The 135,126-nt window shown below is 66.0% G+C and overlaps 5 protein-coding genes across 6 annotated transcripts in view; 3 read left to right on the top strand and 2 right to left on the bottom strand.

Moving 5' to 3' along the window:
* The window catches only part of PRDM16 (PR/SET domain 16), a 162,511-nt gene extending 151,021 nt beyond the window's left edge, over nucleotides 1-11,490 (top strand). The window contains exons 9-17 of the mRNA XM_040987588.1: nucleotides 514-1,936; nucleotides 3,129-3,213; nucleotides 4,737-4,906; nucleotides 5,252-5,329; nucleotides 6,774-6,943; nucleotides 7,144-7,318; nucleotides 9,732-9,971; nucleotides 10,413-10,587; nucleotides 11,356-11,490. Coding sequence (XP_040843522.1) covers nucleotides 514-1,936; nucleotides 3,129-3,213; nucleotides 4,737-4,906; nucleotides 5,252-5,329; nucleotides 6,774-6,943; nucleotides 7,144-7,318; nucleotides 9,732-9,971; nucleotides 10,413-10,587; nucleotides 11,356-11,490 — 2,651 coding nt within the window. The remainder of the gene's footprint in view (nucleotides 1-513; nucleotides 1,937-3,128; nucleotides 3,214-4,736; nucleotides 4,907-5,251; nucleotides 5,330-6,773; nucleotides 6,944-7,143; nucleotides 7,319-9,731; nucleotides 9,972-10,412; nucleotides 10,588-11,355) is intronic.
* Nucleotides 11,491-29,699: 18,209 nt separating this feature from the next.
* ARHGEF16 (Rho guanine nucleotide exchange factor 16) lies at nucleotides 29,700-39,489 on the top strand. The gene is made up of 14 exons (XM_040987804.1): nucleotides 29,700-30,269; nucleotides 31,565-31,610; nucleotides 32,260-32,426; nucleotides 33,149-33,205; nucleotides 33,976-34,136; nucleotides 35,969-36,121; nucleotides 36,444-36,573; nucleotides 36,988-37,062; nucleotides 37,259-37,351; nucleotides 37,644-37,795; nucleotides 38,043-38,228; nucleotides 38,613-38,686; nucleotides 38,982-39,083; nucleotides 39,350-39,489. Exons 1-14 carry the CDS (start codon nucleotides 29,700-29,702, stop codon nucleotides 39,487-39,489), a joined length of 2,106 nt encoding a protein of 701 aa, XP_040843738.1.
* Nucleotides 39,490-41,476: 1,987 nt separating this feature from the next.
* On the bottom strand, nucleotides 41,477-107,002 carry MEGF6 (multiple EGF like domains 6). The gene is made up of 40 exons (XM_040987589.1): nucleotides 106,862-107,002; nucleotides 99,958-100,472; nucleotides 95,971-96,105; nucleotides 93,671-93,786; nucleotides 79,756-79,774; nucleotides 72,595-72,616; nucleotides 67,821-67,837; nucleotides 62,412-62,455; nucleotides 61,341-61,487; nucleotides 56,442-56,567; nucleotides 56,184-56,306; nucleotides 55,422-55,544; nucleotides 54,635-54,772; nucleotides 54,055-54,174; nucleotides 52,413-52,535; nucleotides 51,837-52,013; nucleotides 51,623-51,754; nucleotides 51,327-51,455; nucleotides 50,561-50,689; nucleotides 49,913-50,047; nucleotides 49,609-49,743; nucleotides 48,795-48,920; nucleotides 48,379-48,510; nucleotides 48,169-48,297; nucleotides 47,957-48,088; nucleotides 47,373-47,501; nucleotides 47,158-47,286; nucleotides 46,854-46,982; nucleotides 46,455-46,583; nucleotides 46,140-46,289; nucleotides 45,359-45,595; nucleotides 45,123-45,260; nucleotides 44,877-45,005; nucleotides 44,444-44,572; nucleotides 43,983-44,111; nucleotides 43,733-43,861; nucleotides 43,512-43,640; nucleotides 43,300-43,425; nucleotides 42,761-42,889; nucleotides 41,477-41,714 (listed from the first exon to the last, which is right to left on the bottom strand). Exons 1-40 carry the CDS (start codon nucleotides 107,000-107,002, stop codon nucleotides 41,650-41,652), a joined length of 5,271 nt encoding a protein of 1,756 aa, XP_040843523.1. The 3' UTR covers nucleotides 41,477-41,649.
* On the top strand, nucleotides 106,931-110,605 carry TPRG1L (tumor protein p63 regulated 1 like). Its single transcript, XM_040987814.1, has 5 exons — nucleotides 106,931-107,180; nucleotides 107,782-107,873; nucleotides 107,956-108,132; nucleotides 108,611-108,764; nucleotides 109,640-110,605. The coding sequence occupies exons 1-5, from the start codon at nucleotides 107,001-107,003 to the stop codon at nucleotides 109,832-109,834; spliced, it is 798 nt and encodes a 265-aa protein (XP_040843748.1). The 5' UTR covers nucleotides 106,931-107,000; the 3' UTR covers nucleotides 109,835-110,605.
* A 376-nt stretch (nucleotides 110,606-110,981) lies between these two features.
* Nucleotides 110,982-120,601, bottom strand: WRAP73 (WD repeat containing, antisense to TP73). 2 transcript variants are annotated; one of them, XM_040987808.1, is made up of 12 exons: nucleotides 120,496-120,601; nucleotides 119,348-119,500; nucleotides 118,313-118,429; nucleotides 115,718-115,790; nucleotides 114,648-114,751; nucleotides 113,546-113,632; nucleotides 113,064-113,198; nucleotides 112,913-112,990; nucleotides 112,058-112,151; nucleotides 111,845-111,970; nucleotides 111,452-111,643; nucleotides 110,982-111,286 (listed from the first exon to the last, which is right to left on the bottom strand). In XM_040987808.1, exons 1-12 carry the CDS (start codon nucleotides 120,562-120,564, stop codon nucleotides 111,129-111,131), a joined length of 1,386 nt encoding a protein of 461 aa, XP_040843742.1. In that variant the 5' UTR covers nucleotides 120,565-120,601; the 3' UTR covers nucleotides 110,982-111,128. The 2 variants fall into 2 exon arrangements, with proteins under 2 accessions (XP_040843742.1, XP_040843743.1); XM_040987809.1 differs by lacking the exon at nucleotides 119,348-119,500.
* Between the last annotated feature and the right edge of the window lie 14,525 nt (nucleotides 120,602-135,126).

Below are 135,126 nucleotides of genomic sequence, written 5' to 3' on the forward strand. Positions count from 1 at the left end.
CACACACACATCCTGCACACTGCCCCATGCCCGGGTCTTCCCCGTGCAGCCCTGACACACACACACCCTGCACACTGCCCCATGCCCAGGCCTTCCCGTGCGGCCCTGAGCACACCTCACTGCCCTGTGCCCCTGACCTTCCCTGTGTGGCCTGACCAGCCAGCAGCCTCCCCGTGTCCAGTTCCTGCCCCCTCAGGCCTCAGGGTTCATATGTGAGCATAAGCATGCGTGTGCACGGGGGCTGTGTTGTCTGTGTACACACACGGCCGCTCACACACGTGTGTTCACGCACATATAGCTGCACACGCAGACAGGAGCATAGAGCCGCATTCAGCTGCTCCCCAGCCCTGGTCCCCTGCCGTCCCCACGTCCCCCGCTGTCCCCAGGTCCCCCGCAGTCCCCAGGTCCCTGCCGTCCCCGGTCCCCCGCCGTCCCCAGGTCCCCCGCTGTCCCCACGTCCCCCTCTCTTGGTAACCTCATGGCATGTCTGTCCTGTCCCCCGCGACGCTGCAGGCGAGGTCTGCCACAAGTCCTACACGCAGTTCTCCAACCTGTGCCGGCACAAGCGCATGCATGCCGACTGCCGTACGCAGATCAAGTGCAAGGACTGCGGCCAGATGTTCAGCACCACCTCCTCCCTCAACAAGCACCGGCGCTTCTGCGAGGGCAAGAACCATTACACCCCCGGCGGCCTCTTTGCCCCAGGCCTGCCCTTGACCCCAGGCCCCGTGATGGACAAGGCTAAGGCCTCCCCCAACCTCAACCATGCCGGCCTGGGCTTTGGGGAGTACTTCCCATCCAGGCCGCACCCCGGCAGCCTCCCCTTCTCCGCAGCGCCACCCGCCTTCCCGGCTCTCACGCCCGGCTTTCCTGGCATCTTCCCCCCATCGCTGTACCCCCGGCCGCCACTGCTCCCTCCCACGCCGCTGCTCAAGAGCCCACTGAACCACACCCAGGACGCCAAGCTCCCCAGCCCCCTGGGGAACCCGGCCCTGCCCCTGGTCTCGGCAGTTGGCAGCAGCAGCCAGGGCACCACAGCGGCGTCCGCGGGGCCCGAGGAGAAGCTGGAAGGCCGCCTGGAGGAGGCGCTGGCGGAGAAGCTCAAGGCCAGGGGCAGCGACCTGTCGGACGGCAGTGACTTCGAGGACATCAACACCACCACGGGCACCGACCTGGACACCACCACGGGCAGCGGCTCGGACCTGGACAGTGACCTGGACAGCGATCGCGACAAGGGCAAGGGTGGCGGCAAGCCCGCCGAGGGCAAAGCGGCCTTTGGGGGTGGCCCAGCGCCCGCGGGCGTGGCCAACAGCGTGCCCGAGGTGCCCGTCTTTTACTCCCAACACTCCTTCTTCCCGCCGCCCGACGAGCAGCTGCTGACGGCCTCGGGCGCCGCCGGGGACTCCATCAAGGCCATCGCGTCCATCGCCGAGAAGTACTTCGGCCCCGGGCTGATGGGCATGCCCGAGAAGAAGCTGGGCGCGCTGCCTTACCACTCGGTCTTCCCCTTCCAGCTGCTGCCCAGCTTCCCCCACTCCCTCTATCCCTTCACGGACCGCGCCCTCGCCCACAACCTGCTGGTCAAGGCCGAGGCCAAGGCGCCCCGGGACGCCCTCAAGGCTGGCGGCCCCAGCACCGAGTGCCCCTTCGACCTCACCACCAAACCCAAAGACGCCAAGCCCGTCCTAGCCGCGCCCAAGGCGCCCTCGGCCCCCGCCTGCGGCGAGGAGCAGCCCCTGGACCTGAGCATCGGCAGCCGCGCCCGCGCCAGCCAGAACGGGGGCACGCGGGAGCCGCGCAAGAACCACGTGTATGGTGAGCGGAAGCCGGGAGCCGGCGGTGAGGGGCTGCCCAAGGCGTGCCCGGCGCAGCTGCCCCAGCAGCCCTCGCTGCACTACGCCAAGCCCTCGCCCTTCTTCATGGACCCCATCTACAGGTATAACACGCCTGCCCTCACCCGCCTCCCCTCCTTCCTTCCACCTCTGCGGCTGCAGCCCAGCCAAGGTCACGACTGGGAGGCTGCGGTGGGATCTGCAGTCCCTCGCACTGCCGCCCACGGCTGGCAGCCCCCTACTTCCTGCCCCATCTCCCCTGGCCCAGCTTCCCCGGGGTCCCAGGCTTCCTGAGGGCCTCCTTCCCCTCGCAGCCCCCCAGGGTCCAACTTCCAGGTCTGCCATCCAGGGAGGGGAGGACTGAACACCACTGCCCAGTTCCTGTGCAGGCTTCAGCGCCCCTCGAATGTGGGATAGCTGGGGCCTTGAGCGGAGGCATGTGTCTGAGTGGGCCTGGGCCTGTGGGAGAGGGGACTGGTGTGCATGTGTGTGCCCCATGCCTGCAGGGAGCAACCTGGACACCCAGAGGGAGCGTCCTCTGCCCCTTCCACAGGCGCTGCCGGGCCTCACCTGGGCTGCTCCAGGCGGTACCTCCCACCCTGCCGGGATGTGGGGTGGGGCTGGCGGTCACCTCCAGCAGGGAGGCTGGGGGACATGAAGGGACAGGCGAGGGTGGGGCCACCATCCCTGCCAAGAGATGCTTGCCCTCGGGCCGGCGGTTCTCCGTGACGCTGGGGAAGATTCCAGAGCAGGAAGTTCTGGGCTTCTGCTAACCTGAGTGTGGCGGGCGGCCCCGAGGACGCCCCCAGGTCAGAGCCAAGCAGGCACTCCCATCACCCCAGACAGCCCGGGCTGAGGGCTGTGAGGACAAGGAAGTTGGCATGCAGGAGTGGGGACCTGTTCGTGGCACTGGCCAATCAGTGGGCACAGGGCAGCCTGGGGAGGTGCCAGGCTCCGGTGTTAGGCATACACAGTATGCTGGGAGCTAGAAGTTGCAGCTGGCAGGACGAGGCGGGATTTGGAGGTGGGAGGGCATCCCACCGAGTCTGCAGGGCCAGCAGGTGTCCGGGTACCCGGTGTCCCCACAGCCAACAAGGACCTCCTGGCACAGGGCCTGTCGGGAGGAAGGCAGAGCAGGCTCAGGGGACTCCAGGTGCAGGGCCTGTCGGGAAGTGGACAGAGCGGGCTCAGGGGACTCCAGGTGCAGGGCCTGTCGGGAAGTGGACAGAGCGGGCTCCGGGGACTGTGGGGGCTGCGGCTCTGGGGTACGTAACCCGCTGTGGTGCTGTCCAGCAGGGTGGAGAAGCGGAAGGTAGCAGACCCCGTGGGCGTCCTGAAGGAGAAGTACCTGCGACCATCACCACTGCTCTTCCACCCCCAGGTAAGGCCCCGAGCACGGCGAGGCCCCGAGCACGGCGAGGCCCCGGGCACGGCGTGGCATCCAGAGCAGGAGCAGCCAGCAGGCTGGGTCCCCCATGATGCCATGCTGGGGGCCGAGGAGGAGGGGCAGGGCCCAGCCCCTCCTCGGAGCTGCATGTGGCTGTCCCCAGCCCGGGAGGGTCCTGGCACTGCCCAGTCAGGGCATTGTTTTCAGTCTTGGAGTTTCCCGCCTGTGGAACCTGTGTCCCAGCTGAGTTCACAGCTAAACTTAGTGCCCCCATTGTGTCCCGGGCCGCCGGGCTCGGCTAACAACTTCCCCCCATTTTCTCTGCGCCCGGCTCGAGGGGGCAGCCAGGCCTGCAGGCGCATCCTGCATTTGTGTTTGTGCTGGGAGCTCAGCCGAGAATATCTGATAGACTGTGGCCAGCCCAGATGTGGGGACGCACCCAGGCTGAGCAAGAGAGGCCCGCGGGGGACCACTGCCCATTGTCTTGCCGCCCACCACCCCCACTGCCCGTCCCTTGGGCCAGGAGCCAGGAGGAAGGGCAGCAGGAGCGATGAGCAGCGAGTGGCCCCGGGTCAGGCGCCCTCAGCCCAAGGTGCTGGCCCCTTGTGGCCTCCACAAAGCGCAGGACTCAGCAAGGGCCTCGGGGTGCAGCTCTAGAGGCCCCAGGGATCTTGAGGTGTTTGCTCCCAGACTTGATGACATAGGTCGCCGCCTCAGTGTGCAGAGCCTGGCCAGGGAAGGGCTGGACAGTGCCAAGGTTAGCAGGGATGGTGGGAACCGCAGGCATCCTGGCAAGGGTCGGAGGCTGGCACCGCGTTCCACTCACCAACTCATTCCCAGGGGTCTTTGCCACTTGTTTTATTAGTGTAACTCGCTGGCTGCCCTCAAACACTGCTCAGCTCACGGTAGCTGGCAGATCCCGGGGTGGGCGGTGGTGCCCGGGGCCGAGGCTTTGTCCACCCATGGGCAGCTGGGGCTGAGGTGCCCTATTCCAGGGGCAGAGACCATGGGAAATGGGCCCAGCCCCTGCCCCCTCTGCATGCCCGGGCCCCTCCCCCCAGGAGGCCCAGGAGTTTGCTGTCCTGGGGAAACCTACCACCCCATGGGCTCCTGGTTACGAAGGGAACGAGGGTGGAGTGCCCGAAGCCTGGGCAGTGTCCCTTCCCCTCCCCTGCCAAGCCTTGGTTGACCCAAGAGCCCACGGCCTTGCCTGCAATTCCAGGGTGCTGCCACCAGGGAGCAGTGGCTCCAGGGTCCCTGCAGCAACAATAAAAACAAAAGGTGGAGTTGGGTTTAACCCACACTGGCCGACCAGGTGTGCTGCCTGGGGTTGCAAGCCAGCTGGCCGTTTCTGGCCAGGGTCAAGATGGGGCGTTGAGGTGTCATAAATAAGTCACTGGGCGGTGTGGACCGCAGGAACCCTGGGCAGGCAGGGACACCCCGCTGACCCCGGCGCCTGTGGGTGGTCCCGCCCAAGACAGCTGCAGAGCCCCCACCTCCGCCTTCACTCCCGCCAGATGTCAGCCATCGAAACCATGACGGAGAAGCTGGAGAGCTTCGCGGCCATGAAAGCCGAGGCGGGCAGCGCCCTGCAGCCCCTCCCCCACCACCCCTTCAACTTCCGGTCACCACCCCCGACGTTGTCGGACCCCATCCTGCGGAAGGGCAAGGAGCGGTACACGTGTAGGTGAGGCCCCCATGAGTGCCCTTGTACGGCTCTCCACCTGCTGGGGGGCTGCGGCCAGCCACCGCCTGCCCCCCACTGTCCCCATGCCCCCACTGCCCCCCACTGCCCCCCACTACCCCCACTGGCATGAGCCCAGCACGCGTGGCCACCTAGGCTGGGCCACCAGTGATTCCACAGCCCACCTGCCCGTCGGTCTGCCCATCCCGGGGAAGGAGGCTGTGCTCTGTAGCCGGGCCCCAGGGCAGCAGGCCATGCGGTGTGAGGCCTTGGGCACTGGAGGCCGAGGCTGGCCTTTCCAGGGCCTGCCCGCTGACGTCAGCCTGGCCTCCTGCCACCGTCCTCCAGGTACTGCGGGAAGGTCTTCCCCAGGTCAGCGAACCTCACAAGACACCTGAGGACGCACACCGGGGAGCAGCCGTACAGGTAGGCGCCGGCACTGCGGGCGGGCACCCAGCCCCGCACAGGCTCGCAGCCAGCGGGCGGCCTTGTCGCCTGGACCTCCCCTCCAGGGAACTCTGGAAGCTTCCAGAAGCCTCCTGCCCACCCCCTCCACCCGAGAGGATTGGGAAGCAGCCACCCACCTGTCCCTAGGGTGTCTGCTGTAACGCAGGACCCAGTGCCCCCACGCCAGCCCAGCTCTGGGCACCCCAGGGGCTCCCTGGGACATGGCAGCCATTGAAGCCCAGCGAGCCGTAAAATCCCCAAGTCAAAGCATGCGGAGCAACAGGGCTGAGAGGTGGCAGGCAGGATGTATCTGCTCAGAACCCCCTCAGCCACATCCCACCCTCCCCCAGTTACAGCCCCCACATCCCCACATCCCAGCCCCATCCAAGGGGCTTTCCAAGCAGGGCAGGGCTGGGCCCACCTGGCCGTCTGTGCCCGGGGAGGGTCCGGTTCAGCAGTGTGTTGTGGGGACCTGGCAGCTGGGCCAGTTGTGGCCGTGTGGTAAGACAGGGTCAAGCTCCAGGCCCCAGGGAGCGCGGGGCTCCTGCGCCAAGGTCACCAAGAAGTGGCTGCCCTAAGGGCCCAGTGGGCACTGCCATGCCTCCTCGGGCCATCAGTAGGAGCTGCGACAGCTCACGCCCTCCCCGACACCTGCTACCTGCCCTGTACTCCCCAGCAGCACTGACTCGGCCGGGTCCCAGGGACGGGCGTTTTCTTTGCAAGGAGAGCTGCTTCTGGCCCACGCTGCTCAGCCAGGGCCCCCGGAGGGCCAGCCCGCATTTAGAGAAGGGCTTCACTGCCACCGATTTTGTCGACGGCCACGGCTGGGTTTCCACTTGGGCGCCAGCAACTGCCTCCCTGTCTTTGCTGCAGATCTGACTTCCACCAGTTTGGGCCCAGGGGCTGGCAGGGAGAAGGGGCGCCTTGGTGTCAGAGCCCCTGGCTGCTGGGTACCTCCAGGGGTTTCCAGCCTGGAGGAGGCCGTGCCAGCCACCCTCCCCTGGCCACTCCCGAGGCCCTGCAGGCCTGGGGACACCTCTCTCCCCGAGCCTGCAGCCTGGCTCTGTGCTCGTCCCTAGCTGGACCTGCTTTCCACTCGGTGTCCCCAGCCCCTGGCCACAGGGAAGGCGGCTGTCTGAGGGGGTCCCACGGCAGCCTCCCCTCCACCACGTTGTTGAATTCAGACACCTGCCGGACCAGGCTGCTGTGCAGGTGGCTGAGTGAGGAGCCTCCGCTGAACTGAGGCAGCTGGGGGTGTTCACGGGCAGGCTCTGCAGTGCCCTGGAGTGACGTGTGTCGGGGGACCAGTGCCAGCCGCCTGGGCTCCTGCCACAGTGCACGGCTGCCCTCTGGAGGCCACCGTGGGCACTGCAGGCTGCAGCGAGGCCCGCCTGCGCCCGCGCTGAGCACCTGTGCCTTGCAGGTGTAAGTACTGTGACCGCTCCTTCAGCATCTCGTCCAACCTGCAGCGGCACGTGCGCAACATCCACAACAAGGAGAAGCCCTTCAAGTGCCACCTGTGCAACCGCTGCTTCGGGCAGCAGACCAACCTGGACCGGCACCTCAAGAAACACGAACACGAGAGTGTGCCAGGTGGGGCCTCCCCCAGGAGGGCGGGGAGGGGGCGGCCCGGGCCGTGGGCACACCCCCGGGCATAGGCCGAGAGGGGTCCGTGCGCTGGCAGTAGGGGAAGCTGTGAGTATCCCCGAAGAGAGCTCTGGCCTCCTGAGGCCCGGCCCCTGGTCGGCGCCCTCGGCTCCGGACACCCCCTGATGCCTCACCCCCGTCCGCAGTGAGCCAGCACTCGGGGGCACTCACAAACCACCTGGGCACCAGCGCCTCCTCCCCCACCTCCGAGTCAGACAACCACGCCCTGCTGGACGAGAAGGAGGACTCGTACTTCTCCGAAATCAGGAACTTCATCGCCAACAGCGAGCTGAGCCAGGCGTCTGCGCGGACAGAGCAGCGGTAAGGGCCCTGGGGCGGCCCCGCCTGCCTCAGTTTCCCCACCTGAGAAGCCAGGGAACTGTGAGGCAAGGCCAGGTGTGTGCAGGGCCAGCACAGGCCAGCGGAGGGCACTGGGCTGGAGACAGAGTCCTCTGCTCGGAGGTGCTGATGGTGTCCACCTGGGAACGCGGCCCCTACCCACACACAGAACTGCAGGCACAAAACATACATGAACACACCCGAACATGCATGATACAGACACAGAGAGCTGTGGAATGCATGCTACCATGTACACACATACATGACACACGTATGATGTGACGTGTAAACCAACACATGAACACAGAGACTGCACAGACTCAGAGACACACACATGCCACATACAGACACAGAGCAAGCACTCGTGTGCCTGCCGACACACATAAACGTGTAGATTTCAGTATTCGCCCACAGGAGCACAGCTAGTGCCCCAACACACAGGCTCAGAGACGTACGGACACTGACGACGGGCCAGCCGTGCACAGCCGTGCCCCACGCACACGAATGCACACTGCCATGCCCCACGCACACGGATGCACAGCTGTGCCCCACGCACACGGATGCACAGCTGTGCCCCACGCACACGGATCACAGCCGTGCCCCACACACACGGATGCACACACCCGTGCCCCACACACACGGATGCACAGCCATGCCCCACACACACGGATGCACACTGCCATGCCCCACGCACACCGAAACACACACCCATGCCCCACGCACACGGATGCACACACCCGTGCCCCACACACACGGATGCACACTGCCATGCCCCACGCACACCGAAACACACACCCATGCCCCACGCACACGATGCACACACCCGTGCCCCACGCACACGGATGCACAGCCGTGCCCCACGCACACGGATGCACACACCCGTGCCCCATGCACACGGATGCACAGCCGTGCCCCACGCACACGGATGCACACACCCGTGCCCCACACTGCAAGCCACACACACGCACAGGCGCACACTTAGCAGCACAGAGGCGTGTGTGTGCATGCACACGAGAGCGCAGTCCCTGCACGCGTAGCTGTGGCCACACAGGTGCTGGTTGCGCATTAACACGGCAGAATTCAGAGTCACCACCGCTGGGGGCTGGAGCGAGGCGGGACCCCGAGGGTTCAGCTGGGCTTGCACACATACGTGTCCACCTGCCTGACACACGAGTACACACACAAGCATGGCAGCAGTCACCACTCCTGGGCCAAGCTGGGAGGCCCCACGTCCTGGCTTGGCACATTCCTCCCCTCAGGGCACAGTCTGTGGGAAGGCAGCAGGTACTGAGCTGGCAGTGGCCACAGGGAGTGACCCCTGGACCCTGCCTGTGCACGGGGCTGAACACTCGCTCCAGCCCACAGTGGGAGCCACACCCCTGCCGGGTGCAAGGCAGACAAGGGGCTGTCCGCAGCGTCCTTGTGAGGTGTACGGGCTGCACCAGGCAGCAAGCCCCCCGGCCCAAGTGGCCGAGATCCTCCAGCACAGGGGTGCCCTGGTGAGACAGGCAGGACCAGGACACCCGGCTCAGCTTGCCCGGTGCCAGCATGTGTTCTGAGGAGAAGGGGGTGGCTCCTGACCCCCAGCAGAATCCCTGGGAAATTCAGAGAGACACATGACAGAGCGTGGCCAGGGCCACAGACACCGAGCAGGCCTCAGGCCAGGGAGGACTCGCCTGGGCCTCCATCCACCCTGAGCCCCCAGCTGCGCGGGTCCCAGGGGACAGCACAGGAGGGAAGGGTGAGGGGTGCCAGGATGTGTAGCTGTGCACCTGCTCGGCGTGGCCAGGAGGACACAGGTCAGGAGGACCTGTCCCCTGTCGCTGGGGGACAGGGCAAAGGGTGCGGCACATCAGGGCCCGCCCGCCTGGGAGGCCAGCAGGTGCTGTAGTCACCCGTGTCGCTCCCGTGTACACGTGGAGGCGGGCAGGACCCGCAGCGGGTATGAGCCCAGCCCAGCCTCCTCTGTGTGTCCCTTGAAGGCACCTGCTCACCCACTGCCAGCAGCCCCAAGTCTCCCTGAGACCCTGGGGGCCATCCAGTGGGCCCAGCCGGGACAGGACAGGCTGGCAGCCCTGATGTGGTGACCAAGGCCTCGTGTGCTGAGCCCTTCCTGGTGCCCCTTGCGCAGTACCCAGCACCAGCACCCACACAGGACCTCCCTACCCCTTCCTTGCGGTGACTGCCTGGGGTGCCTGTGCCCTGGCATGGTTGGCAGCCCCTCGTCTCCTGAGGCCTTCCCCACAGCCCCTGCTAGGCCGGGCAAGGGAACGGATGGGGACCCCGCTCCAGGTGTCAGAGGCCGGGGAGAGCTGACGGTGCCAGGTTGCCAGCCCTGGGGCTCCGGACGTGGAGGGGTCCCCTGGCTACAGCTAAGCACTCACTGTCACCGCAGGCCTGAGGTCGAGGACCTGGACGGGAGTCCCCAGTGCCCAGGCTTAGCCAGCGAGAAGCCGGAGGAGGTGGAGGAGGAGGAGGAGGAGGAGCTAGAGGAAGAAGATGAGGACAGCCTGGCGGGAAAGTCGCAGGAAGACGTGGTGTCCCCCGTGCCTGAGCCCCAGGGCGTCTACGAGGAGGAGGAGGAGGAGGAAGAGCCACCACCGTCCTTGGCCGGGGGCTTCGACCACACCCGGAGGTGCGTGGGATTGGGTGGGGAGGGTGGCACTGTGGAGTGTCCCCTGGCCCTGCAGCTGGTTCTGCCGTGGCCCCACTTGAGCCAGGGGGCTGCAGAGGCCAGGAACTCGTAGCAAAGCTCAGCTGGCCGAGTGGGGCCAGGGCTGCCACCCATCAGCCCCGCTACCCAGCTGCTCGCACTGACCTCAGCGCCAGGCGACATGCCCAGCATTCCACCGTGTTGCCACCCCAGCTCTCCTCCCTGCCAGTTGCCTGTGCCCCTCCACGCTCCCCGCGAGCCCCTGTCCGCTGTGCCCCCCGTGTGGTCTCCCGTCCAGGCGTCCGTGTGTCTCTGTCTCTTGTGCATGTGACGCGTGGCGGCGGCGTGGCGTGCATGTGGGCGCAGAGCCGGTGGCGCAGTGCCGGGGGCTCACCCAGGCCCTTCTCCCGGTCATTGGCGCAGGTGTGATGAGGAGCCGGAAGGCGGCCTGTTAGCTTTGGAGCCAATGCCGACCTTTGGCAAGGGGCTGGATCTCCGCAGAGCGGCAGAGGAAGCGTTTGAAGTTAAAGATGTGCTTAATCCCACCCTAGATTCTGAGGCTTTAAAGCAGACCCTGTACAGGCAGGCTAAGAACCAGGTAGGTACCTGCCAGGGCCCCACCTCCACCGGGGGCGCTCGGGACCCGCCCCAGGCCTGAGGGTGCCAGCAGAGCAGGAAAGGTCCACAGGAGCCCCTGGGGATACCATGGCCGCGTGGCCGGGTCCCTCCCCCTCCCCCAGGCAGAGCCCAGCCGCCCACCACCCCCTCACATCTGGGATGCTGCTTCTCAGCTGGGGCCCCCAGCCACGGCCAGCGAAGGCGAGAGGCCGGGCCACCCTGGCCTCCGTGTGCTAGGACAGGTGGCCACCCTAGCATCTCGCTGTCTGCAGCCCAGGCCTAGGACGCAGCCCCGCCCCCGCCTAGCCGTCTGCTGTCTGTCTGTGTCTTCTTACTAACTCTGTCCGAGTGTGGAGCCCGCCCTCGCCCTGCACACTGCGCTCTGGGTGGCGTCCAGGCCAGAAAGTACACCACCTCGCCTCACCTCCCCCTCCCGCCTTCTGCCTGCACCTTCCCACAGGGAACAGGGGGCCCTGGCATAACCCCCAGGACACACGCCCATCTGTGCACCACTTGTGCCAATCACCCAGCAGACAGGATGGTGCAGGGGTGGGTGCGGAACGGGGAGTGACTGCAGGGAAAGCCCGCGTGCACCCGAGACGCCCAGCCAGAATGTGGGGTCTGGATGAGGGCCACCCGTCTCGGTCCCAGCTTGCCCACCGGTCCGTCCTGTGCTTGGCTCTCCGTCCGGGGCGGGGGCGAGGCTGAGCCAGGCCTGCTCCCCCTCACAGCCTTCTGCTGCTTCCAGGCGTACGCAATGATGCTGTCCCTCTCCGAGGACACTGCACTCCACACGCCCTCCCAGGGCTCGCTGGGCGCCTGGCTGAACGTGACGGGAGCGGCCTCGGAGCCCGGCACCTTCCACCCCGTCAACCACCTCTGATGGGCCCAGGCCCGGGCTGCGGTCCAGCTGTGCAGGATGAAGAGAGCAGAGGCCGGGGAGAAGCCCCCTTGTCGCCGGCTCCCGCCCGTGCCCCAGCAGCCGTCCCCTGCCCATGTGGTCCACGTGCAACTTTCCCAAGACTGAAGCCCAGGCCACAGGCCCTGGAGCCAGGGCCAGGAGGGGCAACACCCTCACCCTTAGAAGCCACCCTGGGAGCCGCCACCCAGCCCCGGCCCTGGCACGGGCAGCAGCCTCGCTCCTGAGCAGGGACTGAGCTGGAGGCCCCCTGGGGCGGGGCGCATCGCCGAAGGGACAGCTCCGGAGAGAGATGGCACAGCCGATTTTTATAACCAGAATGACGAGAAGGGCGCTTTTGGTAATCGTACTGACTACAGAGTCTATTTAAGCATGTGGGTTTTAAAAATAGACAGTATTTTTTAAAAAAAAAAATCAAAAAAGAAAACCGACTTGCAAATTGTTTTTTAAGAGTAATTTTGCATTGCTTTGATGGCCCGGCTCACCGGCCCCGGTCGGCCTGGGCGCCAGCTCAGGCACGGGTGTGCTGTTTATACTGTAGATAATGGGGCGTTTTCTAGCTCTGATCCTGTTTGTACAAGCCACGTTGATCCTGGCACCCCGAGGCCAAACGCGGGGTACAGACTGTATCGAGGCGTCCCAGACGCCAGGCCCGGGCTGTGGGCCCGCCTGAGGCCAGGACTGGGAAGCTGTGAGACTGTGTGACAGAAACTGCAGCTGTAGGGGACTCCGTGGGCCCCAGTGCCAGCCAGCACACACAGGGGCCCCCGGCCACAGCCCGAAGGCCAGACCTGTTGGACTGCTCTGGGCCGGTGGCCACCCTGCCCCTCCTCCAGCGCCCACCGCCAGCAGCTCAGACCCTCCCATGCCCTCTGCGCCCACCTGGGGACGCCAGCGCGCCCTGTGCCCAAGGCTCCACGTCGGCTGCGTCGCCCCGGCAGGCTCCTGGCCATAGCAACGGACAGAAGGCATGGCCACGGAGGGCAGAGCGCCCCCATTCCGACCTCCCCACACCGTGGACGCCACCACCAGCTCCGCCCGTTGGGACTGTAAATTATCCCCATGGAACCAATTTCCAAATAGAATTTTTCCGGATGGAATCTCCCTTAATCTGTATATAACTTGTAATTTTTTTTCTAATCATTTCTTTTCTTATTTTATTTCTTCCTTAACAGTATTTTTTGTTGTTGTTGTTGTTGCTGGCATTAGACATTCTTATTGTGGAGAAGTAATGTTAATATAAGTGTCTAGTGAGGGACCAAGCCGTGGGCCGGGGGCGTGCTGTGCGACCAGCGCCCTGCCCCGCGGAACGGCCGCCCGCCCCAGACAATCAAGTCTCGTTACTCTTGAGTTTCAGATGCGTTTGCATCGAAGGCGAGTGTTCTATTTATTTCTTTTGTCGTTTGGAAGGAAAAAAAGGCACCATGGCATCCCAACAAGAAGAAAAATCACCCTTTAAAAAAAAAAAAACAGCAAGAACACGGACGACTGTGCGGCCGTGTCAGCGTGGGTCTGTCCCGCCAAGGGGACCTCCTCGGCATTCGGCCCCAGGGCGCCAGCCACGCATGTTCCGGCCGCTCCGGGCCAAAGACAGTGGGCGCTGCAGTGGGGCTGGACACTCCCTGCAGGCGTGGCAAAGCCAGGGCTAGGGGTCCAGCCCTCGCCCAGTCCACCGAAGGGCAGCACGGAGACCCTGGTACCACGGAGACCCTGGTACCACTCCCCGCCTGGACCCAGGCAGCCACAAACGCTCCCCCGGCCACACCCACTGGGCGCCCCGGCATGGGCTGGCGCCCCTTGGCCTAGGTGGGACCCCTATAAGAGCTCGGCCCCCGATGCAGACGCCCCACTTCTGTAAACCAAATTATATGATTTCTTCTGCGAAAGACTGAGGTGTGTGCGTCTTTGTGTGCTGTGACTTCGGCCCCTCCGGCCTCGCCCAGCGGCTCCCTGGACCAGCAGTGCAGACAGGGGCCAGGGCCGCCCGCCACCCCCAGGCTGTGGCCTCTCTCTTCCCTCCCCTCTCCTGCCTTCCCCACAGCCCAACACACGTGTGCCCTGAGCCCCTGAGCCACGTCACTCAGCTCCTCACACCCACCACGTGGCATTGGGGCAGGGGCAGGAGTTCCGTCCTGAGACCCACCCCAACCAGGACAGCACTGATAAAACGTTGCCTCAGTTGGTCTGCCTCCTGGCCGGGCTGCGCAGGCCCAGCTTAGCCCAACAGCACCTGGCTCCTGGGCCGGGCACTGTCAGCCAGTAGGCCGACTGAGCAGTCCAGCCCCAAGACCCCGGGTCACCACGTGGGCGAGGCTGCTAGCTGCATGAGGAGTCCCAAGGCCAGGGCACACAGGGCCAGGGTCACCCGTCCAGCCCCCACAACCCCCCGGGGACTGTCATCCCCAAAGTGGAAGTGCGAGAGGCGCTCCCCTCACTTCCGCTGCACCGCCCCAGAGCCCCTGGCCAGCCCTCCCCACACAGGCACGGTGCCCGACAGAAGGGCACCAGTGTGGCTGGGGAGGTGGCCCAGCGGGGCCTTTGGTACAGGTTCCCGGGAGTCCTCACTGGCCGCCAGTGACTCGGGCACCGGGCCTCATCTGCCCTTGCGTGTGTCTCCCCGGGAGTACTCCGTGCAAAGTGGGGCCACAAAGCCTCCAGGCACTGGACTGTCACCCGCGAACCCCAGCCCTGCCTGAGGTCGGGGTGGGACACGGCGCCTGGCAGGGGAGGGGGCGGTGGGAGCTAAAAGCCATGACCCTGTGTGTGCTTGTTCTCTGGAAGCCCTTGCCCTCCTCCCGTGCCACGTCGGCCGCTGGACCCTCTTGTGTCTCGGAAGGGCGGCTGGCGCATCAGAACGCGTCCGGTGGGACCCAAGGCAGAGTCCCCTGCCTGCAGCTCGTCTCTGTAACGGGAAGTAGCCGGTCCTCTTGCCCGCCAGGTCCGGGTTGGTTTCTGTTCGTTTTGTTTCCTTTAGAGCTGTACAGTGTTGAAAAAGACATCAAAAGGAAATGTCTGGTTTTCATATAATGTTTAAAAAACAAACCCATGGGGAAGGAGGATGCTGGTGGTTGTCCCATGTCCCCCGGATTGTAAATGGCTTCTGTTTTGTTTATAGTAAACTGTGCATGACTCATGCTTAGCAGTCATTACCGTGTCTGTCCGTGAAATTTTTATTAAAAGAAAAATTCCACAGAGGCGTTCCCTGAGTGTGCGATGAGGGGCCGAGCTAGGACGCTGAGTGGCTACCATGGAGACGCGGATCCGCCGTGGAGGGAGTCAGGACCAGGGAGCCGGGGTGCGGAGAGCCACGGGCACACTGAGCCTGCAGTGGGGCAGAGGTGCCCGCGCGCAGAGCTTCTGTGTGATCATGCTTGGCAGATGTGGGTGCCATGCTGGGCGCCAGAACAGGCCGTGCTGGGCGCCGGAACAGGCCTGCTGGGTGCCGGAACAGGCCTGCTGGGCGCCGGAACAGGCCGTGCTGGGCGCTGGAACAGGGCTACTGTGCGATGGAACAGGCCTGCCAGGCACCAGAACAGGCCGTGCTGGGCGCCGGAACAGGTTGTGCTGGGCGCCGGAACAGGCCGTGCTGGGCGCCGGAACAGGCTGTGCTGGGCGCCGGAACAGGCCGTGCTGGGCGCCGGAACAGGCCTGCTGGGCGCCGGAACAGGCCGTGCTGGGTGCCGGAACAGGCCTGCTGGGCGCCGGAACAGGGCTACTGTGCGATGGAACAGGCCTGCCAGGCACCGGAACAGGCCTGCCAGGCACTGGAACAGGCTGTGCTGGGCACCAGAACAGGCCTACTGGGCGCCAGAACAGGTCTACTGGGTGCCAGAACAGGCCATGCCAGGCACCGGAACAGGCCGTGCTGGGCGCCAGAACAGGCCATGCTGGGCGCCGGAACAGGCTGGGTGCCAGAACAAGTGTGTTTTCCGCAACAGACAGCAATCTAGAAGAAATCGGTGTGCTTTCTAAGCCCACTGTGGCCTCCAAGCTTCACTGAAGGTCAGGCCCCGCGGAGGAGGTGGGCAGAAGAGCGAGGCCAGGCTGGGTGGCACCTTAGCTGCCAGGCGCCTCTCACCCCTGCCAGGGCTGGCACCATCCTGGAGGGCCCCGCGGTGAGAGCAGCGGCCGCTGACGGTCCCCCCACAAATGTGCTTGCCACCAGCTGCACCGAACCCCTGGACGCCGGCCTGGGCCTCCAGGGGGTGCTGCGGGTGGTCCCTTGCAGAGGTGGTGGTGGAGAAGGCCCACTGACCCCTGGACGCCGGCCTGGGCCTCCGGGGGGTGCTACGGGTGGTCCCTTGCAGAGGTGGTGGTGGAGAAGGCCCACTGACCCCTGGACGCCGGCCTGGGCCTCCGGGGGCTGCTGCGGGTGGTCCCTTACAGAGGTGGTGGTGGAGGAGGCCCACTGACCCCTGGTCTAGACCTGCCCCTGCCAGTCTGCTGCTAAAGCCACAGCCACCACAGATAAGACCTGCCCATCATCAGGCAGCTGAGGCCACGGGCCCAGGGGCCTGGCACAGACCTGGCCCTAGGGGTACTCCTATGGCCCAGCCCCCACCCGCTCCAAGGCCTCCATCCTGGTGTTCACCCCTCCCGGGCCGGGGGCCTCCCTAGACGCTCTCCACTCTCCAGCTTTCGGCATCTATGGCAGACACTCCCTTGCCATTTTGTCTCGGGCAGCTGCGTCCACCCACACACCCGCCTCCTGTGAGGCAGAGGCCTGGCCAGGGCTGGCCTGACGGGCAGCTAACCCCATGGAGCTCGGCCTCCAAGGGGTCCCAGCCCCACCTAAGAGGCTGGAATTCACAGCAAGCTCGGCCTTGATGGTGCCTTGCCAGCCACGGTCACGGCTGCCCGCCCTGACCCCTCACACAGACGGCCTCGTTCTGGCCAGCCTGCACCTGTGTCCCCTGATTCATTCATTAATTTCCTTATGTATTCAAGAGGCAGAGACCGCCTGTCCACTGGGTCACTCCCTAAATTCACGCTCGAGCCAAGCCTGGTGTCTCCCATATGACTGGCAGGGGCCTCCCAGGGTGCTTAGCAGCGGGAAGCAGGGCACACCTGGGCACTGGCAGGGTCACCAGGGTGGACATCTTACCCTAACCCCGCCTTAACCTAACCCCTACTTCCCTGGACCCCTCGCCCTCCCTTCTCCCAACCACTGCGGTTCGTGGGGCGGGGGGACCCTCGGGCCCTACCTGGCTGCTTTGGGAGATGCAGCAAGGGTGGCCACGCCATCCCCAGGGCCGCGCCCCACCTGTTCTGGCTCCTGACGACACAGCAGGCGTCTGGAGGCCGGCAGGATGGCCACAGCCAGGCCGCTGGGCTGCATGGCCAGGTCCCCCGCAGCTGAGCTCAGCTGTGTCTCAAGCCTGAGCCTGCTCAAAGCCCACCCAGGAACAGGCTGCTGAGTACACCGAAGCCAGAGCTTTCCAAGGGGCCAGGCCAGCTCTGAGGACACATCTTGGGGAGTCAGGGGTGCTGCCAGGGACGAGCATGGAGCCAACTAAGGCCCCAGACAGGGGCACTGCCAGAGGTGGGCACAGGGATCTCAGCCCCAGAGAGGGGTGCTGCTGGGAGCAGAGGGGCCCTCCCCTGGCTTCGGGGACATAAACCCCAGTTCAGACGCAGGGGTGCCGGGCAGCTGTGATGAGACAATGACAGTTGCAAACCCAATGTGCGGCTGAGCCCTGATCTTCCCAAGCTGCAGGGTCCCCCACCCAGTGCAGGTCAAAGCGGCCTCGAGCGGCAGCCGGTAAGTGAGGGCCTGCCCAGCGGCCTCGCAGCCCTGGAGGGTGAAGGAAAGTCCACGGATGGAGAACGGCCCCGTTGTCAGCGCCCGAGGGAAGAGACTGCAGGACCCAACATCCCAGACAAGCCAACTTTGTCTTCCTGGGCCGGTTCCACGCACTGGGCTGGCTGGACGGGGTGTGGACAGGAGCCATCTTCTGGGCGAAGAGCTTTCTAGAACCCGACATTCATCTTGGGCCAAGTGCAGTGCTGGCTCACAGACAAGCTGTTTCAAGAGCCCTTAACCTCACAGCTAGGACAGCAAGAATCTTCCAGAACTCAGGATGATTCCAGATCAGGGTTGGGGGGCAGGCATGTGAAACAGCCAGGGCCAGTGAGGGTGGGACCCCGCGCGAGGGAGGGAGAGGGAAGGTAAGGGGCAGAGAATTAGCGGGAAGAGAGGGAGAGAGAGGGGGCGGGGAGAGAGAAAGGAAAGGAGAGAAAAAGGGAGAAGGAGCCGGGGAGAGAGATTGGAGAGAGAGAGGAAGAGAAAGCGACAGGGCGGGGAGGCGGGAAGCGTGTATTCTGTCCCCCCACTCCCCACATGCCTGCCGTGGGACAGGAGGATTGAAACTAGGAGCTAAGAATTCACCCCAGGGACACCAGCTGCTGTGCCGGCACCATCGTCAGCGCCCAAGGGCGCCGGCTGCTGTGCCGGCACCATCGTCAGCGCCCAGGGGCGCCGGCTGCTGTGCCGGCACCATCGTCAGCACCCAGGGGCGCCGGCTGCTGTGCCGGCACCATCGTCAGCGCCCCGTCGCTCCGCTTCGGCTTGGGCTCCCCGCTGACACGCCTGGGAAGGCAGTGAAGGATGTCCTCGGGACCCCGCACCCCGGTGGGAGATCAAGAAAAAGCTCCTGGCTCCTGGTTTGAGACCAGCCCATCTCCAGCCATTGCAGCCACCTGGGGAGTGAACCACCAGATGGAGCTCTCTCTGTAATTTTGCCATTCAAATGAATTCATCTTTATATATGTAAGATTGAAGCCGGGAGCCCTGCGCCGTGGCCTAACAGCTAAAGTCCTGCCTTGAATGTACTGGGAGCCCCTATGGGTGCTGGTTCTAATCCCCACAGCCCTGTCTCCCATCCAGCTCCCTGTCTGTGACCCAGGAAAACAGTGGAGGACGGCCCAAAGCCTTGGGACCCTGCACCCGCGTGGGAGACCCGGAAGGGCTCCTGGCTGCTCGCTTCTGATCGGCACAGAACCGGCCACGGTGGTCACTTGGGGAGTGAATCATCGGACAGAAGATCTTCCTCTCTGTCTCTCCTCTCTCTCTATATATACTTGACTTTGCAATGAAAATAAACAATTCTTAAACAAAAAAAAAAAATCAAGCCAGACCTCTGCCGGGTGGCTGGGACCTGAGCATTTGGGTCATGCGGCTGCATCCCAGCTCCCATGTCGGCAGGAAGCTAGAGTCGGGGCTGGAGCGGGGACCCGGGCAGGCTTCTGGATGTGGGGTGTCGGCCGCCAGGATCAACACACCCCACTTTTTTTTTTTAAGAGAAAGACTACAGCTTGCAGCTTGCTTACTGTTATTTTAAGATTTTCCTTTTCTTCCTTTTTTTTTTTTTTTTGAAAGTCAGATACACAGAGAGAAAGAGAGACAGAGAGGAAGATCTTCCATCTGCTGATTCACACCCCAAGTGACCGCCATGCCAGAGCTGAGCCAATTTGAAGCCAGGGGCCAGGAGCTTCTTCTGGGTCTCCCACGCGTGTGCAGGTCCAAGGCTTTGGGCGTCCCAGGCTGCTTTCCCAGGCCACAGGCAGGGAGCTGGACGGGAAGCAGAGCAGCTGGGATGCAAACCAGTGCCTGTATGAGCTTCCAGAATATGCAAGGTGAGGACTTTAACCACCAGGCTCCTGCACCGTGCCCTCACTTGCCTTTTTGCCAGCAGGAGGCAGCTCCCACAGTGGCTACAGCACAAGGCAGGTCTCCCAGCAGGTGACAGCAGCGTTGTGACCTGAGCTGCCACCTGCCCCTGTAACCCAGGGCATCCACTGGGCGCCAGAGCCAAGAGATGAACCCAGGCTAGTGAGGCGGACACCCGCTCTCCACGCACGCTTCCACCTGCCTCCGTCTGGACGCGCAGCCAGCAGCAGGAGTCGGCTTTTAGCGCGGCCCACGACCTTGCAGGCTCCCTCTGCCCGCATTCGGCACAGCTCCCGGCACGGCTGGCAAGCACCCAGCTTTCATGGTTGTGGTTACACACCCGAGCAGGGCAGACACACGTCCGGGCTCCGTGTTTGCAGGTGTAAGGTCTGGGCCTGCACCCACAGTTGCCCTCCGGCTGCCCATCCCAGGGCAGCACGGCAGGAGCTGGGCAGTGGGTGTGTCGTGGATCCCGTGAGGGGAGACGGAGTGTGTGCACACAGAAGCACATGCGTGTCTGAGAGTGCCGTGTGTCCTTCCACGGAGCCACGGGGCTCGGGGGCTCCACTCTTCAATCCCGTGCAATTCAGCGTTTCCTGGTGAACACAGCGGGGTCAGGGTCTGCGCTCCGGGTGGCTGGGCACAGGTGCGGTGGGCACAGCTTGACCCTCACAGCATTTCCTGGTGAACACAGCGGGGTCAGGGTCTGCCCTCCGGGTGACTGGGCACAGGTGCGGTGGGCACAGCTTGACCCTCACAGCGTTTCCTGGTGAACACAGCGGGGTCAGGGTCTGCCCTCCGGGTGACTGGGCACAGGTGCAGCGGGCACAGCCTTGCCCCTCGTGGCTCTCCCCATTTGGGTCAAGCATTCTCCTCTCTCGGCCTGCAAGCCCTGGCTGCCCGTCTCATGCCTTGAGCCCATGGGAGCACCCTGCAGGAACCCATATGGCTCCCGCCCCACCCCCGCACGGCTCCCACTCCCCGCGGGTCCCACACTCCCCCACATCTGCTTCTTGCCTTGCTTGCTCTCCACTCCAAGGCAGGCCCTGACCACTCCCGGGGTGGGGGGCTTCCTCTGCCCTTCTCCAGCGCTCGGCAGCCTGGCGGCTCACGGTGCAGACCCTGGCGACTCCCGGGGTGCGGGGTTCCTGTGCCCTTCTCCAGCACTCGGCAGCCTGGCGGCTCACGGTGCAGGTAACGGCCAGATATGCCGGTCCCTGTGACACTGTGGTGGCTGACCCTGGCTGTCCCCTCACCCTCTGCGTGGACTGGAGGGCAGCTCCACGTGGAGACTGCCTTGGTTACATGTGCGTTTTCCCACTTTGCAAAACCTCTCAGCCATTATTTCTCTACAGAGAGGAAGATTAAGACTGATTTATTTTAAAAACATAATGACAAAGACACAGAGAGATCCTCTGTCTGCTGGTTCACTTCCCAGATGGCTACACTGCTCAGAGCCAGGCCAGTCTGAAGCCAGGAGCTTCTTCCTGGTCTCCCACGCGGGTGTGGGGTCCCAAGGCTTTGGGCGTCCTCCATTGCTTTCCCAGGCCGCGGGCAGGGAGCTGGATGGGAAGGGGAGTGGACAGGATGCACTGCACCCTGACATGGGATGCTGGCACGGTGCTTGGCGCCTTAGCCTCACCCATTGCTCCTCCACGCAGCCCAGGAAACAGAGTCCCACCACTTGGTGCTCCAGAGTCATGTGCGTGGGCTGTCCCCTGTCCGCAGGGCCCGTGTCCTGTGGGCTGTCCCCCGACTGCAGGGCCCGTGTCGCATGGGCTGTCCCTCGGCTGGCAGGGCCCGTGTCCCGTGGGCCGTCCCTCGGCCAGCAGGGCCTGTGTCACGTGGGCCGTCCCTCGGCCAGCAGGGCCCGTGTCGCATGGGCTGTCCCTCGGCCGGCAGGGCCCATCCCTCGGCTGGCAGGGCCCGTGTCGCGTGGCCGTCCCTCCGGCAGGGCCCGTGTCGCGTGGGCTGTCCCCCGTCTGCAGGGCTCCTGCCCCGCTCTTCACAGCCACCACAGAACACCTCGCACTGCCAGCTCCAGCTCACAGCTCCTTCATTTTCTGGCGTCCAATCCGCCAGTCACACCAGTTACACCAGTCACACCAGCCACCGTGGGCCTAGCTGGTGGCCTTCCTGTCTGGGATCTCAGGGACCCCGGGGGCCCCATTCCTGGACAGCCCCTAGACATCACCAGCCCTGGGGTCTCCTGGATCTGGGCTCCAGCTGTGTCTCTGCCACTTAGCCCGGCCACGCAACACCTCCCTCCCTCCATCACACGGGAAGGCGGCAAGGAACGCGCAGAGCTGCTGCAGGGATCCTGCGTGAGGCCTGGCGCACAGCAGGTGCCTGACAGGAGGGAGAGACCCCCGATGGTTCTGGGGTACAGCTGAGTAACATCTGCTCTCTGAGCCTAATCTCGCTGGGCAAACCCACCCCCACCCACAGTGTGCCAGAAGCAGCTGGTCCCTGCCCAGACCCCAGCCCCTTGCCCATCTGCCAGCCCCACTGGGCCCTGGGGCTCCCTCTCTCTGGCACAAAGGGTCTCTGTCCTCAGCACTGCTCACACCCACTGGCCGAGCCAAGGTCAAGGGTGCCTCTCCCAGCTGCCTGCGGGCTGGGCAGGGACAGACACCCGGTCCAGCGGCTGCACCCCTCCATTCCCCTGCATTCCTGTGCCCCCCCGGGAAGGGAGGGGAGCAGCTGTGGGCGCTGCCCAGTCGGGCCTGAGCACCAGAGGGCTATAGCCCGGGGTTGAGTGAGGAGCCGCCAGGGCCCTCCACCACCGGAAAGTGCCAACTCTGTGGGACCCCCAGCTTTGTTCATGTGGGTGCTCCTTCCCTTTCCACCTGGAGACAAGCGACAGAGCACAGGGGCCCACATCCGCCATGCAGGTCTGGGGCCTAGATGACCGGACATGGTTGCTGCCAAGGCTGTGGGCTGGGGCCGCCATAATAGGAGCTTCCCAGCGGCAGGCAGCCCACGGGGCCAGCAGGGAGTGTGGGGCGGTGAGCACGGGGCCGAGTGCCGCCCACCAGAGCCATGTGAAGGCCAGGGTCCCGTGGGCAGGTCTGTGACAGCAGGCATGGGGGAGGGGTGTCTGCGATCCTGCCTGCTCCAGGAGGATGCCGGGAAATAAGTGAATGACAGAAAACAAGAGGGAGCACGGGTGGGAGCACAGTGGGAGCACGGGGTGTTAGCACAGTGGGGGCACAGTGGGAGCACAGGTGGGAGCACAGTGGGAGCATGGGGTGTTAGGACAGTGGGAGCACAGTGGGAGCACAGTGGGAGCACGGGATGGGAGCACAGTGGGAGCACAGTGGGAGCACGGGGTGGGAGCACAGTGGGAACACAGTGGGAGCACGGGGTGGGAGCACAGTGGGAACACAGTGGGAGCACAGTGGGAGCACAGTGGGAGCACAGGTGGGAGCACAGTGGGAGCATGGGGTGTTAGGACAGTGGGAGCACAGTGGGAGCACGGGATGGGAGCACAGTGGGAGCACAGTGGGAGCACGGGGTGGGAGCACAGTGGGAACACAGTGGGAGCACAGTGGGGGCACAGTGGGAGCACAGGTGGGAGCACAGTGGGAGCATGGGGTGTTAGGACAGTGGGAGCACAGTGGGAGCACGGGATGGGAGCACAGTGAGAGCACAGTGGGAGCACGGGGTGGGAGCACAGTGGGGGCACAGTGGGAGCACGGGGTGGGAGCACAGTGGGAGCATGGGGTGTTAGGACAGTGGGAGCACAGTGGGAGCACAGTGGGAGCACGGGATGGGAGCACAGTGGGGGCACAGTGGGAGCACGGGGTGGGAGCACAGTGGGAACACAGTGGGAGCACAGTGGGAGCACAGTGGGAGCACAGGTGGGAGCAGGATGGCGCAGGGAGTACAGGACAGCATGCTCCTAGTGGGGAGCACGCAGCGGGCACCCCGAGGAGGCCCTGCCTCTTCTGTCCATCCAGTCTCTTCGGTGTCTGTACCACCTGAACATCTACTTAAGATTCATTTTTATTTATTCAACAGGTTGAGTTACAGAGTCTTCCGTCTGCTTGTTCACACCCCAAATGGCCACAAAGTCCAGGGTCAGGCCAGGCCAGCGCCAGGAGCTTCATCCGGGTCTCCCAGGTGGGTGCACGTGTCAAAGCAGTCGGGCCATCCTCTGCTGCCTTCCCAGGCCACCAGCAGGGAGCAGCACTGGCATCCGTCCACCTTCTGGACCTGGGCTGGACTACTTCTGAGGGTGTCCAGGTGTGTCCCAGACAGGGAGGCGGCCTGTGCCAAGAACTGGGGTGCAGGCTTGGGTCCTGGTGAGGGCCCCAGGGTGCCAGGTGGGGACGAGCAGAGGAAGGCTGCCTGGTGAGTCAGGACGCAGAGCGAGGGGACAGCTGCTGACTCAGGACACAGAGCGAGGGGACAGCCCCTCCTGGGTCCACCCCAGGGACCAAAGGGCCTCCCACGCGGTGTAACCCCCTCCCAGCAGTACCTGGGGAGCCAGCCGTTAGCACAGGACCCTGCAGGGTCCCCACGCTGACACCCACACCAACCTTCCCCAGTCCCTGCGGGTCCTGCCAGCCGCAGCCTCACAGGGTTCAGGTGACCGGAGACATGGGTCCAGGGCCTCCTGGGCTGGAGGCACGGCAGGCACTGAGTGGGCTGGGGCAAAGTCTGGTGTCCCCTGCCTGACCAACACACCCATCACACCTGAGGTCGCCAGGAATCGCTGCTCTTCCTGCGTGCAGTACCCCCCGTGACCTCAGGAGGGCAGCCGCCGCCCACCTTTCCCAGGAGCCGCCTGGCAGCAGCATCCACCGGCCTGGGCCGCCTGCGTCCAGTCTCTCTGAACAGCCACGCTGGACCCGGCCCTGGCCAGCCTGCACCCACAGGTGCCAGTACAGGCAGCACTGTCCCCAAGCCGTGCAGCCGAGAACCAGGGACCGAGGAGCACGGAGCAGGTGCCCAGGGCTACTCCACCACAAACACAGCTACTGGACCGAGGGCAGCAGCTGCTTGGCGGCCAGACAGTCCCTGCCTGCTGCGTCAAGCCTGGGAGCCAACACTCGTGGGCAACAGCTGTGCCAGGACAGAGTCTGGGCAAGGCAGGCCAGAAGGCAGCTGGCATGACTGGGTTTATACCCCTGTCCCACCAGGCACCTACAGGCACGGACACAGCCAGGAGGGGAGGGCGCTCCTCTCTCCTGGTCTCTGGCCCACTCTGACTGCCAGGCCTAGGGGACAGTTCCCACCCCAGGGCCCCACAAGATCAGGAAGAGGTAAGGCTGCTGGCCGGACCCCCCCATGCCACATCGGAACACTGCATTCCAGCCCCGGCTGGGTGCTCTGTCCCCACGTCCCGCCAATGCCCCACCCAGAGGCAGCAGGCAGAAGGAGGCAGGCGGCCCCCATGGCCCCCGTGGGTGTGTGGGAAGTTGGGGGTTCTCCTAGGCCACGGAACTTAGAAAGAAAAAGACTGACAAACACCCGCAGGGCCTGGGCGCCACAGCAGCCCAGCCCCGGAGGGGTGTCTCCACCCAGGATGTGGCCATCCAGGTGGGGTAGTGTCCATGTGGCCCCATGCCCCTGCCCCCTGGCCTGGCCCTGAGAGGCGTCCACTGCTCCGAGGGTGAAGACCAGACCCACGCACAGGGGAGCCCTCAGCGCCCCACCCATGAGAGCCCAGCCCCAGCCCCACGGGAGCCGGTGCACCCCGGCCCCAGCCCCCTCTGCCTCTCATTCCCCAGCCACGGGAGCCCGGAGCACCCTGACCCCAGCCCAGCCCTCACCCGACTCGGAGCAGGCCCTCCGCAGGGACTCCACCCGGACCAGCACTGTACTTGTGTGCACCTGTCGGGCTCACACCTGCTCCCAGGTGCACAGCAGCAAAGGCCAGGGTGAATCCACACCCTCGCCCCCATCCCTGGGCGGTCGGGCTCCAAGGAGTAGGGAAGGCGGGCCCTTCCGCAGCAAACATCAGCTCCCCTGGGGCGGAGCTCCTCTGGAAGGCTTCCCGGAGGAGGAGGCGGCGGGCGGCGAGGCCTGAAGGAAGTCAGGCTCGACTGAGGACCGGAATCGGGATACGGAGGCGCGCGTCCGCCGGGCGGTCACGTGGACCCAGCGGCCAGGTGAGGCGGCAGGTGCGGGGGCCGCGCCCGCCGCGCGTTCCCGGCCGGACCCTGGGCTCGGAGCCGCGCCGGGCCGGGGACGCACCTGCCGGGCCCGGAGCGCCCTCCCCGCCGCGGGCCGCACAGGAAGTGGGGTGGAGCCGCGCCCCGGACCCGGTGCCGCCCAGGCTGGGCCCGCGCAGTCGCTCCGCTCCTCCGCCCAGGGCGCAGGTGAGTCGGGACCCGGCTGGGCCGGGGGTGGGGAGGGCACCGTGGCGCCAGGTGCACCCCGGCTTCGCGCCAGCCGCTCCCCGAGTCCGAGGGGACTTGGCGGCGGGCGGGGCGCACGTCCGGCCCGGAGCTGGGACTCCCTCCGGGCGGCGGGGCCGGGGCGAGCGCCCGGAGCTCTGGGCTGCGCCTGCCGCGCTCTCCGAAAGCTCCGGTCCCGCTTCCTGGCTGGAGCCGGGCTCCGCCGAGCCTGTGGTCTGCAGTCGGGAAATGCAGCGGGGCCCTGGGCCCGTCGGGCGGGCAGGGGAGAGAGCTGGAGGCACTGCCCGTGGCAGCGGGCAGGTGGCCGTGGGGAAATGCCCCGAGGCTCCCAGGCCCGCCCGGGGTCTCCCCTATGGTGAGCCGGGCCGGGCCAGCAGGGGGTCCCCCACACTGCCACACCTGAGTGACCTGCTGCCTGGGCATTATGGTGTTGGCACGGTGGGCGTGGTGGCTGGGCCGCTCCGAGGGCTAGCGGCTGCCCAGCTCCTGCTCTGGGGACACAGTCCCGGCTCTGCCGCCGCTGGGGTCCCCAGAGGAAATGCTGGGCAGGAGACCCCAGGCCTGGTGGGAGGGGAGGGGTCTCAGGGGACCCCAGCAATGAGAGAGTCCAGTGGGGCCCCTGGCCTTGCTCCGGGGGTCTGGCCCCGGGAGCCCTGCCCACAGCAGCTCTTCCCCACGCACAGCCCTGGGAGCAGGCAGGGAGGTCTGGGGGAGCCCGGGGTCCCCGCGGGGCTGGTGTTGCGGCCTTGGTCCGGCACTTTCGGTTTCGGAACAGCTCCCGGCTGCTGTGCTCAGTGACCGTGGCCTGGTGGCATCTCTGTCTCCAGTGACTTGGGGTGGCGTTCAGGGTCAGGGCACAGCTCCTGGCCTGGGTTGCTCACCTGGGAGGAGGAGGGGTGTCCGGAGGGTGCTGTGTGCCTGCCCACTGCACAGCCGGGACCCATCGCCTGCTCAGGCACTTCAGAGTCACGGCTCTGCTGTCCCACCCCGTATTCCCCTGGGAGAGCCCTGGCCTGACTTGGGCCCGTCCGGTTCAGAGACAGGTGGTGGCCGTGGGCTGCCAGCTGAGCCAGGCAGCGTCCAGGGCTGGGCACACTGCTCTGGCTTCCTCCCTTTTGCTTTCTTGGGGGCCTCCCGTGCCCTGTGGGTGTTGAGTTACGTCCTGGACCTCAGCCCGCGAGATGCTGGGGTTGTTGACGGCATTGTCTCTGGCCGAAGCTCAGCACTCCCTGGGGCCCCTCGCCGTGCTGTGCGGTTTCCAGAGCCGGCTCCTGTCCCGGGCCCTGGCTTGGCCAGACAGAATTACCAGAGCACAAGGCTGTATTGTGGGCTGGCCCGGCAGGTGCTGCAGAACCCAGCCTGCTGCAAGAATGGGGACAGAGGCGTGGCACCGAGCCCCCTGCCCTGTGCAGGTTAGCTGTGAAAGGCAGATTGGGCAGGGTCACGTGGGGGTGACTTCATGTGGGGGTGCATTCCTCCCCCCCCCCCCCCCCCCCGCTGCTCCTGGAAGCACACGGGGACCCTTGGGGAGATTTGAAAAATACTTATTGATCTACTTATTGAGAGGCACTGTTAGAGTTTCCAGCTGCTGGATCGTGCTCCAAGAGGTTGCCCCAGCCAGGGCTGGACCAGCCAAAGCCAGGAGCCAGGAGCCAGGGCTGAACCAGGCCAAAGCCAGGAGCCAGGAGCCAGGGCTGAACCAGGCCAAAGCCAGGAGCCAGGAGCCAGGGCTGAACCAGGCCAAAGCCAGGAGCCAGGAGCCAGGGCTGGACCAGGCCAAAGCCAGGAGCCAGGAGCCAGGAGCCAGGAGCCAGGGCTGGACCAGGCCAAAGCCAGGAGCCAGGAGCCAGGGCTGAACCAGGCCAAAGCCAGGAGCCAGGAGCCTCTTCCTGGGCTCCCGGGAGCAGGGCCAAGCACGTGGCTGTCTTCCTTCTGCAGCTTTCCGAGATGGGAGCAGGGGGCAGATCGGAAGTGGAGCAGCCGGGATGCGGTGCTGCAGCAGTGGCTTAACCTGTCTACCCGGCACCAGCCCCCAGGGCTAATGGAGCGCTTCCCAGCCCAACCTGAGTGACCACGCCAGGGGATGCTGGGTTCCCGGTGCTCCGAGAAAGCCTGTACTTCATGGGTGCCTGGGAACTCAGCGTTGATGGAGAAGACCCCAGGGTGGCACGGGGTCAGTACTGGGCGTTCGCTCTCCACTTGTGAATGGGAAGTGACCCAACCCACAGAGGGCTTCAGAGTTTGGGGGAGACCAGAGGGAGGAGTGACACTCTTGGCCGGCATTTCCTGGAGGGCAGCCTGCCCTTGTCCTGGCTTCAGGACCCCAGGCCGAGTCCAGTGCCCGGGGAGCCCTGGAGGAGCAGCCAGGCCTTGGGTTGCTGCAGCTGAAGGGCCGGGAGCCAGGCCAGCCAAAAGGGGCGCTGGTCCTGTGAGTTTCCGGCTTCCCTGCTGGGAGGGGCTGTGATCAGCAGCTGTGGGGCAGCAGAGAAGGACAGCCCCTCCCCCAGCAGCAGCCCCTCCCCCAGCAGCAGCTCCTCTGAGATCCTACGATGCTCTGCCCCCCAGGAGAGCAGGGGGCAGGCAGGCAGGGGAGAGGAGGAGGGGCTGGCAAGACGGTCCAGTCAGGTCCTGACCCTCCCTGCCTCAGGTCACAGGTGGCAGAGGGGGAGGAGCCAGACCCAACACAGCACAAACCCAGCCGAATTTGGGGATATGGTGGGGTGCAGAGCAGAGGGGGCGTAGAGACAGGCAGCAGGGGGTCTGTCAGGGCCTGCGGGCAAGGGGCAGCGTGGGAACGCCACCTGGTGCTGTGACCCCCCACCAGCCGTCTCCACGTGGGGCAGGGTCCCAGCTCCCCCTTCGCCTGGACCCCAGCGGAGATGCCCCAGGCTGGGGGTGTGTCTGAACCCCAGCTGGGCTGGCTTGCCTGGCAGGTTCCACTCCCACGGCTGCTTCCTTCTGGCTCAGTGGACTTCGGCCTCTGCTGGGAGGGGCCTGTCAGATGGTGTGTCAGTAACAGCAGGAGCCACAGCACAGGACCCGGGTGGACCCTTCAGTGACCCACCCCCTGGGGGAGGAAACCTCGCTGATGGTGTAGGCGCCACCCAGATGTCCCAGTGTTCAGCAGGCTGGCTAGCTGGGTAGATGGCATGGCATCAGGTTGGCACAGAGGGACTCGGGTCGGGCACCTGCTCGGGGAGGCTGGCATGGACTCGGGTCAGGAATGTGTTGAGGAATGCCGCCTTGGCCGTGGATGTGGGGGCAGCTGGGCTCAGGGCTGCTCCTCCTGGTGGCTTCTGCACTCCGCGCCCTGGGGCCCTGCAGCTGTCCTGGCGGCAGGCGGTGGGGCTGGCCAGCAGTGTGTGAGCTGGGCTGGGACTGGGCGCCCCCTCCAGTCCCAGGCATGGCTGGCTGGGACTCCCCAAGTCCCCCTGGGATGCGAGGGGGTGTCTGGTGGCACCCCAGAGCCACAGGGAAAGGACAGGGTGGACAATGCAGCCCAGCTGTGTTCCCGGACTCACTCCCACCTTGTTATGGTTGGGACTACAGGGACATTTCACAAAGTCCCTGGAAAAGAGAATTAAGAGATTGTTTTGGTGGGAAAAAGAAAAAAAAGTCTTGAAGTGTATGCATATACAGAACCTTAAAAACAGTGGAGCCAGTGTTGTGGCGTGGCACATGAAGCCACTTGCTGCAGTGCCGGCATCCCATATGGGCACGAGTTTGAATCCCAGCTGCTCCACTTCCCACCATGCTCTCTGATACTCGGTGGGCGTGTGTTATGACAAATATTATGTAGATTTTAACTCAAACTTGCACCTGGACAAGCTTTGTTGCATTTGAGCAGACTGTCAGGGGTCCCGGATGAGACGCTGCCCCGCAGCAGTCCTGCAGGTTGTAGGGGTGAGTGGAGGCAGTGAGTACAGCCAGGGCCTAGTCGCACCCTGACCTCACCTCGGCCACACACCCCAGTGGGGACAGTGACCTGTGTCCTGCCTGTGCCTGCCACCTGCAGCCCCTCCTGGTGCCAGCTGCTGGGAGCTGTGCCAGACTCCGGCCAGGGCCAAGGTAGGCACTGCACAAGGTCCCCTCCTGAGCCCACCCTGCCCTCGCCCCAGGACCTGGCGCCCCCCGGCATGGCCCACAGGCATTCGGATGGCTCTCTGGAGGAGAAAATTCTGGAGCAGCGTTTCCACTCGGAGCTGCGCCTCGACGCCAATGGGGACCCCGTGTTTGCGCTCCCCGTGGTCCGCAGCTCCCTGCACTCCAGGACCAATGCGGCCTTCCAGCCCGACGTCCTGGCACCCCCGGGCGGGCAGGAGGAGCCGCCGCCCGTGGTCCTGAGCACGCAGAGCCCCGCGGCACTCAAGATGGGCACACAGCAACTGATTCCACGCAGCCTGGCCATGACCAGCAAGGCCAAGTCCCCCGCCCGGCACCAGAGCTTCGGGGCGGCCGTGCTCAGCAAGGAGGCCGCCCGGCGGGAGCCCCGGCTCCAGGCTGCCCCCAGCTTCTCCCAGGATGACATGGACATGGGCCCCGGGGGGCTGCTCAGGCGGAACCTGAGGAACCAGTCGTACCGTGCGGCCATGATGGACCTGGCCACCCCGGGCAGCAAGGGGAACCCCACCCAGCTCAGCCCCAAGCTCCAGGCCCTGGCTGAGGAGCCCAGCCAGCCGCCCACCCGCTGCCCGGCCAAGAACAAGGTAGGAAGCCTGCTTGTGGGGAGGGCCCCCGTCACCCCATCTTCTGCATCGTGACAGCTTCTGTTTAGTGAGCACCTACTGTGTGCAGACTGGTTGATTCCAGGCTGTGGTTGTGATTAGCCCACTTTCTAGGCACGACCACGGAGGCAGACCGTGGCAGCCCTGCTCCCTGCCAGTGGAGGGCACAGAGTGACCAGCCGCCTGTGACGGCCCAGCCACGGGGCTGGCTCTGCTTGCTCACTCATTCCCTCTCCCCCTCGCTGTGGATGCCCACGTGCGGCTGCCCCTTCCCCCCAGCCTGAGAGGCGTCTCCGCATTCCCTCCACATACAGGCACGTGTGTGTGCCCACCGCTTTCTGCCTGCTGGCCCTGGCTCCAGGCTGGCTGCAGCAAGTGCCACACCCTTCCCCTAGGGCCCAGGGTCAGTGCAGGCTGGTGCAGCCTCCTGGACCATGTCCCTCGCCCTCTGAGTCACTGTCCCGGTGGCTGGGCACCTGCTGCGGGCAGCCACTACGCTGGAAGGCCAGGTGCCAGAAGTTCTATCCAGTATCCAGGCACCATCACCCTCCCCTTCCTGGTCCAGGCTGGGATGCAGGGACCTCAGCTGGGGTGGTAGCTGCCGTGTGACCCACGGCAAGTGCCAGGGTGCTGGCTTCCTCACTGGTCAGTGTGGATGACCCGTGGAGGCCACAGCGGCCTTCCCAAGGGACTGGCATGCGGCCAGGGCTGCTGGGAGCTGCAAGCCACCCCGGGAGGTTGGGAACGTGGAGGATGCTGGGCCCAGCTGCCAATGCTGGCCCCAGTGCCAGCTCAGCTGTGGCTGTGGAAAGAGCCCAGGTCGCACCAGCCCCTGTCTGTGCCCTGGGTGCCTGCCAGGGGCTGGCCACCAGCCAGTCTGACCCTGCTCCTGCTGCTGCCATCGGGGCTCCGCATGCAGCCCCAGTGCCCCCCACCCCACTGGGCCTTTCCCAGCCACAGCTGCCCGGATTCCAGTTTTATGGGCCCACATCCCAGCATGCCTGGTCCCTGGCTCAATCCTTCCTCCAGCTCCAGGCAGCCCTCCTGGACTTGCCCCACCCTCAGTCACCCGTCCCACCTGCTCTGAGCCCCCATCCTGGCCCTTGTGGGAGTGACATTATTGAGCACCCTCTGTATACCTCCCATACATGCACACACACACACACACGTAAGGCACACTGGGACCCTCTGCGCGTGGAGCGAGTGAGGCCCAGCGCCCAGCGTTGCTGTGGACCGTCCTGGCCCCTCGCTGACGGGTGCTGTTCTTGTCCCTGTAGAGGACGCTGGGGCGGAAACGTGTGACCAAGGGCTCCTTCAAGGATGGTGAGTACTTGGGGCAGGATCGAGGGGGGCCTGCCCTGGGGGTGCTGGAGGACATGGTTTTTTTGCCGGAGCCTTCTGGGCACGCAGGTCCCAGTGGCCACTCTACAGCTCTGATGGAGAAGTCTAGAAAGTTCCCTTGGGACCCAGTCCCTCAGTGATGCTGGGCCTGCCCTGCTGGTGGGAGCGGGGCCAGGTCAGAGGCCACTGGCACTAGCAGTTACGGGCACTCCTGCTGGCCACGGCCCTGGTGGGGCTGGCAGTGCATGGAGTGAGGGGAGATGCCGGCTTGTCTGGGTTGGAGTGCTGGGGGCGGGGAGGAGCAGTGACTCGGCCAGCAGGGCCCTTGCTTCCTGCCAGCCCTGAGTGGCCACGGCAGGTTGGGTTCTGAGCTCTTCCATGAAATCCTCCTCCAGGAGGGTGGCCATGATTTCACCGAGCCTTGGGGCAGGCTAGAGGTGTTACTGCTTGCCGCCCCCCTCCGCACCAGGCAGGGCCTAGCTGTGCCCCTGTAGAGGTGCCGCACCCCACACCTAGCCGCCAGCCCACCCCCGACTCAGCCCATAACTGCTAGGGCCACTGTCCTTGGGGGGTCCCGGGGGCTCTGCTTCCTCCAGGGCCAGGCCCTCAGGAGGCTCATCTTCCCGCCCAGACCCCCGCTTCTACCAGGAGATCCGGGAGCGGGGCCTCAACACGAGCCAGGAGTCGGACGAGGACCTGCTGGAGGGGCCCCCCAGCCCGGAGGAGGCCCGCAGGGGGGACAACATTGTGGTTAAGAGCTACCGGCCCGCCCAGCTCACCTGGAGCCAGCTCCCGGAGGTGGGATGGGCGACACGGGAGCCTCCCCGAAGGCTGCCCTGGGAGAGGAGGGTCAGGGCCAGCAGTGTCCCCTGCGGTCATGTGGTGGTGGGCAGAGAGGAGCCGGCAGCCCGGCTTCCCAAGCCTGGAGATGGCGTGGGCCTGCTGTCCAGGCTGGTCTCGGCTAGGGCTGGACTTGAGCTGCAGCCCGTGTGTGGGCACATGGCCAGCACTTCCCTGAGAGGGCCCAGCTGGCTGCCCACTCTGGGCAGAGAGGGTGGGTTGTAGGTCTCGCCCAGCTGGGTTACATACCTGAGACCCTGACCAAGCAGGAACTAAGGGGCGTGACTTGCATTACACTTCAGGCAGTGTGGTCCCTGGCCTATGGGGACACAACGTGCGTGATGCCGGTGGCCCTGCGTCCTGCAGAGGGCTCGGGCTGTGCTGCTGCCCGGCTGTGGCACCACGCAGGCCAGGCCCACCCACCTGCCCTGAGTGCTGGAGCCTCGGCCCTCTTCCCCTTCTCGGATGAGCTGCTCCCTCGGGGAAGGCCTAGGGACCAGAGCACCTCCTAACACTCGGGGGGTGGACCACAAGTGCCTGGGCAGGGCGGTGTGCCGGGGCAGGGCGGTGTGCCGGGGCCCCGTGCCCATGCTGCAGCTGGTCCTCTCAGGGAGCTTCAGCAGTGCCCTGGGCCCACTGCCAGGCGAGCACCTGCTCTGACACACACCCTTGGGCTCCAGGTAGTGGAGCTGGGAATCCTGGACAAGCTGAGCCCTGAGGAACGCAAGAGGCAGGAGGTGAGGGGGCAGTGGGGCGTGGGAGGGGGCTGGGATGGAGCCGTGCTGACCGCCCACGTGGGTGGGAGGAGGGCTGCCATTCCTGACTCCTGGAAGGGGTGGGGCGTCCCTGCCCCGTCATGCGCACCTCTGGGGGAGCCAAGCCCCCGCACAGACCAGGGATGCCCGGCTCACATTCCACCAGGCCATCGGGGGGTTCCCAGAGCCCACCTGCATCACACCTGTTCATGTACCCCTGGCGCCCGTGCCCAGCCCCCCTGCACCTGTGCCCAGCCCCCCATCCTGTGCCCATTCCCAGCCTCTGTACCCCTGCTCAGCCCCCCGGCCCCCATGCGCACACCCAGCTCAGTACCCCACACCCAGCCCCCCATCCTGTGCCCAGCCCCCACACCCAGCGCCTATACCCCTGTCCAGTCCCCCCATCCTGTGCCCACTTTCAGCCCCCGGCCGCCATGCCCACTCCCAGCCCCCGGCCGCCGTGCCCACCCCAGCCGCCGTGCCCACTCCCAGCCCCCATCCTGAGCCCACTCCCAGCCCCCGGCCGCCGTGCCCACTCCCAGCCCCCGGCCGCCGTGCCCACCCCAGCCCCCGGCCGCCATGCCCACTCCCAGCCCCCGGCCGCCGTGCCCACCCCAGCCGCCGTGCCCACTCCCAGCCCCCATCCTGAGCCCACTCCCAGCCCCCGGCCGCCATGCCCACTCCCAGCCCCCGGCCGCCGTGCCCACCCCAGCCCCCGGCCGCCGTGCCCACCCCAGCCCCCGTCTCCACAGGCCATCTTTGAGATCCTCACCTCCGAGTTCTCGTACCTGCACAGCCTCGGCATCTTGGTGGCCGAGTTCCTGCACTCGTCGGAGCTGCGGGCCACCATGACACACACAGACCATCACCACCTCTTCTCCAACATCCAGGACGTGCTGGCGGCCAGCCGCAGGTGGGCCCGGCCCCACCCCACACCCCCTCCCCAGCTGCGGAAGCAGCATCCACCGCAGGCCTCGGGGATGGGTGGAGCTCGTGGCCGGGGATGGGTCCACGAGCACCTGCCATGGGGCACAGCCCTGCCCTGCTGACTGCGCCTGCCCCCACGCCCGAGGGCGCCTCGAGTTGCAGTCCAGGTCCTGTTGCACCACAAGGTGTCCTGTGGCCAGTGGAGGCTCTTCCATTACAGGGCATGTGGCGGAGGCGGGGTTGGGTGACTCCTGCCCCCCTGCAGGTGCAGGCTGGGTGTGCCCCTGTGCAGGCTCAGTCCTGTGCCAGCTCAGCCCTGTGTGGGCTCTGTCCTGTGCCAGCTCTGCCCCGTGCCGGCTCTGTCCCGGGCGGGCTCAGCCCCGTGCGGGCTCTGTCCCGGGCGGGCTCAGCCCCGTGCGGGCTCTGTCCTGGGTGGGCTCTGTCCTGGGTGGGCTCAGCCCCGTGCCGGCTCTGTCCTGGGTGGGCTCAGCCCCGTGCGGGCTCTGTCCTGGGTGGGCTCTGTCCTGGGTGGGCTCAGCCCCGTGCCGGCTCTGTCCTGGGCGGGCTCAGCCCCATGCGGGCTCTGTCCCGGGCGGGCTCAGCCCCGTGCGGGCTCTGTCCTGGGTGGGCTCAGCCCCGTGCGGGCTCTGTCCCGGGCGGGCTCAGCCCCGTGCCGGCTCTGTCCTGGGTGGGCTCTGTCCCGGGCGGGCTCAGCCCCGTGCGGGCTCTGTCCTGGGCGGGCTCAGCCCCGTGCCGGCTCTGTCCTGGGTGGGCTCTGTCCTGGGCGGGCTCAGCCCCGTGCCGGCTCTGTCCTGGGTGGGCTCTGTCCTGGGCGGGCTCAGCCCCGTGCCGGCTCTGTCCTGGGTGGGCTCTGTCCCGGGCGGGCTCAGCCCCGTGCGGGCTCTGTCCTGGGCGGGCTCTGTCCTGGGTGGGCTCAGCCCCGTGCGGGCTCTGTCCTGGGTGGGCTCAGCCCCGTGCGGGCTCTGTCCTGGGTGGGCTCAGCCCCGTGCCGGCTCTGTCCTGGGTGGGCTCAGCCCCGTGCGGGCTCTGTCCTGGGCGGGCTCAGCCCCGTGCCGGCTCTGTCCTGTGTTGGTGCATCTTTTCCTGAGCCTCATCCTTTAACCGCCGGTTCTTGGGGTGCCCGTGGGGTCACTGCCAGGGTCTGCCAGGCAGAGGCAGCCCACCCCTCGTGGAATGCCCTGAGGACAGGCCAAGCAGGGTCAGAGGCAGCATGGGGACGGTCCATTTCCCAGGAATGAGGACTTCCCGTGGGACTTTGTGACAGGATGTGGGAAACTCCCCTGCCTTGATTGGGGGTGGGGGCAGGCTGAGGGGCACCCGCGCTGGGCACCCCGAAGGCTGCAGCCTCCGAGCTCCCTGGGGACATGGCGCTGGGTCAGCCCTGCAGCTGGAGGCCAGAGGCACAGCCGCCCACTGGGCCTGGCGGACTCGGCTGCTGTGGCTCCCCGGGGCCCGGTGGCCCACGCGGCTCTCATGCAGGTGGAGGAACCAGAGGACGCCCACCCAGCCCCCAGCTAGAGACGGGGCTCCTCACGCAGATGGCCGGGAGCTGCCCGGAAGCAGGCCAGCGCTGAGGCAGGGGACTGTCCCCTTGAGCCGGGGACTGGATTCCTGAGCGTCCCGGACAGCTGCAGGCAGGAGGAACGGGAGCTCCAGTTGCTTCCAGTGGGGGCAGCTGCTCCGTCCAGGCCTCGTCTAGGCCATGGCTGCCCCTCAGGCCCCGCCTGGCAGGAGCTGCTGTCCACGGGTGTGGGGGTGGACCCCGGACCCAGCCTCACCATCCCCGCCTGCCTGCAGGTTCTTCGAGGACCTGGAGCGGCGACACAAGGAGCAGGTGTGGGTGGAAGACATCAGCGACATCCTGGAGGAGCACGCCGAGCACCACTTCCACCCCTACGTGGCCTACTGCACCAATGAGGTCTACCAGCAGCGGGCACTGCAGCGGCTCACGTGTGTGCGGGGAGGGGCCTGTGGCTGCAGGGGCGGGGCCTGTGGCCATGGGCGGGGCTAGCCTGGGAGGGTGGGGCCTGTGGCCATGGGCGGGGCTAGCCTGGGAGGGTGGGGCCGTGTGCATGGGCAGGGCTAGGCTGGGGCCTGTGGCAGCAGGGGCGGGGCTAGGCTAGGAGGGTGGGGCCTGTGGCAGCAGGGGCGGGGCTAGGCTAGGAGGATGGGGCCTGGGGGCGGGGCTAGCCTGGGTGGGCGGGGCCTGTCTTAGCGGGGCGGGGCCTGGCCTCCAGGACTCCGCCCCAGCCACAGCCTGGTCCTTCTGCAGAAGCAGCAATGCCGCCTTCCGCGAGGTCCTGCAGGCGATCGAGCGGCGGCCGGCGTGCGGGGGCCTGCCCATGATCTCCTTCCTCATCCTCCCCATGCAGAGGGTGACCCGGCTGCCGCTCCTGACGGACGTGAGTGGTGGCAGTGGGGAGGCCAGGGTGGGCCACCGGCCACAGGGACCCCTTGCAGGGCGAGCGGATGTTTGCGCCCCCACACCCAGCCCTGCCGCACACGTGCTTGCCTGCATCTGTGACAGCTGTGCCCCCAGTGCTAGCAGGCACGGACACGTGTGTACACGCACAGCGTGCACACGTATACCCTGCACACACGTGTGCTTGTTACAGACCTGCACACATGGACGCACGTGCTTGTGTGCACACAGCAGAGTCACGCACAAGCCCAGCCTCGCAGGCACTGGGCCCTGGGGAGGTGGGGCAGGGCCGCCAGCTCCATGGTGATGGCCGAGGCAGGGCAGGTGCCAAGGGGTTCCTGGAGGTCTGTGCAGGCCCCACTCCCCACTCACCTCACCTCCTGGGTCTCTACAGACGCTCTGCCTCAAGACAGAGGGCCACCCGGAGAGGTACAAGGCGGCCAGCCGGGCCCTGAAAGCCATCAGCAAGGTGAGGCGGGGGCTGGCAGGGAGGGGTGGGGCCTGGCAGAGGAGGCGGGGCCCAGCCAGGAGGGGCAGGCCTTAGTCCCTCAGCCCTGGGTTAGCTCAGGAGAAGGAGGGCAGACACATGTCCAGCAAGGCAGGTAGGCAGGGGGCTCACCAGGCAGGTGGGGCGCAGCCTGCCCACCACAGCGCCCACCCCGCAGCTGGTGAAGCAGTGCAACGAGGGGGCACACTCAATGGAGCGCATGGAGCAGCTGTGTATGCTGCAATCGCAGCTCGACTTCGGCAAGGTCAAGGTAGGCGCCCCACCCCTGTCCATCTTGCTCTCCCTGCTGCCCCCTGCTCAAGTCAGCCTTCCTGGTTCTGGGGTGTCCGCCCCCTGGCAGGCCTGGGGGCTGGGCCTCGGTCCCTCCTGTGGGGGTACAGCCGCCAGCAGGTGCCTCACAGGGCTGCCCTGGACCACCGACCCTGCCCTGGGCAGTGAGGTCTCACGCCTGCTTCAGTCCAGCTCTAGCCAGGGGTGGCGGGCGGGCCCCAAGTTCATGCCAGTGCCCACAGCAGCGCTGGCCTGCCCGCTCTGTCCCCCAGTCCCTGCCACTCATCTCGAGCTCACGCTGGCTGCTGAAGCGAGGAGAGCTCTGGGTGGTGGAGGAGGCTGGGCTCCTGAGGAAGCTCGCCAGCCGGCCCTCACTCCACCTGTTCGTCTTCAATGATGTCCTGCTGGTCACCAAGAGGAAGAGGTGGGCTGGGGGCAGGGCGGTGGGCCACGGGGGCGGGCCGGGGAGCCGGGGCTGGCCAGCCACACTGGACACACCGCCCTGCCCACGTGGGCATCCGCGTGGCTCTCGTGTGCACAGCCAGGTCACAGGTGCGGCAGGAGCTCAGGTCCTCTGTCATGTGTTGCTGAGGCGCCCACACTGCTGGGAGGGGACGGGGCAGGGGGCAAGGCGCTGGCTGCAGTGAACCCTGCTTCCCGAATCCCTGCAGCGAGGAGAGCTACGCAGTCCAGGACCATGCCCACATGGAGCACGTGCAGGTCACCAGGCTGGAGCCCTCGGAGGCCTCACTGCCCGGCGGTGGCCGCGGCTCCTCGGTGCCTCACCCCTTCCAGCTGCTGCTGCTGCAGAACAGCGAGGGCCGCCAGGAGCAGCTGCTGCTGTCCGCTGACTCCGCGTAAGGCGCCTTGCCCTGGGCTCGAGGCTCCCGGGAGGGATGGCGGGTGGACGGCCTGCTGCCAAGGCCCCAAGGCAGAAGTGTGGGGTGGCGTGGGAGGGCAGCAGAAGGAGCTGGCACAGTGAGGGGTTGGGGGCTCAGGGCGGGAGAAGGGTGGCCCAGTGTATGCTCCCTGCCATCCTAACAGGGGCTGCTCCCCAGAATGGCAAGACTGGGACGTGGGTCCAGGGAGGCACCTGTCACCCTCGGATCAGGGCGACTGTGGCGGGCCCAGACATCCTCCGGTGCTCCTCCTCACCCCCTGTCCTGGGCAGGGGTGGCTGAAGCCACGGGACAGCTCGCTGGGGGCTGGCCCGGGCCTCTCTCACACTGTGTGTCCTCCAGGAGTGACCGGGCACGGTGGATCACAGCGCTCACCTACAAGGAGAGGCAGTGGCACAGTTCCAGCAACAAAGGAGGTGAGCCAGGCAACAGGCCCCGCCTGCAGGGCGTGCACCCCTGCCCTGCCCCTTGGCAGCCCTGCCTGCAGGGCGTGCACCTGTGCCCTGCCCCTTGGCAGCCCCTCCTGAGCTGGCTGCGCCCACCCCAGGGAGCAGGAGCGCCCTCTGCCGGTACCAGGCCCCAAGAGCAGGTGCTCCTGTGTGGCGGGACACCCAGGGCTCCCCCAGGCAGGGCCGTGGGGAAGGGGCAGGTGGGAGGCAGAGCCTGGTCTGCCTGGGGCCTCCGGAAGCTCAGTGCCGCTGGTGCCCACAGAGCTGCCGCAGGCGGAGATCACCAAAGCGTACTTCGCCAAGCAGACGGACGAGGTGACGCTGCAGCAGGCGGATGTGGTGTTAGTTCTGCAGGAGGAGGATGGTGAGCAGGGCCAGGGTGCCCGAGGCTGAGCGAGCAGCTGGGCTCCCCAGGGAGGGAGTCAGGGGCCCTGGGTCCTGGAGTCTGGGTTAATCCCCGTCGCTGTGTCCGAGCAGGGGAGGAGGCGTCTGCGCTTGCAGGTCCCTGCTCAGCACCCAAGGCGGCTGAGTGCCAGGGGTGGGCTGAGCGCAGAGTCCCTCCTGAGACACAGGGGTGGGGGTCCAGGAGACACCACAGGCCTGTCCCCTCCACTGCCCGTGTGGCCTCAGGCTGGCTCTATGGCGAGAGACTCCGGGACGGCGAGACCGGCTGGTTCCCCGAGGAATTTGCCCACAGAATCACCAGCCGCGTGGCCGTGGAGAGCAACGTGCGTCGGATGGAGCGGCTACGGGTGGAGACGGATGTATAGCCGGCCAGGCCGGGCCCCCTGAGGGCCTGTCAGGCGTGCAGCGTCTGCCCCGGCCGTCGGCCAGCTGGGTCTGGCTCCCGGGGGCATGAGGGGATCCCAGGGCCCTCCCACAGCTGTGCCCGACTCTCGATGCCTCGCACAAGGGCCCTCGGGGGAGCAGGGGCTGCCCCAGGCCTTCCAAGCTCCTGTCCTCCTGGCCAGTGGCACCATGGTGGCCGGATGGGGACACAGGGCAGGGCCCTCTCCTCCCCGAGCGGGGCAAACAGGGCCTCGGGGGGCTTAGGCCTGCCCATCACCCCATTCTGGACTGAAGGTGGCCCCAGGCAGAGCCACCATTAAAGCATTTCTGCAGACCACATGTGTCATGTCCATCGCGTGTTGAGCCGCAGTGCAAGCCTTGGCCTCACATGTCACGGCAGTGTCCAAGAGGCCGTGGGCCAGGCTGCCCCTGACGCCGTGCGGTCTCCCTGCGCCAGCCCTGGCCCTTGCCACTGTCCTAGTTGTGGATGAGCAGGAAGCTCTCCCTGGGGTCGGCCTTGCAGGGGTGGGGGCCACAGAGACCTCTGCTTGACCTGTGGCCGCACACCCTCCTTCCTGCCGGGGCACCTGGCTCCCTCCCCCGCAGGCCAAGTGGTGCTGTGTCCGCCTGCGTGCCCCCACTGGGAATCTTGAGCACAGCTCCCTGACTGCACTAACCACGCAGCTTCAGGACCGTCGCCCATGTCTCCCACGAGCATCTGCCTGCGTGGCCTCGTCATGGCTAATGTCCCGTGGGTACATCTCCCACGAGTGTCTGCCCGTGGCTTGGTACATCTCCCACACGCGGCTGCCTGTGGCTTGGTCCGTGGCTAGCATCCCGTGGGTACATCTCCCACACACAGCTGTCCGCATGGCCTCGTCCACGGCTGATGTTCTGTGGGTGTGTCTCCCACGAGTGTCTGTCCATGTGGCCTCGTCCACGGCTGATGTTCTATGGGTGTGTCTCCCACGAGTGTCTATCCACGTGGCCTCGTCCACGCTGATGTTCTGTGGGTGTGTCTCCCATGAGTGTCTGTCCACGTGGCCTCGTCCACGCTGATGTTCTGTGGGTGTGTCTCCCATGAGTGTCTGTCCACGTGGCCTCGTCCACAGCTAATGTTCCGTGGGTGTGGCTGCCCAAGTGGCCTCGTCCATGGCTGATGTTCTGTGGGTGCATTTCCCACACGCAGCTGTCTGCATGGTCTTGTCCACGGCTGATGTTCTGTGGGTACCTCTCCCACACGTGGCTGCCCACGTGGCCTCGTCCACGGCTGATGTTCCGTGGGTACGTCTGGTTCCCCCTGCAGATCACCATGGCAGCCTCAGCCTTGGGCTGCCTACCTACCTCCATTCTCACCTTCCCCCCCTCCGGTCTTCCAGAAGGTTCAGTGCATGTCTTGCCATGACATCCCTATGGCCAACGGACACAGTCTGTGTCTGTCCCCACACAGGACAAGTGTCCACGGCCCCCGGCCACGCCTACGCAGACTGCCTTGAACTCCGCACAGAACAGACTCCACTGCCCTCCCGCTGTTGAGGTTCCAGGGGCTAGCCCTGAAGGCCCCTTTAAGCAGCATAACCTGAGGACGCCCCAAGTTGACACACGTGGCACCCCATTCCAGGGAAGCAGCTCTGGGCCTCCCGGGTCCAGAGAAGCCCAGCCCCCCGCCAGGCCGGTACAAAGCAGCACACACTGGCTCTGAAAGACACTGTTCCTTTAATTTGCTGGGGCCATTACAGCCCCTGAGCCCGCCCTGCCAGCCCCTAAGCCAGCCCTGCCAGCCCAAGCCCAGGCCTCCTGGGAAAGGGCAGGGGGCGTGGGGGCAGGGGGCAGGGGGTATGTGCAGCTGCCCATAAGTGAATGTGGCCAGACTGCATACACGGGTCACGCAGCCGTGCAGGGCTTAGCACCATTAGAACCTGCTGGGACGGAGCCTCGGCCCCTCCCAGGGCTGCAGCTTTGCACCGGCCAAGACAGGTGCATAAAGGCCCCGCCCACTCGCTGGGCTCAGGCCGGGCCCCTCAGGGCCACACGAGGGGCTGCGCAGCGACTGTCCAGTCCTCCCACGGCCCTCCAGGGAGAGCAGCCAGGCCAGTGCCCCTAAGGCTGCAGCGTTTAGCCGCGGTGTAGGGTGGTCTCTGTCAGTGCTCTGGGGTCCCGCTGCTGGGCCGGGGCACGTGTCTGCTGTTGACCACCGGTGTGAGCGCTGAGGAGGGAGAGGAGGTACGGTCACTCCCGGAGCAGGGAGCTCTCCCCAGCCGTCAGCTCCCCTCTCCCTCTGGGCCCAGAGACGCCAGCGTCCTCCAGGCTTTGCCACAATGCCAAGCTCCTGGCAAGCCCGGGAGACACCTCCTACACTCCTCACCTGGGCCTGGGCTAAGGACCGGCTCTTGGGGCCCACCTGAAGGACGGGCCCATGCCCCGCCCATAAGCAGGCAAGGCGACCAGGACAGTAAAGCTTGCAGGCACCCAGCAGGCCAGGCGCATCCTCTCTGTCCATCTCCCATGCACCCCTCCAAAGCCCCCAGGGTAGATGGGGAAGGGGCTTCTTCCAAGGTCAAGTCCATCGCGGGATCCAGTGGAGCCCTGGACCTCTGGACAGCTGAATGCCAAGGCCTGGGCGCAGTACCAAGCAGAGCCACTAGGTGCTGCTGTGGACAGTGTGACCACTCAAGCTCCTTCCTGCCTGCAGGGCTCTGGCCAAGCTGGCCTGGGAGCCCAGCAGCGTGCGCCTGCACACACACCCAGCCAGCATTCCAGCTCCCACACCGACGGTCCACAGTCCCTGGCTAGCCCCGCCGGCCTCGGAGCCCAGCAGCGTGCGCCTGCACACGCACCCAGCCAGCATTCCAGCTCCCACACCGACGGTCCACAGTCCCTGGCCGGCCCCGCCCACGACAGAGCCCTGGGGCTGGCTCCTTGCTTCCCGCCCGCCCGCCCGCCTGCCCGCACGTCCTGCCTTGCACAGGCCTGCCTCCAAAGAAAGCCTTCCCCACCCGTGCAGCAGGCATGCCCAGAGGTCACCCAGGGGACAGCAGCTGGGCCTGAGCTGGCGGGGGCACACGGGTGCACACAGGGCAGGCTGGGCAGCCCCTGTTAACACTGGCTGCTACAGCTCACAGCCCAGCCCCGCCCCCTGCCTCAGGCTCACCCCTCACCCATCGCCAGGCATGTGGGCCCTGTGGGTCCCCAGCCACAGATGGGTCTGGGGCCACAGTGAGCCCTCCCCCCTCCCCCTCGAGCCTGACTCACCTTCCCGGCACTTGGGGCCCACATGGCCGTCCTCACAGTGGCAGCGCCCACTGACCGGGTCACACTCAGCCCCGGCCCTGCAGTCACAGCGCAGGGCACAGCCGGGCCCGAAGTGGCCATCTCCACAGCCTGCATGGGTGGAGGGGAGAGGAGAAAGGCCTGAGGCCCACCCCACCTGCACCAGGCCCCGCCCCGGCTACACCAGGCCCCGCCCCGGCTACACCAGGCCCCGCCCCACCTGCACCAGGCCCCGCCCAGGCTACACCAGCCCTGGACCTAGACCAGTAAGTGAGCTCCAGGCTGCTCCTCCGGGGCAGGGCAGGGGTGCCCCAGGATACCTACCTGCAGTTAGCGGACACCTCATTCCCTGACCTGGGCCTCTGCCCTGCGTCCCCACCCAATCCCTGGACCCCACGGGCAGCTGCAGGGAAGTGCCTGGCCTTGACCGCTGGGGTTGGGACTGTGCCCAGCAGCCCAGGTGCCCACAGGCAGGCAGCCACTCGCATTCCCAACCCCCATCCTGGGCTGCACCCACTCACCTCGATCACAGGTGGCTCCAGTGCGCCCCGGTGGACAGAGGCAGAGGCCAGTCATAGGGTGGCAGGGGGCCCCAGAACAGTTGCACCGCTGGCTGCAGCCGTCGCCGAAGGAGCCTGGCTCGCACCCTGTGGGCGGGTCAGCGGGCTCAGCATCCCCCTTGCCCTCCTGGAGCAGACTGGACAGAGCAGGGTGGGGTGGCCACGGCACTCACCCTCCTCACAGAGGGGGCCCCGGGAGCCGGCAGGGCACAGGCACCGGCCACTGACGGGGTCACAGGTGGCTCCGTGCTGACACTCGCAGCCCCCCTGGCAGCCAGCTCCGTGGAAGCCTGGGGGGCAGGCTGAGGGAGGATCCGGTCAGTGACAGGAAGCTCCCACGAGAAGGCCCTCCCTTGGGCTTCCAGCCCCTTCCTCGCACGCGCCCAGGACTCACTGTGCTCGCAGGCCTGGCCGTAGAAGCCGGGGCCACAGCGGCAAGTGCCCGTGGTGGGGTCACAGGTGCCATTGTTCTGGCAGGTGCACTCCAGGCGGCAGGCAGCCCCGTAGCGCCCAGGGGGACAGGCTGGGCGGAGGAGGGCAACAGGACGGTCCCTGGGGCCCTGCTTGGCCCAGGAGCCCAGCATGCTGCCCGACCCAGCACCCCACCCCCAGTTCCCTGGCACAGCACAGCTGTCCCTACTCACACAGCTCACAGTGTGGCCCCGTCCACCCCAGACCACAGGAACAGCTGCCATTGACGGGGTGGCACAGGCCCCCGTGCCTGCAGACACACTGTTGCTCACAGCCCATGCCGAACCGGTGCTGGGGGCAGCCTGGGGGGCAGGGCCAGGGCTGCTGGAGGTTCTGCAGATGACGCTCCCTGCTGCCCACCCCGCACAGAGCCACACGGCCCCCCAGCATCTGCTGCCTGTGTGGTGTGACCTGCTCCCCAGGGCCGTGGGCAGGTATCGGCACAGGCTGCCTGGGACTGGTGGTGCGTCCTATAGGACCCCGGGGAGCTCGGCTTGCGGGCGAAGGGCTGGGGATCGGGCCGGGAGGCCAGCCGCACCTCGTGGACAGGGCACGGGATGTGCCCACCACCCCCACCAGGACTCACGAAGTGATGCAGGTGAGCCCTGGTGAGCCGGGCCCGTTGCACACTCACCATGCTCACAGTGGATGCCGACCCGGCCCGGAGGGCAGACGCAGGAGCCAGCCACTGGGTCGCAGGTCGCACCCGGCCCGCACTGGCACACGTGGGTGCAGTTGGGTCCAAAGTGGCCCTGTGGACAGGCTGCAGGGGCACAGGCCGCGGGTGAGGGTGGCCCCAGCCACACGTCATTCTGCACCGTCTGCTGGCTCTGCCTGCAGCCCAGCCCGAGGAAAATGTCTCGTGTCCACTGTGACCATCCGGCTGGGCTAGGCTGGGCACCCCTCATGGGGCAGGGGTCAGAGCTGGTCGGCAGGGACATCGTGGTCCCACAGGGAGGATTTGGGGAGCTGGGGAGGCGGGCTGTCTCAGTCTGCCTGGCCCCAGGGGTGGCTGGAGGTGGAGATGAAAGAGAGGCCCCATGCCCCCACCCCCACCAGCCACTCACAGAGGCTGCAGTCGGCCCCCAGGGTCCCGGGGGGGCAGTGGCAGGTCCCTGTGGCTGCGTCGCAGGGTGCCCCGTGAAGACACCTACAGAGCTGCTGGCAGCCTGGCCCATAGTGTCCAGGTGGGCATCCTGCAGAGACAGGGCCTGCTGCCAGGGCTGCCGACCGCCCCCCAAACAGCCCACATACAACACGGCCCCTCCGCCCCAGCCCTCCCAGGCAGCAGCAGCCCCTCAGGGAGGCTGTGCGGGACCCTCCTTCACCCCCAGGGCTGTGGTAGCTGGCAGGGCAGGTGCAAGCCCTTGTGGCCGGGTGGCACGCCTGCCCCTCGCTGGGACACCTGCACGTGTGTCCGTAGCCCTCCCTGAAAGTGCCAGGCCTGCAGGCTACGAGAGGCAGGTGGGGTCCGTGCAGGGGCAGACCCACCAGGGGGTGGCCTCCCCGCCAACGCCCCCATCGGGGCAGGGTTCTGCGGTAAGCCTACCCTGCTTGCAGCCAGGCCTGGTGACGCCAGGCGGACAGTGACACTCCCCGGTGACATGGTGGCAGGTAGTGTCCGGTGGGCAGCGGCAGCTCTGGGCACACGCCTCTCCGAACCGGCCTCTCGGGCAGGCTGCAGGAAGGACCCGGGCTGGCGTGGGCAGCACGTGGACAACCCCGCCCCCGCCTGACCACCAGGCCAGGTCTGCGTCACTGTCCTCATACGGTGGGCCCCACCATCCTAGGGGGCAAAGGCCGGCGCCTGTGACGCAGTGGCAGTGCTCCCAGCAGGCAGCCCCAAACATGCCCGCAGCACAGGCAGGTGCGGGGAGCTGTCTCATGGCCTCTGGATCCCACAGAGAAAGCCCCTGGGCAGCTAGGCTGGGAGCGCAGGGAAAGGGGGGGCCCGCTGCTGGGTGGGTCCCAGGCTCCATAGGCTCCAACACAGCTGGTGCCTGCTGGGGGGACAGGGTCTTGTGGGCCCGGGGGTTCCATGTGTCCCAGGCTAGGCCAAGTCCCCAGCTGGCAAAGGCCTCAGAACGAAGGTCCTGTTGGAGCCATGAGACAGGAATGCCCCCCTCACCCCAACATCTTGTGCCCCTGCTCCTCACAGGGGCTGGCTAGAGCCCCACACACCCACTCCCTGGGCCCAGTGGAAGTCCCACCCATAAGGGACATGGGCCACTCAGTCTGTACCCTCCCACCCTCCCCCAGCTCCTCCCACCTCCATGAGCCTGGCCCTGGAGCTGGTCCTCAGCCTGCAGTGAGGCTCAGCGCCGTCACACCCTCTGCCGGCCCCAACTCATGGCTCTGACATTTGTCCCCGGTCCAGCCAGCTGGACACAGGCAGTGGCCCGTGAGCCGGTCACAGAGGCCCCCATTTAGGCAGGTGCAGCTGCGCCGGCAAGCGGCTCCAAACTGGCCCGGGAGGCATTCTGTAGGGCCGGGCTGGGGTGAGGGGTCAGGTCCCCCAGGACCCGGCGGCCCCTGCTTGCTGCACTAAGCCCTCCTCTTGCACTCCCAGGGACCAGGCTGGGATGCCGGGCCACTCACGCCACCTCCAGGACACTGTCTCGAGGCCTGGAACCTCCCTCACTCACCGCTCTCGCAGGCTGGGCCGGTCCAGCCCTCGGAGCACGTGCAGTGGCCTGAGGCAGGGTCGCAGCTGCCCCCGTGCTGGCAGAGGCAGGCGTGCGCGCACTTCTCTCCATACAGGCCAGCTGGACAGGCTGGGGTGGGAGGAGAGTGGAGCCACCTGAGGTGCAGCCAGCGGGGTCCACGGGCCAGCCCCACCCCCAAAGCTTTGACCACACAAGCTTTGGGGTCAGCCACCTTTTCTGGGACTCCCCGTGATGCAGCTTTGGGGTGTGTGCTAACAGGCTCTGTCGGGAGCCAAGTGCCACCAAGGGTCGCCCCGCCTCCCTGCCTTTCCAAGGAGAGCCGCCACACCCCACGTAGGATCCAGCAAGCACCTTCCCTGACTGCCAGATGGGGCTTACCCTGCTGGCAGGTGGGCCCCATCCAGCCGGGGGCACAGCGGCACCGCCCGTGCACGGGGTCACAGGAGGCCCCGTTGAAGCAGGCACAGGTCTGGGTGCAGTTGTGGCCGAAGGTGAGGGCTGGGCAGGCTGTAGGTGAGATGGTGGCCAGGAGCCTGGGATGACGCTCCCAGAGCAGGCTGCAGCTGGCCAGCCAGCTCAGCTCCCACTCGGGTTCCCGCCTCAGTGGAACGGCCCTGAACAGGGACGCTGGCTGCCTGCACCCTCCCAGGCACCCAAGGCCGGGCAGGGGGACCCCACACACCCTGGGTGCAGCGGGGGCCCCGGTGGCCGGCCGGGCAGATGCAAGAGCCGTTCACAGGGTCACAGGCAGCTCCAGCGCTGCAGTTGCAAGGGCTGTGGCAGTCAAGTCCGAAGAAGCCAGGCGGACAGGCTGTGAGACAGAGGTGGTGAGGGGGCAGGGGTGGTCCCAGGGCGAAGAAGCCCCCCGGCCCCGGGCCCAGCTGTCAGCCTACTCACCACGCTCGCAGAAGCTCCCCCTCCAGCCAGGCTGGCAGGTGCAGGCCCCGCTGACATGGTCACAGGCTGCCCCATGCTGACACTGGCACCGCTGCCCACAGCCGGGCCCAAAGGAACCCTCGGGACACCCTAAGTCACAGCACATGGCCTGGCCCATCAGCGGGGGCCTGGGGCCCGCCACACTCTGCCCCTGCCCCCACAGTCATGGGCAGCAGCCAGGGGCCAGGACTGAAGGTTGGGACCTGGCTCTCCCAGCAGCTCTCCCTGCCGTCCAGCCCCCTGGGAGGGTTCCAGCAAGGGCCCTCCTCTGCTTCCCCAGGACTAACCCACTCGGCCAAGGGCCCTCAGTTCGAAACTGCCACCTCCCTTCCCCCGACAGGTGCCAAGGGTGTCCTGAGACAGGCCACGCCCCCTTGCACGTGGCTACTCCACGTGAGTTGGACGTCTGAAAAGGTGGGCAGGAAGGCGGGGCCCTGGCCCAGGCTGTAGGGCAGCGGGCCAAGCTCATGCTGGGTGGGAAGGCAGAGCGCCAGGGTGAAGCAGTGTGCACACATGGGAACACCGAGGGCAGGCCCAAGACTCACGCTGCTCGCACCGTGGGCCCACGTAGCCAGCCTCACACAGGCACAGGCCGCTGAGCGCGTCGCAGCCCCCGTGGCCGGCACTGCAGTTGCACGGGAAGCTGCAGTCAGGTCCCCAGCGCCCCTCGGCACAGGCTGCAACAGAGCCAGGGCACGGCAGGTCAGGGCGCGGGCATCCCAGAACTGGCCCCAGGAGGCACGGACAAGGGCCCCACCTTGCTGGCAGTGGAGGCCGGTCCAGCCAGGAGCACAGCTGCAGCGTCCAGTGGTTGGGTGGCAATGCCCGTCGTTGGCACAGGAACACCTAGTCTGGCAGCCGGCCCCGAACCAGCCTGCGGGGCACACTGTGGCCGCAGAGAGAATGTGAGTGGGTGGAAGGGCTAGGGGCCAGGCAGGTCCTGGGGCCCAGGCCGGGTGGCACTCACCGTCTTGGCAGCGGCTGCCAACAAAGCCGGGACGGCACAGGCAGGCTCCAGTCTCGGGGTCACAGCTGCCACCATGCTCACAGGTCGGACAGATCTCCTGGCAGCCGAGTCCCCAGCGACCCTCGGGACAGTCTAATGACCCCACCCAGGGGGTCAGCCCACAGCTGCCCGCAGAGGGGCTGCCAGGATGGTCACAGCCCTAGACCCCCCGGGGAGGCGGAGGGATCGACTTCCCAGCCACAGGACAGGCATCCGGCCCCAGGCAGGACGGGGTGCCCACACAGGGATCAGGTGCTTGGGGGCCTGGCACCAACCACTAGAGGTCCTGGGTCAGCAGAGCTGGAGCAATAGCCCCCCAAAGCAGGGGTCCCCAGATACAGGCCTGGATGAGGGGGAGCAAGGCACCTGTCACTCACCCGCCCCACAGTCTTCTCCAGTCTTCCCTGCCACACACTGGCACTGCCCCGTGACCGGGTGGCACGGGGCCCCCACACAGGCACAGATGCCGGAGCAGTTCTGGCCAAAGGTTCCCGCAGGGCACTCTGTAGAGGGAGCAGGAACGGTTGGCTCCCCACGTGGGGTCGCCCAGTCTGGAGTCTCCTGCCCCCACTTCCTGAGGGCCCCAGCCACTGGACCAGCTCCACAGGGGCCACTGAGCACAAAGGGCTCTGGGTGGGTCAGGCAGGGCAGGCAGGGAGGGGGCCTCCAAGACCCCCAGGGACCGGCAGCCCCTCTGAGGGTCAGGTCATTCACGTGGGTGCCTGTCCAGCCCCTGCCCCTCCTCTGTGGCTCTGGAGGGCTGGAGTCCCCACGGCATCTCAGGGATACGCAACAAGAGCAGCAGCCTGCGGCTGGATGGCTGCTCCAGGGCCTGCCCCAGCTGCTCCTGGAAGCATGCCATACGGCACTGCCCTGTGGGTGGGGTGGCAGGGACACCCAGGGAAGGATGCCGTGGCCCCTGCACGGCCAAGTGGCACAGGTGCCCCCACAAACACCAGCCTGCAGCGTTTACATGAGAGGGTGCCTGCCACCAATCCCCAGGGCCTCCAGCTCAGCCTGTGCCCCCAGGTAGGGCCCTGGGTACACAGGCGAGTGGTGGATGGACTACCTCAAAGACACCCTCCTCTCTGTGACAGAACTACCTGGTGGGTGAGGGGCATGGGCCTCTGGTGGCTGGAGCTGACGGCTCCCATAACCCAGACCACAGGGATGCTGGGGGCCAGCCCTCACCTTGGGTACAGTCCACCCCCTGGTAGCCAGCGGGGCACTGCGTCCGGCACGCGCCGCTTACGGGGTCACAGGCCACACCGGGTAGGCAGGCGCACGTGTGCTGACAGCCTGGCCCGTAGGAACCTGGTGCACACTCTGCAGGTGGAGAGGGCTGGCTGGGTGGGTGCCCTCCCCTGGCCCTCCCCTGGCCCACCCCGGCCCTCCCCAGCCCCGGTCCTCCCCCGGCCCTCCTCCCTCCGCTCACCTGCCTGGCACTGCGCTCACTTGCCTGGCACTGTGCTCACCTGCCTGGCACTGCGCTCACCTGCCTGGCACTGTGCTCCCTGGTAGCCAGCCTTGCAGGTACAGCTGCCGTCCCTGCGGTCGCACGACCTTGTGTGGCGCTGATCACACTGGCATTCCTCAGAGCAGCCGGGCCCGAAGGCCCAGGGTGGGCAGGCTGCAGCACAGAGCCATGAGGGGTGCCAGCCTGCTGGCAGTGCCCACCCCTGCATGTTCTGGGCTTCACAGCCCTCCTCCCCAGTGCCCTCTAGGCAGCTCCGGGCCTGTTGCTTCCCAGCCAACAAAACCCTAGCAAGGAGTAACCACAGGAGCCCGAACCCCTGGAGGGCTCCCCATCCCTGGAGGGCTCCCCTACCCCTGGAGGGCTCCCCATCCCTGGAGGGCTCCCCTACCCCTGGAGGGCTCCCCAACCCTGGAGGGCTCCCTGACCCCTGGAGGGCTCTCCTTCCCTGGAGGGCTCCCCAACCCTGGAGGGCTCCCCATGCCTGGAGGGCTCCCCGACCCCTGGAGGGCTCCCCAGCGCCAGGCTGGGAGGAACTGGGAGGGGCTGGGAGCTGGGGAGGGCAGGGATACAGCTTAGCCGGAGCCTGCAACCCAGGCTGACTCCAGCCCGGGCCCTATGCCCTGGCATGGTGGGAGGTGGGGATGCCACAGGGATGGCGGCACTAACCGAGGTGGCAGAAGCGGCCGTAGAGCCCCGGGTCACAGAAACAGGCCCCGTAGAGGCGGTGGCACCGGCCCCGGTTGGCACAGTGGCATTTCTTGTGGCAGTGCTTGCCATAGAAACCCTTGGGGCAACCTGGGGGCGGGGAGCCTGTGAGCATGGGTGGGGGGCAGCTGGCCCTCCTTCACAAAGTCCCCACCAAGAAGATGCCTAGGGCAGGGGGTGGGGGCACAACCAGGGCCCAGTAGGAGCTGGGAACAACCCTGGAACAGGTGCTGGGATGGCAGCCCCCGCCTCAGAGGCCCCCCACACAGGGGCTCCCAGCCTTCCTGGCCCACGCAGGGGCTGTTGTCAGTGGAACGGTCCTCAGGACCTGGAGACTAGACGGCCCTGATCCACCCGTGGGGTCCGAGGCCAGTGGCAACTGAGCTAGGGCTGGGGCAGCTGGAGGAGAGGACAGCGACAAGCAGGCGGGCATGAGGAGTCCCAAGGAAGCCCGCCCGGCACTGCGTGCCCAGCCCCACACAGCTCTGCCCGAGCGTGGTCCCGGATGCGGTGCTTGCTTCTTCCCCAGGGGCCCACTGCCAACACAGCCCCACCACCCACTCTGGGTGGTCGCTGGGAAGATGTGAAACAGTGAGAGGCCGCGCCTGGCTCTCCTGCCAGGTCTCACTCCCCGTGGGCACAGCAGGGGAGGGGTGAGGAGGGTCTGAGCACAGCTCGCCACTGCTTTCCCTTCTCCCGCAGGAGCAAAGGCCCGGGATGCACGCACCGTCCTCACAGTGGAGCCCGCTGACCCCCGGGGGGCAGCGGCAGGTCCCCGTCATGGGGTCGCAGCTCCCGCCGTTCTGACAGCTGCAGGAGGAGCTGCAGTTCTTCCCAAACATGCCCGGAGGACAAGCTGCAGGGTGGACAGCACCCAGGTCAGCCAGCAGGACACAGCGCCCCACCCGCGGGAGGCAGTGCTGGGGTCCCCCGGCAGCATGGCAGGAGCCCGCCCCCCAGCTCCCCCCGCCACCCCATCAGAATCCCCCTGTGGACAAACGCCTGGGCCCACGGGGGCCTCACTCTCATTGCAGAGGAGCCCGGTCCAGCCCTCGGGGCAGTCGCAGCCACCCAGACCCGGCAGACAGGCGCCTCCGTTGTGGCAGTCCTCACAGGTCAAGCTGCAGTCGGGGCCGAAGGAGTCGCCCAGGCAGACTGGGGGGCAAACGGCAGAGGGGGCTCAGTGGGCGGGTGCACCGTGCTCCGGCGCCCCTCGGCCAGCCCAGAGACCACTCACTGAACCTCTCGGTGAGGCTGTGCTCGCCCCGCAGCTCGGCGGCCTCCTCCCCTTCCTCGGTCCCGGCGTAGTCGTCCTGGAGCAACTTCAGGAACTCATCCGCCAGCCCGGCCACATGGGGCAGGGGCCGCACCAGGGGCAGCTGGCCATCCAGGTCCACCGTGGCCTCCTCCAGGGCTGCCAAGGAGCACAGGGGCCCCAAGCCAGTCACCCCCTCTGTGCCAGGCAGCAGGGCCTGGCAACACCCCCACTGCATACCCCAATCTCCAAGCCTGGGCACCCCACACTCAGGCCAGAGAAGGCTCCTGCCCTGGGCCTACCCATGGCACGCCACCCCACCTCTGGGACTCCCCACTTAGGATATGGTCCTGCCTTGCTCCCCGCCCTGACACTGTCCACACCATGCGGAGCCCCACGGCAGTTGGCAGGACTTTGGAGGTCGGCATGTCCAGAGGCAAGGGGAGAGGGCACCCGGGCAGCAGGGGCTGCCACGTGCAGAGGCAAGGGGCGCTGGGGCAGAGCCCGAGGAGCTAGGGGCAGTGTAGTGGGAGTGAGGAAGTGTGTGTGTGAGCTCACGGGTGCAGCCCCTGCGATCCTCATCCAGCAGGAAGCCAGCCTCACAGGAACACTGGAAAGAGCCGGCCAGGTTGGCACAGCGCTGCTCGCAGCCGCCTCGGCCGGAGGCGCACTCGTCCACATCTGTAGGGAAAGCCGGGTCTGGGGGATGGAGCCTGGGGTCTGGGGGCTGGGGCTGGAGCTTGGGGGCTGGGGGCTGGAGCCTGGGGGCTGGGGGCTGGAGCCTGGGGTCGGGGGCTGGAGCCTGGGGTCTGGGGGCTGGAGCCTGGGGTCTGGGGTCGGGGGCTGGAGCCTAGGGGCTGGAGTCGGGGACTGGAGCCTGGGGTCGGGGGCTGGAGCCTGGGGGCTAGGGTCGGGGGGCTGGAGCCTGGGGTCTGGGGGCTGGAGCCTGGGGTTGGGGCTGGAGCCTAGGGTCTTGGGACTGGAGCCTGGGGTCTGGGGGCTGGAGAATGGGGTCTGGGGGCTGGAGCCTGGGGTCAGGGGGCTGGAGCCTGGGGGCTGAAGCCTGGGGTCTGGGGTCTAGAGCCTGGGGTCTGGGGTCTAGAGCCTGGGGTCGGGGGCTGGGGTCTGGGGTCTGGAGCCTGGGGGCTGGAGTCTAGAGCCTGGGGTCTGGGGTCTAGAGCCTGGGGTCGGGGGGCTGGAGCCTGGGGTCGGGGTCTGGGGTCGGGGGCTAGAGCCTGGGGTCTGGGGGCTGGAGCCTAGGGTCTCGGGGCTGGAGCCTGGGTCTGGGGCTGGAGCCTGGGGTCTGGGGGCTGGAGCCTGGGGTCTGGGGGCTGGAGCCTGGGGTCTGGGGGCTGGAGCCTGGGGTCTGGGGGCTGGAGCCTGGGGTCGGGGGCTGGAGCCTGGGGTCGGGGGCTGGAGCCTGGGGGCTAGGGTCGGGGGGCTGGAGCCTGGGGTCTGGGGGCTGGAGCCTGGGGTCGGGGGGCTGGAGCCTGGGGGCTGAAGCCTGGGGTCTGGGGTCTAGAGCCTGGGGTCTGGGGTCTAGAGCCTGGGGTCGGGGGGCTGGAGCCTGGGGTCGGGGTCTGGGGTCGGGGGCTAGAGCCTGGGGTTGGGGCTGGAGCCTAGGGTCTCGGGGCTGGAGCCTAGGGTCTCGGGGCTGGAGCCTGGGGTCTGGGGGCTGGAGAATGGGGTCTGGGGGCTGGAGCCTGGGGGCTGAAGCCTGGGGTCTGGGGTCTAGGGTCTAGAGCCTGGGGTCTGGGGGCTAGAGCCTGGGGTCGGGGGCTGGGGTCTGGGGTCTGGAGCCTGGGGGCTGGAGCCTGGGGTCTGGGGGCTGGAGCCTGGGGTTGGGGGGCTGGAGCCTGGGGTCGGGGGCTGGGGTCTGGGGTCGGGGGCTGTGCCCCACCCACCCCAGGGGCAACAAGGAGCAGCACTCCTCCCCAGCTCCCTCCTGTTGCCAGGGCCTCTCTGCCCATTCTCCCGTCCCCAGTGTCAGCACAGCAATGGAAGCCAGGCTGGAAGGAGCCGGGCAGGAGCGGCCCTCCCGGGAGGGAGTGGGCTGCTCCATAGGCACACAGGGGCCCAGAGGTGAGCTAGGGGCAGGCTGACCCCATGCCCGCTGCAGATGGGCCAGCCCAGTGCTGGCTCCTGCCTTGGCTGGCCCTGCTCGGCTGGCCCCGGCTGCCCGTCAACCAGGCGTGCTCACCCTCGCAGCTGCAGCCATCGGCGCCCAGCCCGTAGCCAGCGTAGCAGCCACACTCATACCCGCCGGGGCTGTTGGTGCACACCTGCTGGCAGCACGGAGAGGTGGCACAGTCGTCGATGTCTGCGGGCACACAGCAGGTGCCACTGGCACTCAGGCCCTCCCCAGGCCCACACCTCCCAGACTCACATCTACGACACATACAGCCACAAACAAGCCCAGACACACTCACACCTGCACCAGACCCAGGCCGGCAGTCACACACACTCGCAGCCCATTTCCCAGGCCCTGGTCCTACAGACAACAGGACAGCTGCAGGCCACCGAGCCTGCTATAGACAAGACCCAACCCTTGGCTGGGTCAGACCAGGTCTGCCCGGGCCTCGAGTCTCCCCATGAAGGACCCTGCAAGGCCAGGGAGCCGACGGGGCTGAGGGGCATGGGTGGGTGGGCACCTGTGGGCTGATGCCTGCCCGAGGGCCTTCTGGGTCCTGCCCTGCCCTGGGCTCCAGGCCATGCTGGCACCACATGGCCAGGACCAGAGACAGGGGCTTCCTGGTGGGGGGACAGCCGGGCTCTCTCACCGACACAGGTCTTGTGGTCCTCGTCCAGTTCATAGCCCTGGGGACAGGTGCACAGCGGCCCCGCACTGCTGTGGCTGCAGCCATGGGAGCAGCCGCCATTGTCAGTCTCACAGCTGTTCACAATCTCCATCTCAATCCCTGGGCAGAGACCAAGGGCGCCTGGGGAGGGCCCGTATGCCTGCCCTGCCCGCCTGCCCTCATGCCCACCCTGCCCTCATGCCCACCCTGCCCGCCTGCCCACCCTGCCTGCCTGCCCTCATGCCCACCTGCCCCCCTGCCCACCCTGCCCGCCCTGCCCGCCTGCCCTCATGCCCACCTGCCCGCCTGCCCTCATGCCCACCCTGCTCACCTGCCCTCATGCCCACCTGCCCGCCTGCCCTCATGCCCACCCTGCCCACCTGCCCACATGCCTGCCCTGCCCACCTGCCCACATGCCTGCCCTGCCCGCCTGCCCTCATGCCCACCTGCCCACCTGCCCTCATGCCCACCTGCCCGCCTGCCTTCATACCCACCCTGCCCTGCCCGCCTGCCCACCCTGCCCGCCTGCCCTCATGCCCACCTGCCCGCCCTGCCCGCCTGCCCACCTGCCCTCATGCCCACCCTGCCCACATGCCTGCCCTGCCCGCCTGCCCTCATGCCCACCCTGCCCACCTGCCCATCCTGCCCTCATGCCCACCCTGCCCACCAGCCCGCATGCCCGCCCTGCCCGCCTGCCTGGAGGGGAAGCTCCGCCCCGTGGCCAGGGACCGCCCGTGGGAGCCCAGAGAGCGTGTTGCTGCCCACTCACGGTAGCACTGCCGGCCATCGGCCCCCAGCTCGTAGCCTGCATGGCACACACACTGGAAGGACCCTGGGGTGTTGAGGCAGCCGTGGGCACACTGGACCACCCGCGAGGCACACTCATCCACATCTGGAAGACAAAGACGAAGGGCAAGGATGGGCAGCCACTCAGCCTGCCCTGCCACCGGCCACTCAGCCTGCCCCACCACCACCAGCCACTCAGCCTGCCCCACTGCCACCACTCAACCTGCCCCGCCGCCACCAGCCACTCAGCCTGCCCTGCCACCACTCAGCCTGCCCCACTGCCATCGGCCACTCAGCCTGTCCCACCACCACCAGCCACTCAGCCTGTCCTGCCACCACTCAGCCTGCCCCACTGCCACCGGCCACGACCCTACACTGGTGCCATGCTCGCCTCCAACACGGGCAGCGACTTCCTGGTGTCAATCAAAATGAGGACTCGCAGCCCCTCCTGCCCCACCTGGCAGGTGCCCAGGAACAGGGCCATGGCCTGCTCCAGACCAAGGTCCCTGGGGCCACTGGCAGAGCTGGCTGTGGCTGCCTGTAGCTGGGAAGCCCTGGGGACCAGCAGGCAGTACAGCCCAGGAGGCAGCAAGTTCCAAATGGGGCGGCCACTGAGCCCTGAGCCCTCCTCCGGCACAGGCCTCTCGGGGTCTCAGCTCAGAGAGGTGGGGACACTCAAGAGGGCGGGTCCAGCTGCAACTCTCCTGGGGCCTTGAGGCAGGGCTGGGGAGGGGGTTGTCCCTACCTTCACAGGCCTTGTGGTCGGTGGCCAGCTGGTAGCCCGCGTGGCATTCACAGTGTGCAAGGCCCTGGAGCGCCCGGCACGTGTGCATGCAGCCGCCGTTTCTGACCGTGCACGGACTTCTCCCTGCAGCCAGAGGGGAGGGAGCCCTGAGGCACCTGCTGCGATGGGCCAAGGGCGCCCTCCAGATGCAGGAGGCAGCCCTGGACAGGCCTGCGGGCACGCGCCAGCCTCCCGGCCTCCCCCGCCTGGCACACTCACGGACACAGCGCCTCCCGTCTTCCTGCAGCTGGAACTCAGGCCAGCACTGGCAGCGGTGCCGTGTGGCCGTGAGCTGCACACACTGGTGCTGGCAGCCGCCATTGCCCAGGGCACAGGAGTTGAGGGCTGGGGACGTGGACAGGAGGACGGTCAGAGGGACGCTGGCCTGGCCGTGGGCCCTCAGCCAGCAGCTGTCCCCGCCCCAGGACCAGCATTGCTTCTATCAAGGTCGGGCAGGGAGTGGCAGGGGTGCCTGGGAAGCTAAGGCTGTGGGCCTGGAGCCTGGGGTCGAGGCTCTAAGCAGATCCTAGATGGGGCCGGGATGGGGCAGGCTCATGGGCCAGAATGCCATCAGCCCCAGGCACCAGCCAGCTGGGCCCATGCTTGGGGGTGACACTCACCACTCATGGCTGGTGGGCACTGCCAGGGGACTGGCACTTGGAGCTCAGGTTCTGGCAGCAGCCACCAGAGCACATGAGCTGTACAGCTGCCCAAGGCAGGCTTCCTCAAGGCAGCTGTGCCCAGCTCTGCCCTCCTGGGGAGTCTGGGGGCAAGCCAGCAGGGCACTGCAGCAGCGACATGCCATGTCAACGCTGGCCTGGCACAACCGAGGGGAGCCCATGGGCCTCTGAGGCCCTAGCCAGGCCAGGTGGCAGCCGACTTCACCCCACTCAGGCCATCCCTCCCTGCGGGGGCCGCTGGCAGCCTGCCCTGGCCCTGCATTCCTGGGGGCTCTGTTGATCTGTGGTCGCCACAGCCGACTCAGGACGCGTGCTGGGAGCCAGGAGCCTCTGGCAGCACCAGGCAGGTAGAATGCGGGGCTGTGGAGGCTGTGGGACTCCACATCGACTCCTCAGACAGGCAGGACTCCCAAAGTGTGCCAGCTGGCAGGGTGGAAGGCACCAGGGCGGGCTTGGGTTCTGCGCACTCTGCAAAGCCATCTGCTCTGGCCGCATAGCTGGGAAACTGCAGCCGTACCTAAACGGGCACCCCTGGAGCCAAGCCAGCATCAGTCACACGGCCCGAGGGTTTACGGAAAGCCTCCAACACCAGACTGACCGACTGACTAAGCTGCCCGGTCTGGGGTGCTCCATCACGGCAGCCCCAGCAGGCGGGGAACGCTGACCACCCAGGGTGACCCCCACAGCCCAGCTCTGGGGCGCTCCAGGGCACAGGCAGCTGCAACTCTACCTCCTGCCAGCAGAGGGCACCGATGCAGCTGGGGGCGCCCCTGTGGGAGGCATCCAGGGAATGGGGGCGCCCCCAGGCCAACAGGAAACGTGTCCTACAGGCTCTGCCAGTGCCAGCTCGCTCTGCTCTGTGCTAGGCTTGAGCCAAGGCCAACCCAGGGCTACGTGGCAGGTGCCACAGGTTAGGCGGTCAAAGGTAGCCTGGCCAGCGGGTCCAGGCCCACCAGCCCAAGTCCCACAGGTGCCATGGGAGTGGTAAGGCCAGTCCACGGGGGGGCAGAGGGCAACTCCCTCGTAACAGCTATCCACTCCACACACAGCACGGGCCACCTTCTCACCCTTGCCTCCAAGGCTCACCCCGGCCAGGCACCTGCCCAGCTTTCTGTCCTATTCTTGCCCGGAGCCCAGGGCCTGTCCCTCGTCCCAGCCCCTACAGGTCAGGCTGTGGCCGCTGCCACGTCCCCTTGCATCCGGGCACTCCTACTCCACCTGGGCCTGCACATCTGCGTCCTAGAAACCCAAGGTGGGCTGGTGGGGCAGCAAGACCTCACGTCGGCCCCCTGGAAGCCCCTGGAGGCCAGCCTGGAAGCCAGACCCCTGGCTGCATCTGCCTGCAGCCTGTTTCAGATTTCACAGGGTGGAAAACATTGTCAGGGTAGTCCCAGCAGTTCTGTGGATGGGCTGGGCGGGCAGCCGGCTGGCTGCTGCCGCCTCTGGATTTGGCCCATGCCCCAGCACACTGCCAGCAGCTGTCTCCAGGGCAGGCAGTTCCCCAGGGAGCTGAGTGGGCAGCAGGAGAGCCAGGCAGTCCCTTGCCAGAGCTGGGCTGGGACAGGCCTCCTCCAGCCCCACACAGTGGAGCCCAGTGGACACTGGGGGCCAGCAGAGCCCCCTCTTCTGTCCTGTATGCATCTACACCATATGGTAGGCCCAGGATCTCATAGGGAGGCGGTGGGGGGCCCCTCCGCGGGCTAAGCCCGTGACACTCAGGCCAGGGTGCAGGTCAGATGGGCCAACCTCCAGGACCCCCAGCCCCTGTGCAGCGGGCTCACACACCTTGTGGCCTCGAAAGTGGAGACTCCCTCAGCGAGGGCCTGTAGGCAGCTCCCGCGTGGGGTCTGCAGCTGTGCTCTGCGGTGTGTCATGGAAAGGGGAGAGACTCCAGAACCCTGGGCCAAGTGCAGCCCTGGCCAGACCTCACCTTCCATGGCCGGTGCAGGCACCGTGAGTGAGGGGCTGCGATCTGCCATGGGCTGCCCACCTCCCTCCCAAGTCTCCCCCTCAGCCCCAGTCTGGGGACACTCCCAGGAAGGCACCCCAGGCCACGGAGCACCCCAGGATGTCTAGGGGTATGGGGAGGCCCAAAGACAGGGATGCTCAGAGCCTGGGCGTGTCCCACCCCCACCCCAGCTCCTGAGCGGGCACTGCCAGGACCACCACCCCCAATGCCCTGGGTCCTGGGCGTGTCCCAGCCCCACCCAGCCTCCTGAGCAGGCACTGCCAGGACCACCACCCCCAATGCCCTGGGTCCTGGGCGTGTCCCAGCCCCACCCCAGCCTCCTGAGCGGGCACTGCCAGGACCACCACCCCCAATGCCCTGGGTCCTGGGCGTGTCCCAGCCCCACCCCAGCTCCTGAGCGGGCACTGCCAGGACCACCACCCCCAATGCCCTGGGTCCTGGGCGTATCTCAGCCCCACCCAGCCTCCTGAGCGGGCACTGCCAGGACCACCACCCCCAATGCCCTGGGTCCTGGGCATGTCCCGGCCCCACCCAGCCTCCTGAGTAGGCACTGCCAGGACCACCACCCCCAATGCCCTGGGTCCTGGGTGTGTCCCAGCCCCACCCAGCCTCCTGGGTAGGCACTGCCAGGACCACCCCCCAATGCCCTGGGTCCTGGGCGTGTCCCAACCCCACCCAGCCTCCTGAGCGGGCACTGCCAGTACCATCCCCCAATGCCCTGGGTCCTGGGCGTGTCCCAGCCTCACCCAGCCTCCTGAGCAGGTGCTGCCAGGACCATCCCCCAATGCCCTGGGTCCTGGGCGTGTCCCAGCCTCACCCAGCCTCCTGAGCAGGTGCTGCCAGGACCACCCCCCAATGCCCTGGGTCCTGGGCACCTTCCCCACCCAGTCTCTAGGGTCCTCATGTGGCTCAGGGCCCAGAAGAGCAGCGCGTGGTGCTCTTGGGCCTGCGGGTTCCCAGCAGCTGGGCATTACACAGGGCAGCAGCTGGGCATTGTTGCTCTAGCTGCCCACAGCTGTCCCTGGGGTGGGGCAGGGCAGGGGCATGGCTCCGACAGCACCTGCTAAGATGCACTGTGGTACCTGGCAGGAACAGGGGCTGCCCAGGGGCTGGCACCCAGGCCCACACCCTCAGAGTCTGGAATGGACCAGGCAGTTATATCTGGGGTCCCTGCTAATAAGCTAGGACCCCAGCACCAAGCACCACTTGCCCCAGGGAAGCCGGGAGACACCTCTTCCTGCCTCAGGCCCCTGGTCTCAAGTCCCCTGCAGCCCAGGGGCTGTCAGGCTGGACACAGAGGCGGGGGGCCACTCTGGAGCAAACACCTGACCTTCCTGGGGAGATCCCCCCCCAACAGGACACTGCTCAGGGTGCCCAGGGGCCAGGGACCCAGACCCACGAAGCAGTGCCCACGGCAGACCCTACGGCAGGCCAGATCCCAGCAGGAACAAAGCGCCCCGGTAGCACTGGAGTGGTGCCTCACAGCACGGAGACAGCCAATGACAGGCCCTGCCCTCCAGCCAGCACCGCCTGCTGAGACCCCCAGAGCACAGGGTGGCCGGGCAGCCCCTCCCGTCCGTACACCATCACGGGTCCACCCAGGGCAAGCCATGGGGTGAGGGAGGGCAACCAGGTTTCCATGGAGACTGGAAGCCCCTCGCAGGACATGGGGGAGCGCTGGCGGGAGGGGCAGGCCACAAGCTGCCTCTTCAGGGGGCTTGTGGTGAAGAGCCCCCCACCGGCTCGCAGGCGCCCCCTTCAGGCACAGGCTAGGCTGCGGCCCTGAGGACCATCGCCCGACCCAGTGGCATCTGGTCCTACTTAGGCCCCAGCCGGGAGTGAGCCGCCTGCCGGGACACGTGAGTGTGGGCTGGCCGACTGCCCGCCTCATGGCAGCGGGGACCAGGAGGGAGGCCGCTCGGAACTGGCCGAGTCTCCACGGTGGAAAGAAGGGTCGACCCACCCCCAGCCTCCCAGGGCACAGACCGACAGGCCTCCTGGGCCAGAAGCCAGGGCTCAGCCTGTCCCCAGGCACCCGTGTCCAGAGCCAGCCAGGGGCAGGGATGCTGCAAGTGGGACAGCCACTCCCCACCTCCACACGCGGGGGCTGCAGCCCCTGCCCCCAGCCTCGCTCCTGACCTTCCTGCCCAGAGGCCACCAGTGCCGGGCAGGCCACGGTCTGCGTCCCACGTCCCCCTGGCACAGACCTGCAGAGGTGGCACAGGGCTGAGGCTCCACCTCTCAGCTACCCCTCCCCCAGGCACCCAGCTCCTTGAGACCTGGGGTTAGCAGCAGCGGCAGGGCCCCTGCAGACTGACCCCTGCACGGAGCCCCAGCCCTCTGCTTGCCCAGACCTGCCCTCAGCTTCCTCAGGTGCAGGTGGTGCCATGCTGTCTCATGGGGACAGACGGGCCCCTCAGCCCCAGCTACAGGGACTGGGCTGGAGTGACCAGGGTCCAGGCGACTCACCCAGGCAGGTCCTGCCGTCGCTGTGGAGCCGGAAGCCGGGCTTGCACTCACAGAGGTAGGAACCAGGGGTGTTCACACACCTGTGCTGGCAGCCGCCATTGTGCGCTTGGCACTCATCCACATCTGAGCAGGGAGAGGGGAGGTTAGCTGCCGGCACCAGCAGGACCAGCCCCTCCCGTGGCTTCTCAACCACGCCGGCAGGTCCCTCTCCGGCAGAGCCACCCCCGGGCAGGGGCAAGGCAGGAGAACGGACGGCCTGGCTTCCTTGCGGGCTGACGGGCAGAGCCTCCACTCTCCACGGGAGACAAAGGAGATGCTGGCCGGAGCAGTGGACAGCATCCCGGGGCCACGGCCACACTGCCCTCATCACCCCCGTTCCTGAGTGAGGGAGACCATGCAGAGGGGACAGGAACCCAAGGCAGGGCCAGGACTCCGCTTGGGGGACGCTGGCCTCTGACCCCACGGCCACCTGCGTGGTCCGCTGCGTCCCTCTGCCCCAGCCACGGCTGACCAGGAGTGGACACAGCACAGCCCCCGGGAGATGCGGAATGTGAGGTGGGGGCCTGGAAGGGCTCCCAGGACCCCTGTCTGGGCCGCTTCTGCAGGAATCCAGCGGGCAGCTGGAGACCCCCACACGTGCAGCAGCCAGAGAAGAAGCACACAGAGGGATGAAGGGAGCTGTGTGACCCCGGGGACACCCACGGGGGGACTTCCAGGATAGCTCAGGCACTGAGATGCCAGCTGTGCCCGGGGCCCCTGAGGACCAGTCCTCTCCAAGCCAGGGAGGTCAGGGGTGACCCAACACCCAGCAGGCTGAGACGCTGGCAAGGCCGCCCCTTGGGCCACGTGAGAAGGGACTGCAGGACAGGCCAACCTCACTGCCAGAGCCCAAGGAAAGCAGCTGGGTCCTGGCCGCAGGGGCACAGAGCTCAGAGCTGCCACATAGCCGAGTGTCCGCCATGTGGGAAACCCGCTCAGCGTGGTGAGGCAGCCAGGACTATCCACCGAGCTGAAGCCCCTCTAATTCTACTAGGCAAGCCCACTCACCAGCCACCACAGCCACCAGGCCACCCCCAGGCCCACGCCCTTGCCATGGGCCTGGAGGACACCGATGGCTCCTGGGCAAAAGCTGCTCACGCCAGCCTGTCTGCTCCTTGAAGGGTGCCACCAACCAGGCTGCACAGCCCACAGCAGCCCACGCTCTCAGACAGGACACAGAATGAGCCCCAGTGGCAGGGCCTCGTTCCACGTGTGAGCCGGGTCCACGGCAGGGACAGCCCAGGGTCCCTCCTAACCCCCGAACTCAGCCAGGCCAGGGGCACCTCCACCTGTGCCAGGAAGCCACAGTATCACCATCACCAGGCTCAGCCAGGGACTGGGCTGACTGGCAGCAAGGGACGTGGTCAGCTCAACAGCCAGTGGGTCTAAGCCACCACCTACAGCGCTGGCATCCCTCATGGGCGCCAGCTCAGGCCCCGGCTGTTCCATCTCCCACCCGTGGGCGCCAGCTCAGGCCCCGGCTGTTCCATCTCCCACCCGTGGGCGCCAGCTCAGGCCTCGGCTGTTCCATCTCCCACCCGTGGGCGCCAGCTCAGGCCCCGGCTGTTCCACCTCCCACCCATGGGCGCCAGCTCAGGCCCCGGCTGCTCCATCTCCCACCCATGGGCGCCAGCTCAGGTCCCGGCTGCTCCATCTCCCACCCGTGGGCGCCAGCTCAGGCCCCGGCTGTTCCATCTCCCACCCGTGGGCGCCAGCTCAGGCCCCGGCTGCTCCACCTCCCACCCAGCTCCCTGCTAACGTGCCTGGGGCAGCAGAGGGCAGCCACGCGCTTGGGCTCCTGCACTCACAGGGGAGACCCACATGGACTTCCAGGCTCCTGCCTTCAGCACAGCCCAGCCCTGGCCGTTCTGGCTGTTCGTGGCAGTGACCAACAAACGGAAACTCTCTCTTTGTTGATTCTACTGTTAAGATGAAAAGGCCCCCAACAGTCTCCTGAGCCTGGGAGACACAGGGGCCCAGGGTGAGGGGAGGATCTCGGGACCCAGCTGCGCAGGGCCAGAGGCAGCACCCCATCCAAGGGGGCTGGGGCTCCAGTGCCTTGCTCCGAGACCCCCGTGAGCACGGAACACAGCACCAGCAGAGCAGGTGTCACCGACGGCCGAAGGCTGCGACACCCAGCCCCTGCCCGCTGCTGTTGGCTACCAGCCCCAGCCCCTGCCCGCTGCTGTTGGCTAACAGGGAGGCTGAGGGGCCAGGCCCTGGAAGTGGGGACTCCTAGGGCTCTCACACAGCTCGCAGGCTGCTCTGAGGCAGGCTCTACAGCCCAGGCACCTCGGGACGCCGCTGGTCCAGGAGCCTGGAGTCCCTTGCAGGAGCGGGCCAGAGTGTCAGCAACAGCACGCCGGCCTTCCTGTAACACACACTGTAACCCCAGTGGCCCCCCCGCCCAGCCACTCCCAGCCCGCTCCCTCCGGAAAGACACAGGCTGGTCTCGTATCTCTCCACCACGGTGCCACCCTAGGAGTGATTGCAATCCGACCCCAGCCCCAAACCCTCTACCCTGGACAGTGCCTGTGTGTCTGCTGCCTTGTGGGGGCACAGTGCTGTGCTGGGTGGCTCAGAACTCCACCCACACACCTGCAGCTGCGGTCACAGCCCACGGAGCCATGGGTCAGCATTCTTCATGCAATGCCAGCTCAACAGCATGCCCCAAAGACACCAACATCCTCCCCAGGAGCTGCCCCAGCAAAGTGGTGCCAGACAGGGACAAGGAGGCACCCACCCTCCCAGGGAGGAGTCCTTGGGGCCAGCGGGTGAGGGTCAGGTCACAGTGCCCCCACCGCAGGGGACTGCACGGCTAGATGGCCACTGACACTTCCACAAGCTGCTCCCTCCTCCCACAGGCCTGGGCACCAGGGCCAGCCACTGGGCACAACACCTGCTCGCTCCACGCACCACAGCCTGGTCTGGCTCCATCCAAGCCCACCAGGAAGACTGGGAGAGGGGCTTCCAGGCCCCTCGTCCTGCAGCTGCCCACGGTGCTGGGCATCACGGGGCTGGGCTGACAGGGCCGTGAGCTACCCGTGGGATATCCCACCCTGATAGCGACATCCCCAGGGAGAGCTCCCCCACCATGGGGCAGACGCCAGGGCTGGTCTGCAGCCACTCAGCCTCGGCAGAGAGGACCGGGTGCATCTGAAACGCTGCCCAAACTTCCAGGAAATGCGGAGCCCCGTGGGACCCAGCCAGCCAGCCAGCCTGCCCTGCTCAGGGGCGGTCAAGTTCAGACTCCCGTACTACTTGTCCCACTCCCCAGACAGCAGGAGCCAGCCTGGACGCAGCACCCCAGGCCCCGTCCACACACCCCAGCCCAACACCTTTGGTGCTCCGTAGCCTCCTGGCCCCGGCTGGAGAGGTCACCCGCACTCAGTGGCACAGGGGCCTCCAGCAGGGCCAGTCCAGGGACAGAACCAGAGATGGGACAACTGCAGGAGAGATGGGGGCCGGTTCCCAGAGAGCCGCTCACCACATCGCTCCCCCCTACTCCCAAGACAAGGCAGGGCCAGGTCAGGGTGCCGCTAGGGCCTCTCGGGTGACCTGCAGTCCACTAAAGCTGAGGAAGGAGCAGGTAGCCAGCGGACACCTGTCACATCTCACCTCCCCCCCAGGAGTCCTGAAGACAGAGGCACTCTAGGTGCAAATCCCCAGGGCTGTGAGTGCGAAGGGGCACCCGTGTGGCCTCACAGGGGCTGAGGGCCCGCCCGCCCCCTGGGCACCTGGGCCCAGCATGCCCGCGCCAACTTTCAGCAGTGGAAACAAAGGGGTACGCACAAAGCAGGCCCCCTGGGTCAGCCCACCCCCAATTCCGCCGCGTGCCTGGTGCCCACCTGGCCTCTGGTCACCGGCGCTCACGGGGTAGCCGGCCTGGCCCAGCTGGCACGGGTAGCAACCCCTCCAGAGATAGCGGTAGTGCGTGCCCCCGACCCGCGCCAGGCCCCCCAGGAGTCCGAGACACCAGAGCGCGGCCAGCCTGCAGCGACCCCAGGACGCCTCCATGGCCGCTGGCCGGGCGCTCTGCTCCGGTCACTCGGGGCGCCCCGCTCGCAGCCGCTCCGATCCGATCCGCCGCCCCGAGCAGCTCCGGCCTGGCGCGCCCCGCCCCTCGGCTTTATGTTCTCAGCTTTCCCTCCGCCCCCCGCAGGTAACAGCCAAATCCGGGGCCGCCCCGACTCCGCCCCGTCGCCCCCAAGGGCGCTGCCTCCACCCCAGCCCGTGCCGGAGCCCCCAGGGCCCCGCGCCCGCCCGGTGCATTCCTGCGCGCTGCACACAGACAGGACCCAGACAGCCCCACGCACAGGGACACCCGCGGAGGCAGGCGCAAGCTCAGGCTCCCGGCGCAGTAAGGCAGGGAAGAGAGCCACCGCGGATGGAAGCCTCCAGAACGAGCTCGAGGACGACTGTTGCCACAGCAGTCAAGTGGGTGCGCTGGGCGGGAAGAAGCCCCAACCGCAGGCTGTGTCCAGGCCCCACCCCCAGTGCACTGGGGTCAGCAGAGCCCCCGTTTCCCCATAGCAGGCAGGCAGGCCTGGGCTGGCGAGCAGGGTCGTTGCTAGCAGGCGCAGCCAGCAGCACAGGACCCTCCCCGGCTGCAGCCTTGCCCAGCACATCCTCCAGTCATCCCAGCCTGTCCATGGTAATCACATTCCTCCCTCCCTCTCCGCCCCAGAGCTGCACCCTGCAAGGTGTGGCCACTCACAAGGCCACTCAAGCAGGGGCCACCACCACACAGGAAGGGCCATGGGCAACAGAGAAGCTGGGTGAGCAGGTTACAGTGAGCCAGAGGCAGCTGGACCACGGACCCAGCCAGGCTCTGCTCGCCACCCGCCCTGCTGGGCAACCTGGAGCCTTCCAGAGGCAGGCAGCCTCTTTCAGCCCTGCACTGTCTCCTCTGGCGCAGGGCTGTCTGTCATGTAGAGCCCATCCCATCCCACTGCTGCCAGCAGGGCACCCAGGGACCTGTCTGTCACTGAAGCCCCCCGGGTGAGCCCCTGTGCCATCCCAGCCCTGTGGGAGCTGCCCACAGCCCACCACACCAATGGACTTCAACTCCGTAAATCTCCCTGACACGTTAGCTGTCAGCTGCTGCCCCAACGACACCTTCCCTGCCCACTTACCATCGTGACAGGTGGCAAGGCCTGTGCCCAGCAGCCTCCATGGAGGTAACCTCCAGCTTGCACAGGTGCAAGGGCCAAGAGGCAGCCTATGGGGGCAGGGGGCCCTCGGGGGACTGCAGTCATCTGAGGCAGGCACACCTGTCTTCTTTCTTGGAGTGCTAAGGGCAGTTCCCCTGGACAGCACCCAGACCCTCCACTGACCATCACAGCACCCCCCCGCCGGGGCAAGTGTGGGACCAAGAGTTGACAGGCAGAGGCTGGGTGGATGGCTGGCCGTGCACCAGCAGCCATGGATGGCTGGCCACTGTCCACACCACGGTGGACACCCAAGGCCAACCTCCGAGACCCTGACGGCACCCACAGCACACTCCCCGGGGAGGCCGTGTCCCGGGCCTGCCTGCCTCCTGGCCGCACTGCCCGTGGCCCTGCTCCCAGAGTCATCTTGGGTGTGGCCAGCCAGGCAAGGGCTGGATGGAGTCTGTCAGCAGACACTGGGACGCTGCAGGGCAGCAGACGAGTCCCGGGACCCCACTGGCCTCAGAATGCTTATCTAAGGGTGGGAGGGGCCTGAGCTATGGGACAGCAGGGCCGGGGTCATGGCCACTGAGCTCTGGACACCAAGGCGGGGGGCGCTCCCACAGCCCAAGCAGGTGCAGGGGGCTTGCACAGCCGCACACTTCCCACCACTCAGCAGATCCCGGCAGGGCTGCCCCATCTCCCCCGACTCCGTGTCCTCAAGGAGCCAGTCTGGGTCACCATGGCAGAGCCCCAGGCCACCGTGTCCCCTGGGGCTGCCCCTGTACTCAGCCCACTCTTTGCTCACTGCTCATCCATTCATTAGCTCACGTGAGACACACACGTGTACCCGCTGTGCTGGTACCCAGCCTTGGCACGCTGCAGCGACCACATCCGACCAGGACACACATCTGGTTCCAGGCTCCTCTGGAGGCCCAGCCTCACTGGGACTCGGGCAGCCCGGACAGCACCCACAGCGACCAGCGACCGAGGCCAGGGCTGCCGCCGAGCACACACAGACGGCGGCCGTGTGGTCTGGAAGCGGTTTGGGAAATGCCTTCCCGATGCAGAACCGCACTGGGCGTCCCTGCCACGGAATGTCTGCCTGTCAGCAGGAAGGACTCGCCCCCGCCCGCCGGCTCCAACTCTGCCCCAGGCTGCCAGCCACAGGCTCCCTGGCCATGACCCAGGCTGGGCAAGAGACAGTGCCACCCCCAGTTGCCACTCCTGCCCCCACGGCGGGGGCCCATCTTGTCAGTGTGAGCTTTGGAGCCAGGCTCTGCGGGCAGACTAGAAGGGGCCAAGAGTCTGAACAACCCCCTCCCTGGCTGAGCCCCTGGCTAGGACACATCCTCTGATGCAAGCAGCAGTGTCCCAAGTGGAAGTAGGGGAGGCCGAGAGGGCTGCCTCAGTGCCCCAGGGGTCAAGGCTGGGCTGGGGACCTGCCAGAGTGACCCCTGTGCACACCGCCCATGTACTCAGTACATGCCCCTGAAGGAGCAATTCTGGCCCCCAACAGGCGGTGCGGTTGGCAAAGTCCTGTGGGGGTGGGGGGTGGGAGAGAAGCCACCGCAGACCACTGTTCCCATCCCAAGACAGCGAGGGTCACAGGACCAGGCCACACCCCCAGGCGTGTTGGCAGGTAGGGCAGGGACAGGGGGCACCCGGGTGAAGTGGGAAGGAGCAGTCGGGAGACCCCGCCGCTGGCCAGCTCTGGATCCTAAGGGCTCCACCTGCTGGGGGGCAGAGAAGGTGGGGGTGCTGCCATGAGGAGGGCACAGGTGGAGGTGGGGAGGGGAGCGTGGGGGCCAGGGAGGCGGCTGCACGGGCCTAGGCTTCCATCTAGCCGAGCAGGAGCTCGTGGTCTCTCACACCCCTTCCCACGGGGGGTCAGGGGACACACACCTGCCCAGAGGTGCCCAGCTTGGACCTCTCCAAAGCCCACCCAAACCTTCTCCCAGGGCGTACTTCAGAGGCCAAACATGCAGGGCCCCCTAGGCCGGGAGCACCCCCAGCCCTTCCGGATCCGTCTCATGGTAAATCCATTACCAGTCCCGCCCGTGCCCCAAGCCAGAAAGGGAAATCCAAACCTCCCCAGTTGCTCCCCCTTCCGCAGCTGTGCCGGCAGGGGCTGCACAAGCCAGGGCACGTGCCCGCACACACACACAGCCGCAGACCCTGGGGACCCAGCATGGCACAGCCCCAGCTCACAGCGCGCCGGGCAGCAGGTGGCCTGAGGGACCCTCGGCACAGCTCCGGTCACAGGGGGCTGCTCGATGGACTGACTGTCCGGGGCACCTGCATCCCAGCCTCACCAGGGCTTCCTGACTCTGTCCTGGAACCAGGGAGTCTCCTCCACTCTGATCACCACGAGGTGAGGCTGACCACACCAAGAGCTGATTCTCACTGGAGCTGCCAGGGGCGCAGCCACTGGCTATCACAGGGTCTACGGAGCCAGAAACCAGGAATGGCAGTGGAGGGAGCCGGGACAGCCCAGTGAGCAGCGGGGTGGGAGGGCTGGCTGAAGCAGCCCATGCCCAGTGGCCCACCTGTCCTCTAGGACCGCCTCCTATGGGTTTCCGAGGCCAGGCTGAACCTGTCTGCGGGACACCAAGTCCAGAGGGGTGGTGGCCAGCTCCTGCTCACTGCCCCGGCCTGGTGGGCACCCCAGGGCCTCCAGCAGCACCTGAGCGGCAGCTGCCAAGGCACAGCTTTGGTTTCTGTTGCTTCCAAGGCTCTTGACACTGCCTTGGCCCCCCAGCTCCTACCTAGCCACCAGCAGGCCCCAAAGCAGAAGCTGCGTGGGGCAGGTACGTCCCTGGGAAGTGCAGAGAAGCAACGGGGAGGCCTCTGGGCTCCACCTCCACGCCCACCTCCACGCCCAGCCCACCCTCCGGCAGGGTCCTCAAGGCGACTTCACCTTCAGGAAACGGAGCCCCCACCTCTCAACCCCCGAAGCGAGAAACGAAGGTAGGATTTTGTGGGTGTGTGGCTGAGGACCCAGCAGGGCCAGACAGGAGGGTGAGAGAGGGCCAGGGACAGTGTCAGCGGGACTCCTCCTGGGGGATGCCCCAAAGGAGGCCAGGGCGTGGCAGGGAAGGTGGCCCCTGGGGGCAAGGTGCACTCCCTGTTGCAAACCATAGGAGCTGAATGAGCTAGAGAGAAGCTGTGGGTGCAGGGGCACCAGGTGGGGGTGGGAACTCGTACAGGAGAGGCCAGGCAGGGTGTCGAGCAGGGGTGTGGGGGAGCGAGTTGAGAGCAGGGAGAACAGGGTGGTGGACAGGGCTTGATAGGCGGTGGGAGAAGGTGGGGAGGCTGGAGTGGCCGGCAGAAACCCGCCCCTCAGGGACATGAGCTCTGCCAGCCCCCAGCAGGCCGAGCAGACACTGCAGTCCTGGGGCCCCAGGCCGGCACCAGGCAGGGCAGGCACGGGGGAGAAAACATCTTCCTGGACACTCAGGCCAGCCGAGACCCCAGGAGCAACAGGGGAGAAAGCTGACTGAGGCTCCCTGGCCGCCCTCCCTGCCTCGCACACCCTGGCTCTGCAGTGAGAGCTCTGCCACCAGCCGACCCTCCTCCCAGTCCAGGGTAGCCCCGCCCCGCTAGAGAATTGGGGTTCACTGCCCAGGAGTATCCACGTTCTCGGCCTGAGCCCCTAGGGCTACGCCTGTCCATAGCCCTCCCCTCAGGCTCCAGTGGCCAGCTCAGCCCCCACCTGCACAGATGCCCAGAACGCAGCCACACGGAAGCTGCAGGCTGTCCACTGTGCAACTTCCTACTGACTTGCACATCCATGGCAGCCAGCGGCAGTCCCCCTGCAGGTCTTGGGCCAACACTGACGGCCATGGCTTGGCTGTGACCAAGAAAAAACCTGCCAGGAGTGACCCTGAGCCGAAGCAAGGAGGTGACAGCTCCAGCAGCTCGGACGCCTGCGTGGAGCCCCATCAGCCTGCCAGAGGCACGCAGGTGTGTGACCGGCAGCCCAGGGACAAGGAGCCAGGGAGGCTGGCTGTGGGGGCAGGATGCTGGCTCCGCGTGGCTCTGCAGCCCTGGGGCTGGGCAGGCCTCGCCTCCCCCTGCCTCAGTCCCCTCCTCTCAGAGGCACTTAGGGAGACGCTCTCACACGGGGCCAGACGGCTGGATGTGGACCGCATGGTCACTGGGACTTCACCAGGCACACTGGGCCCCAAGCAGTGGAAATGGGGGGCTGGGTTAGGGGTAGGTAGAGGTGGCAGTGCCAGGCCCTGCAGACAGAGCCAGGGTCCCAGGATGCATAGGGAGAGACCTACAGCATGGCTCCTGGGAGCAGGCATGGCCCGGGGCCTTGGGGTACCTGCCCTGGCACAGGATCTGCAGCAGCTGCCCTGCCCTCCCCCCACAGGGCCAGCACAGCTGGCCTGGATCAGGCACCTGTCAGCGGCTACGTCACTTCCACATTCCTGCCTCTCCCTGGGGATCGCAAGGCCTGCCAGCGCCCTAGATAGTGAGGCCGAGCATGGGTGAGTGACGGAGCCAGGGCCGCCACAGTCGCAGGCATCCAGGCTCCCTGGGGACAGCAGGGCCGTGGGCTGTGGCTGACCCACCTCACACGGTCCCCCTGCCCCTGAGAAAGACCAGCCCCACAGCATCTGCCCAGGCTTCTCCCAGTGCCCCCAGTGAAGGCCCCTGTCCCACCCTGGCAGCCCAGGGACCAAGCCCTCTGCACCCCGCCCACCATCTGGCCCTTTCCCAGGTCCCCCCTTGTCTCCGAGAAGTAGCAGGGGCAGCTGGGTGGGTTTGCGCCTCTGGGGTGGGAGGCCACCAGCTCCCAGCCTCACATCCCTCCAAAGGGGAGAGGACAGGTCCCCCCATGATGACATCATGGGGGTCTGCTGGCCACATGGGGCGGGAGCCCTGGCACAGCCCGGGGTGCCTTTGGGAATGGGGAGCTTCTGGGGCTGCTACAGACACCTGCCGTGGTCCCCCAGGCTGACGAGGCCTGAGACCCTCGCAGCGAGCAGACACAGGAGACAAGTGGCGGGGTGCAGCGGGCCAAGGCAGCAGACAGCACTGACCGGCCCTGCTGGCAGCTGGCCCATCATGGGGGACGCTGCTGCTGGCAGAAGCTGGGCCACGTCCCTGGAGGCAGACAGCATAACGCATCCCATTCACAGACCAGGAAACTGAGGTCCCGTTTATAGACCGGGCAGTGAGGTGCTCACAGAGCTCAGCTCAGCAGGGACACCAAGTCCATCCCGGCTGAATCAGGTCTGGCCCTGGAGGGTCATTGCAGGGACAGCTCACAGGCTCCCCACCTGCAGTGGCCGTGGGGCACAGCTGGCAGCGGCAAGCACCAGGTCCCCCGGGAGAGCAGCTGCTCCATCGGCCAGCCTGGTCACGCAAACTCCGCTGGGCGCTGGAAGGTCTTCCACGGCACAAGACACGTCCACCTGGAGACCAAGCCCTGGCGCCCACACAGAGCTGTGCACACCACCCCATCGCCCAGAGCCTCTCCACTGGGGGGGCACCCGCCACCCTGCCCCTTCCCTGGGGAGTGTCTCCAGCTCTTGCCCTTGGCGCCTGGGCCCCTCTGAGCCCCGCAGCCCTAGCCCATGCTCTCTGGCTGAGGACAGAGACACAGCAGGCTCCTGGCTGTCAGCACAGCCCCCCTCAGCCACGCGTGACTCACAGCCCCAGCCATCCCAAACACGCAGCGCTGGGGGCGGCAGACTCCCTGGGTGGGGGGGCGGGGGGGGCGGCGAGGCCAGGGAAGGGACAGGCAAGAGCTGGGCCAGGCCGCAGGACCGGGGGCACACCCAGCCAGGGCGGCCTCCATGCCCCTACCTGCAGCCTGTCTCCTTAGGGGAGCTCAGAGGAATGCACAAGGAAGCCGGCCCCAACCTGCTGGCTGGCGCTGTGCTGGGCTTGGCGGTGCCCCTCTGCAGGGCCGACTTCCCATGCCAGCCCTGGGCCCAGGGCAGCCACCGCCCACCCGAGCAGCTCGGAGCCACAGCCTTCCCGGAAGCAGGAACTGTGAGAGCCAGTGGAGGGTGGCAGTGGTGGCCCTGTCCTCTGGGGCCCCAGACATCCCCACAGGGACCCTGCCCTCTCTGGCCAGGCTGGTCATGGGTTTAACTCTAACCCCATCATGGCCGAAGGCAGCCCTGGCCAGGGACTGCTGTGTGGCCAAGCATCTCTGCCCCCTGAAGGCACGCACAGGTGCGCCGTGTGGCTTAGGACAGAGACCAGCAGGGCAGCCTGCTGGGGCCCTGCAGCTCCTCCCTCGAGAGCCCCCCGATGCAGAGCCCCCAGCTGCCCAGCCCAGACAGCAGGGCTGCTGTCACAGGAGCAGACCCCGTGGGCCGTATGACACCCCCTCTGTGGCCATGCCTGGAGCCACGGAGGGCAGCGGGTATGGCGGGAGGGCAGGCACTGGCAGCTGGCAGCCCCTCCAGTCCCTAGGCTGGGCATCCCTCCCCCACCCCGGGTGACCTGCCCTGGAGCCGGAGGAGCAGGGGCAGCGCGGGGGGCGGGTGGGTGAGCAGCTGTCCCCCAGGCTCCCAAGCCGTCTGGGGAACCCCCAGGCCTCCTGCGGGTCATGGGAACATGCTGGCAAGAAGCGAGAGCGCTGTGTTCCCAGGCCATCCGGGCGGGGCGGCCTCCCCGTCTTCCCCGACCCTGGCCTGACAGACAGCTCGCAGCTGGACAGCGGGCGGCTGCTGGCGGCTGGCTCAGCTCAGGCCGCTCCAGGAGACCGTCTGAACTTGTGAGCGCAGGCCACAGGTGGCTGCTCCTGCTGGCCTGAGGGTTCTCCCAGGGCCTCAGCTGCCCAGGCGACCCTGACAGGGGCATAGCAGGGCATGCCTCACCCCCCCACCCCCGTGCCTCCTGGCTCCAGCTCCTCTCTGGGGACTCCCTGTGTCTGTCCTTGACTTTGCTTCCAGCCTCAGACCACCAAGTCCCACACATGGGCTCCCACAAGCCTCGGCTCCCTGCAGCCAGGTGTGACCACAGCCCCAGGCACCCCGGGCACCTCCCTCCAACCCCTGCTCCTTCCAGCCAATGTCAGCGGTGGGCACCAGATGAGAGCATTGTCCACATCTAGCGGGTGAGCCGCCGGCCGGACAGGACCTCCCCGCCACCCCCAGAGGGTGCCTTTCTTTGGCCCTGCTGTGCTCTGGGCTAACTGACCGCTAGAGCCCTCAGTGCCCCCAGGAACACCAGGACTGCCCAGCTTCCCAAGCGGTCACCCTCACAGCTGCCCAGTCCCACACCAGCCTCTGGGTCAGGAGCCCCAGGGAATCCTGGGAGTGGTCCAGGTGGCTGGCAGGGCTGGCAGGACCCTCAACCTGGCTCCTGCCTGGGCAGGCACAGCCCCCTGGCCTTCCTGCTCACACTCCCATTGGCTGAAGACCAAGAAACGGAGGCTGCCCACGGAGGATGAGGCCACGCTGGGCCTGGCCTGGGGCCTCTGCCCGCCTCTGCAGAGCTGCCCCGGCTGAGGCCCAGGTCACGCAAACTGCTCAAGGCCGAGCTGTCAGTGGACAGAGCCTGGAGCAGGCTCACAGCCAGTGGGACCCCAACCCGCCTCGGACACAAGCCCCACCTGCCCAGGGGCCGCAGAGCCCAGCACCAACCCCGCCGGGCCTGGCCAGCCCGCAGCTCTCCCAGTTGTGGTGTCTCTCACTGCACCTCTTGGGGGGCTGTGCCTGGAGGCCCTCCCCGGTGGGGGGAGCCAAGCCCTATGAGAAAGGCTGTGCAAGAACAGCAGAGCGGCTGGCCTGGACGGCTGGGACGCAGCTGCCAGCCTGGTCCCCCTTGAGGGCTGTGTCAGAGCTGGGGTGCCCGAGCTTCCCCGTGGGCCCAGGGAGGTTAACGAGGCCACCCGTATCTAGCAGTGCTGGGCCTCAGGACAGGGCAGCTCCACAATGTCCACCCCAGACCTTCCTGGGCAGGTGGGTGATGGTGCCCACCGCGGCCCGGGCCCCCAGGGCTCCCCACAACCACAGAGAAAGCCGCAGGTCTGAGCCAGGCATGGCAGCCCCCTTGGCCTCCAACTGCCCATGCTGTGTGCCCCTCCACTGCTCGGCTGGGCCTCTCTGGGTGCCCACAGCCCACGTGGCGGCACCAGGTGACCCGTCCATGGTGGACCATAAGTGCCTCAGGACTGGCCCCTCTCACCTCAGGTCCCCCACCCAGCCAGCACCCCAGGGGGTCCCAGGCCATCCTGATGGAATGTTAAGTGAATGTCAGGCACCTGTAAGGGCCTCCAGGAGGGAGCTAGAGCCAGGCAGCTGGGCCAGCCCGTGGGGAGCAGCCATCAGAGGGATCCAGGGCCACAGTGGGGGACAGGACGGGGCAGCCACATCCCCAGTGGTGCATGGCACACATCTGTCAGGCCTTCAGGAGCCTGGCATGCAGGTGCCAGCCCCCAAAGGTTGCCCTGCCACATCTTACCAACACCCACGCCAGGGACCCCTGCTCTCTCCGCAGCTGCAGGAGGAGGCTGAAGCCACCAGACAGAGGGCAGGGCATCGCGGGGAAGGCCGGCGGCCCTGCTCCCACCCCGCTAGCAGGTTCCACCCAGAACACATAGACGCTTGCACTCGTAGCCCACTGACCCACACATTCACCCACGGGCAGTGGGTAGCAGAGGGGTGTCCACCCACAGGTACCGTGATGAACCAAGGCTCAGTCACTAGCAGGCGTGACAGACATTGCATGGGGTCTGGAGAACTTGAAGCTAAAGATGGAAGAGAGAAATCCACAGGGGTGGGCAAGACGCCGGTCATCCCGGCGGGGGACGAGGAGCGGGCAGGACGCCGGCAATCCCGGGCACGCTGGCCATCCTTGGGGGGACGGGGAGCGGGCAGGACGCCGGCAATCCCGGGCATGCTGGTCATCCCTGGGGGGACGGGGAGTGGGCAGGACGCCGGTCATCCCGGGCATGCTGGCCATCCGGGGGGGTACGGGGAGTGGGCAGGACGCCGGTCATCCCGGGGGGGGACGAGGAGCGGGCAGGACGCCGGCAATCCCGGGCACGCTGGCCATCCTTGGGGGGACAGGGAGCGGGCAGGACGCCGGCCATCCCGGGGGGGACGGAGAGTGGGCAGGGAGGTGCTGGTCCTGTGAGGGAGTGTGGGCTGTGTGCACCTGCTGGATGCCACTGAAATTCATGTAACGTGAATTTCACCTGGATCAGAAACCAGACTGAGATCTTCAAGGGAATGGAGCAGAGGGGGGAGGGCACCCAGGCCCGGAGCTGTCTTCAGGGGCCCCACCTCGCCCCACCTGCCCCCCACCTGGACTTTGGGGGCCGAGCCTCAGCCTCCCCACGCTGGCCCAGCCTCCCCACGCTGGCCCAGCCTCCCCGATGGTGGCGGGGACACATGGCAGACCCTCCCCCAGGTGTCCATCTGTCGCCTGGCACAGTGATGGACGGGCACCCCGTGTGGGCGGGGCCCAGTCCATCTGCTCGGAGCAGCTGCTGGAGCTGCCCACCAACTGGAAGCTGCAGATCCCCTCAGCGTCTCTCCCACGGCCCCTGCTCCCCGTGCGGGCAACAAAACGCGTTGCCCAGGAGCGTGAGCCCGGGACGCGAGGCCCCCACAGCAGGGATGCATGGGTGTGGAGCGCAGGCTGCAGGTTGCTGGGGGTCACAGGGCCCTGTGGGTGGGAAATGGGGAGTCCCTGGGGAGAGCTGCTAGCGCCACCCTACTCTGTCCCTCCCTGGCCTTCTCTGTGGCAAAGCTGGCTCCCAGAAGTCCCCAAGCTGCACCCAGGGTTCTGGCTGTAGCTGTCCCCATCAGCCCAGGCTCCAGCACAAGCGCTCTGGACCTTCAGGGAGAGGGCAGGCGATGCCCACGGGGTCTGAGGAGCCTCCCTCCTTGCGTGTGTTTGGGCTCAGCCAGAAGCCAGGGTCCCTGGGATGTGGACTCCAGGCTGGCTTGGCCTCTGGGGACACAGGGCCCCATCCCCAAATCCCCTGGGCTCCAAGGGGACAGAAACACGTGGTGTGGAGACGCCAGGCAGATCCAGGCGGGCCCCGTGCAGCAGACACGAAGGCGTAGGCACCAGGGCCCCCTGGGCTTGGCCCAGGCCCTCCTGAGCAGGAGCCCACAGCCCTGGCTGATGTTTGCAGCTGCATGGGGCCCCAGGGAGCTCTCCCCACCTTTTTGGGTTCCCACCCTGCGCCGCCAGGCCCGGCCCCTGCCTTGGCTTGTACCAGAAGCTCCACTGAGCTTCTGAGCTCCCAAGGCAAGGAACTGCCAAGAAGGGTGGGACAGAGCTGGCAACCACAGGTAGACGCACCCCTGCCCCTGGCTGGGGAAATCCATTGTCTCAGGACCTGAGCCAGCACCCTCCACCCCAGGGCAGGTGAAGGCTGCCCAGGGCCCGCCCCTGCCCACCCTCCTGCAGGCCCAGGCCAGTGGGGCCCCTTCTCCAAGTTGGATGCCCATGGCCAGGCTGTGCCTGTCACAAGGGATGTGACCTCATGCCCTGGGCACCAAGCCAGGGCGCCCGTGTGAACAGCCCCCACCAGGACTTTACAGGGGAGCCCCACCGGTAACAGCACCCAGGATCCTGGGCCAATGGGTCCACCCCATGAACTTCCTAGGATGGACAAGTGTCACGCTGGCATTACATAGCTGGCAAGGGAACGGGCAGGCCTTGAACTGCTCTGTGCAAGGAATGAGACGCGTTGGCTTGCCTCCCCCTGCAGCCAGAGGGAGGTAGGGATTCCACAGTGGGCTTCCCGGCCACTGCTGCCAAGGCCACTTGGGGGCAGGTCCTGGAGGTGGTATGTCCACTCTGGGAACACCTGCAGGATGGCCACCCCAGGCTGGGAAATGGGAGTTCAGGATGGACCCTTCAGAAGGCAGAAGAGACCACCCCACGGTGACAGGTGGCCAGGGCACATCACAGCAAGATCCAAAAGGGGCGGAGCCTGGGGCTGGAGGTGGAGCCTGGGATGGGGTGAAGCCTGGGGATGGAGTGGAGCCTGGGGCAAGGAGGCAGAGCCTTGGAATGAGAGGTGGAGCCTGGGGATGGGATGGAGCCTGGGGCTGGAGGTGGAGCCTGGAGATGGAGGTGGAGCCTGGGGCTGGAGGTGGAGCCTGGGATGGGGTGGAGCCTGGGTATTGGGTGGAGCCTGGAGATGGAGGTGGAGCCTGGGGATGGAGGTGGAGCCTGGGGATGGAGGTGGAGCCTGGGGATGGGGTGGAGCCTGGAGATGGGAGGTGGAGCCTGGGTATTGGGTGGAGCCTGGGGATGGGGTGGAGCCTGAGGATGGAGGTGGAGCCTGGGTATTGGGTGGAGCCTGGGGATGGGGTGGAGCCTGAGATGGAGGTGGAGCCTGGGGATGGAGGTGGAGCCTGGAGATGGAGATGGAGCCTGAGGATGGAGGTGGAGCCTGAGGATGGAGGTGGAGCCTGGGTATTGGGTGGAGCCTGGGGATGGGGTGGAGCCTGGGGATGGGGTGGAGCCTGGAGATGGGAGGTGGGACTGGGCCGGCCTTGCCCCATTTTCCCAGTCTGCCTTTAGTTGGTGCCCGCAGTGGGTAGGGTAGCAGCTGCGAAGAGACACAGCGTCCTGACCTCTAGAGCCCATTTCTGTGCCACCTGCCCCACACAGGGTGCATCAAGGCCAACCTCAGATCCACAACACAGCCTTGACCCGACACCACAGTCGGGTGGGAGGCTGACAGCCAGTGGCGAGGACGCGGGATGTGGCGGTGGCAACCGGCAACAGAGAAAGAAGCCACACCCCAAAGCTGCGAAAGGGGTGGACAGAGCCTCCCCTGGAGGCCCCAGGAGGACCTGGCCAGGCCTCCCCTGATTCAGCCCAGAGAACTGCAAGGGGACAGACCCATGAGGTTGTGGACTGCTAGGCCAGCAATGCCTGGGACAGGTCAGCATCTCCCAGAGATCAGAACTGAAGCCCTGTCCACCTGCCGGCTCTGCGCATGGCCCCAGCCAGTGGCAGGGTCAGCCTGCCCACTACTGCCTACACAAGCCCCCTGCTAGGTGGCCACCTCTGCCCGGCAGCCAGAACATTCCAAGCCTCGTTCTCAGGCGGCTTGCCCCACCTCAGCAAGCTCCAAGAAGCCCTGAGCTATCCACGGGCACCCAGAGGTCCCTCTGTGCAGGCAATGCTTCTGTGCCAGCTCAGCGCCAGCTCAGCCAGGCTATGCTGGAGGGTCGGCATCCCCAAGCAGGGGCCATCTCTCCATCTCACCTAACCACAGCCAATCCCAGTCACTCCGGGCGGCTCCAAGGCTGAAGGGTCCCCTTCCCCCCTCCCACCTCTGCCTCCATCTCCCTGCCTGGGGTGTGCCTCGCCCACTACACCCCTGCCTGGCGCATGCCTTGCCCACTACACCCCTGCCTGGGGCGTGCCTCCTATACCAACCCCTTCCATGCCTTCTTGCTTCCCTCCCAGCTGCAGGCCAAAGCCACGCCCCCAACCCAACAGTGACCCTGCCACACTAGTGCCTGGGACTGGCCTCAGAAGGACACCTGCGGCCCGGCCGCCCAGCAGCCTGCCATGTGGCCACCATGTCCCCCAGCAAACCAGTGCCCCAGGACACCCTGGCAAGCCCCTGCCTGTTGCTGGGATGGGGGTAGGCACAGTGCCTGTGCAGCTGGCCTGGGCCTGGCCATGGAAGACCTCAGCCCATGGCCACTCTGTGTCAGCCAGCAAGTACTGGGGACAAGCCCAGCTGCAAACACAAGGCAGGGAGGACCATGTGCAGGACCACGTGTCAGGTCTTACTCAGCCCTGCTTTGGGATGCAAGGAGAAGCCCTGGGGCTTGGGGGAGGGCAGTAGTGCAGCACGCATGCATGGGAACCCTGGGCTCATCTCACAGCTGAGGTCTCTCTCTGTTAGGCCAGCGTGGGGTTTATCACTGAGTAGAACACAGCGCCCCCTGGTGTCTCCTTCCACCACATCAGCATCTGGCCGTGGTGTGGCACAGGGTGACACAGGCCACGTGACAGGAGGCCACGTGACAGGGGCACCCCGTGCCTCGGGACAGCAGCCACACGTGGCCACAGGGACACACAGGCCACTCCCAGAGACCACGTGAAGGGGGCATCCTGTGCCTCGGGACAACAGCCACATGTGGCCACGGGGAGACACAGGTCACTGCCAGAGGCCACGTGAAGGGGGCACCCCATGCCTCCGGACAGCAGCCACACGAGGCCAACCCCATGGCATCACATCAGGCGGAGTGGCTGCCCTAAACCCCCCATTCCAGTTGCTGCCTGCCCTGCGAGGGCTGACCTGTTTGCTGAGGGGGACGCTCAGGTAGGCCCTGGTTTTAGGGGGACCCCCCCAGGTGCCAACAGCCCCTTGCCAGCTGTGGCATCCAGGGCAACACAGGCCCCGCCTGCTCCAGTGCCAGGGCCACCTGGGAAAGGCCCTCCCAGCACTGTAGTCCTTGCCCTCAGACCAGCCATGCGTGGCCAGCATCCCTCCGGCCCTCGGCTGCCCCAGTCACAGGTCCAGGGGCCGCCCCCTCAGGAGCCCAGAGGTGGTCCGCAGCTCGGGAGCAGCTTCGAATCCTCATGAAGCCCCTGTGGCGTGGGCAGGCGGTGCCAGGAGGGGAAGGACCACTGGGTAACTCCAAGAGAAGCAGGCTTGACTGCAGGGAGGAGTGTCAACCTGGGGCGGAACTGTGGGGTGGGCCAGGGCGAGGCTGGGGAGTGCCACCAGCCACCGCCCCCATGGGAGACTCATGGGGGCCAACCCACGGGGGCCCGGCAGTGGAAAGCAGTGTACACGGCTGGGCTCCACCAGGTCTGGTCCCCCGCACGCACTGGACAGCACGGACGTGGGAGTTGGAATCCTCCTGCTTGTGTCTGGCGCAGCAAGCCCAGTGGGAGCCAAGAACATTCTTCAGGTCCCCCCAGCCAGCTCCCGCTCCCCGCCGTGGCCTCGGTGCAGCCAGGAGGGGCTGGATGGACCAAGCCGGCACATCCTCACTCCCACCTGACCCCCTGTCTCTGTGAAAGGGCTGGTTCCCACCCGGACCCATGACAGGGTACGGGCTGCAGGCCCGCCCTCGGGCTCAGCCAGCTATCCACTCTCTGCTCACTTCTCCCAGGCCTCTGGCCAGCGAAGCACCTCCCCCACCCAACGCCAACAAAGGGGGCTGTTCCCTCCCTCTGGACCCCGGACCCCCGTCACCCGGGGCCCCCAGCTCAAGTCACCACCCCCTGTGGCCACACAGCCCAGTCCCTGGAATCCTGCCTCCGCCCCTGCTTCTGGAGGGGGTTCCTAAAGCAGGTGTCAGGCCCCACATCACCCCCGACTCACTGCTCTGGGCCACCTGACCCCGGGAGACGCCCTCCCAGCCCGGCTCAGTCTGCTGGAACCCACCTGCTGGAGCTCCCCACCCCTGGCCTCTCTCTGGCCTTGGTAGCTGACCCCAGGGCAAGACCTGGTGTGCTGGAGCCCAGATAGACACAGTATGGAAAGGGCAGCATGGGGTACCCTGGCCGTTCCCCTGTCCGGCCTGGAAGCTCCCTCCCAAGTCTGGTCCTCTCTCCACCATCCAGGCCCCCACTCCTGTGCTGGACACATGCTGGAGTGGACGAGACAGAGACGCAGTGGACCCAGAGCAGGCCCAGCCTCAGTCCCAGGCCTTCACCGGCAGCTGGCTCCTGGTCCTAGCTCATGGCTGTGGCTTTCCTGTCCTGCCGCCAGGGGGCGCCCATGTGCCATCCTGGACCCGTGGATGGGGCCAGCAGGGGAAGCCTGCAGCTGGGGCAGGAGGGACCCTGAGCAGCCCTGCACCTGCCCCATGTGGGCAGGGAGAGCTGCGGAACTGTGGGTTCTGGGACACCCCTCCCCCCAGGGGGCATCTGGGTGAAGCCCCCAGGCCTGTCACCTCCAGCTGGGTGTTCCAGAGGTGCCACCGGCCTCCATACCATTCATTCACTCCCTGGGGCAATACTCGCTTAAGGCCCTGCCCAGCACAGGCTCCAGTACGGTGCTGAGATGGTGACCCCAAGGTCCCACAGAAGCCTCTATGGTGACAGGGGTCTTTCCACCCCAAATGCCCCCCAAGCCTGATCCGCACGGGCCACGCAGCCTGGTCCGCACAGGCCACGCAGCCTGATTCACATGGGCCACGCAGCCTGGTCCGCTTGGGCCACGCAGCAGGACACCACCCTTCCTGGAGTGACCACAGGAACCCAGACACATCACGCTGGGTCTTCCCAGCCGCACATAATTACGATGGAGACAAGAGGCCACACACAGCTAGCCCAGGGCTCGTCTGGCTGCCTGCTTGCTCCAGGCTGGCCATGCATCCCACCAGCCCGAGGCCATGGCTCACAGGCCTCAGGGGCCAGGCTACCAAGTCCTACCGTCCCCAACACCTGCAAAACACCGGGGTTTCTGACAACCCTCTGGGTTTGGGAGGTGAGCAGGTGCGGAGAGCTGGACTGGGAGGTAGGCATCTCCGGCCATGGATTACAGAAGGGGCCCTGGCAGGTGACCCTTGCACCAAACCAGAGAGCTTGGCCACCTGCAGTGCAGCCAGCAGAGGGGGAAGCTTGGCTGCGTGGCCAGCCAGTCTACAGCGCCCCCGTGTCCACGCCGACCCACATGGACCTGAGCCAAGATCTCTGGGCACCTTCCATGTCTGCCAAGGATGTCACCACAGCCCCCTTCCCGACAAGCAGGGCTGGAGCCTGTGGGTCCCACACAGGGCACAGGGGCCATGGGGGGTGGCACTCCAATAGCCCCCTCCCAACGAGCAGGGCTGGAGCCTGTGGGTCCCACACAGGGCACAGGGGCCATGGGGGGGTGGCACTCCAACAGCCCCCTCCCAAAAAGGAGGGCTGGAGCCTGTAGGTCCCACACAGGGCACAAGGGCCATGGGGGGTGGCACTCCAACAGCCCCCTCCCAAAAAGGAGGGCTGGAGCCTGTGGGTCCCACACAGGGCACAGGGGCCATGGGGGGTGGCACTCCAAGAAGGGAGAGGTAGGGCGAGCCCAGCAGCCTGGCCCCCGGGAAGCTGGCCTCCCTTGAGGGACTGAGTGGCCCTCTGTAGGCTGGTGGCACGCAGTGACACGCCACATAGGGCGCAGCGCATGCCACTTACTCCCCGCCCCCCCAGAACCATGTGAGGGCAGAGGTCACCCCAAGGAAGCCCCCAGCCTGACACTCCAGCTTCCTGTGCAGGCCCTGTGGGGAGCCCTCGAAGACGGGTCAGCCTCGGGCAGTGCCCACCTGCTCTGAGCTCAGTGTCCCTGCAATGAGTGACCACACCCCTCGGCACCAGGCCACGGGGCTAGCGTCCGGTGCGTCGGCCAGCACGCGGCCACTGCCCTGGGGCCAGCACGTGGTCACTGGCCTGGGACCAGCACGCAGTCACTGGCCTGGCTTGCCACACTGGCAGTTGCTGACCTAGCTTTACCCCTCCTCTTCCTGGGGCAGAAGGCACAGTGCCAGCCCCAGGAGCCAAGGCTGTGCCCAGGAAGCTGTGACAGGCTGGTGTCCCTGGTGCGTGGAGAGGCCTGGCTGGGCTCAGCATCACAGTACCTGAAGGCCAGGGACCCTCCGAGGGGCTTGGTCAATGGCTGCATGCCGGCCAGGCCTCGCCACCCCAGGGCTCCCTGGGCCTGTGGGCACCAGTGCTGACTGCTGCTTCTGAGCCAGGGTGGCCCGGGTGGCCCTGGGTAAGTAAGGATGGCCTGGGCAGCCCTGGACCCATGACTCCTGGTGCCTGGACATCTGTCCCATGGACAGTGCTGCTGTGAGGGGGCTTTCCTGCTGCTCCGGGTCCCAGCCAGCAGGTTCTGGCCCGAGACACCTGCACTGCAGCCCCGCACAGAGGCCCTGAGAAGCTGTCGGCCCCTCACTGCTGCCTTCCCAGCCACACTTGTCCTGTTAGCTGGCCTGGCTCAGCGTGATGCTGCCCAGACCCAGGCTGGACTGGACGCAGAGGGCCGAGCCCTGCCCTGGAATGCCTGGGGCAGACGCGGGCGCCAGCCTCCCAGCTCACAGCCCCTCATTAATCACCCCGCCCCAGCACGCCTGAACGCCAAGATCAGCAGATTTCCCTGGAATCTGCCTCCCTGGACAGCCCCCGGCTGGGGCAGCCAGTGCTCGGTGAAGCTGGCACGAGGCAGCACCTGGCTAGCACTGCGGGCAGCTCGGGAAGGCCGGGCGCTTCCCCGCTGGACGAGACCCTGCAGGTCAGTATTGCCACAGGTGTCCCCACAGACAAGCCCCTCCACTGGGGGCACTGGGCCGTTTCCTCGCCATCCCCCTCCCACTGGCTTTCTCCACACCCCGATCAGGTAACCTAGAGGGCTGCACTGGAGACACGGACAGCAGGGAGTGGGCACAGCTGGGCACAGCACCCTGAGGTACACACAGGGAGGCGAGTCTGCAGAGCTCCAACAGGGACCAGGGAGTCCGTTCTAATCCAGAAAGCAGTGTGGTTAACGGACCTGTGCAAGGACCCAAACTGGACCGCGATTCCCATGAGACCCACGCCCTAACACAGGAGACCACGCCCTAACACAGGAGACCACGCCCTAACAGGAGACCACGCCCTAACAGGAGACCCAAGCTTGGCAGGACAGACCTGTGGCTGTCACCGTGACCCCCACTCAGGCTGCACATGCGTTAGGAGGAAGCCCACCTGGGGAAGCTTGTGTTCCATGTGGGACCAGCCCTGTCACAAAAGGTTCTGACAACACCGGAGGGGGGCCTAGGACCCCTGCAGGACACCCGAGGGGGACCCAGGACCCCTGCAGGTCCAGCACCGCTGGAGGACTGGCTCTCCTGGGAGGACGCAGCTCACCCGGGCCTTGCTCCAGGGCCTTGGGGAGTGGCTCTGGGCTTTCCTGATGCAATTCCAGCTAAGCAGGAGAGGCCCTGGGGAGGTGCACCCTGGGCCCTGTCCCCTTCCTGGCTCTGGAGAGCTGGCTGCCCTGGCCAGGGCTGGCTGCGACCCTGGACCCCATGCCCTGGGGAGCTCACTGCTTTGGTCAGGTGCTGTGGCCCTGGACCCCCGTCCCGAGACCTGGGGGTCCTTGCGGGTCGCAGCTGCTCAGGGTCCTGTGTTGCAGGTGAGGGCAGGGCCAGGACCACCCCAGACCCAGAGAGAAGGGCCTGCCTGGGGCCTCCTGAGGGACACAAGAAGCCCCCGTGTGCACCTGGCACGCAGGTCCCCAGCCCTTGAAGAGCCTCTAGGACTGGGGTGAGGGAAGATCCTGCACTAGCTGGGGTGTGCCCACCCCCTGTGCCCAAGCCCCCACTCTCTGCCCTCCTACCCGTTCTGAGATGGCTCTCAGAGTTGACCAGGGCAGGAAGGGTCTCGACCCAGGGCTCTGTGGCCAGGATCCCTGCTGGAGGGACGGGCTGTGCTTGGGCCGGGTGGCCGGGAGCCCCTGCAGAACCCCCGCCAGTTCTGCAAACATGCCCTGTGGGAACAACCCACTTGTCAGCCCTGCCTGGCCACCCACAACAGCTCCTCTGTGCCGCTTGCTGTGCCCTCTGGACCTGGGCCAGGGCACAGTGGGGCAGTGTGGCTTTCCCGGGGCTGGTCACGGACGGGGCAGTCTTTGAACAACAGAATTTTAGCAGAGACGCCAGGAGAGAGACAAGGTGCGTGTGCCCATGGTGCTGCTGTCCAGGCGGGGAGGTGGCAGTCTGGAGCAGAAGGCCTCCTGGGGGTGCACGAGTGGGCCCTGGTGGGGACCACAGCGTGGCGGAGGGGGCCAGCATGCGCTTGTTCCGTTTGATGGATGCGAATACTGAGTCCATCAAATTCCTGATCTGCTTGGGGTGCAGGCTGGGCTGGGGCTTGGGCCTGGCTGTGTTCCTGGAGGTCATGAGCCCCCGGGGTCAGGCGGGACTAACTCACGGCCAATGCCTGATGTTGGCAAGCTGCTGTGTGTCTACCCGTCTCCACCCCAGGAGCGCCTGAAGACCCTACCTGCACCTGCAGCTCAGCCCAGCCCCGGCCCTGCACCCGCAGCCCAGCCCAGCCCTGCATCTGCAGCCCAGCCTTGCACCTGCAGCCCAGCCCAGCCCCAGCCCTGCAGCTCAGCCCAGCCCAGCCCCGGCCCTGTACCTGCAGCTCAACCCAGCCCAGCCCGGCCCTGCACCTCAACCCAGCCTCGGCCCTGCAGCCCAGCCCCGGCCCTGCAGCTGCCCAGCCCAGCCCCGGCCCTGTAGCTCAGCCCCAGTCTCAGCCCCACCCCTGCAGTCCAGCCCCGGCCCTGCAGCTCAACCCAGCCCCAGCCCTGCACCTGCAGCTGCAGCCCAGCCCCAGCCCCAGCCCTGCAGCCCAGCCCCGGCCCTGCAGCCCAGCCCAGCCCAGCCCCGGCCCTGCAGCTCAGCCCAGCCCCGGCCCTGCACCTGCAGCTCAGCCCAGCCCCGGCCCTGCACCTGCAGCCCAGCCCAGCCCCAGCCCTGCAGCTCAGCCCAGCCCCGGCCCTGCACCTTGCAGCTCAGCCCAGCCCCGGCCCTACACCTGCAGCCCAGCCTTGCAGCTGCATTCAAAAGCCCAAGAACTTGTCCTGGGTGAGGCGCCGCCCACCCTGAATTCCTGGGGAGATTCTACTGGGATGGTCCGGCCCCCCTCTGCGGCGCCCCCCCTCCGTGGCCCCCACCCGCGGCACACCCCCCCCCCGCGGCGCCCCCTCTGTGGCCGTGGCCCAGCCTGGCAGGTTCTCCTGGGGATGTACCAGCAGCCCCCAGCTGGGCCCTGAGCCCAGGCTGGCGAGTCCTGCAGCCAGACCCCTCAAGGCAGGGGGAGGGGGCTCCTAACCCACCCACCCCCATCCTGCCTGTGTGGGTCCAGCGAGCCGCTTGGCTGAGAGGCCAGGTCCTCTTTTGAGCCCCACCTCTGCCTGGACACTCCGGGCCTGCCCAAGAGGTGCTCTTAGTACTGCTGCTACGGCCATTTGGGCAGGAGGGCCGCAGGAGAGCCGTTGGCGCTGGCTTGGGCCATTCTGAGGTCCAGGGTAGGAGGGGCGGGGCCAGGCCCTGCCCTGCGTGCTTCAGGAAGCTTTGGGACTCTGCTGTGCCTGCCCACCCTCGGGGCCGGGGCCAGGGCCCCCACGCCATCACAGGCCAGCGCCCGTCCCAGAGGTCCCTGCTGGAGGTGGGGTGGTCTCATTGGCACATTGGGGTCCCGCAATGGCACAGCTGGCTCCTTTGCAGGCAGGTGAGTTGGAGCCCAGCAGGTGTGGGGAGACTTGGCCTGCGTGTTACAGGCGCAGTATAGCTCCCTGCCCGGGTCAGAGTACGGGGTCCCCTGTCAGAGCGTGGGTTTCATGAGCACAGGGACAGTCCTGGCATCCTAGACCCCAGCTCAGGAAGGAAGCTGGTCACATCCTCATCATCTGCCCAGCTGTGGGCCGCAGGTTCCAGCTCCGAGACACCCACAGCCAGTGGCCTGGGACAGGAGCTTGGGTGCCTAGGCCTGGCGCCAGCCAAGCAGACGGTACAAGATGGGAGAGCTGCCGCGGGAAGCAGGGCTGCCCTCCCACCCACCCGCAGCCGGGCCGCAGTGGGTCACCAGGAGCCGCCCTGGGTGGAGTCTGGAGTGGGCCCGGGGCCAGCGCAGCGGGCAGCACAGAAGGGCAGCTGGCAGGCCTGTTTTCCTCCCATTAGGCCATTAGCACGGGTTAGGGACAGACACTGGGGGCCATGGCCAGGCGGAGGAAGGACCCCGCCCACCCTGCTCCTGACCCCTCACTAGGGGAAGCCAGCCTGCTCCCAGCCCACTCCCAAGGGACGTCCCAGACCCAGTGAGGTTAGGACCCAGGTGCACCTGCCAGCAGGGAGCCAGGGCTCTTGGCCCTCCAAGACGGACCCCCTCTGGCACTGCTGCCCACCCTCATCCCTGCACAGGACCACCATGCCTCCTGGGCTGCTCACCTGGGCCAGGGAGTGAGGGGCCAGCCCTTGGCCTCAGAGACGCCCAGCCTGCCCACTGCACAGGCCAGCTGAAAGCTCCGAGAGGTTGCTCAGCCCTCAGCATCTGTCCTTGTCCTGCCCATGGCCAGAGCTCACCAAGACGTTCAGCACGGCCAGGCTCAGGGGCCACCCTGCAGTTGGCCCCACAGGAGGTCACAGGCCCCAGAGGCCCGCACTTCTCTGCCAGCTGTGCTGGCCGCCCACGGAGCACAGGCGACTGGCAGTCCAGGGCCCTCCCCCAGAGGCTCAAGCAGGGACAGACAGACACATGACGACCCCTACAGCTGCCCAACAGCAGCCCTTACCTCCTGGCCCTGCACAAGACACAAGCTTGGCCTGGTGACACGTCCCTGGGGACCCCAGAGCTGCTCCGACTGCATGGACGGTGGGCAGGGGGCTGACACCTGGAGCCTGCACAGAACCAGACTCTGGACACGGACACCCCCGCCTCCATGTCAGCTCTGCACAGCTCCCTCCTCAATGCAGCCTGCTGTGGGCCCCACCCCAGCCATGGCCCTGTGCAGTCCAGGTCCAGATTCAGTAGGACCCACAGCCAGCCCCGGGCTAAGGAGGGAGATCCAGAGGGTGTGGCCGCCCCCACAGCCTGGAGGCCTCTGGACGCTGGAAGGCGGCCTCCCCACCACAGCTTCTCACACTGAGTGCCCCAGCCGAGCAGACCAGGCACCCAAGGGGCCTCTGCAGATTCATTCCTGTCAGTTGTCTTCACTCCAGGGCCTCTGCCCTGCGTGTCCCTGATGGGGGATGGTGGCCAGCTCTGCTCACACCCCTGGGGCACCTGCTGCTTAAGTGAGTGCTCAGAACAGTGACCCAGCCACCCACGGCCGCCCAGCAGGCAGCCGGCAACCAGCATCCACTGAGGGACAGGTCCGGCCAGGTGGCCTTCCCCAGCCGGAACCAGAGGCTGGCCAGGCTCTTGGGGGACTGCAGACCTGGGAGCACCACCTGCAGGGTGGGGACGTGCAGCTGGCCTGCAGAGGCCTCCTCCCACCAGCTGCTTCCTCTTGGAGCCCGAGGGAGCCAGAGCCTGCGCTTGGCCAGATGGCGGGCAAGGTCTGTGTGAGCACTGGGGGCTCCCCTTTCCCCCCTCCCATCACAGTGGTGCACTTGGCACGGGGCACCAGGGCCAGGAGGAGCTGGGGTGACTGCCAGGTGGGACGAGAAGGCCATCACGCCCCCAGCTCCACAGGCTGTAAGCACAGACCATGGGCACCAAGTGACCTCAAAGCACACCCTGCCCTCACCCCTGGCAGAGCCGTGGGCATCGCAGGGGCCCCTGCCCAGATACACAGCTGAACCCCCTCCCCTCTACCACATGGCTGCTGTGAGCTTCAGGCCAGAGTGGGCATCCTCACTGGCGTGGGCCCTGCTATGTCCACGCTGGGGGCCACCCTGGTGGCAGGGGTGCTCAGGAGCCTACTGGGGTCCCAGGGCACAGCCCCAAGAAGGGCCGGCCTAGGCCAGGCTAGGGGGCCCGGGGGCCAGGCCGACGGGCCTGCAGGTGACCACAGAATGTTCTAGGTGGGGCCTGGGCAGGCTCCTCACTGGACCAGGGAGGACCCAGCATTGACTGTGGCTGTGAGCCCTGAACAGACCCCTGGGCCAGCAGCACTCCCAGCTCCTGCAGCCTCCCGGCTAGGAGGCCCCAGGAGGCCATGGACAGGCTCTGCCGCCGCCAGCCTCTGTCCGCTGTCATCCCAGGGTCTGGAGCTGGGTGAGGGAGCCATGCTGTGCTCTCACACACCAGGGAGGCCGTGAGAGTGGCCTCGACATGTGGGCTCCATCCCAGGGTCTGGAGCTGGGCGAGGGGGCCATGCTGTGCTCTGGCACACCAGAGAGGCTGTGAGAGTGGCCTCGACGTGTGGGCTAGCTCCTCCATCACAGGAGGGTCTGGTGGACTCTTGGGAGCCACTCTGCAAAGGGGTCTTTGGGATGGACCCAGGTGGGTCCACGTCAGGGGGTCCCCAGACATGACTTCCCAGCCTTGGGGGACAAGGCTATGGACAGTACTCTGTGGGAACCCTGCAGGCTCAGCACCTGGCCTGGGGGTCTTCCTTGGGCCAAGAGAAGCTTCCAGAAGCCATGCCAGAACCATAGCTCAAGATGGGATCTTGGCAGCCGCCTCCACACCCCAAGATGGCAGAGGCCCCTGTGTGCTGCTTGGCTCCTGTGCCTTCAGGTACAGACCCATGAGAGTCAATGTGACCCAGGTTGTCAGAGATGTGCAGGGTTGAGGTGCAGGGACAGGAGCAGAGGTCATGGAGTGACAGCAGGCCCACTGTGGCACTCCTGGCTGATGCGGTTTATCCCAGTGGAGGACAGGGAGAGGGGCACGGGGCGGTGAGAGCCTGGGACAGCGCGGGGCGGAGCTGGGGGCGACACGGGAGTAGTCTGAATTGGTGGCTGGGCTGATTCTCAGGCTGGGGCACTGAGTTGTGGCCAGGCAGAAGGGAAAGCAGAGGCCAAATGGGCACGAGGCCTTCCTACAGCCCCGCTCAGCAGGCTGGACAGCGGGGCAGGGTCGCCCCAAGACCCGCTCCGGCTCTGAGTACCCCTACCAGATGGGGCATCGCTCCAGGCTTCCTGAACCTTCCAGACAATGCAGCAGCCTCCTGGCACCCCTGCTTTGGGGCCACCCCACACCCGCCCAGAGCCCTTCCCGACATGCATGCCATCCAGCTGCCTGCAGAGAGCCCCCTGCCCGCCGCCCTCTCCTCGCCTGCGGGACAGACACAGTCCCTCGGCTCCCTGCTGTCATCTGAGCCCAGCTGGCCCCACAGGCTTCTCTGTGCAGGTCAAGGAAACTTGGTTCAAGGGATGTGCCCTAGGCTGAGGGCGTCATGACGCTGGGACTGCAGGATGCATGAGCCGGTGGGAGGCCCCGAGAAGCCAGCAGACATGAGACCCCCTGGCCCCCTCTCAGCCCTAACCCTGTGGAGGACGTAGAGGAGGCAGTGGGGCAGGGTCTGCAGTGGCTCACTCCTGTGTGTTCACCTTGGGGACTGTGAAGGCAACTCCTGCAGGCTGGCACCTCATCGGCCACTCTGCCTCGCGCCCCCTTCAGTGAGGGACCCCAACCCCAGCATGGCGATGCCCCTGAGCGACGGTAACTGAAACCTTGGGAAACTGGGCAGACACTGCTCGCTGAGCAGAGCATAGGGAACTCGGAACCCCGAGCTGCAAGGACTTGCCCCCAAGAGCCACCACGCGCCCAGCCTGGTCATACCCGGGGCGTACCTTCCGCAGGTGGGCAGCCACCGGGAAGCCCCAGCCACCAGGCCCCGCCCAACACTCCGGTCACCAAGGGCTGAGCGACACTGACAATGAGGCTGTGATTAGCTGTTTCCTGCCATTCTCCTTCTCACACTAGGCGTTCCCCTCATTCCTAGGCAAACACGGGGCTCCAACACCCTGGCATTGTCCCCACATGACAGGAAGCAAGGCCAGGTCACATGGCTCAGAGAGTGCTCAGTCCTCCCAGTCTCCCCTCGTGCTGCAGGGGCGACCTGGAGAAGGGTGCATCACTTCTTTGCTCACTGGTGCAGGGGGGCAGCTGGCAGGGGTGCTGCAGGGAGCAGGGGCTGGCAGGGGCGCTATGAGAAGTGGAAGGCTGGCAGGGGCACTGGAGAGACTGGGGGTAGCAGGGGTGCCATGGGGAATGGGGGGCTGGCAAGGGCACCGGGGGAGCAGGGGCTGGCAAGATCACAGGGGAATGGGGGTCTGGCAGGGGTGCCATGGGGGATGGGGGTCTGGCAGGGGTGCCATGGGGGATGGGGGGCTGGCAGCAGTGCCATGGGGATTGGGGTTAGCAGGGGCACCACATGAGACCATGTAATGACCCCACGGAGCCCAGGCGAGTGCACAGGTGGGCCAGAGACAGCCTGCAGTCCAGCACAGTGGGCCCAAGTCCCATGCCCTTGCCTGGACTGCCCACTGCTGCTGGGCCTCCTAGTCGGCATGCGGGTCACCCCTGCTGTCTTCAGCAGCCTCTCCCTACCCCCTCCAGCCCACCTGTGGCTGCCTGTCTTGGCTCAGCATCAATAACCCCCGGTCACGTGACATGCATCAGGCATGCCTGCCAGACCACAGCCTGGTGGAGGGGTCAGGTGAAGGACAAGGGAGGGGCCCGAGGCCATCCAGGCTCAGGCCCCACCCATGTGCACCCCAACTCTGCCCTGAGGCCCAACCATGTGTGCCCCAACTCCGCCCTGAGGCCCCGCATGTGCACCCAGGCTCAGGCCCCGCCCATTGTGCCCCAACTCCACCTTAAGACCCCACCCATGTGCACCCAGGCTCAGGCCCCGCCCATGTGCACCCCAACTCTGCCCTGAGGCCCCGCCCATGTGCACCCAGGCTCAGGCCCCACCCATTGTGCCCCAACTCCACCTTGAGACCCCACCCATGTGCACCCAGGTTCAGGCCCCGCCCACATGCACCCCATCTCTGCCCTGAGACCCCGCCCATCTGCACCCCAACTCCACCCTGAGGCCCCGCCCACATGCACCCAGGCTCAGGCCCCGCCCATTGTGCCCCAACTCCACCTTAAGACCCCACCCATGTGCACCCAGGTTCAGGCCCCGCCCACATGCACCCCAACTCTGCCCTGAGACCCCGCCCATCTGCACCCCAACTCCACCCTGAGGCCCCGCCCACATGCACCCAGGCTCAGGCCCCGCCCATTGTGCCCCAACTCCACCTTGACACCCCACCCATGTGCACCCAGGTTCAGGCCCCGCCCACGTGCACCCAGGCTCAGGCCCCGCCCATGTGCCCCCCAACTCTGCCGAGGCCCCACCCATGTGCACCGGACCCCCCCTACAATTGCACCCCCACCCTCATCCATGCGGGACCCAGTCCTCAGCATCCGGCCAAGTCACATCACAGAGCTCAGTGAAACAAACAAGCAGGTAAAAATAAAACTTCACACAGGGGACGCTGTGGTCAACAGGAGGTTCCCAAAACAACAGCAGAGAGAGCCAGAGTGGAATTCAGGCCCTGGGGGAGCCTGCCATGTGGACGTGACAACCAGGAGCCCAGCCCCTCCACCCCAGCTCCTCACCCCCCACCACCAAACCTCATCTATCCCAGCCCCAAGGGCCTCCTGTGTGGGCACCCGACCCAGGCCGGCAACACTGGCAGGAACAGCCCAGAGCCCCACAGCTCCTGTGCGGATGAAACGTGACAACCGCCAGGCCCAGCCATGGACCTAGGACAGCCTGACCTCCGGGACAAATGAGGCAAACCAGGCTCTGGCCACTTCTGAGCCCGCCCACTCCACCCAAACCCAAAGGCGGTCCCTCCCGGACTCAGGTGCCAGTGAGGGGGCAGGAAGGGTCAGGGCTCAGAGGGGACAATGGCCCAAGCCACCACCGAGCACAGCAGCACCTGCCCGGGCCCTGCGTGAAAGGCTTCTTTCTCCCCCGCCAGCCCTGGGGACACCACTTCCTCTCCCCACCCAGCCCCCAACTCCCATTCCTCTGTCCTCAGTCGGGTCCAAAGAGCCCCCGCACCTGCAGCGGAAACCAGGGGCCGCCTTTCATGTCCTCCCGGCTCGCTCCACGGCAGATTCCTTTGTCCCTCCCAGACTGCAGACCAAAACAAGCAAGGGACTCATCCGTCCCCCCCGCCGTCACCGCACAGAGCAGGGACAACGAGGTCAGGGCCGCAGGGCGCCCTTCCTGGGGACCCTCTGACCCCCTTCTCAGCCGCACGCCCCTTGGGGAGTCTGTGGGAAGGGCAGTCAGGGGGGACATGCCCTGGCACACCCGTGTGTGGGGGGATGGCGGCTCACTGGGACAAGGGCCGACCTGTACTGGGAGGCAGCCTCGCCTGCCGTGATACCTGTCCCCACAACCCCCCTGGGGCCACCTGTCCCTGGTCCGCCTTCCCCTACAAAGCCAGGGCCTCAGACAATTCAGCTCCAGCCGACCCAGCTCAGAATCCCCACCTGGGTCCTCGTGTCACACAGGGGACAAGGGGGCACTGCGCCCACCCCTCTGTGGCCCCTGCTGGCCTGCCGGCCCTGGGCCTCTGGCCTCTCCAGTCTTCTCTGAGCAGAGGTGACCACAGGGACTGAGTGCGGAGTGCTTGGAGTGCTGTGGGAAGCCGCTCCGGGACAGAGGAGCAGGCCCTGTGTGGCCCCTCCAGGGCCATCCTCCAGGACCCAGGGCAGTCAGCGTATAGCAGGGACACTCACCAGACAGGCAGCCCTCCTGGTCAGGTAGCCGGCTCCACCCTGGGCAGCATCTGAGCACCGTGCGGGCTTCCGTGGTGTGCACCTGCCTGTAGCCTGTGTAGTAGATGATTCTAGAAGACACGAGAGACGGACAAGTGGATAATGCAGGGCCAGCGTCCCATCCGGAGACCAACTAATGCATGGGCTGAGCAGGCCCGGGGCCCCAGCTGCCCGGGAGCCTGTGGCAGGGCAGGACCCAGCAGGAGCGACCTCACACTGAGCCCTATGGGTGCTCAGTGACAGGGCCTCAGCCAGGAGCCCCGTCGATGGGACCGACCAAGGGACGGGATGCCCTCCTGCTGGCTGGGCCCACACATGGGAATCCCAAGCCGGCCCCAGCCCAGGCCCCAGGGTGGGGTGGGGGCTGACACAGCACACACACTAATCCAGCCAGCGGCCATGTCCCGGAAGCGAGTGTTGGTGCAAGCGGTCGCACACACAGGCCCTGGAAGCGCCTCTGGCAGGACATGAAACCACTTGCCCGGACAGACACTGGTCACAGCGCAAACAATGTCTAGCCGGCCGAGGCGTGTTAGGACAGCCAGCCGTGGGCTGCTCCCCAGGGGGAGTGCAGGCAGCTGCAGCCCCCACGGCCCTGCAAGAACAGGTCCCTCCATCCCTGGGAGCCCCATGCCTCTGCCCCCTTGGCCCTGCAGGAACGGGCCCCTCCGTCCCTGGGAGCCCCATGCCTCTGCCCCCTCGGCCCTGCAGGAACGGGCCCCTCTGTCCCCGGGAGCCCCACGCCTCTGCCCCCTCGGCCCTGCAGGAACGGGCCCCTCTGTCCCCGGGAGCCCCACGCCTCTGCCCCCTCGGCCCTGCAGGAACGGGCCCCTCTGTCCCTGGGAGCCCCACGCCTCTGCCCCCTCGGCCCTGCAGGAACGGGCCCCTCTGTCCCCGGGAGCCCCACGCCTCTGCCCCCTCGGCCCTGCAGGAACGGGCCCCTCTGTCCCTGGGAGCCCCACGCCTCTGCCCCCTCGGCCCTGCAGGAACGGGCCCCTCTGTCCCTGGGAGCCCCACGCCTGTGCCCCCACGGCCCTGCAGGAACGGGCCCCTCTGTCCCTGGGAGCCCCACGCCTCTGCCCCCTCGGCCCTGCAGGAACGGGCCCCTCTGTCCCTGGGAGCCCCACGCCTCTGCCCTCACGGCCACAGCACAGCCTGAGCCTGCTGGGAAGGACAAGTTCCGAGTGTCCCCTCCCTTCCTTCCCTCCCTCCTTCCTTCCTGTGCCCTCCGAGGGTGACAAGTCCTGGTGCTTGGCCTGGAGAACTCTGGCTGCCATGGTGATGGGACAGCCCGGGACACCGCTCTCGGCCCTGCCCATGGCCAGGCAGCGGCTGACCATCAGGGACCTGACCGTGTGGTCACAGGACCCTCAGCCCAGCCAACGCCAGGCGCGGAAACTGAAGCACAGACAGGCTCCGGAGCTTGCTGGAACTCAGGAGCTCAGACCAGCGTCCACCCTGGACCCCAGCCCCTCCTGGCCACCTGCCGGGGTGCTCCTCTACGCCAAGGGGGGCCCGGGGTGGATTTGGGCTTAGCAGCAGCTTTTGGCAGCTTCCAGCAAAGGCACTTTCCACAACTAGCCTGACGGTTCACCCAGTTCCCAACGGCCAATGCCACTCTGCTGCTCCGGAAACCCAAGCGGCAAGTCCATATCCGGGGCACACCGGGGCCTCGCCTCCCCTCCCGGAGTCAGGGCTGGGCCGTTCCTGCAGGGAGGGCAAGCTGCACCCTGGTGCCCTCAGACCCCACTTCACCTCTAAGTGCCAAACCTGTCTCCAGGCCCTGCCACTGTCCCACAGGAGGGGACAACTGTGTGCCCCGTGAGGCACTGTGAGGGCTGCACCCCCATGCCCCATCACCGGGCGAACTTCAACACCCTCAGATGATAACATGCAGGCCTCCCCCACCTCAGCCCAGACACTGCCCCCCTGGCCCTGCGGCCTGAGGTCACAGACGCAGGGGCGGGCTGTGGAGCCCCAGGCCTCTGCCAGGTTTTGAAGCTGTCTTAAGCAATAGAAGTTCTCACTTGGACATGGGCAGGGAGCCCAGGGGTCAAGTGGCACCAGTCTCCAGGAGGGGCAGTGCCTGGGGGGGCTACCCCTCCCTGGCAGAGGAGCTTGCTGCAGCCTGGACTGGCCCATGAGCCTCACCTCCATCAGCGCAGGTGACCCTGAGGCGAGGCCCCCAGTTCCAGCTGCCCAGTCCCCAGAGGTCACCCCCAGGCCCCCTTCAACCTAGGGTCCCCAGCACGTACCTCCGCTCATGGCTGACACACCATGCCTGCCACCTGCAGCCCGGCTTCCACACGGGCACCACACGGCTGAAGGCCTGCACGCAAGGCAGCTGGCGGCCCACCAGGGTCAGTTCTTGCTCGGCACACACGTGAGGCCTGGGACAGGATGGCAGCATCAGTGCCCCGCCCTGAAGCAGGCTGCTGGCACCCCGCCCCTGACAGTCCCGAGCCAGACACCTCAGCTCCCTGCACACCTGCAGCCGGGTGGCCCCTGCCGGGCACAAAGCCCGCCCCACTTGCCCAGCAAGGGCCCTGCTGTGGCTCGGCAGTTTCTCTCCTGACAGCACTGTCTTCGCCAGTGTGGGGTAGGGGAAGGTGGCAGGGGTCCGGCCAGCTCCTGGGGCCGCCACCCCTGCAGACACGGAACGCAGCAGTCTCTGAGGAGCCGGCAGTGACAGGGGACACAGAGGGAAGGAACCCCTCCCCTAGCCTCCCTCCAACCCCACCGAGAGCTCAAGGGACAAGACACCAAGGCTGCTGCGGCCAGGCCACAGGTGGGCACAGGCCCCAGAGCACGTGCCAGCCCCAAGTGCCCTAAGGGAGAGCCAAGGTGGCCTCCACTGCGGCAAATCCCGCAAGGGCCGGCTGACCTCAGCGTCCATGAGCCACGGGACCCATGTGGTATCTGGAGGAGACGGGGCTGGTCCTGCACAGCCAGGCCCTGGGCCCACTGCCCAGCACGAGGGGCCAGGCACATACCTACCTGTATGGCAGGGCTGCAGCAAGCCCGGTGGGTCCCAGTGCCTGGGCCCCCTCCTGCCAGCAGAGCCAGCCCTGCCCCTGACCGCCCACTCTCTGCCTGAGGACACTGAGCACACCCTTACGCTCTGCGGCTAACAGTCCAGCGGGCAGCTCCACCCCACGTGGGGAGGCATCCCCACTCACTCTGGGAGCTGGGAGACCCCGACCCTGGCCACAGGGCAGCTGCCTCTGGACCCCAGTATGTGTCCTCTGACTTGAGTCACCTTCTGGGTAAGTGCCTGCTGAGCACTGGCCGCCTTGAAGTGGACGGGGAGGAACTGCCCGGGGCAGGGCTCCACCCCGCAGGACTCCGAGGTGTGGGGTGCCACCAGGGCCGCTGTACAGCACCTGGACCCCAGCCCAGGCTCTGTGGTGCCCCCTGCTGCCCTAGCAGATTCCTACACAGGGGTGGAGGGGGTGCTTGCCAGTGGGGGGCTCCTGGGCACAGCTCCAGGAACTTCCCAGACATGACATCACACGGGACGTCCCGGGTTCCCCACGGTGTGCGCTCTGCCTGAGGCCAGCAGACAAGCTGGAGCAGAGGCTGGCCTCCACGCCTCTCCCAGCCCCGGACAGAGGCCGCCAGGGGCCACAGTCCCCGCGGCCGGCTGGAGGGCAGCTCAGGGTCTTGGGGCACCGTCACCAGGGAGGAGTCCTCCTTCCTCCGCTCCCGCCTCATCAGGCCACAGCACGGACATGGACGGTCCCCAGGAAAGCCCACGGCCACAGATGATGCTCACCTATACCTGCACGCATCTGTCCTTCAGTCCACCAGTAGTGTTGGCCAACGAGGGCAGCAAAGGAAGAGGGTGGAGGGGCGGGTGGCTGGGGTCCCCCGGAAGCGGGGTGGTGAGGGTCTCAGGCCCAGCCCCAGCCTTGGAACAAGAGCACCAAGCTGGGGTCTCAGGAGGGTAGCAGCCAGCTGGGCTTGGCGGCTGGCAGCCACGGGGAAGTTATCACTGCCCCACTCGCCCAGCGTCCACCAAGGGGTGCCAGGACAGCACACACCTTCAAGACTCCAGCAAACCAGGGGGCGGGGGCACATGCAGCAGGGACCCAGCCCCAGTCACGGCCACGCCCTCATGCTGGTGGGCTCACACCACGGGGCTCAGGGTCCTTCCTCTAGGAGCGTGGGGACTTCCAGGAGCTGGGCAAAATCCAGCCACAGGGGAAGGGGAGACAAGGCATGGGGGTAACACCCCAAGTGGGACCTGTCTTGACTGTCCTGTTGAACCCCCGGTTACCAGCAAGATGACCACCCCAAGGGGCTCTCCCCATCCAACCTGGCCCCACACAAGGTCTCCCAGCAGCCTGCTCAGGTCACACCCCCAAGAAGCTATCCCCCAGCAGGGTCTCTGCAGGGTCCGAGGGCTCCTGGGCTGCCCAGCACAGCCTCTGGCCCTGATCGGGGCAGCGCGGGCTGTCAGGAGCCCCAACGCCCTGGGCAGCCCACCATGGCAGCTGCACACTTCTCCCGGTGCCTGGCCCCCTCGCACACAGCTCCCGGGCAGTGACCACGTCAAAGCAAGGGGCCATTTGGGTCCATCTCTCTGCCCACCTGGAAGAGCCGGCCACGACAAAGCCCAGTGGACCTAGTAGCTGGACACAGTCTCCATTCTTAGCTGCTGTCCACCCTACACTCCCCTACCCCATCCCATCTGGAGGCAGGATGTCACTTCCTGACCCTGAGGGACCCAGCGGTCGGGCCGTCTGCTCTGCGGGCCGGAGCAAGGCAGACGCTGCGCACCAAGGCGGGCGTGCACATCCAAGAACCAGCAGGCAGCGCCAGCAGTCAGAGGGCGGTGGCTGGCACAGGCACCCCGACACACCATCCCGCACCCCGCCTCCACCCTCACCTCCCCCTGCCTGGGTGCAGCCAGCTCATGGTGGGGGAGCCCAGTTCTGGTCCAGCTCCCCTGCCTGCTGACTTGGGCATGTAGCTTGAAGCTGTGCTGGGGCGCCCAGCCACTTGCTGCCAGCAGCACGGACCCCCACCTGCCTTGGAACACCTGGGCCCCAGCAAGGAGCTTTGGCACAGCTGCCCAGGCCCCTCACAGTGACACCTGGTGTGGCTGGGCGCGGCCTTCCGGCAGGAAGGGACTCAGCCAGGTGGGCCTTGGCCCCAGCCTAGTGGAACACAGCCCCTACCCACAGTGGTCCCACTGCGTGCCCAGGCACAAGGAGGTGCTCTCTGATAAAACACTTGTGGGAAAATACAGCTAGCTCCTAGGAATCTGAGAGAGAAATAAAAGGTCTGGGGGGAGGGGAGCGAGGAGAGGGGGAGCGTTAAGATTCCACTCCTGCAATCCATCCCAAACTGGTTCAAAGCCCCTGCCTTCCTTCCTGGAGCCCCAGGTGGACAGGCAGAAGTGGGGCGTCCTCTCCCCCAGGCCTCAGGCCAGGAGGCAGGTGGGGGTCAGATGCCCCAGCACCCTGTACCCACCTGGGAAAGCCCCAGGGAAGGGGAGCCAGCAGTGGGATCCACACGCCAAGGACTCCCACGTCCCCACCCACCCCCGGTCTTCTTGAACCGGCCACCAGGCAATCTCCCCATGGGAGCAGAGCAAGATGGGGGCGGGGTGGGGGAGTTCCAGAGTGCAGACCCCCAGGGGCCCGGCTGGCCTGCTCTTCCCTCCCCCTCTACACTGCCTTCGAGGGAACCCTTGGAGGGGCAGGTGCCAGAAGAGCCCCTTCCGTGGTCCCCTCAAGACTGGCAGCAGCCTGGCCAAGCTCTGCAGGCATGCCCCAGTCCTGACCCGGCCGACGCAAGGACGAACGAATGCTAAACACCCCTTTGGGGAATCATCTTTCAAAATTACATTCATCTCGTCTGGTCCCCTGGCCCTCCCTTCCTGCTTGCCTTCCCTGGCAGGCTCGGAGCGCACGTGTTGGACAGACACAGCCAGCCGCTCCGCGCGCCGTCGGGGCGCAGCCCGCCCCGGGCCCCCGGGAGGCGGCTCGGGGAGGAAGTGGGAGCGCGCGCCTTCCCCCCGCCGGCGCCGAGCCCGGCTCGCCGGCCAGCGCTGCCCCGGCAGGAGGCTCCGGCCGCAGACCCCTCCCCGGAGCGCAGGGCCCAGCCCGGGAACCTCGGCCCCCTCCGCAGGCGGCGCAAGCAGCCCATTGTTCTGGTGCCCGGGGACAAGGCCGCCGAGCTCGGTCCAGGTCCGGCCGCAGCCCCCGGCCCGAGTCCGCCCCCGCTTTACTCACATGCTGGGCTGCAGCGGGGGCAGGAGCCGCGCCGGCTCGCCCGCAGCCACCGCGAGGAGCAGCAGCACCAGCGCCAGGGCCTCCGCGGGCACAGGCATCGCGCGCGCCGCCTCGCGCCGGGGTCCTCCCCGGTCCCCACTCACAGGGGGCCCCGCAGTTCCCCGGGAACCGCCGCCTGCACGTGCGTCATGGCCGAGAGCACGCTCGGAGCGCAGCCCACAGGTGCCCGCGCCGCGTCCGGGGAGCCCGGGGTCGGCGCAGGTGCGGAGGGTCCGGCCGGCTGTCCGCACCCGAGGCGCCTGGGTCTGCTGGGCCGGACGCTGCCCCGCTGAGCAGAGCCGAGTGCGGGGCCCGGCGCCCGCAGCCCCGCCCCGCACGGCCTCGGCCCCGCCCCGAGCCCCCTCGGGCCTCCCGCTTCCAGGCCCGCCCGTCCGGAGCGCCCCCTTTGCGCTCTTGGCTCGGCTCCGACCCAAGTGCGGACCCAGCAAGTCGCTCTGAGCTCCTTCCTTTTTGATCTGCACGGGGAGCCTGCTGGTGCACCTGCGTCCGAAGCTACCCCACCCCTGGAACACGTGGCCCAGCGGGTGTCCCCAGCTCCGGGTGCCCTGTGGCTTCAGGCCTTGGCTCAGAACGCACTTGGTCCAGGTGGACGGAGGACCAGGTGGCCCAGGGGCATGCCAGCTGTTTCTGATGAAAGCCAGAGAAGTTCCATCTGGGTTGAGTTCTTGTGTGTCACCGGGGCCCAGGGCAGTGGCCAGCCCGGGCAGACCCAGTGCCCCGTCCCGGGGCCCAGGGCAGTGGCCAGCCCAGGCAGACCCAGTGCCCCGTCCCGGGGCCCAGGGCAGTGGCCAGCCCAGGCAGACCCAGTGCCCCATCCCGGGGCCCAGGGCAGTGGCCAGCCCAGGCAGACCCAGTGCCCCGTTTGACAGAGGGGTACTGGGCACGTGGGGACCCCTCCCTGGGCTCTGCACTCTGCTGCCTGCACATCCCAGCCAAAGGATGGGCTGCCCAGGGGGTCCCAGTCCAGGCAGCAGCTCCACCTGACCTGACCTCTACCCTTCAACCACCACCCTCCACTGCCTGGCATCGCTGTACCCCCAAGGTGCTGAGCTCCTGGTGCCCCCCCCCCAGGCACCAAGCCCCGTTCAGGGGGCTGAACACAGGGCCTGGCTTGGGGGACCTTCACTTAGCTGTCTCACGGGTGCAAGTTTGGGGTGTGTGTACCCGTGATTGAAGGTGATTTGTGGCCTCAGGGAATTCTCCAGCATTGGGCCCAGCGCTGTGGCCTAGTGGCTAAAGTCCTCGCCTTGAATACGCTAGGATCCCATATGGGCGCAGGTTCTAATCTCAGCAGCTCCATGTCCCATCCAGCTCCCTGCTTGTGGCCTGGGAAAGCAGTTGGGGACAGCCCAAAGCTTTAGGGACCCTGCACCTGCTGGGAGACCTGGAAGAGATTCCTGGCTCCTGGCTCCCGACTGGCACAGCTCCAGCCGTTGCAGTCACTTGGGGAGTGAATCATCGAACAGAAGATCTTCCTCTCTGTATATCTGACTTTGTAACAAAAAATAAATCTTAAAAAAAAAAAAAGGAAATCCTCCAGCAAAGATTGGTTGGCTCCTGTGGGGTTGGAGGGTGGTCTCTGGACAGGGCGGGACCCGGCTTTTGCACAATGTTGGCCCACTCTGCAGCAGACGCTCAGTGGGCTTCTCCCTTCTGCTGGGGGCCAAGTTCAGCCACCCGATGCGGGGCTCTCAGCAGGTGCCAGGTGGGCTGCCACTGTCCTGCTGCCACTGCGTGTGGTTGGTACACCTGCCATCCCTTGCCCCAGGCCTTGTCCCTCTTCCCATGAGCCCTCTGGGCAGTCCGTGGACTCCTCAGACGTCATTCTTCAGCAGTTGTAATGACGCCCCTTTGCACTGCAGACCAAGGAAGGCCCCTGCCGACAGCTGGCTCCTCTGCCCAGCCCGTCTCCCCTGCCCACTGCAGAGGATGGACATACCCCCTCGAAGGCAGAGCAAGCTCAGAGCAGAGCCCTATTCACAGTGTCATTCGCTGCATCACTCCCCAGGGCGGGGACGGGGGAGCTCACTCCAGGAGCCAGGAGCTCCTTGCACGTGCCCCCGTGGGAACATGTGCCCTCGTGGGTGGCGGGGGCCAGGCAGACACGGGAGCCAGGAGCTCCTTGCGCATGCCCCGGTGGGAACATGTGCCCTCGTGGGTGGCGGGGGCCAGGCAGACATGGGAGCCAGGAGCTCCCTGCATGTGCCCCCATGGGAGTGTGTGCCCCCATGGGTGGCAGGGGCCAGGCAGACACAGCAGCCAGGAGCTCTGTGCGCATGCCCCCGTGGGTGGTCGGGGCTCAGAGGCTGGCACCACCTCTTCCTGTCTGCTCCCAGGTCTTAATTAGCAGGAAGCTGGGGTCATAGGCAGAAGTGGGATTCAAATCAAGCCACTACACAGGGGACGTGGGGGTCCTGGCCTGGGGTGTGAGCACAGGGCCGCCACCTGCTTCCGTGTCATGACCTCAGTGGACACACAGGGCCCACGGACTCTTCTCCACGAAGTGCCCATCATGGTCCTTCTCCAGGCAGGAGACAACGGGGGACACTTACTGCTGGCACTGTGCGCCCTGTGGCTCCGTGTCAGGTTAAACACAGGTACTGACCATGCACATTCCCTCTCCCTGCCCTGTGCCACCCAGACCAGGCCACAGGCCACCCAGCGAGCCTCCCAGCAGCTCACCAACAGCAGGACTGCGTGATGCCAGCCAGGCCCACGCCTCTCAGCTTACCCCAGGCTATATCTGTCATTCTCACCCATCATTTTTCTTTTTAAAAGCATATTTATCTGTTTGAAAGAGTGACAGAGAGAGCTTCCATTTGCTGGTCCACTTCCCAAACAGCTGCCAAGGCCAAGGCTGGGACAGTCCGAAGCCGGGAGCCTTACTTCCCAGGCGGGTGCAGGGACCCATGGCCTTGGGCCATCCTCCGCTGCTTTCCCAGGTGTGTTAGCAGGAGTCGGAAGTGCAGCAGCCATGCGCATGGGGCTCCCAGGCAGGAATCTGACCCTCCCCTTGCTTGTCATTGTTCCAGGTTAAGCCGGGGACTCGTCACCCACTCTCTGTCCCTCTGCCCCTGCGACTCCTGTAACTGTCCCGGTTAGCTGGAGCATCACAGTAAGGACACCTTGGACGGGGTGGGATGCAGGCTGACCTGGGGCCCCTCTGAGCACACGTCGGTCTGTGCAGGGCACTGCCCTCCGGCGGGGCACAGCGGCCTACCCACAGCTTCTGGGAGACCAGCCTAAACCCCATCCTGGAAGCCTTCATTCAGCGGGAACGCCTGAGCTGTGGAGTGCTTCCTACCAGCTTCATCAGCAGGAAGCTGGGGTCAGCAGCTGCGGCTGGGTTGTGGGAAGCAGGGGTGTCCGCAGGGGTCTGCGGCCGGTCCCCTCCTCCGTCCTGTCAGTCCCAGAGGCCTGCAGGTGGCACACGCTCGGCAGTCCTTGGTGTGGCCTGGAGCTGCCTGCTTCCACATCTGGCTGACCAAGGCTCCAGCTTGAAGTCGCTGCTTTGCAGTGTTTGTGTCTCATTGGCAGCTGGAAGTCATGCAAACAGCCTTTAGCCGGAGGGGACGGAGCAGAGTCGAGCCACGTCTGTGGGTCTGGTCGTTCCCAGCACTAATTCCCAAAGCAAAGTGCTCAGGCCTGCAGCTTGGCATGAACCTGCACGAAATGAGAGACACCCTGAGCGCCCCAACTCTGCAGCTCCAGGGAGCTTGTCCGGCATTCCGTCTGACTCAAGCATGAGGGAAGCAGCTCAGGCCATGGCTGCGAACAGGTGCCCACAGCCGTCCCTGGGGACTCTGCACGCAGCCGGCATGGGGAGGTCTCCAGAAACCCCGCGACCCAGAGCACTAAGGGCGCTGAGGTCCGTTCACAGCTTGGCAGCTTGGCCTGCGCAGAAGTGAGCTTGTGGGACGAGACACTTCTGCTCCCAGGTATGCAGGGCCATGGGCAGCCCAGCAGCGGGGCTGCTGCTTCTGCCAGCAGAGGCCTGAGCTGGCACGGACGACACACCTGCCCGTGTCTGGTGGACTTGTGGCTGCCTCGTGGTGTCATTAAGGAAGCCTCTGAGGACCAAGTGTTCGACACCTGAGCCTCTGGGAATGGAGGCCCAAAGTGTGGCAATTTCCAAGCCTCTGAACTGTCGCTGCAGAAGAGGCACCCAAGCTCCTGGGAGACGGAGGGGGCAGCTTGCCATAGTGTATGCCAGACCGCCCATTCAGGCATGCCTCCCCCTTGCCGACACACCTGCTGTCTCTCCTGGCCCTCACTTGCATCTCGTCTGTCAAGTCCTGGTCTCGCTCACCTGCCACAGACCAGGTCTTGAAACCCGGCCCCAGCACCTCCTCATGCAGGCATTCTGCTGGGTACGGAGCAAGCAGGCTGCAAGCTGCCTTGGAAGGTGGACACACAGCCCTGCTCCTGGGGGTCAGCATCGTGGAAGGGCAGGACCTAGCCACAGCGAACACCTGGGCGGGGATACCCCAGGACCCACACCTGTGACCTCACCAATGAAGGACCCACGATGACACCATGGGGGGAGGGGAGGGTGGAGGCTTGAGGGAGCAAGAGCCACACCTGCCAAGCTAACCAGAGGAGCACAGATGCCCGCGGGCAGCTTCCTGATCCCCCTGCCCTGAACACCACTCGGCCCAGCCTCCTCCAGGCTCCCATGCACCAGGAAGACACGGCTGACTGCCAGGTGAGGCCTTCCCACGGGTCCCGTGGGCACTGGAACCACACACACCCCAGCTGGAGCCAGGCAGGTCAGGGGTGTCCCGCAGCCTGAGCCCGGGCTCCAGGCCAAGAGGCCTGGCCGTTCAGATGCTGGATCCCTTGTCCCCTCCTCTGCAGGGGTGGGGTGGGGGGCAGGCAGGATGTCTCCCTGTTGAGGTCTCACTCCTGCCTCCTGCTGTGGCTAAACTCCAAGAGGAAAGACAATGTAACAGCTTATAGCCGCCAGGCAGGAAGGCAGAGCAGCAGAGAGGAGGGCGCCTAGGGTGTCCCGTGGAGGGGGATGTGGAGGGCGCTGCTGCCCAGGACCCCCCATGGGGAGCCCCTCCCAGCAGTGCCCCAGCCAGGCCGAGGGCCCACTGGGACGGGCCAGTTTGGCAAAGCACTAACCCATAACATCTAGAGATGAAGACCGGAGGCGTGATGGCATCTGGGGATGGGGGACAGCGCCGGGGCGATGCTGCCACCTGCTGGCGGCCAGAGAACACCTGCTAGGGCTGAGAGTGGGGCCAGATCTCGGGGACCCCCAAGCTGGGGACCCCCATCCCAGCCTGTGCATGTGCAGAGCGAGGATCTCAGCTGCAGCTGTGGCCCCTTTTGCATCCGGGTGGTCCCCAAAAAGACACCATTGAATTTAGGTAGAGGACAAGTCAGAGTGGACATGTCCCCTGGGCTGTTCTGACCTAAAGAGGAGGCAGGGTGGGACCCCCAGGTCTCCCCCAGGAGCGGGCTTCTGCTCCAGGCCTGGCAGGAGCCCCCAGGTCTCCCCCAGGAGCGGGCTTCTGCTCCAGGCCTGGCAGGAGCCACAGGGTGGACTGTCCCTCAGCCGCCCCTGTGCCTGCTGCCTGCTCATCACCCATCCCAGCACCTCTCCAGCTGGTGGCCAGACGAGCCACTTCCTGCACCCACAGCAGGCTGGGGCACGTGCGTCTCCATCCTCACAGGGCACCTGGGGGCCGTGGAACCAACCAGCCACACTGCTGCCCTGTCCTGTTCCTGCTGCCCCCGCCCCACCACCGACCCCAGGCCCAGCTCTCTCCTGCCGACGGCTCCCACCTTCTGGTCGCACCCACGGACCTCCCTGCAGAGCTTGGGGGCTGCCCCCGCTGCGCCATGCGGACGCTGCCCTGGCTGTGGGTGCAGAAGGCCTCTCGGTGCCCAGACCAGCCCACAGCACCCCCTCCCCCCTTTAGCAAGAACCTGCCTTCTCTGACCTTCCAGCAGGGTCAGCAGGGGTCAACCAGCTGACCAGTGGACAGACTGGACACAGTTGCAGACCCAGGTGGGGAAGAGGCTCTTAAGGCAGCAGCAGCAGCAGCTGTCCAGGGCTCTGCCCTGCCAGGCCAGCGGCACAGCGTCCTACACACCTGCTCTCCTCTACACAGCACCTGGCTTCGTGGGTCCACCGCTGTTGCCTAGTGGTTAAAGTCACTGCCTGTGGTGCCAGCATCCCACACGGGCGTCGGTTCGTGTCCGGGCTGCTCCACTCCCCATCCAGCTCCCTGCTCGTGGCCTGGGAAAGCATCAAGGACGGCCCAAGGCCTTGGGACCCTGCACCTGTGTGGGAGACCCGGAGGAGGCTCCTGGTCAGCTCAGCTGAAGCCGTTGTGGCCCCTGGGGAGTGACCAGCAGCCCGGCCCCTCCTGCAGAGCAGCAGCACCGAGAGCAGAAACCCAAGACCCCCCAGCTGCGCAGGGGGCCGGCAGCAGGGCGCAGTGACCACTGCCCGGGGCAGGCTGCGCGGCCGCAGGGGGAGCCCGGCGGGACCACGGGCTACAGGCGCGTGGCGGGGAAGGACACAGAGGGTGGGTCACCCCCGGCCAGGGGACCCCCGGCCTCACTGTCCCAGCCCACCTCGGCTGCCCTGCCACACCCCCAGCGCCCGCCCCGCAGCGAGCCGCTCCTAGCGCCATGGCAACCGCCCGCCACGGGCCAACAGGAAGCGGGTGTGCCCCGAGCGGACCCGCGCCGTCCTGGGCCCACCCACTTCCTCCTATAAACAGGAAGCGGGTGTGTGCGCGGCGGCTGCTTCCGGCGCCGTGACGGGCGGGGGTGGTTGTGAGCGGCGTCGGGTGGAGCCAATCGTGGCTGGCGGCTGGAGACGAGCCAATGGCAGGGGGCTGCTGGCTCGGCGGGGCGGGCCCGTGGGCGGGGCGGTGTCGGGTGACGCTGCGGCGCGGACGGGCGGTGTCGGGTCGGGGTCCGCCGCGGGAGTCGGGCCGGGCCTGGCGGCCACGGCTTCGGCCATGCTGCAGTTGCGGGACTCAGTGGACTCGGCGGGCACGAGCCCCACGGCCGTGCTGGCGGCCGGCAGTCCAGGCGGGGGGCGGCCCGGGGCAGGCACGCCGCTGCGCCAGACGCTGTGGCCGCTCAGCGTGCACGACCCGACGCGCCGCGCCCGCGTCAAGGAGTACTTCGTGTTCCGGGTGAGGGCCTGGGGTGTCGGGGGTGTCGGGGGTGTCGGGGTGCTGGGGCCGAGGGTGCCAGCTGGGCCGGGGGCGGCGGGGATGCCAGCTGGGCCGGGGGCGGCGGGGATGCCAGCTGGGCCGGGGGCAGAGGTGCCAGGTGGGCCGGGGGCAGAGGTGCCAGGTGGGCCGGGGGCGGGCGTGCCAGGCAGGCGGGCCGGGGCCAGAGGTGCCAGGCGGGCCGGGGCCAGGGGTGCCAGGCGGGCCGGGGGTGGCGGGGGTACCAACTGGGCCGGGGGCGGCGGGGATGCCAGGTGGGCCGGGGGCGGGCGTGCCAGGTGGGCCGGGGGCGGCGGGGGTACCGGGGGTGTCGGCGGTACCGGGCCGGGTGCTGGGTGGGTCGGGGCGGCAGGGTTCCAGGGCCGGGGATGAGGAGGGCAACCGAAATGCCAGGGATGCTGGGGCCAGGGGCGCTGGATGGGCCGGGGACGGCCAGGGTGCCGGGGGTGCCAGCTGGGCCGGGGGCGGCGGGGGTACCAGGCGGGCCGGAGTGTCGGGGGTGCCGGGGGTGTCAGGGCCGGTGCTGCCCCCCCGAGAGTGACCGCGCCCCGGCCCTGCCCAGCCTGGCACCATCGAGCAGGCCGTGGAGGAGATCCGCGTGGTGGTCCGGCCCGTGGAGGACGGCGACATACAGGGCGTTTGGCTGCTGGCCGAGTAAGCCCGGGCTGCGTGGGGGTCTGCCTCTTGGGGCTCCTGGTGTGGGTCCATGCCCACCTGTCCCTGTTCCTTCCCACAGGGTGGACCACTGGAACAACGAGAAGGAGCGGCTGGTGCTGGTCACCGACCAGTCGCTGCTCATCTGTAAGTACGACTTCATCAGCCTGCAGTGCCAGCAGGTGGTGAGGGTGGCCCTGAGCGCAGTGGACACCATCTCCTATGGGGAGTTTCAGTTCCCCCCCAAGTCCCTCAACAAGTAAGTGGCGGGGTGGGGGTGTGTTGGTCAGCCACCAGCGGGGTCCCCTAGGTGACATCTCAAGATAGGGGTGGGTGGGCGGGTAGGTGCCTGGGTCGTATGGAGGTGGAGCCCAGTGTGGGCACAGCTCCCTGGGGCTGGTGGGTGTGAGGTTGGTGGTGGCAACACCTCTGGATGCCTGGGTCGTGTGGAGGTGGAGCCCAGTGTGGGCACAGCTCCCTGGGGGATTCCTGAGCCCAGGAGGGGGAGTTCGGGGAATAAGCACCCCAACCGCGAGAGGCCCTGGAGGAGGAGGATGGTGATGGCCCACTGCCTGCTTGCTCTGGTAACAGGCTAGCTCTGGCGCATGCCAGCTGCGGTCAGTCCGCGGTCAGGGTCCCCAGGGCGTGGACTCCAGAGGCTGTAGCTGAGCAGAGAGTCGGCGGCTGTGAGGGGCCCAGGCCTCATCTCTCACTGCAGACCCACTGCCCTCACTCAGGCGGGAAGGTTTCGGAGTTCGGATCCAGTGGGACAAGCAGACCCGGCCGTCATTCCTGAATAGGTGGAACCCCTGGTCCACCAATGTGCCCTATGCCACCTTCATAGAACATCCGATGGCCGGGCTGGATGAGAAGACGGCCTCCCTGTGCCAGGTGAGTGCCTTGGCCCACACTGCCTGGGGCAACAGCCACCTGCTGCCCTTGGCACCTGCCGTGTGGCCAGCCACAGCCAGGCAGCAAAGCTGGCCTGGATTTTAAAAAGATGTGTTTCAAAGATGGCGATCAAAGTGGGAGGTTCTATGCACTGCTTTACCCCCAGACACCACGAGAGTCGGGCTGGGCCAGACGGGGCAGTGGCCTGAGGACTCAGCAGTGACCAGTGCAGCCCTTGAGCAGGCAGCTGGACTCAGAGTGGCAGCCTCTCAGCTTGCGCCTGGCCCTGTACTTGATGCTAAAAGCAGGGCGGCAGACAAACAGGAAGCTTCCATCTGCTGGTTTGCTCCCTAAGCAACGCCTGCACTGGTTCCGCCTGGGCCTGGAGCTCCGTCCTGTGTCCCCTGGCGGGCTGAGACAGCTGGGCCTGGAGCTCCGTCCTGTGCCACCTGGGGGGCCAGGACCTGCCCCAAGGTGGGGGGGGGGCACTTGAATCCAGATCCTCTGCTGTGCGATGTGGGTGTGCAGGCAGTGCTGTGACGTCATAGTCCCCTTGAGCTTGTGGACTGCGTGTGGCCCTGGCACGTGGCGCTGTGCTGCTGGCATCCTTCCTGCTGGGGGACAGGTGGTGTGGGTGTGAGCCAGGGGCAGGAGAGGCCAGAGCCTGGGTCTGCACGGATGCAGTGGGAGTGTGGGCAGAACCGCTGAGACCCGCAGGGGACGAGGGCATGGTGGTGCCGGCTCTGGCGCCACGGAGGGCATGGCAGGTGGCTGTCGGGTGGCTGTCGGGCACATGGGCCCAGAGGGTTCCCCAGAAGCAGGAGTGTGCAGAGCCGTGTCTGGGGTGACGTGGCCTCCATCGGCTCTCTCCACAGTTGGAGAGCTTCAAGAGTTTGCTGATCCAGGCAGTCAAGAAAGCGCAGAAGGAGAGCCCGCTGCCGGGACAGGACGGCGGCGTGCTGGTCCTGGAGCGGCCGCTGCTCATCGAGACCTACCTGGGCCTCATGTCCTTCATCAACAATGAGGCCAAGCTCGGCTACTCCATGACGCGGGGCAAGATCGGCTTCTAGCCCGCCTGTCCCCACTCCTGCGGTGGCCGGGATCCGAGTAGTCAGCACAGGGAGGGAAGTGTGTGTGTGTGTGTGTACGTGGACACCTGGCAACAGTCTGCAGCAGAAATGAACCATGCTGTCTCGTCCTGCTGGTGCCCGCTCTTCGTGGTCCTGTGCCCGTCCGCGTCATCCACGCGGCATGCCGCCCTTCCTGTGTGCCCCTGCCCATCAGTGTGGAGACCGAGGTGTGGGCGGTGCCAGCTGCTGCAGCCATTCACATCTGGTGGCAAATTTTGTATTTTGGAATTTCACCTGTTTTCTAAAAGTGACAGGCAAAGCAGGTCACTCTCAAGCTGGCCCAGCCTGGCCTCGCAGCCGCGGGGGACAAGTGGGCGGGTCAGTGCTGATGTCATGCCTGCTCTGACACTGGCCTGAGCTGTGCACCATGGCATTCCCCCCAGCTGGGAAAGCCTCGCACGCCCCAGACTGGTACCCCCAGGTCCCTGACAGCGCTGGCCACTCCGCACCCTGGGTTTGCCTCGTTTATGCTTGCAAGGAAGCTGGTTTCTACAGAATGTACTGTGAAGCAGGCACTGTGCCAACCCTCTTGCAGCCCACGCCTCCCCAGGCTCTGCCCACCTGAAGCCCTAGCTCAGTGCCCCCCCCCCCGCGCAGCTTGCTCACCACAGATGCTTGGCGCTGACCACCAGCGCCCCCTCCTGCTCCCGGCCAACGCGCGTGAGACTGGCCTGTGTAGGTGGTCACTCAGTAAAGATGTTCCTAACCAAACGCATGTTGCCCCTTTTTTGCAGTCACTGGGACAGAGCTGTGCAGTAACGGCCAGCACACGCTCTGCGGCTGGATGGGGCGGGGGCTCCCCTAGGTCCTGGGCTTTCTGCATGTAGCCAGGGTAGACATGGTTGTGCAGGGGAGTGCCCTGCAAGGGCTCGGCCAGCTGCTGGGAGCTCTGTCTGGGGAGCCCCCACGCAGGAGGCGGGACGCTGGGAATCACCCTGGCTAAGGCAGGCCAGGACTCCAAGCGCAGCGGGGCTGGTCGGTGTTAGCACTCCATTCCCATGAAGCCACCAGTCCGCCCTGGGACTGAAGCAGAAATATCCAGGAAACCACCCTGGGCTGGAGGCCTTCAAGCAGGAAGAGCACAAAGTTACAAACCAGAAATATTTATTTTAAATAATAAAAGAATGGCGAAGGCCTATGTATTTACAAAAATGCTATACTATAAAAAAATAGAATCCAGATGCTGCCAGTGAACCTTGCAGCTGGCCAGCTCCCCAGGCCAGGACCGCACTGCCTACGAGTCGCAATCCCACGTGCGACTGACCCGCTGCCCAAGGGCTGGGGCTGACCCCTCCTCCGTCTCCAGGAAGCAGAGGCAGAAGTGGTCCTTGCTGAGGAGTGCCAGCGAGTCCCCACTGAGATGCCAGCTCAGAGAAAGCACCGCAAAGTCTCCTGGAGAGAGGTGGTCAGTTAGGACAGGGGCCAAAGGTGTGGGTGACTTGGGTTGGGGAGGCAGGCTGGAGGCCAGAGCCACCCTCCTCCGCTGCCAGGGGACACACGGGCAGAGCCACCCTCCTCCGCTGCCAGGGGACACACGGGCAGCCTGCAGGTGCTCACCTTCCACAGGCACCTGCACGGACACACAGCCGGCCCGTGACCACAGGTACACCCTGCAGCCACCCGTGCAGATGGCCAGCCGTGGCTGTTGCGGGTCCCACTGGAATGCACGCACGGGGGCCAGGTGTTCTAGCACCACGAAGAGCCGAAGCTTCTGGATGTCCCAGACCCACACGGCGTTGGGCACGTTGTCTGGGAGGGAAGGGGACGTCGGGTCAGCCCAGCTCTGCGAGTGCAGCAACACAGCGGCTTTGCCGGGCAGACCGGACCACTGCTCGTCGCAAGAAGGCAGATGGAGCCGGGGCGCAGGGGGCTGGCTGGACGGGGGCTCTGGCCGCACAGCACCCACCACCCGGCCAACCATCCCCACTCGGCACCACAAGGGGCACAGACCGTTCCTCGTGGCCAGGAAATAGTTGTCGGGGCTGAAAGCCAGCATGCCCACGCCGATCCTGGGGTTTGCCCGGTCAGCGACGGGCTTCAGTGTCTGCAAGGAAACCGGCATGGCAGCGACGCTGTCTGGAAGGGCAAAGGTGCACACTGCTGCTGCCGGTCGTGGAGGCTGCCAGGGCCAGGGCACCCAGTGCTCCCCCGGGGCCGGCTTACATTTGCTGTCTGAGGCTGAGAGGGGCCTGGACGGTGGGAACGGCAGGGGGCCCAGTGCCAGCTGCGAGCTCGTCTCGGCTTCTTTATAAACAACCTGGAAGACACAGAGGGACCGCCACAGGCTGCAGCATGGTGACTTGGTGTGACCGCCGGCCACAAGGGCACGAGGTGCCACCGTCGGCTGCACCACCAGGAACCAGTGGCCCCATGGTCGCCTGGCAGGATCACCAGGCACCATCATGGCTGAGAGGAGGGGGAGGCTGAAGCCGGAATCCCAGTCCCTCCTAACTCGGTCCCTGGTGGCCACGGTCAAGCTGACCTTTGGGGGGTGGCTGTACGTGTGTGCCTGCTCAGCTGCCATTTGAGCTGCCACATGAGGGCGCCTTGGAGCGCTAAGTGACAGCAGGAGCTGCTGCAGAGGCCAGCAGTGGGCCAGGAAACAGCCCGCACACAGGAGAATCGGAGGGGAACCCGAGGCTCCATGCCTGCTCTCAGGCCAGCCCCGCTGCCTCCCTCCTGTGCCTGCTCACAGGCCAGCCTCGCTGCCTCCCTCCTCTGCCTGTGTGCACATCTGCTCACGCCCACAGCAGGTGTCCTGCCTGACACACCCTTCCCCAGACACCACAGGGCTCCACCTCCCAGGCTGCCCTTCCAGTAAGGCCCCAACCAGCCTCCCACTCCCCACCAGGGCTGGCAGGCCTGCCTGCGTCATCTCTGCTGGACACAGCCCTCCCCTCAGCCCCGTGTCCCTGCATTCCTGGTGTCACCTGGAGCTCCCGCCCAGCTCCTCAGGCCTCGTGGCCTCAGGCTGACTCCCCAGCTAGCGCTCACCGAAAGTGCTCTCTGCACACTTACTATCTTGGAATTATTGATCGTCGCCGGGTGCCCAAACTCTGTGATCATTTTCCAAGTCACATGATTAAGGATGCGCACCTGAGGGTGGCAAGCACGTGAGGCTGACGGGCTGCCCAGTGCCCTGGACGGGGCCCCCCGGCCCTGAGCCCACCTTCCCGTCATAGCTGCCGACCGCCAAGAACTGGCTGCTGGGGCTCCAGGCCACAGACTTGATGCCCAGGGACCACTCGTAGGCGCAGTAGGCTGACAGCAGCCGTCCGTCCAGGGAGTAGAGCAGGATCTTGTACTGCAGACAGGCAGGGCGGGGCTCAGCCCGGGGACAGGGCTCAGCCTGGGGACAGGGCTCGGCCTGGGCACTGGTCTGGGGCTGGGGACAGGGCTCAGCCCGGGGACAGGGCTCGGCCTGGGCACTGGTCTGGGGCTCGGCCTGGGCACTGGTCTGGGGCTGGGGACAGGGCTCGGCCTGGGGACAGGGCTCGACCTGGGGACAGGGCTCGGCCCAGGGACAGGGCTCGGCCTGGGCACAGGGCTCGGCCTGGGGACAGGGCTCGGCCTGGGGACTGTAGCAGGGACGGGCGAGGCGGGGGGGGGCTGAGGCATGTGAAGGCCCTACCCAGCGCCATGTCCCTCTACCTCCAAGCACGTGTCCCACGCGGCCAGCACGCAGCCGTTGGGCGCCCACTCGATCCCCGCGAGGTCCTGGGTGTCCGTGTCGAAGTGCTTGCGGAGGACCAAGGGAACACCAGTTGGAGGGCATTTCTCACCGGGGACGTTCCGTGCACTGGCACCCGATGCCTCATGCCAAAACGGCCAGTCACAGCTCCGACCGCCCGTGTGACCGCTCGCATGGCCCTCCGCAGCAGGCCTGGGCGGTGCGGCCGGCTGTACCAGGCTCTCTCTCAGCCTGCTCAGGGACGGTACCGGGCATCCCCCAGGAAGCTTGCTCAGCTCCTGCTCACGCGGACCACCCACACGCCACGAGCACTGTGGGACCGTGCAGGGTGGGCCCCCTCCCCACCGCCGCTGCAGCACGTGTGCAAACCCCTCCGCCCGAGGAGAGCAGGGGCCCAGGCTGCCAGGCGACACACGTGCCCAGGCGCTGCCTCACCTCAGCACACACACACACACACACACACACACACACACACACACACACACACAGCCAGGCACTGCCTCACGTCAGTGTACACACACACACACACACACACACACACACACACACACACACACACACACAGAGCCAGGCCCTGCCTCACGTCAGTGTACACACACACACACACACACACACACACACACACACACAGAGCCAGGCCCTGCCTCACGTCAGTGTACACACACACACACACACACAGAGCCAGGCCCTGCCTCACGTCAGTGTACACACACACACACACACACACACACACACACACACACACAGAGAGCCAGGCACTGCCTCACCTCACCTCAGCACACACACACACACAGAGCCAGGCCCTGCCTCACGTCAGTGCGCACACACACACACACACACACACACACACACACACACACAGCCAGGCACTGCCTCACGTCAGTGCACACACACACACACACACACACACACACACACACACACAGAGCCAGGCCCTGCCTCACGTCAGTGTACACACACACACACACACACACACACACACACACACACACAGAGCCAGGCCCTGCCTCACGTCAGTGCACACACACACACACACACACACACAGAGCCAGGCTGCCTCACCCTCAGGAGCTGCCAGTCGCTGCACACGAAGATGCTCACGTAATCCTTGCAGTCCCGCCGCTCAGCCAAGGCCATGTAGCGGCCATCCCTGGTGAAGGTGATGCCTGCCAAGAGGGGCAGCCCGGCTCAGGGGCAGCCCGGGCACAGCCAGCAGGAAGCCGCGAGGGGCAGAGGAGGGGGCAAGGAGAAGGGGAACGGAGGCACGAGGTGCCAGGCGGGGCTCGGGCAGCGGCAGTGCCCCTGCAGGCAGCCCATGCCCCGCGCAGAGTCCTGCGGGCCAAGCACACACCTGCAGACTGCTTCCACAGTGACTGCATGTCCAGAGGGTCTGTGGCTTCAGCTAAAAGTCAGCCTGTCACTGGGATGTCTTATTTTTACTTTTTGCTTATTGAGAAGAAGAAAAGTTGACCAACTGGCAAGCCTTCACTGGAGAGGCTAGACTCTTCCGATTCTGTGTTAACTTACAAATCAGCCCCGGGTCGGAACTTTGTCAAGAACTGGAATGTCCAAGGAGTGGGCCTCGGGCCCCGGGCGGGGAAGCGGCGGGCGCCTCTGTGCCCGCCTGGCAAAGTAAGCTGGGCACAGAGCAGCCAGAGCAGGGTGCGCTGGGGCACTGCAGAGAGCACTGCGCAAACACACGCTCTGGGCCGCCCACCTGCGGCAGGCCGGAGCCCCGTCAGTCACCCCACTTCTGTCCAGAGCTGGGAGCTCCCTGTGGGCCCCTGACAGGCGCCAGCAGAAGGAACTGCATGGCTCACTCGGCTGCAGCCAGGACTCCGCAGGCCTCTGCAGAAGCCTTTCTGCCAGCAGCCTGTGTCCTGACAGGCTTCCCCCTCGGGGGCACCCCAAGGGTCCTGGGAGGCTGGTGTGTGGGTGGAGGGGCCGGCCAGCAGGCCACTGCTGCTCTGCCAGAACCTCCCGGGCCAGGACCCGGTCAAGGGCCCGAGACTCACCCTCCTGGGCCAAGACCTGGCCAAGGGCCCAAGACTCACCCTCCCGGGCCAGGACCCGGTCAAGGGCCCGAGACTCACCCTCCCGGGCCAGGACCCGGTCAAGGGCCCGAGACTCACCCTGCTGACAGGCCTTGGGGTACTTGATGTATGACACACACTTGGTACACAATGACCAGACGGTGACCCGTAGCTGTGGGGGACAAGGAGAACGGCCGGCGTCCACCTGGTGTCCTTGGAAGGTTGTGGGCCATCGCACACCAGGCCGCCAGGCCCTGGGAGATCCAGTGCTGTGAGCCACTGCACCTGCCAAGCATGCCCTGCCATCATGGAACTCAGTGCCAGGGCTCGTTCCTGGCACTGTGGGGCACCCAGCTGGAGAGCCCAGTGAGGCACACGCAGCCCTTACAGAAGGAGGCCAGGGGCCAACCGCACCGGGAGAGGCGTCAGGAGCTGCGTGTAGAATGGAGAAGCTGTGTGGCAGAGGCCACTGGGCCGAGTGCGGGGGCTTCTGACAGCTGCTGCCGCCACACTGGGCACCTCCAGAAAAGCATCTGAACCAAGCCCAGCCTGGGCACTGCCAACTACTGAACACCAAAGGGGCATGTTGGGAACAGCATGGTGCTGGCCAGGACCAGATAAGGATCCCGAGTCTGTGCCCGGCCAGACCAGGTCAGTCTGTCTTCTGTGCCGTGGCGTCATCCTTATGGGGACAGCGGGCACGCTTAGCTCAGTCAGCCACTCCACCGCTCACACCGCTGAAGGCCTGCAGCACTGACGGCATCTGTGGCCATACAAACCAAACTGGAAAGGCCAGTAATTACCAGTGGCCAGCACTCGGCCCACGTGGCTGACGGCAGGGCAGAGCTCCCTGGCCAGGCGGGCAGCCCAGTGCAGCAATGAGGTGGGGGTGGGCCTTGGGGACCCTCAGGACATGGAGGGGACCAAAACCTGAGTGCCAGTGGGAAGCGGGCCACAGAGGGTGGGGATGGCTCATGGAGCTGTGCTCCAGTGCGCAGCTCTCACCGTGACAAGCCTCGGATCCAGGCACACGTTACCAGCTGGGTTGGTCTATTTCCAGTGACAACCAGGCTCTTTACAAAGCACATGCTGGAACTCAAGCACATGGACCAGCCGAGTGTGGAGGGATGCCTGTCACATGAGCAGACCAGGGGACCCGGGGGGCCCAGCGTGGTACGAGGTTCTACACGCAAGGCTCACGGAGAATCTGCTCAGAAGCAGCAGCTGCTGACGTGGCCTCAGCACCTGGGGGTCACAAGGGGCTCAGCACCGCACCCAGGGGCCACGGGGGCCTCAGCACTGCACCTGGCAGTCACGGGGGCCTCAGCACCGCACCCGGGGGCCATGGGGGGCCTCAGCACTGCACCTGGCAGCCACGGGGGTCTCAGCATTGCACCCGGGGGCCACAGGGGCCTCAGCACTGCACCCAGGGACCACGGGGGCCAATGCGGCCTCAGCACCCAGGAGCCACAAGAGCCACAGGAGCCACGGGGGCCACGGGGGCCATGAGGAGCAGTGCTCTCACTGTGGGGACCTCACATTCTCACGTACTGCAGTGTGGTGGGGCGGGAAAGCTGGCATGAGTGATGGAGCAAGGGCAGCTAAGCATGGACAAGCAGTGGTGTCCCGACTACGAGGGGATGGCCAGCAGACTGCACCCAGAGGACGCCACACGTGAGGGCGGACTCCGGACTAGAAATGCCATGTGAACCTGGCCACACGTGAGCCCGTGTCCAGCCACGCCAGGAGGGAGGAACCATGGGGAATGGGGAGGCTTTCTCAGTTGGATTCAGAGAAGCAGCTACAGCTACAGCTGAGCACTGCGGACACCATGTATCAATGTTGGGGGGACGGGGGGGGGCCACACAAGAACTCAGCAAAATCCAAGATCCTGGGAAGACCTGACTGTCGTCCTGAGCACACGCGAATGCTGCACGTGAAGCCTCAGAAACGGTTTTTAAATAAAAGCCCTCAGATGCCTGTTGGACACCCTGCAGGGTGCCGGCAACAGAGCCTCCAGGCCTGCGAGGGAGCCCCATGTGCAAGTGGGTGCCGGGAGGCAGCGCGCCTCCCCGGGGTGCTCTCCCCCCGCTGCTGGCCTGGAGTCACCCTGGGACACCTTGGCTGCAGGCCGGCCTGCCTCTGTGCGAGGACCGGACACATGCTCCGGGTGGTGCTCCGCCCCGGCTCAGGCCCTGCCCCATGAGCGCCCCGGGCTGGCGGAACAAAGCAACGGCTGGTGCGGCGTGGGACTCTGCTCCCACAAACCACCGCCCAGAGGCAGGGCGGGTCAGCTCACCCCTCAGCTCACCCCAAAGCCCTTTCTCATGACTGAAGGAAGGGGTGTGTTTAAAAGCTTGTCTTTTTTTTCTCTTAACCTAGAGAGCGGCAGGTGTAGCCAAACCAACAAGGCCAGTGCTTCCTACCACTTCCTGCTCTGAATGCTGCCAAGGCAGACCCCAGAGGCAGGTCCTGGGCCCGGCACCTGGGTGAGACCAGCACCCGCCGCGGGGGCATCTGTGGAGCGAGCTGGGAATGGCTCTCTCTGCCCCCTAATTAACACATTTCCAGAACCAACACTGCAATCATGCAGTGCTAAACATGAGCAGCGATCCAGGGTGGCCAGGTCGCCATGCCGTGGCTAAGGCCGACACACCCCAGCTGCTGCGGGCCGAGGGGCGCTCATGCACTCACGTGGAACTCGGTCGTATTAAGGATGTGTCGCCCGTCGGGGCTCCAGCACGAGGCCACGAGCCCTGCCGAGCCCTCGTCGATTTTGCAGTGCCACTCGGGCTGCTCCAGGGACCACACCTGCAGGCGGGAGGGAGAGACACATCAGGCCACAGGGACCAGACACGACGCAGCTGGACACAGGCCCAGACACGAACCTTCCATCATGAGGTCAGCCGCAGGAGCCGAGACGCAAGCCAGGCCCTTGGCGGCCTCCCTGAGCCCTGCGTGAGGGCCCTGCGCTAAGCTCTAACCGAGAAGGGGACGCCGCCTCCCAGGACCCCAGGCCACAGGGCTGCGGCATCTCACTGGATCTGCTCAGAAGCTCCAAGCACGCTGGTGTCTCCCCACCAACAGCAACTCAGACAGCTGCAGGACACTGACATTCAGCCGCCTGACTTCACTGCCAAGGACTGCACTTGAACGTACACAGAACAACACCTTGACCCTGCACACAGCACACACACCTGTACACATACACGGCACACACCTGCACACATACACACCTGTACACACCTGCACACGACACACACCTGCACACGGCACACACCTGCACACACCTGCACACGGCACACACCTGTACACATACACGGCACACACCTGTACACACCTGCACACGGCACACACCTGCACACGGCACACACCTGCACACGGCACACACCTGCACACACCTGCACACGGCACACACCTGCACACACCTGCACACGGCACACACCTGTACACACCTGCACACGGCACACACCTGCACACGGCACACACCTGCACATACCTGCACACGGCACACACCTGTACACATACACGGCACACACCTGTACACACCTGCACACGGCACACATCTGCACACGGCACACACCTGTACACATCTGCACATGGCACACATCTGCACACGACACACACCTGTACATATACACTGCACACACCTGCACACATACACACTTGTACACACCTGTACACATACACACCTGCACACACCTGCACACACCTGTGCACGGCACACACCTGCACGATGCCCCGCTTGTACATGGCACACAGGATGAAGAGCGAGTCTGCCGACCACTCCACGTGCTGGATCTGGTCGAGGCACCTGTACAGCTGCAGGATTTGGAGCGTGCGCACATCTCGGACCACCAGCCGGTACTGGATGCAGGAAGCCTGAGCAGCGGGAAGCAAGGGCAGGTGAGGCCACGCTGTGCCAGGGACGTAGCCCCTTCCCAGGAGGAGACGGGATCGGGACCAGACAAAACTGGAGTTGGTGACAAACCGCATTCCTCAGCATACAGTTCGACCATTTACAGACCTTGGCTTGCAAAACCTTTCCCTGAGAAGGAAGGCAGAAGGCCCCGGTTCTGCCGCAGAGCCCTTTTAGGTGCCCCTTGGGCAGATGGAACCTGAGGGCTGTGGCTCTGGCTGTACAGCTCTGAGCTGCCAGCACAAACTAACGGTCAAGCTACGACGCTGCAGCTTCAAGCTGCCCTGCCAATGCTCCCTCCGCACCCTGAGGGCGGCTGTGCCTCTGCCTCAAAACTCAGCAAGTAATTTCAGCTCACTCCGCACGGAACCACTCATTTACATAGCTACTGACATCCCGCCAGCAAGCGCATCCTACGCGCCAGGTAAGCTGGACACCACCACGCAGACAGGCCGTCCCTGTCCAGAGCACCTGCCCCGACCAGGGCCTAGCACCTGTTGGGGTCCTGCACCTGCCAGGGTCCCATCCACACCAGGGTCCTGCACCTGCTGGGGTCCTGCACCTGTTGGGGTCCTGTCCCCACCAGGGTCCCGCACTTCTTGGGGTCCCGCACCTGTTGGGGTCCCACACCTGTTGGGGTCCTGCACCTGCCGGGGTCCTATCCCTACCAGGTCCAGCACCTGTTGGGGTCCTGCACCTGTTGGGGTCCCGCACCTGTTGGGGTCATGCACCTGCCGGGGTCCTGTCCCTACCAGGTCCTGCACCTGTTGGGGTCCTGCGGCTGCCAGGATTCTGTCCCCACCAGGGTCCCGCACCTGCTGGGGTCCTGCACCTGCCGAGGTCCTGCAGATGACCGGGTCCGGGATCCCCGAGCTGCGGCCGCCCTCCTCCCACGCCGCCCCCAGGGCCCCTTGTTCCTCGCGCCCGCCCGCCCGCCCGGCCCCGCGCCGCCGCTCACCAGGTACTTGCCGTCCGGGGAGAACTTGCAGAGCAGGCCGGAGAGCTTGAAGGCCTCGGAGAAGTTCATGGCGCCGGCCGCGCGGCCCCCCGCGCCCCCAGCCCGCCGGGACGCAGGCGGCCACCGCACCCCAACCGCCGCGCTCCCGCGGCCGGAACTGAGCGGGCGGAAGCGCGCCGTGGCCAATGAGGGCGGCGAGGGCGGCGCGCGGCGCGCTGGGCTTAAAGGGGCCGCGCCAGCTGCGTCCAGCGCGCCTTCGGGGCCGAGCCCGGGGCTGGGGAGCCCGGGGCTGGGGCGCTGCGGGGAGGGCGGCTCACAGACGAACACGCATTTCCAGTAAACAAGAACCCCTTTTCCCAAACACTGCACGGGACACCCTTATTGATGGAAAAAAATCTCACGCGTGGACGGAGATGGACATTTCCACGGGCAGTTCGAGCCCGGGATCGCAGGCAGGGCTGGCTTTCGTGAGTGGATGCTCGCTCACAGATGAGAATTCGTTTGTGCAGGTGTTGTGCTGGGTCCACTTAAGTGTCCCCACCCCCCACATACACACTGACCCTCTGGTGTGGCGTTCTTCTCTGGCCAAGCCGGCAGCCACACCCGCGCCGGGATCCTCAGCCCTCCGCTGACCTGGCACCCGCCTCACCTGCGTGCGCCTGGGCACCCAGGAGACCCAACCAGTGGGATCAGGCGCTCAGCCTGCCTGGGCTCGGAGGGACCTTGCTCCCCGCCCCCGGCCTGCCCTGTCCTCTCGCCCCCTGGGGACCTGGTCCTCCTTCCCAGCGGAGGCCGCCCCACTGCTGGCCTTCACGCCAACCCTGTCCGTTTCTGGTCCCTGGTACGCTGTCCTGGTCCTGTGTTTGGAGAGCCTGGGTTCCGCAGGAACTTCCCGTCCGCGCCCGGAACGATCGGGGTGCGAGCATGCTCCCCGATCGCCGGCCTCTGTGTCCCCATCCGACCCACTCGTGCGCGGATTCGTCTATGACCCGCGCCCCACCAACCCTAGGTGAGCAGAAGTGCGCGGGAGCCGCAGCCAACGCTGGCGGCGCCTCCGAGGCGGGGAACACCGCACGGCAGGTGCCGCCACCACCAGAGCCGCTCCAGGTCCCCGGCACCGGGGTCCTCCAGCGGGGCCCTGCGTGCGGACACAGCGGCCAGAGGCGCCCACCTTCCCGGCTGCAGAGGAGCGTCCTGAGCCGCAGGGGCCCCCGCGGGATCCAGGGCGGATCCCCGAGCGCAGACAGGGGCTACCAGAGCCGGACCCCGGTGTGCCGGGCATTTGCGCGCCCCTTGGGCAACGCCGAGTAGCTTCCGGAGCCAGGGGCCACGCGGCGTCCCCGGAGGCAACCAGATGCCAGTTGCAGGCGCGATCCGCTGGGGTCTGGAGGGTGCCACCTTGGCCAGGGCTGGAGCAGCGCAGCTCTCAGGACGACGCTAGGTTCAGGACTAAGCGCTGACCCGACTTGGCTGGTAGAGCGTGACCGGCCCTCCCGGGAGGTGGGCACCCTGCGGGCCCGCCCCGACGGCCTGGGATTCACCCCGCTCCGCCCTGGTGTGGACACCCTGCGGGCCCTGCTTCCAGGGGTCACAGGCTCCTCGCGCGCCCAGGGGCCCAGAGCCGGTGGGGGCTGGAGAGGGCGATGGGGCGTCGCCGGGAGGGGATGGACAGGAGCGGGAGTGGGGAAGTCCAGGAGTCTGGGCGCGGAGGCTGCACCTGTGCCCGCCCCATCGCCTGCTCCCGCGCGCTCGTCGCCGCGCCCCCGGGGCTCGGTCCGGTCTCGGTCCCGCCTCGCCTGCCGGAGGGCCCCGGCGCCCGGCCCCGAGTGCGGTCCTGCGCGGGAAGCTCCTCCCGGGCTCGCCAGGGGCAACGCGCGCCAAGCGGCGGCGGGAAGGCAGCGGGCGGAACGCGCCCCCGGACCCCGACTCGGCGGAGGCCAGCTGGGGAGGCGGGGCGCCGAGAGACCTGGGCCCCGGCCGGGCCCCGCCGCCTGCCACGGCTGAGTGCCGCGCCGCCTTCCCGCCGCCGGGCTGGGAAAGGCGCTAACGCCCGCGGCCGCCCCCTTCCCGCGGCACCTCCCCTCCGCGCGCCCATAAAACCCGCCGCGGGCCCGCGCCCGCCTTGCGCCCACGGAGGGTTCGCGGCGAGGACAGGAGGGTTCGTGGCCAGGGCCAGCACGCTCGGACGCCGATGCCCGGGGCTCCGACCTCACCAGGTAGGCCCCGCTGGAGCCCGCGCGAGGGGCCGGTGGGTTTGTCTCTGCTCTCAGGGTAGCGGGATTGCATGGCACCGAGTTGAGTGCAGAGGGGTAACCCGCGTTGGGCACAGGTGCCTCGGAGTTCAGGGGGGATCTGGAGCGTGGCTTCGAAGCAGTAAGCGAGGTGATGGGGTGTCCTGCCAAGGGCGTGGACACAGAGTTCGGGGGTACCGGAGGACCCCCCTTCGGCCGGCCTCGGTGGGCCTGAGGACTAAGAGACCAGCTCTCAGGATGTGGGTGGCCGCAGTCTCCTCCCTCCGCACCCAGCAAGGCGGGCACAGGCGCGGGTGCAGGTCCTTCCTTGGCTCATGGGAGCGCAGCGGCTGCGGGCTCCTGGCTGCTCCCCGCGAAACTTCTCAAGCCGCAGGTGGCAAACCTGCTCCCGGTTACCCCCTTCCCCCTCCGCTCCGGGTCGAGAGCCTGGGGCTGAGCCCTGGGTGAGTCTAGGGGCGGAACCAGGTGGAGATCCGAGGGGTACCTGCTCTCCCCCACCTTGGCCTAGACCTGGGCGGGGCGGCTATTATTACCTCTCTACTCGGGGAGCACTTTTGATCTGGGCCTGGCTGCTTAAATAAATCAAGGGGCAGGTAGACCGCCCTCACCTGGGGGCTGGCCTTGCTCTGCGAGCCACCTGGCAGTGTCAGCCTTGTTGGGGCTTTTGGGCGCCCCATTTGGTGGTCTGCTGTCCCCGGGCACTGCGTGGGTGTGCTTGACCTTGATGGTCTGACCAGGGAGGGAGTGGACAAGAAGTTGCCGTTTGGACTTCAACTGAAAATGCTTTCGATTCGTTCGGTGAATAATGTAGGAGGATTTTATTAAGGATGAAACGGCAAGAGAAATCTGGGCCTGGGTGAACGGCAGGTGGGCCTGGTGGGTGGGGCTCTCTGCTCCATGGCGGCCTCCCCCAGATGGCCACCGGCTGCTGGGCCCCTGCCAGTGGGCTCCTTGGTGGGGTCTGTGGGTTGGGGGATCCCGAATTTGAAAAGACCCTCCCCTGGGAAAAGCCAGTCTGTAGCTGGAGTTCCTTAGATGCTGGTGCTCAAGTCGCTCTTGCTTCTGGGGTCTGGACCCGAGCAAATGCCTCAAGCCCGGTTTGCCCATGGGCACGGCAGGGGCATGCGCTGTGCCTCATCTGGGCCCCTGCCCGGTGGCCGACCGTGGTTGTGGGGTCTCAGCTCCTCAGGGCTGGCAGGTCTCTCCCCAGCTGGGTGGGTGGGGTGGCCCTGAGGGAGGAATGTGGTCAAGGCTGGGCGGAGGCTGGTGGCATCTGTCAGGGGTATGCAGGGTAGCCATCTATTTATAGAGTGGCCCCACCCAGGCAGGGACTGGTTTTATAACATGGGATGCAGGGACGGGGCTGAGGGGCGTTGAGGATCAAGAGAGGGGAGTTCTCCACACTCCAGGCCCCGGGGAAGGTCCTGTCTGTGCTCTGGGACCATGTCCCCCACCCCGGAAACGGGTTCCAGGGGTGCAGAGGGGGAGCTCTCGGTGGGAAAGAGTTCCTGGCACCACGCTAAAGGGCACAGGTCACCCGGCTCCTCCTGTGGGCGGCACTTGCAGCTGGCGACCCTTGCCCGAGTTTGCCAACCTCTCACCAGCTTCTCTGGACCCGGCTCTGGCCAGGGGTCCTCCAAGTCCCCACCGCGCGGCCTGCTCCCAAGTCGGCTGTGGCTGGTGACTTAGTTCTGAGAAAGCGAGTGATGCAATGGCGGTGACCTCCGGGGTGCTCTCCGCCAGCCGGTCCTTCTTCCAGAAGCTTCAGTGAGAGCTTAGTCAGCTAGCAGCTCCCCTGCCGCCCAGGCTGCCCAGGTCCGCCCACGCGTGGCTGTGCCATGTGTTTACTGCACAGGCAGAGGACAGAGGCAGACAGCGGGCGCCCGGCTTCTCTCCAGATGCCTGCGGAAGTCAGTCCTGTCGCAGCTGTCACTTCCTGGAGTCTGCCTTAGCAGAAAGCTAGAGTCCTGAGCGGGCTCTGAGGCAGAACCAAAGACACTCACATGAGGCCCTCACCTATGGGGCGCTGAGGGCCGTCGCTGGGGCACAGCAGGCCAAGCCGCTACCTACCCCTTGGTGTCCCATAGGTGAAGGCTCCACTTCCGGTCCAGCTCCCTGCAAGCGTGCCTGGGAAAGCAGTGGAGGCTGGTGTGAGGGCGGGGCCCCTGCACTCCTGTGGGAGACCTGGGTGGGGTTCCTGGCTCCTGGCTTTGTACTGGCCCAGCCCTGGCTGCTACCGCCGTTTGGGGCATGACCCAGCACATAAAGATCGATCTCTCTCCCCCCTCTCTGTTTTACCTTTAAAACAAGTAACTACATAAATATTTTATTTTTAAGAAGAAAACATATACAGGCAAACTATCGTTGACCAACCATCACTTAGTCAGTCAGTGGTGGCTGAGAGCTGGGCTGAATAGCCAACTTTAAAAAATAGTAATTTATGTGCTCACTTCAGCAGCACATGCTCTTAAATTTATTAACTTATTAATTTACTTACTTATTTGAAAAAGAGAGAGATCTTCCCTCCCCGGTTCACTCCTCAAATACCTGTAGCTGAGCCGATACAAGCCAGGAGCCTCCTCCCGGTCCCCCCTGCGTAGTCTCTGCTGCTTGTCAGCACGTTAGCAGGTTGCAGGATCCGAAGTGGAGCAGCCAGGACTGGGATTGGCACCCGTGCAGGCTTTAGAACGCTCCTGCTCAGTGGGCCCTTGACCTCGTCCTCTGTGGGTGCCAACCCTCGCCCTCTGTGGGTGCCAACCTGGAAGGCAGGCGGCCACCTACTAGTGTCAGCTGCATCTGCAGGTTTGCAGCCAGTTGGGGCCACGCGTGTCCCGCTGTGCGTGATAGCCAGAACCACGTGTGTCATGCTGTGCGTGACACCCGGAGCCAAGGATGTCCCGCTGTGCGTGATAGCCAGAATCACGTGTGTCCTGCTGTGCGTGACACCCGGAGCCAAGGATGTCCCGCTGTGCGTGACAGCCAGAACCACGTGTGTCATGCTGTGCGTGACACCCGGAGCCAAGGATGTCCCGCTGTGCGTGATAGCCAGAACCATGTGTGTCCTGCTGTGCGTGACAGCCGGAGCCACGCGTGTCCCACTGTGCGTGACAGCCAGAACCACATGTGTCCCGCTGTGCGTGACACATCTCAGCCCTCTTTTTGTCTTCACCCTGAGGCTGTGTTTGTGACCTGCCCGCCAGGGTTAGTGCTCGTCCTTTTAGGAAAGACTTACTTATTTGAAAAGTGACAGAGAGTGCCCCCACCCACGCCCAGATGGGCGCAGGACAGGTGCCTGGAACTCCACCCTGGGGTCCCGGGAGGGCAGCAGGGAGTCGGATTGGAAGCAGAGCAGTTGGGATGGCAGCATAGGATGCCAGCCCATTTCTTGGGCTGCCCAGGCTCCTACCCCTGGGGAGAGAAACTGGGCAAACACCCAGCAAGAAGTGCCTGGGAACAAGGCACAGGTGGGTGCAGGCAGTGGCCTGGGCTGGAGGACAGGAAAGGGTTTGCTTGGAGGCAGCTGGGCGCAAAGGGATGGTGCCCCAGCCGCCTGAGGCCCCAGCTAGCCCTGGGAGATCAGGAAGGCAGGTAGTTTGCTAGAGACGGAGTCAGGGTGCCAGGGTAGCCCTCAGGACAGAGGGGACACGAGGGGACACGAGGGGACATCCGTGTCTGCATCCTTTGACCCGAGACCAAGTAACAGAATAACAAATGCAATGACATTTCCACACCGAGGAGTTCAGAGACTTAGAGTGAGGCGTTAAGTATGCGCACGCACACACACACACACACACACACACGGGCGCATGGAAGGGGAGGGGAGCCATGTGGCTGACTGAAGGAACCTGTCCCTCTACCAACACAGGGTTTCAGGCTTTGCTTTAGGGAGTTGTGGAGTTACCCACACATCCATGTGATTGACTAGGGGTGACACACTGGGATGTCCTGCCTTGTACCTTGAGCTTGGCCAGCCTGGGTACCTGGAAGTTTCAGGAAGTCCCAGAGCCCCAGGAAGAGGCGTTGCTATGGAAACAAGAGGACAGCACAAGTCCACAGTTGAGGCAGACTCCGAGGCGTGGCCTCTGGGTCTGCCAGGTGGCTTTTGGTGGTCCAGGAAGTGTCCGAGCGAGCCATAGGGCTGGGTCATGGAGACCCCCTGCAGGTGCTGGGGTCTCTCTGAGCTCCTTCTAATGGACTCCTGCCTGGCGGGTGGGGGAAAGCCAGATCCTGCAGGAAATGAGAACTTACAGCCAGGAGACCAGGAGACCCACCGTGCCAGGCAGCGCGGGCCAGCGGCAGGTGCCTCGCGGCTTCTGGATGCACCATCCGTGTCTCCGCAGCCACTCCCGTTCTCAAAAGGAGCGCGGTGCGGTTTCGTTTTCAACATGAGACACGTCTCTGAGCCTGGCCTCATGGCTCACCAAGCACAGTCAGGATCCCGGCTCTGCCCAAGCCTGCTCTCCAGGCACCTTTTCATTTCTTTTTAATTTGTTTTAGTCATTTGAAAAGCAGAGTTAGAGATCTTGCACTTGCTGAGTCACTCCCCAAAGGGCTGCAGTGGTCAGAGCTGGGCCACGCTGAAGCCAGGAGCCAGAGACTCTGCCAGATCTCCCACACGGGTACAGGGGTCCAAGGCCTTGGGCCGTCCTCTACTGCATCCCAGGCCGCAAGCAGGGAGCTGGACCGGCGTGGAGCAGCTGTGCTAGGAACCAGTGCCCACATCGGGTGCCTGTTACAGGCACGGTTTAGCCCACTGCGTAACAGCGCTGGCTCAGCACTGACCTGGGCGTTAGATGTTGGGACCACCTGGAAGTGCCCGGGTTCTGCTTGTGGATCTGGCCCCCTGGGAGGCAGCAGGGGTGGCTCAGGGTGGTGCTGGGCACCTGGGGACCCCAGCTGACTTCTTGGCTGAAGGAGCCAGCAGGTGGCAGTGTCTGTCTTGCTCTCTGCCCCTCAGACAAAGCAGACGCACCGGAGGAGCACGCTGTGTGCGGCGGAGCTGGCTCTGTTACTGCCAGGTGCCTGTGTCTGTTCGTCCCGGTTCTGAGCTCAGTGGCTGTTTTCCAGGAGCCAGTGCCGGATTGTCACAGCTGCAGCTCTGGGCTGTCATCCCTTCACTGCTCCAAGGGGCGCACACTTCCTCAGCGCCATCCCGTGTGGCCAAGAGCGTGCCTTTGTCTTCTCGTGGTGAGAGGCCACACAAGGTGGACTGTGTGACAGGCCCCGCCCGGAGCTCGTGCCCCGCTGCTCAACGACTGCCTGCGTTTGGCACAGCCGCAGTGGGGGCAGTGAGCTGGCAAGCACTTGTACTCACTTCAGACACAGACCTGCTGCGAGGCCCAGAAGCCAGGGGGCTGCTGGCTCGGTGCGGACAGTGGGGGACGCAGCTGTGTGTCCCCGATGGGGCCCGGACTGGACCCCGCAGCCAGCACCGCCACCTGCCAGGGGAGCCACGGGTCAGACGCGACTAGGTGTGGACTAGTGCTTAGCCACTGAGCGAGACGTTCGCCCCGAGTCTGTCAGAAAACTCCGTCACTGCTGACGTGCTCACTCGTAAGATCTCGGTCTACGGAGACTGTTCTCATGCACTTGTTTCCAAAGCTGCTGAAAGTTTCATGAAGAAGCTTATGATAGCTTCTTTTTAAAAAGATTTATTTGAAATGGACAAATACTATGGCTCACCCTCCACCTGTAAGTACCAGAATCCCATATGGGCACCGGTTCTAATCCCGGCTGCTCCACTTCCCGTCCAGCTCCCTGCTTGTGGCCTGGGAAAGCAGTTGAGGACGGCCCAAAGCCTTGGGACCCTGAACCCACGTGGGAGACCTGGAAGAGGCTCCTGGCTCCTAGCTTCAGATCGGCTCAGCTCTGGTTATTGTAGCCATTTGGGGGAGTGAACCAGTGGATGGAAGATCTTTCTCTCTCTCTCCTTGCTGTAAATCAGCCTTTTGAATAAAAATAAAATATTTTTTAAAAAGATTTATTTTTTAAATTGCAAAGTCAGATACACAGAGGAAGGAGAGACAGAGAGGAAGATCTTCCATCTGATGATTCACTCCCCAGGTGAGCGCAATGGGCCGATACTATGCCGATCCGAAGCCAGGAGCCTCTTCCAGGTCTCCCACACGGGTGCAGGGTCCCAAAGCTTTGGGCCGTCCTCGACTGCTTTCCTGGGCCACAGGCAGGGAGCTGGATGGGAAATGGAGCTGCTGGGATTAGAACCGGTGCCCATATGGAATCCGGCATGTCCAAAGTGAGGACATTAGCCACTATGCTACTGCTCCGGGCCCTTACTAATTGGTTTTGACAACATTCTAGATACTGAAACACAGCAAACAGAGACACTTCAAAATATCACGGAAAATGGGTGTAAAAGGAATGCACAGCTTTTATTTACTCACCTGTTCTGTTTGAAAGGGAGGGAGAGAGAGGCAGAGAGCAAGTGCTCCCAAGCATTGGCGTACTCTGCATGCCCAGCAGCCCCCAGGGCCACGGTGGGGGCAGGAACCCAGCTGCCTTGCCCCCTGCCCCCTGGTGCACACACGTGGAGGCTGGAACTGGAGTGGAGTTGGGACTCGAACCAGGAATGGGAAAGACCGAGCAGATTTTTGTTTGTTTTCTCTGACGTTGTAGTAACTGATTTGAAAGGCAGACTGGCACGCAGGGAGAGCGAGCCTTCTGTGTGCTGGTTCCCCAAAGGTCGGCCGCGGCTGACGGCGCTCTGCCCGCATGTGGCGACAGCGTCCGAAGGCCAGGCCGTCGTGCCGGAGGGGCCACGGCAGCTGAGCCCCGAGCCCGTGTGCTGGTGCGGGTGCCAGGACGCTGGCATTGTAGGCGACAGCCCAGCGCTCTGCTGGCATCTTGACGGCACGCCACATGCCACGCTGGGCTGTTTTGGTGCCAAAACATTGAAATCCATGCCTAATTTTTCCAACAACTTCCATTGTTTTCACTAAGGTAAGCTTATCTTTCCATCTCCCACAAACTTTCTGAAGTTCCCCTGCCTTTTTTTTTTTTTAAGATGTATTTATTTTGTGGCCTGGCGTTGCAACCTAGTGGCTAGGATATTGGCCTTGCTCATGATGAAATCCCATATGGTCACCGGTTCTAATCCCGGCAGCCCCGCTTCCCATCCAGCTCCTGGGAGAGCAGTCAAGGACGCCCAAAGCCTTGGGACCCTGCGCCCGCGTGGGAGACCTGGAGGAGGTTCCTGGCTCCTGGCTTTGTATATCAGCACAGCTCGAGACGTTGTGGCCACTTGGGGAGTGAATCATTGGGCAGAAAATCTTCCTCTCTGTTTCTCCTCCTCTCTGTATATCTGACTTACCAGCAAAAATTTTTTTAAAAATTAAAATACTAAATTTCTATTGGAAAGGCAAATTTACAGAGAAAAGGAGAGACAGAGAGAAAGATGCTTCATGCACTGGTTCACTCCCCAAGTGGCACAATGGCCAGAGCTGGCCCGATCTGAAGCCAGGAGCCAGCAGCTTCTTCTGGGTCTCCCGTGCAGGTGCAGGGTCCCAAAGACTCAGGTCATTCTCTACCACTTTCCTCGGCCACAAGCAGGGAGCTGGATGGGAAGTGGAGCAGCCGAGAAATGAACTGGTGCTTGCAGGCAGAGAATTGGCCAGTTGAGCCATCGCCCCTGAAGTCCCCTTGTAAGCGTGACACGCCGATGTCCACGTGTGGAGAGGCAGAGCCTCCGCGGCTTTGCATTGTAAGCTCCAAGCCGCGTGCCAGCGGCAGCAACATGGAACTCCCGGCCCCAAATCGCGCCATCTCTGCTCCGACGGCTGAAGCTGCTGGTGACACTGTGGGAAAGGGCTAAGACTGACCACTCACTGGCTCCTGGGTTTTCCTTTTTAATAAATTTAATTTTAATATTGTTTGCATAGTTGAGGGAGGTGCGCACATGTGGGTCTCTGATTAGGCTGGGGAGGTCGAGGATGGAGGAAGGTAGGTTGGACAAACATTTCCAGTTTTTAAAATCTCGGTGCACAAAAGGGGGAGAGAGGGGACCCAGGGATGGGTCAACACCCAGGGGTGGGTCAACACCCAGGGGTGGGTCAGCACCCAGGGGTGGGTCAGGTCAGCACCCAGGGATGGGTCAGGTCAGCACCCAGGGATGGGTCAGCACTCAGGGGTGGGTCAGCACTCAGGGGTGGGTCAGCACCCAGGGATGGGTCGGCACCCAGGGATGGGTCAGCACTCAGGGATGGGTCAGCACTCAGGGGTGGGTCAGCACTCAGGGGTGGGTCAGCACCCAGGGGTGGGTCAGGTCAGCACCCAGGGATGGGTCGGCACCCAGGGATGGGTCAGCACCCAGGGATGGGTCAGCACTCAGTGATGGGTCAGCACCCAGGGGTGGGTCAGCACCCAGGGGTGGGGGCGACCCTTCCTGCTGCCCTAGAGACCCCGATGTGGGGAAAAGAGGGCCACGGAGTTCCTTGAGTGGTTTGACAGTTTGCTTGTTGTCGGCTTCAGCGCACCAAGGTTGAGAAACTCTTTCCAAGGTCTGCTGGCTGACCAGGTCCACCTTGGTGCCTCCATGGACCCAGGAGCGCGTTGTAAGCCTGGCCTTCCGTGCACTGGCATGCAAAGGACCCGAGGTCATCTGCTGGCCTAGACGAGCTGGTCGTCATGTCCTCTGCGTGTGTCCGGGCTGCTGACCACCACACAGGCATCAGCAACTGAGGAGGCCCAGCCCCCACAGACGCACTCCAAGGTCGGACCACACACCCTGTGACCCTTCCTGTGGCCAGGGTCTGAGTCCAGGGGTCCACTTGGGGGGCCCCCAAGAAATCCTGCCTGGGGTGACCTCAGATTTGACTCTGAGTGCATATGGTCTGAGCAGCAGTCAGATTCAGTCTGCTATCTGCACCAGCCGACCCACATGGCGTGGTAGATGTGGCTGCCTGGGCAGTTTCATATTCCATCCTGTGAGCTGGCCCAGTTCAGCCCGCCCCAGGCTCACCTACACACACAGCGGCGGGTGCCATGGCCCAGCCCAGCCCGCCACAGGCCACACACACACACAGCGGTGGGTGCCGCAGCCCAGCCCAGCCCAGCCCACCACAGGCTCACCTACACACACAGCAGTGGGTGCCGCGGCCCAGTCCAGCCCAGCCCGCCACAGGCCACACACACACAGCAGTGGGTGCCGCGGCCCAGCCCAGCCTGCCACAGGCTCACCTACACACACAGCAGTGGGTGCCGTGGCCCAGCCCAGCCGCCACACACCTGTCCTCATGCATACCAGTGGGTGCCGTGGCCTCGTCACGCTGGTTTCTACACAGATCACACCCATGAGGCTCCTCTGTCTCCACTTCCTAGGTTGGGGTGGGGATGGGGGCGCAAGCCAGGGAGGATCTCGGGAGATGGCAGAGGACACAGGGGTGCAGAGGGGGGCCGGTGTCTCCAGGAGGGCTGTGGGGCCTGCTAGGCCCACGCCATGTGCTGCCCCTCGCTCCTTTCCCCTGATGCTGGGCATTTCTGCTGGCTGTGTCCTGACCTATTCTGGTCTCTGTGCCTGTCGAGGCGAGTAGGCAAGGCCTCGGGATGGTGGCCTTCTGAGACCCGACACTGCTGGCATCCCCAGGGAGGGCTAGGTTGGGGTCAGGTGCAGCACCTCAGCCAGCTGGGCTGCCACTCCCACTCCTGCAGCCCGTGGCAGAGGCCCGGAGGCTCAGAGTTCTGGTCGTTGCCAGCTTCTGGTCCAGCAGGGGATGGCGCAAGTGCTCGGGCCCTGCCACCCACGTAGAGACCCGGATGGAGGTCCTGGGTCATGGCTTCAGCCTGGACCAACCCTGCTGTTGCTGCCATCGGGCACTGAGTCAGCCACTGAAGAGAGCTCGCTCACTGGCACTCTACCTTTCCAATGAATAAATTATTCAAAACAGGAAGAATCAGGTCACGGTCAGAGCGCAGGACGTCCGGGTATTCTCCCAGGGGATGGAGTCCCAGGTCCCGCGTCCAGGGCCGCAGCTGTGGCCCCAGGCCATGCTGGAGTCCAGGCTCTGTGGTGGAATCGGCTTTTGGCGATTTGGGAAGTCACGGTGCATTCTGGGAGCGGGAGTGTGGGCCGTGGAGGTTTTATGATGTCATGGTGCAGAGGTGAAGGCCGCGGGGACACAGCCTGCAGCCACCCTGGGTGTTTCCAGCTGGCACAACTTCTACACTTGAGGCTTCCTCTCCGTGGACGTGGGGTGTCGGGGTGCTGAGACCCTGAGGGCAGGGGCAAGCCGGAGCTGTCCATGGGGGTCCCGGGAGCTGGCAGACCTCGGCCCGTCCCTACCCAGGAGCGAAGACTGGATAAAAATAGTCGGCCTCAAGCACTGAGGCTTGGCTGTACAGCCGCATATTACCAGGGCTCTCTTGCGCCCCTCCCTGGGCGGGCCCGATGTCGCCAAGCTGAGGCTGCTCACGGGGGCACTTGCCACCAAGACCAGGTGGTGTCCGGGATCCAGCCATGGATGGGGTGGGGGTGGTTTATGCAGAGGTCTCAGCCTCCTTCTGCGTGACGGGCACCGGGCAGGTGTGCCCATGGGCCTTTGCCAGTGCTGACCAAGCACCAGAGGTGCCCGAGCGCGTGATGCGCCCACACCCAGAGGGCTTCCTGATGCCCAGGCGCAGGCCAGGAAGTGCTATTCTGGGCAGCATGCATAGCGGGCTGTGAACCTGGCTGGATAGGAAGCCCAGGGCGGGCTGGAAGCTGGGCTGGCCACACAGGGACAGGTTAGGACAGAGGGCCAGGCTGCGGCAGGCCCGGCTGGGGCTCGCACAGAGCGGGCGTGAACCTGGACCTCTTAGCAGGACCACAGCAGTCATGGTGCCTCGGGCGCCGGAGGCGGGGTGGGGGCAGGCGCTGAGCACACCCACCCAGGAAGGGCCTTCTGACGCTCGCCACGCCGGGCTATGGGCCGGAGGAAGAGGCTGAGTCAGCCGTGCACTGGGGGCCTGGGTGTCACCGGTCCATAGACTCACAGCAGGGCCTTGCCTGCCACCCTTCCCTGCCAGGGATGGCACCTGTCCTCCCCGCAGTGCCCCTGGAAATGCAAGTCCTAGACCTTGGCTGTGTGCACGCCCCCTCCCATCACAGTGACCTGGTTACCTGTCACCAACATGCCCACCGACCCACAGATGCAGCCCTGAGCCTGCCTGGAATGATTTCTGACCTCCGACCTGGCTCCAGGTCGTGGGATCCTGCCCGGGCAGCAGCACTGAAGTAAGCAGGTCCTGGTCACCCCAGCCCCAACAGTCTTTAGGGTCAGTTTTTGGGCTGATATGGACCCCAACATCAATCTTAGGGATGTGGAAGGGCCGTTGTGGGCGGCACCCAAAGTGTCCCCATGGGGGGTGCTGGTGGAGGTGGCTGGGGCTGCCCCAGAGTGGGAGGGACCCTGGAAGAGGACAGCCGGGCCAGGTCCTCCACTCCCTGTCTATAACGGGCCCTGAGTGCACCCAGCTGCCTTGCGGACAACAGGCATGCTGGCAACACCGCCTAGGGCGCTGCCACCTTCTTGCCTCTGTCGGGCTGGGTTTCACCTCCCGGTTCACCCTGTTGGGCGAGGCAAAGCAAGTCTCAGACGTCACCTGTCACAAGGTCACGGCCAAGGCCCCTGCAGCGGGAGACACAGTGGGCAGGAGAGAAGCGTAAACATGTTATTTCACAGGTTTTGACAGGCCCCTTTAAGTTAGGACCCCAAGATTCAGGGACCCTGTGTCTGCTTCCAGGGCAGTAGCTGCTGGAGGTGGGCTAGGTGGGGACAGAGCAGGCCTGGCTGCTGGAGGTGGGCTAGGTGGGGGGGCAGAGCAGGCCTGGCTGCTGGAGGTGGGCTAGGTGGGGGGCAGAGCAGGCCTGGCTGCTGGAGGTGGGCTGGTGGGGGGCAGGACAGGCCTGGCTGCTGGAGGTGGGCTAGGTGGGGGGCAGAGCAGGCCTGGCTGCTGGAGGTGGGCTGGTGGGGGGCAGGACAGGCCTGGCTGCTGGAGGTGGGCTGGTGGGGGGCAGGACAGGCCTGGCTGCTGGAGGTGGGCTAGGTGGGGGGCAGAGCAGGCCTGGCTGCTGGAGGTGGGCTAGGTGGGGACAGAGCAGGCCTGGCTGCTGGAGGTGGGCTAGGTGGGGACAGAGCAGGCCTGGCTGCTGGAGGTGGGCTGGCTTGAAGGGAGTGTGGTAAGCTGCTGGCCTCGGGCTGGGCCCACAGGGGCCTGGGCCTCCGTCACAAGGTGCAGGGGATTCCCCAGAGTCCTGGGCCTGCTCTGGCCAGGGGGAGGGAGAGTGGCACTCATGACCTTGGGCAACTCTCAAGAGCCACCGTGCCGTGCTGGGGGGTCCTGATCCTCATCCGTAGCTGGGAGTCCCAGACCCACCCTTTCTCCCCCG

Source organism: Ochotona curzoniae, unplaced genomic scaffold (assembly GCF_017591425.1).
Source record: "Ochotona curzoniae isolate NIBS_2020 unplaced genomic scaffold, NIBS_Ocur_1.0 contig_4792, whole genome shotgun sequence".
Classification (NCBI taxonomy): domain Eukaryota; kingdom Metazoa; phylum Chordata; class Mammalia; order Lagomorpha; family Ochotonidae; genus Ochotona; species Ochotona curzoniae.

Coding starts and splice junctions, on each gene's coding strand:
- WRAP73 (XM_040987808.1), bottom strand. CDS start 120,564: ATGAACTTCTCCGAGGCCTTCAAGCTCTCCGGCCTGCTCTGCAAGTTC. Junction 113,633..114,647: donor GCGACTGGCAGCTCCTGAGG/GTGAGGCAGCCT, acceptor GTCCTCCGCAAG/CACTTCGACACGGACACCCA. Junction 111,287..111,451: donor CGTGCAGGTGCCTGTGGAAG/GTGAGCACCTGC, acceptor ACCTCTCTCCAG/GAGACTTTGCGGTGCTTTCT.
- MEGF6 (XM_040987589.1), bottom strand. CDS start 107,002: ATGGCCGAAGCCGTGGCCGCCAGGCCCGGCCCGACTCCCGCGGCGGAC. Junction 61,488..62,411: donor GCAAGGGCGTGGGCCTGGGG/GTGGCCTGGTGG, acceptor TGGTGCCGGCAG/CTAACCTCCCCTCTCCCTGC. Junction 54,773..55,421: donor CGATGGCCGGCAGTGCTACC/GTGAGTGGGCAG, acceptor GTCTCTGCCCAG/GGATTGAGATGGAGATTGTG.
- ARHGEF16 (XM_040987804.1), top strand. CDS start 29,700: ATGGCCCACAGGCATTCGGATGGCTCTCTGGAGGAGAAAATTCTGGAG. Junction 38,687..38,981: donor CAGTTCCAGCAACAAAGGAG/GTGAGCCAGGCA, acceptor TGGTGCCCACAG/AGCTGCCGCAGGCGGAGATC. Junction 39,084..39,349: donor AGTTCTGCAGGAGGAGGATG/GTGAGCAGGGCC, acceptor GTGTGGCCTCAG/GCTGGCTCTATGGCGAGAGA.
- TPRG1L (XM_040987814.1), top strand. CDS start 107,001: ATGCTGCAGTTGCGGGACTCAGTGGACTCGGCGGGCACGAGCCCCACG. Junction 108,133..108,610: donor CCCCCCAAGTCCCTCAACAA/GTAAGTGGCGGG, acceptor GCCCTCACTCAG/GCGGGAAGGTTTCGGAGTTC. Junction 108,765..109,639: donor AGACGGCCTCCCTGTGCCAG/GTGAGTGCCTTG, acceptor CTCTCTCCACAG/TTGGAGAGCTTCAAGAGTTT.